General features: G+C 49.1%; 5 protein-coding genes across 22 annotated transcripts in view; 3 read left to right on the forward strand and 2 right to left on the reverse strand.

Annotated features, from left to right (window-relative positions):
- The first annotated feature begins 7520 nt into the window (after positions 1-7520).
- PML (PML nuclear body scaffold) lies at positions 7521-42408 on the forward strand. 2 transcript variants are annotated; one of them, XM_005290497.5, is made up of 9 exons: positions 7521-7699; positions 9495-9979; positions 15190-15773; positions 16953-17014; positions 21136-21222; positions 22441-22696; positions 25972-26024; positions 40471-40618; positions 41484-42408. In XM_005290497.5, exons 1-9 carry the CDS (start codon positions 7694-7696, stop codon positions 42056-42058), a joined length of 2256 nt encoding a protein of 751 aa, XP_005290554.1. In that variant the 5' UTR covers positions 7521-7693; the 3' UTR covers positions 42059-42408. The 2 variants fall into 2 exon arrangements, with proteins under 2 accessions (XP_005290554.1, XP_023959787.1); XM_024104019.3 differs by having other exon boundaries at positions 7522-7699; positions 15193-15773.
- On the reverse strand, positions 33261-36054 carry LOC135973999 (SRRM2 protein homolog rsr-2-like). The gene is made up of 2 exons (XM_065559705.1): positions 35020-36054; positions 33261-33754 (listed from the first exon to the last, which is right to left on the reverse strand). Exons 1-2 carry the CDS (start codon positions 35555-35557, stop codon positions 33261-33263), a joined length of 1032 nt encoding a protein of 343 aa, XP_065415777.1. The 5' UTR covers positions 35558-36054.
- A 23730-nt stretch (positions 42409-66138) lies between the features above and the next one.
- Positions 66139-82220, forward strand: ISLR2 (immunoglobulin superfamily containing leucine rich repeat 2). Of its 5 annotated transcripts, none has more exons than XM_065559704.1 (3): positions 66139-66396; positions 76932-77024; positions 78932-82220. In XM_065559704.1, exons 2-3 carry the CDS (start codon positions 76987-76989, stop codon positions 80973-80975), a joined length of 2082 nt encoding a protein of 693 aa, XP_065415776.1. In that variant the 5' UTR covers positions 66139-66396; positions 76932-76986; the 3' UTR covers positions 80976-82220. The 5 variants fall into 5 exon arrangements, with proteins under 5 accessions (XP_065415776.1, XP_005290557.1, XP_065415775.1 ...); XM_005290500.5 differs by lacking the exon at positions 66139-66396 and adding an exon at positions 75525-75637; XM_065559703.1 differs by lacking the exon at positions 66139-66396 and adding an exon at positions 76203-76295.
- Positions 82221-101811: 19591 nt separating this feature from the next.
- Positions 101812-111634, forward strand: ISLR (immunoglobulin superfamily containing leucine rich repeat). Of its 3 annotated transcripts, none has more exons than XM_005290503.5 (2): positions 101812-102331; positions 105087-111634. In XM_005290503.5, exons 1-2 carry the CDS (start codon positions 102316-102318, stop codon positions 106358-106360), a joined length of 1290 nt encoding a protein of 429 aa, XP_005290560.1. In that variant the 5' UTR covers positions 101812-102315; the 3' UTR covers positions 106361-111634. The 3 variants fall into 3 exon arrangements, with proteins under 3 accessions (XP_005290560.1, XP_005290561.1, XP_065415778.1); XM_005290504.5 differs by lacking the exon at positions 101812-102331 and adding an exon at positions 102344-102495; XM_065559706.1 differs by lacking the exon at positions 101812-102331 and adding an exon at positions 102540-103343.
- A 24964-nt stretch (positions 111635-136598) lies between these two features.
- Positions 136599-142595, reverse strand: part of STRA6 (signaling receptor and transporter of retinol STRA6) — a 59561-nt gene continuing 53564 nt past the window's right edge. For all 11 annotated transcript variants that reach the window (XM_065559709.1, XM_065559707.1, XM_065559713.1 and 8 more), the window contains 5 exons: positions 142487-142595; positions 141138-141239; positions 139411-139574; positions 138551-138688; positions 136599-137969 (listed from right to left, as the gene is read on the reverse strand). The exon at positions 142487-142595 is cut by the window's right edge and continues 9 nt beyond it. In XM_065559709.1, coding sequence (XP_065415781.1) covers positions 137791-137969; positions 138551-138688; positions 139411-139574; positions 141138-141239; positions 142487-142595 — 692 coding nt within the window. In that variant the 3' untranslated portion in view covers positions 136599-137790. The remainder of the gene's footprint in view (positions 137970-138550; positions 138689-139410; positions 139575-141137; positions 141240-142486) is intronic.

The following is a 142595-nucleotide window of genomic DNA, read 5'->3' on the forward strand; positions in this document are numbered from 1 at the left end:
GCATGAGGCCAGAGGTCCAGCATGGGGGAAGGGCAATGGGCCTCATGTGGGGTTAGGGTGACCAGATGTCTGGATTTGGACTGGAACACCCAGTCAAAAAGGGATCCTGGCGGCTCCGGTCAGCACCACTGACCGAGCCGTTGGCTGTTCAGTTGGCAGCGCCACCATGCCGCATAGCAGGGCTGACATGCTCCCTGCTAGCTGCCACGCTGTGCGGCTCCTGGGTCAGGAAGCAGCCAGCATGTCCAGCTCCTAGTCTTAGGGGCAGCCAAGGGGGTCCACATGCTGTCCCGCCCCCCCCGCAGGCGCAGCTCCCATTGGCTGAGTCAGAGCAGTGGAGGAACTAGCACAACTCGCAAGCGCTCAGCAGGTGGCTGTTGAGGGGTCATGTGGCACATGCCTCTCTCACTGCTGCCCAGCCCTCTTCTCCTCTTTGTGTGGCTAGGCTCAAGTTGCGCTGCGTGCCCTGTGGCGAACCACGGTCTGTCTGTCACCCCATCGCCGGCATCCAGGAGTTCGAGGTATGTGTATCACCATCTCCAAGTGCTGGGAATGGGGCTACACCCCCATCCCGCTCACTGCATCCCTCCCAGTCCCATCCCCACACCCCCATCACTGCATCCCTTCCCGTCCCAACCCCCCGTAACTCCATCCCCCATCACTGCATCCCTCCGTGACCCAACCCCCTTGCACCCCCATCCCCTCCCCCCTCACTGCATCCCTCCCCCATCCCATCCTGTCCCCCAAACCTACCTATCCCAGGCCTGTACCCCTTTCAGTGCTCTCCCACCCATCCTCTCCACCTCCCAGAGCTGCCACCCCCATGTTCCTCACCAGTGCTGCACTCCTATTATGTCCCTATACATCCCTGTGTCCCCCCACATCCTCATACACCGGTAGCCTTCTGCTTCCCCCTACATCCCCATCCATCCCACATACCCCCCCCCCTCACACCCCCGTCCTCTCTCCTTCACTGCCCCCTCTCACTCCCATCCTGCTTTCATCCTTGGCCTCTTTCCCTCCCCATCCTCTCTCCTCTACCCCCACCTTTTCCCCTCCAGCCCACCCTCCTCCCTTCCCAGCTGGGTGATTTAGGCAACCCCTGGAAAAGTGTATGAAAAAGTGTGTCTGTAGGCAAGTGTGTGCATGCATGCAAGATGTGTGTAAGAGACTATGTGTCTTTGTGTAGGGAGGTGTGTGTATTGCCGCATGTGTGTATATCTGTGTGAATAAAATTTGCAGCCTAACTCTTTGATTTTTATTCCTTTTGCTGGCTTGCACACACAAAAAATTGATGACAAAATGTGTGTATTCATTTCATAAGTTTTTAAAAGAGACAGGAACTCTAGAAAAAATGTATTATTTCTTAAAAAGTGAATGTTGTTGACTAGGAATTGCAGAAGGGCCAATGTATCACATTTCTCCCCACCTTTGTCTAGCTACATTATAAACTCTTTGTTGCAGACTCTCTCTTTTTAAGTGTATGTCCAGCACCTACCACCCCAGAACCCTGATCTTAGTTGGGGTCTCTAGGCACTAAACAACAATTGTAACATTCAATAATGTGGAAGCATATGTGTTAGTGCATGCTAGATGTGTACACATGAATACACGTGTGTATCTGCAGATAGGGGTGAGCGTCAGTTTCTATAGATTTATTTATCTAAGTGTCTGGACAGATGTGCATTTCTGTGGTTGTGCTCTATGGATTTGTATTTGGGCTTCAGGAGTGGGCCTTTAATGGACCCATTGCAGCTGTGATTGTGTGGTCCTAATTCCACAGATAAAATTACAATAACTCTAGTGAACAAAAAACATGGAGCTGGTTACAAAAAATGGGAAGAGGGGAGGGAAAGAATCATGAAAAACCTTTGTGAAATTTCATTTTTTTTAAATTACCTTTTTTGATTATTTTGCTGCCAGCTTTAGCATCCTGTAACAAATAAAACCTGAACATAGCATAACACATCTGTCAAAACAATAAATATGCCTGTTTGAGCCTTGCAGTGAAAATGACCACGTGAGAGAGGGTGGGGGAGAGCACGTGACAGAGGGAGGGGGGATGGAGTGAATGGGGCAGGGCCTTGGGACGGGGTGGGGCGGGGCCTCAGGGAAGAGGCAGGGCAGCGGGCAGGGCAAGGGTGCTCAGTTTTCTGGAATTAGAAATTTGGCAACCCTATCTGGTGTTTGCCTTAATCTAGGCAGTGGTGCTGTAACGGGGTTGGGACTCACCACCATGGCGCCTCCTACTGGTTGTTCTGGGAATTAGCTCAGTCCAGTGGAGCACCCCCTCCTAGTAGTGTCCCGACCGTCATCTCGCCCTCGGTTGGCACGTCTGAGCTCACGTCACTCACCAACTCGCAGCGTCCTCTTTGGGACCACTGCCCCCTGGCAGTGTCCCTTTGTCTTTCCACACCCCCTTCCAGGGGGAGGTCAATCAACAGTCTCCTCGTCCAGCCACCGTAGTCAACCACACACCCCAAAGTCTAATCCCTCCCATCAGGGATCTGGCATGGTCTGTACTGGCCTCTCCCTACGGCCAATGGCTAGATGTACTGCGAAGGGGTGGGTGGGGGAGACCCAGGGACCCTCTGGCAGCAGCCTCGCTGTCCTCCTACTCTCCCCTCATCTGTCCGCTTCCCTGAGCCGCTTCCCCTACGGCCCCTTGCACCGCTAGGCCCTTCCACTCAGGACCTGCAGCCTGGCAGGCCTCAGGCTAGAGCTCCCCTCTGCTCCCTGAGCCTGGCCAGCACTGCGCTGTCTACAGTGCTAGTCTCCCAGTTTGGAGATAGACCTTCCCCTCTCAAAGGCCTGGGACAGACTGCCTGCTCTCTCCCCGAGCAGCTTTTTATAGGGCTGAGCCTGGGCCCTGATTGGCTGTCTCCAACCTGGGCCCTGATTGGCTCCCAGTAAGCCCTTCTCTCATTGGCTGTGTGTCTGCGCAGGCCCACTGGCCTTCCGCAGCCCATAATCTCAGGGAATGGGGCAGCTGCCCCACTACAGGTGCCCACAGAGATACCAAGGGTCAGTTGTCCTTAATAGTGAGATTTACAGCCTCAAAAAGTAAGAATTTCCAGGAGTGTGTCAGGTCATTGCTTATTACAGGGACTCTCTTTTTTGCTCCTTGGTGACATCCAATAGTTCAGGCTTTTAATCCAACCAGCACTTAATAACTTTATTAAATGTACACTGCTTAATATTGCATCTGAAACACTTCAATGTCCTAGCTCATACTAAAGTCTAGGGCAGGTGAGAATTCTCCATGCAATAAGAACATAAGAATGTCCATACTGGGTCAGACCAAAGGTCCATCAAGCCCAGTATCCTGTCCTCTGACAGTGGCCAATGACAGGTTATCATCAAGTGATCCATGCCCTGTCACCCAATCCCAGCTTCTGGCAAACAGAGGCTAGGGACACCATTTCTGCCCATCCTGGCTAATAGTCATTGATGGACCTATGTCATAACTATAAAGGGAAGGGTAACAGCTGTCCTGTGTACAGTACTATAAAATCCCTCCTGGCCAGAAACTCCAAAATCCTTTTCCCTGTAAAGGGTTAAGAAGCTCAGGTAACCTGGCTGGCATCTGACCTAAAGGACCAATAAGGGGACAAGATACTTTCAAATCTTGGGGGGGGGGGAAGGCTTTTGTTTGTGTTCTTTGTTTGGGAATGCGTTTGCTCTCGGGACTGAGAGGGACCAGACATCAATCCAGGTTCTCCCCATCTTTCTAAACAAGTCTCTCCTATTTCAAACTTGTAAGTAAATAGCCAGGCAAGGCGTGTTAGTTTTCCTTTGTTTTCTCAACTTGTAAATGTACCTTTTACTAGAGTGTTTATCTTTGTTTGCTGTACTTTGAACCTAAGACTAGAGGGGAGTCCTCTGAGCTCTTTAAGTTTGATTACCCTGTAAGGTTAATTTCCATACTGATTTTACAGAGATGATTTTTACCTTTTTCTTTAATTAAAAGCCTTCTTTTTAAGAACCTGATTGATTTTTCCTTGTTTTAAGATCCAAGGGGTTTGGATCTTGATTCACCAGGAGTTGGTGGGAGGAAGGAGGGGAATGGTTAATTTCTCCTTGTTTTAGATCCAAGGGGGTTGGATCTGTATTCACCAGAAGTTGGTGGGAGGAAGGAGGGGGGATGGTTAATTTCTCCTTGTTTTAAGATCCAAGGGGTTTGGATCTGTATTCACCAGGGAATTGGTGAAGGTTTTTCAAGGCTTCCCAGGGAGGGAATCCATTGGGAATGGTGGCAGCGGGACCAGAGCTAAGCTGGTAGTTAAGCTTAGAAGTTTTCATGCAGGCCCCTACATTTGTACCCTAAAGTTCAAAGTGGGGATACAGCCTTGACAACCTATCTTTCATGAATTTATCTAGCTCCCTTTTGAACCCCATTATAGTACTGGCCTTCACAACACCCTCTGGCAAGGTGTTCCAGAGGTTGACTGCGTTGTGTGAAAAAATACTTTCTTGTGTTTGTTTTAAACCTGCTACTTACTAATTTCATTTGGTGGCCCCTTGTTCTTGTATTATGAGAAGGAGTAAATAACACTTCCTTATTTACTTTCTCTATACCACTCATGATTTTATAGACCTCTATCATATCCTAGGGTTACCATATTTTGTGCCTCCAAAAGGAGGAGACTCCACGGGGCCCCGCCCCCGCCCCAGTCCCGCCCATGCCCACGCCCCAACTCCGCCCCTTCCCCAAAGTCTCCGCCCCCTCCCCTGCTTCCCACGAACATTTGATTTGCGGGAAGCCTGAAGCAGGTAACGGGGGTGTGGGGGGAGGAGGCGCGGCCCAGTCTGGCCCCCCCCCCGGCGTCTCCAGCCTGGGTCGGCTCGGGCCCTGGGGTGCCGGCCCCGGGCCCGGCCGAGCACCCCCGTCCCGCCCAGCACCGCCGGTTCCCAGCCCGGCCCCCAGCACCGCCCCGCCGGCTCGGCCCCGCACTGCCGTCCCGTCCCCCGAACCCCCGTCCCGTCCCGGCACCGCCGGCCCGTCCCCCGAGCCCCCGGCCCGGCCCGGCACCACCGTCCCGTCCCCCGAGCCCCCGGCCCGGCCCGGCACCGCTGGCCCGGCCCGGCCCCCGAGTCCCCGGCCCGGCCCGGCACCGCTCCGCCGGCCCGTCCCGTCCCCCGAGTCCCCGGCCCGGCCCAGCCCCGCTCCGTCCCCGAGCCCCCGGCCCGGCCCGGCACCGGCGGCCCGGCCCCCGAGCACCCGCACCGCCGGCCCCGCATGTCCCGATTTTCCCGGACATGTCCGGCTTTTTGGGATTTCCCCCCGGACGGGGATTTGGAGCCCAAAAAGCCGGACATGTCCGGGAAAATCCGGACGTATGGTAACCCTATCATATCCCCACTTAGTCGCCTCTTTTCCTAGCTGAAAAGTCCCAGTCTTATTAATCCCTCCTCATACGGAAGCCGTTCTATACCCCTAATCATTTTTGTTGCCCTTTTTGAACCTTTTCCAATTCCAATATATCTTTTCTGAGATGGGGCGACCACATCTGCATGCAGTATTCAAGGTGTGGGCATACCATGGATTTATACAGAGGCAATCTGATATTTTCTGTCTATTTCTTGACGATTCCCAACATTCTGTTCGCTTTTTTGACTGCCACTGCACATTGAGTAGATGATTTCAGAGAACTATCCACAATGACCCCAGGATCTCTTCTAGAGTGGTAACAGCTAATTTAGACCCCATCATTGTATATATATAGTTAGAATTATGTTTTCTAATCTGCATTACTTTGCATTTATCAACATTAAATTTCATCTGCCATTTTGTTGCCCAGTCACCCAGTTTTGTGAGATCCTTTTGCAGCTCTTCACAGTCTGCCTGGGACTTAACTATCTTGAGTAGTTTTGTATCATCTGCAAATTTTGCCACCACAATGTTTACCCCTTTTTCCAGATTGTTTATGAATATGTTAAATAGGACTGGGCCCAGTACAGATCCCTGGGGGACACCTCTATTTACCTCTCTCCATTCTGAAAACTGACCATTTAGTCCTACCCTTTGTTTCTTATCTTTTAACCAGTTACCAATCCATGAGAGAAAATTCCCTCTTATCCCATGACTGCTTATTTTGCTTAAGAGCCAATGCAAACCAGTGGATTTTAACAATTATTTGCTGGTTGGAATAAAAACCTGGATGGTTGGAGATCCCAGAGGACATGAATTTGTCCAGTGTGGCTTAAATTTTGAACTGTATTTTGCAGAATCCACAAACTTTCAAAAGTCCTGCTTGTTTTTTGGGCAAACTCATTTTCTTGACTGTCAAATATTCACACACACACACCCCTCCTACATAGCCTCCTCTCAAGGCGGGCCTGTAGTCTCCATAGTTACCACAGTAGGCAAGCTTGGAAAGCAGTTTTACAAGCACTAGGCCCAGTGCCTGAGGACCCGGATGTATTGTTGTTTATTGCAGCTCCTGAGTAAAAATATTATCTATTTACTCAAAATGAGTAAGATAAGCTTAGGAATGTGTGTGGAGAAAGAGATAGCATGCTGATGAGTGAGGCTTATACCCAGTGAGTGAGACTTGGATGTCTGTGCCCAGCATCCCCAGCACATGGGATGGAGATTCAAGTGATTGAGCACAGCAGGACACTTGACAAACACAGACTCCTGGCATCCCCCCGGTGGATGGAGGGACCCTGATGGGGCACAGCGATCTGTTCTCATTGCCACACATAGGGCTGACCAGCAAGCATGGGCACAGGTAGAGTTACATATTTCAAGTTCCAAAATAGAGTACACTACCAGGGGGAAGAGGGAGGGGGAACTGGAGGGGTGGGTGTGTACTTGGAGGGAGGTATTTGGGGGTGCATGTGTAGTGGGAGGGGGTACTGAGGGGGTACCTGCAGTCTCATTCTCAAGGTGGAGGGCATGCCCAGGACACAGCGCCAGCCCGTCAGTGCCTCCCTGCAGGCCTCTTATCCGAGTGCAGAGCCAGGGCCTGGCCCTGTCACCCCTCTTGGCCAGGCTCTGAGGCCCCACGGCAGGACAGGCAGCCCAGCTGAGAGGCAATGGCAGCTCCGCTTACCTGGCAGGTCAGGCTAGGGCAGGTTATATGCTCAGTACCACATAGGCAGCAAATTCTGACAGGGAGCAATTTATGTTGCTGGCAGCTGCGGATGTATGGGAGGGAACAATCGGGGCATGGAGATAGCTTTTTCTGAGCTGCAAGGTCTGCTCTGCAAGGAAAAATCCCAGACATTGCCTCTTATTTGAAAAATCCTCCCGGACACAGATGGGCAGATCAAAAAAAAGAGGTCATGTCCAGGAAAACCCAGACTTATGTTAACCGTAGACACAGGCAAGTCAGGGCCTTGCAGACCTCACTGCACCCAGTGGCCGGTACCAAGCCTGCTGCGCACTGACATGTTGGCATCCCAGGCAGGACCCAGGCACAAGCACAGGCAGCCTACAAACAGGGAACTCGGCCTGTTCAGGCCCTGCAGCCAGCTGCTCCCTTCCCCCAACACTAGGCTGTACCGCCTTCCTTGGCAGCAGTGGAAACTTCCTGCAGCTCCTCCTCCCTGCAGGTCACACAGAGAAAATGAAACTAGCTGTGGCACTTCTGCTTCGCAGGAAGTTCCTTGTTACTCTCCCTTGGCCACAGCAGCAGATAGACCGTCCCCAGAGCTGTGGCAGGAGCTGGCTGTGCATCCGCTTTCAATGCAGGTATTTTATCTTTCACTCATCTTTGGGTGATAGTGTGCCATTTGTTTCCCAGCTACACAGAGGGGGTGGGGGAATTCCTGCATGAGACAACCCCAGCTCCCCACTTTTTGGAGACCATTTCTGGGAGAGACCCATTTTGGGGGGCACACATCAGCATTGTGGCACAGCCTCAGCACATCTCTGCCCTGTGACACCGTTGTGCCATGATGCGAGAGGGCAAAATGCTGTGGTTTCATGCACCCTTAACTTCCTGCACATGAGGCAGGCAGGCCGTGAATTTGGGGCTATCCCAGAAATATTGAGGAGGCTGGATCTAGTGCCCAGGATAGGACCATGGAGTTAGCTCTCAGAGCTGGCATCCTACTTGTGCATGTTCCTCTATTACTTGCCTGCTTCCCTCCCCAGCTGATATCCCAAAGACCTGACAAAGTTGCATTGCAATTGACTTCAACAGGAACTGGCTGCTAGATTTTTCAACAACCACAAGCTGAAATGGGTCTCAAAAGTAGCCCACACCTCTGAAAACAAGCCCACACAACACCCCCTAGGCCATGCTCCACCCACCTGGCGACCCACATCCCTAGGGCTAATATTCCCAGCAGGGGAGGGGATGCAGTTTGCTCTGCAAACTTGCTGACAAGGAACAGAGACTAATTTTTTGTAACTACAGCTTTGCCAAGGCTGGAGCTTCACCCCATCTCCCACCCATCCGCACTCCAGTGTAAAATCCTTGTTGTTGCACTTGTTGCTGTGTCTATTCTATATTAATTCTTATGCTGTGCTCATTGCCATAGTATCTGAGCGCCTTTCAGCAGTGCATTAAGTGACTAACATATGTCATGTGGTGTTTGACGCTAACGCCACCCCTCCAACAGATCTTAGTACAGAGGTGGACAGACTCACACGTGGCATGACAGTATGCTCATGCTGAGAGGTAGCATCACAGCCCTACCTGGACTGAGATTCCTTTGTGCTGGGAGAGATGGCTCTCCTCCATCTCTTACCACTAAGGGATAATTGGAGTCCTCCTCCAAACTTTATCCAGGGCACACAGAGTCCAGCCTCTGGTTTAATAGCTGGTGACTAGTTGGCAGACACAGTGGGGAAGAGGGGTGAGATGGTTTTGTGGGAGTTGGGGAGTTGTGAGATCTCTGCATTTTAACCCCTGGGTGGCTTGAGTGAGTCACTCAACCGTGCTGTGTCTCAGTTCCCCATCTGCAAAATGGGGATAATAATATTTCCCTGCCTACCAGGACTGGATAAAATAATCTTCCCGTGGTGAGGTTTTATACTTGAGCAGTGGGGACAACGTAGACACCCAGGAGAGATAGGGTGCAGCTCTGCTGCATGCAATGTCACTGTGAACTGTGTTCTGTAATAAGCCAGTTTGCATGATGTTGAGAGCCATGAATTTGCAATATGTAGGCACAAATATATGAGTGCAATATTCAGGGGCAGGATCCTGCAGCCTCCAGTAGGGTGCCTCTAGCCCTGGTCCATCCCATCATACAGGCCATATACCACACAGCACAACACTTCGTAGTTCTCTTTGTTCCCCTTCACCCTTCCTCAAAACACAGAAACAAGGGGATGCCTGGGGAAATTGAAAGGTGGCAAATTTAAAATGGATAGAAGGGATTTAAAAAAAAATACACTACATCGTTAGCTTGGAATATTATTACTGTTACATAGAAACGTCTTTCATCCCACCCACTCTCCTCCCCCATCACTCACTGGGTCTCTCAGCAGAGCAGCACAGCATTGGTGACTCCCAGGGTCTCTCTCTCTCCCAAAGGTGATGGAGGAAGAATTTCAATTCCTGCTTTGCCAGGGGTGCCGGAAAGAACCCAGGAATCCCAAGCTCCTGTCCTGCCTTCACACTTTGTGCACCAGCTGCCTGGAAGAGAACAAGCCCGTTGGCCAGTGCCCCATCTGCCAGGCTCCCATTCCACAAGTCAGTGGGATCCCAGACCAGGACAACCTGCTCTTTGCCAATCTGCAGGCCAAGCTGAGCACCTACCAGAAGATTGTCAGCAGCAGCGACTTGGTCTGTGACCTTTGCAACGATCTGGCCGAGTTCTGGTGCTCTGAGTGTGAGGAATTCTTTTGCATCAGATGCTTTGAGGCCCACCAGTGGTTCTCGAAGAAAAAAAGCCATGAAACCAGGAAGGTGAGGGAGCTGAAGGCAGAATCTGCCAAACAGTTTCTGGAGGGAGCAAGGAAGTCCAGAATCCTCTTCTGTTCCAATCCCACTCACAATGACCAGAACTATATTACAAGGTAAGAACATCAACCTGCTATGATTTATTCCCATAAAGTTGTGAGCACATTGGAAAAGGGTATTGGGAGGGAGGGTCTGTGGTGAAGGCCAGGCCTGGGAGTCTAGGGAACTTAGGCCCCTTTCTTCTTATACCAAGATATGAAGGTAACGCCCATTGACTTCCGCAGGAGCTACTTGAATCATGTAGCAAGAATATGGCCCTTGGGTTCTATTCTCAGCTCTTCCACTGACCCACTATGCGACCTTGGGCAAGTCACAGCTGTGATGAGTTGGACCCCTCTTCTGGGATGCCACCTGATGTACTGGGGTTTCACTGAGCCCCTCCTGCTCCACCAGCCTGGATTCCCTCTCCCTGTTTTGTTGAATTAGGCTCGCCAGCCTCTTGCAGCACACACAGAGAGGTAGGGCCACACCCATCTGCAGACACAGACTGAAGCCAGCTCTGTGTCAGAGGATTCACCCAGCACTCACGTGCACACCCCCTTTGGGGAATAAACCCAAAATAATATTGTCTTGCGCTGTATAGAAAGATCTGCACAGCGCAAGCTCATAAAAATTCGCCCTCTCCCTCAATGTGAAGAGAAATATGCACAACTTCTTGCCCCACCCAGGTAGAAATTGCACAAACTGGATTTAATAATAGACAAAACAAATTTATTAACTATAAAAGCGATTATAAGGGATAGCAAACACAGCAAAGCATATTACTGAGCAAATAAAACAAAATACACATACTAAGCGTAAGATCTTAAAGAGTAGTTTCAAAAAGTAATTTCTCACTCTAAATGTTATTTTAGGTAAGTTGCAGAGTTTTTGTAGCTTGGAGTTCCAGTTATTTCTTCTTACAGACTGGACCCTTGTCTCAGTCTGGACTCACCCCTCCCTTTCCCCTAAGGTTAGTTCCTTTGTCCCTTCAGGTACTTTCAGCAGTCCTTCTTCTTGGGTAGGCAATGGAGGAGAGTCAAGATCACCCCCCTCCCCAGCCCTTAAAAAGGATTTACCTAAGGCAGGAATCCTTTGTTTGATCCCCATCCACCTACAGTGGAAAAGTACCAGCAGTGTCCAAGGGGGTATTTTTCATCAGGTGACGTTATCACCTGACCTTGTAGTGTCAATGCAGCATCCCAGGAAACACCTCAGGAAGGTGGGAGATTAGTATCTTCAGAGTTCTATTGTCCTCCTCAAATGGGTCATTCAGGAGGATTGCCTACTGTCTGGTGGGTGTTCCTCCCATGTACACACACAGATGTAATTGTTACATAGTCAATATTCCTAACTTTAGAGAGAGAAATGATACATGCATACAAACTGGATAATCACATTCAGTAACCGAGGGGTAGCCGTGTTAGTCTGAATCTGTAAAAAGCAACAGAGGGTTCTGTGGCACCTTTAAGACTAACAGAAGTATTGGGAGCATAAGCTTTCGTGGGTAAGAACCTGCAGGTTGACTGTCAGTGACACTACGCAAGAGGATAAATGGACACAAGTCAGATATCAGGAATGGCAATATACAAAAACCTGTAGGAGAACACTTCAACCACCCTGGCCATCTACAATAGCAGATGTAAAGGTAGCCATCTTACAGCAAAAAAACTTCAGGACCAGACTCCAAAGAGAAACTGCTGAGCTCCAGTTCATTTGCAAATTTGACACCATCAGATCAGGATTAAACAAAGACTGTGAATGGCTATCCAACTACAAAAGCAGTTTCTCCTCCCTTGGTGTTCACACCTCAACTGCTAGCAGAGCACCTCACCCACCCTGATTGAACTAACCTCGTTATCTCCATACTGATTTATACCTGCCTCTGGAGATTTCCATTACTTGCATCTGAAGAAATGAGGTTCTTACCCACGAAAGATTATGCTCCCAATACTTCTGTTAGTCTTAAAAGTGCCACAGGACCCTCTGTTGCTTTTTACACATTCAGTAAATCATAACCTTTCCAATGAGCCATCTTGCATAAAGTATATCTTAGTTATGCCGTATTCATATCATAACCATCTTTTTATGCAGAGTATGGGGTGTAACGTCACAACAGCCTCTTCCTGTGCCTCAGTTTACCCATCTGTAAAATGATGCCAGCTCTTTTTCAAGTGGCCTCTGTACATTCCCACTCTTGCTTCAGGGTGTCAGCAGATTGTGACAGGGGTCAGGCTGGAATTCGCATCCCCCTGCACCTCTAACAGTGCCTCAGGGCTGCTCTTCTGCAGGGACCTTGAGGGGGAGGGATAGCTCAGTGGTTTGAGCATTGGCTTGCTAAACCCAGGGTTGTGAGCTCAATCCTGGAGGGGGCCATTTAGGGATCTGGGGCAAAAACCTCCCTGGTGCAGCTGCTGCTGATCCTGCCACTGGAAGCCTGGGCTCTGGTGGCTCCACTTCTTCCTCTCCCTGCTGGGAGTGGGCTTTCGCAGGAAGAGTTTGCTTATTTATTATGCGCCATGCAAGTTCCCGGGCAGCTGAGGAGCCGGTATCTGCTACTCAGCTTCCCAGGTCCCTGGGACTCCCCAGGGAGAACACTGATGAACCCAGGAAGCTTAGTAGCAGATACCGCCTCCTCAGCTGCCCCGGAACTTGCATGGCTCATATAAAAGCTCAGCATTCTCCGCCTAGCTGCTCCTCTCCAGCGCTCTCCGCCCCCCTCTCTGGTGATCCCTGCCGCCACTCATCAGTTCCTCCTCTCTGCTCTGCTGGGCCCTCCTGCTGCCGCTTACCAGTCCCTCCTCCCCAACTCGACCTCCAATAGGAAGCGGGTGGCAGGGGCAGGGGTTGTGTGGGAAGAAGGGGGAGGATGTGGAGAGGGGTGAGGGGGCGAGGGGGGAGGAGAGGAGGGATGCACACAGGGAGGGGGATGACAAGGGAAGGGGGAGGGAGGAGGGACCAGCGAGCAGAGGTGGGGGGCCTAGTGGGGAAAGGGGACAGGATCAGTGAGTAGTGGCTGTGGGGCCGAGTGGGGAGGAGGGGGGAAAGAGAAGAGGGTTGCATAGGGCGAGCAGGGGGGCCGAGAGGTGGGAGGACAGACTGGCGAGCAGCGGCAAGGGGACTGAGTGGGAAGTGGGGGAAGGAGGGACCGGTGAGCAGCGGCAGGAGCCGAAGTGGTGAGGAGGAGGGGGGATGGAGAGGAGGGACACCTGCGGCAGGGGAGGAGGAGGTAGGCCTGGGGCAGAGTTGGGGTGCAGTGTGGGTGAGGCCACAGGCAGAAGAGGCGGGACAGGGAGCTAGCCTCACCGAGGGGAAGCTTCACCTGCCGATCATATATATAACACACATGTATAGTAATCTATTGCTGCCTGAACCAATCACTAATTAAATCCCTGGTTCTCTTAGAGGACAATGGTTTGATTATTCCTCCCATCTACCCAGCCCTGTTTCTTTGGTTGCCTGTAGCATTTTAAAATCACACTTCGGGGTGGGATTAATTGGGATGTCATCAAACTGAAAAGTGACGGGGATGAAAAGAAACAAGACTGGGCAAGAGGAGAGAGAATCTCACGTCACATTTCTCTGCATGTCTCAGATTTCCTCAGGCTCTAGGTGTCTGTATCCCAGACCCCACGGTTTTAACCTCAGAATGGGCCAGATTCGGATCCAATTTGCACCATTATAAATGCAGAATGACTTCATTGTCACTGATGGGTTACGCTTGGCTTTATACCACTGTAACAGAGATCAGAATCTGGCCCGGTGAGATTACTGCAAATGAGAAGCATGTGTTGCATAGACATCCTGGATATTCTGTCTCCCTTACTCACTGGGTGCAGCTGGGCCAATGACTGCCAGCAACAGTGCAGCTGAAATCAGTGCTAAGATATTAGGGTAGATGGGACTAAGGCATTTTCTCCACCAAGTCATGGAAATCCGCTCAGCATAACCTGCATGGTGAAAGTAGTGACTGAGCCCTGGGTATGGTGCAGCTGACACCATTAGTACCATTCCTGCAGCTGCACCAGTATGTCCTTGCAAGGAAGGCTGGTCCAGTGCTTAGGGGACTAGGCTAGGGCCTGGAGATTGGGGGTGGGTGTCAAATCCCTGTTTTACCACAGACTGTGTGTGACCTTGGGCAAGTCTCTTAGCCTTTCTGTGCCTCGGCTGTTAATTTAGTTGGTACCTGCAAGCAGTTGAGTGGGAGGAGAAATGGAATCAGAGAGGCAGGGATATACCATTTCTCATCAAGAGCGAATTGACAACTTCTACAAACAGCTCCTAATGAATCACCTTGTAGATTCCAGCCCCTGGGTGGCTATGCTGGGCTGCAGATTTTCTCCATTCATCTTCTCTTTGGAGACTGTCCCTCTTCTGGACTCCCTGAAAAACAGAAGGCATCATCCTCAGCTGGTGTAAATCATCATGGCTCCATTGATTTCAGCACAACTATTCCCATTAACACCAGCTGAGGAGGATCTATCCCAGAGAATCTCTAAGGAATTCCCCAGAATGGGAAGGGAATTTCCACAGGATGCAGCTATTATCCCATTATGTCTCTGCCCTTTTTCTCTATGTGCCAGTAGGGAATGCTTTTGTTAGGGATATGCCAATGGCCAAATATTTGAATCAACAGTCATAAATCTGGCTGCCAGTGGGAAACTTTGGAGATCTTATTTGTCCTTCTCCTCTCCTCCACTTTTCACCTTTTCCCCTGCACCTCACATCACAATAGTATTGAGTGGGAAATGGTTTCCCATCCCACTAAAATCTTCGAGAGTTCAAAACTTTTTCCACATCCTGAATCAGGACAAAAAGTCAAAATCTCAATGATTTTTCCAAACCAGAAAAAGTTTCTGTTTGCGTAAATCAAAACATTTTGTTTAATTTTTGACCTTTTTTTCGTTTTATAAAGCTCTCTCTTTTTTGACTGCAATTAGCTTGATTTTTTTTTTTTAGGATTGTTTTGGACCAGAAAACCAGAATTTTTCTTTTTGAAAATGTTGAAACTAACCCTTTTGAAACATTGCTTGACATTTTGTCGAGTCATGAAATTCGTTTACACAGATCCTGTTTGCGAACGGTTTCACTTGGGACTAATTGTCATTTTTTGACTAAAAAAAAAAATTTATTTGAAAAAATCCCAACCAGCTCTAATCACGAGGCTTAGAATGTGGCTACAACCAAAGGCCTTGCCCCAGCCCCAACTGTAGCCCAAGCAGTGGTTTGTGGAGAAGATGGACTTCTTAGGATACATTCAAATTAAACTGTATTGTGTTTGCATCAGTAGTATCTACTGCAGAGGATGTTTAAAGCCTCTCTGCTGTTCCTGTGCGCTCCTGGATAGTGAGCATTCAAAACTCTACTGCAACATCCAGACAGAAATCGAGCGGCGGCAGGAGGAGCTGGGGAGCCTGAGCGAAGAGCTGAAGAGGAAGAAGGCCCACTTTGAAGATGTCTATAAAAGCCTAAAGGGCAAAGCTGACCACATAGACCAGGTGAGGACTGAAAACCAGGAGCTGATCCGAAAGAGAGTCGAACACATGGTGAAGCTGATCCGAGAGAAGGAGCAGGAGCTGCTGGAGATGGTGGACAGGCAGCACCGCCTGCGGAACGAGGACCTGGAGGGGAAGCTGAAGCAGATGGAAGCCGTGCTCAAAAGGATGGGGGCTGGTGAACAGCTAGTGGAGAAGATGCATCTCTATGCATCGGACCAGGAAGTGATGGACATGCACCCCTTCATCAAGGAGTCCTTAGAGGAGCTCATGAAGCTGCAGCCTCTGGCAGTGGGAACCAGTGTGCAGGCTGGAGACTTCGCCGAGTGTAAATACAAACTCCAGGCTCTGTTTGAAAGAGTGACTGGGGAGAGAGGTAAGACGCTTTCACAGACCTGACCTATGTGGCTCCTGCTGGAGTGAGATAGGGTGGTGCTGGGTGGGCTGGAGGAATGGCTGCATGATGCCATGTCTGATTGACATGCTAGATGGTCCTCATTGTACCACCTGCCCTGCCCTGCCTTGCTAACTACTAATTATTATACCTCAAAAATGGCACAAACTATTTTCCCTCTTGCAAAATGCTCCCTGTGAAATCGGAGGAAGATGTTACACTTTGGGGCAGCTACGTTAAAACTCACAAAATATCAGTGTCTCTCAAGAGTCCAGGAATTCTTTCCCTCTTTGCATAATTGACCCTCATTCAGCTAACGGTGCTCTAACTTTCAGGGTTCAGCCTCGGTCCCATTCCCCTGATTCCCCATCGCCCCATGCCATGGGTCCATCATTCCCACCAGTGCAAAGTGGGTGGCAATAGCTCCCTTTCTGATTCCCTAGCCTTTTGCACCTACTGATGTAAAGGATGGCCTGAGGTGCAGGACAATGGAGAATCCAGCCTGTGCGCTCCAGTTTTGGGATTGCAATCCATAGCACTCCGACGCAACTGGGCCCGCCCGTCAGCTAGCTGGATGACTTAAGAGCTAGGAGTTGCCCCTTCAGAATAGGAAGCTGTTTCCCAAAAGCAGGGCCTCAGTGTCTTGAAGAACTCAGGACCACCTCCTCCAGTTGAGGCCATTCCTACATCACTGCAAGCCAGGTGGCAACTCTATGCTCTATCCGAAAGCAGGCAGCCAGATTCACCCCTGGTGTAACTCCACTGCAGTCAGTTCCACCAGCAATGAGGTTGGGCTATTGGTAGCATCACTCAGTGGTTTCTGCCCCATCTCCCCATGCAGATATGAAGATTGTTAGCCAGGATTTTATGACGTGCTGGTTTTACTGCTGTGGTTCTGCTTGCCGGACTCCCGGCTAAGATAGCAGGCACCTATGTCCCTCGCTCATCCAGAAGCTAGCAGTTGGGCTTCTGATGAGGGATAGGGAATCAGAATGAGAAGCAAGCCAGATCTTACAGTTACAAGCCTTTCGCAAAGGCCACTTCCAGCTCAGCTGCTTGCAGGGCATGGGGACACTCTGCTGACACTGTAACCAGGAATCTGGGAGTATTTTCACTGCCTCTGAGAACAGCCCCGCCCAGCTCAATCTTTCTCCTTCGTAGATGCTGTCTTCTGCGCTGCCCCAACAGCTCCAGTGAGTGAAGTGTCTTCAGCTAAGGACTGGGTGAGAGGAGCTATTTGCATTTGCCCTTATCAAAGGGGTAGGGGAGGGCTCCTGCCATGCCAAGGGCTGGGGGAGCGCTGATTCTGTAGTTGCTCCCACCTGCCGCACTGGCTTAGTTTACATGCATGATGGGGGGTAAGGAGTGCTGAGCAGGACTAGGAGTGCGGGGGGGACGCGATTCTGCACTGATGGGAGCGTGGCTGCCGTGTCCCTCCCACCAAGTGCTAGCAGGGGAAAGGCCGAAGGAGGGGAGCATGGCACCTCATTGTGCTGAAGCCCGTGGGTGAGATTCTGTCCAGACACCTAATAACAGAGATCCCCCAGGGACCATCACCACCGTGCAGTTCTACTCCATGACATTCTGTCTTTGTCCCCAACTCCCACCCTTGGGGACAGGTCTGTTTCATGCTTCTCCCTTCATCTAGAAGAGCCCCCCCCGCCCACATTCAGAGACCTCTCCCTCTTTTCTTCCACATCCCTTCTTCCCACCCCATTCTGTCACCACCCCCCATTCGCTGGCGAGCCGCTGCTCTGCCTGCTCCACCTCTCACTGGTTGGTCTCTGTAACGGGGTCACACACCCCATACTGAGCCTAGGCAGAAGGGAGTGGAGAGTCTTTCCTGCTTACAGGCAATCAGCTTGATCACACACCTGCATAGCTGCCAGAACTGCCAACCCTGGAGACAGGCAGCCACACCTGTGACCAACAGAGAAAATGGCCCAGTATAACTAGGAGAGAACAGAGAGGGAGAAAGAGGCAGAACGGCCTAAGATAGTCAGGGGGCTACAGACCCACACCAGGCAGCCTCTGAGAAAGCATCCAGGAGACAGAAAGAGAATGCATGCCCTGGAGTTGAAGGACTGATAGAGTCAGTTTAAGGAGGGAGTTCATGGACTGCTCTGATTGAAAACAAACTGAAGAGGGTCAGTTAGGAGAAGCTGGGACCCCTAGATAGGCCACACAAAGAGGTGGTGATCCCATGGAGGCTGTAACTTCCTTTGGACCAGAGCCTGGCCTGGCTTTGTGCTTCGCAAAGCACTTTAGCCCAATGGTGGCCCTATATAAACAACTAAGGAGACAGAGAAGCACATTTGGATGGGTGGTCCATGAGGTGACATCGTGCCTTCATGATGTCAAGGAGAGGTAGTGTGGCCTAGTGGATAGAGCACTGGATGGGGATTCAGGAGATTAGGGTTCTATTCTTGGTTCTCTGGCTGGGTGACCTTGGATATGTCACTTTCCCCTTTCTGTGCCTCAGTTTCCCCATCTGTAAAATGGGGATAATGCTCCTTTGTAAAGAGCTTTGAGATCTGTTGATGAAAAGCACCACATAGCAGCTAGGTATTCTAATGCCATTGACTTTAGTGGGGCCAGAATGTCACCCGTAGGATTAAGGCCTGCAGAGACCATTAGATCATCTCATCTGACCTCCTGCACAGCCCAGGCCAGAGCATTACACTTCATGATGCTGACTTGTGCTCCTCTTCTTGTAATTGAGGCAGGGGCAAGTTGAGGCCTGTGCCAGCCTGTTATTCCCGACCTCTCCAGGGCTGCTTGCAGCAGCATGCGCTCCCCACAGTTGAACAGGTACTGTGGCACATATGCCCCCTTTGTTCAGCCAATCACCATTTAGCCCTGTGCTTGGTAGTTTTTCACTATGACTCTAGCCAAATCTTTAGTGGTTGCTCCCCTCTAGGGGTGGTGAAACATCTAGTGACGCAGGACACTGGTAACTATAGAAAAGGGTCAGCTGTCTCCAGCCCCTTGGGGTTCAGACCCCTTTAAACCACAGCATTTAACCCCTCTGCTGGGGTGTGTAGGGGAACCCAGACCCACCCACTCCTCTTGTTTCCAGTCCATGGACCCTATTTGAAGCATTTAGAACTGGTTTCTCCCAGCTGGCTTCCAGAAATTAAAAGGAACAGTCACAAGAGTGAAATGCCTGCAAGCTGCATGGATATTATTTAAAAACACCATAAGAGAGGTTCAAACTAAATGTAGACCCCAAATCAACAACAACAACAAAACAGTAAGAGGACCAAAAAAGTGCCACCACGGCTAAACAACACGGTAAAAAATGTGGTAAAAGTTTAATTGGACAGGCCAAAAAATAAATTGAAGAGTAACTAGCAAAAGACACAAAAACTAATAGCAAAAAAAAAATCTTAAGTACATCAGAAGCAGGAAGGCTGCCAGACAATCAGTGGGCCACTGGATGATCAAGGTGCTACAGGAGCACTCCAGGAAGTCAAGCCCCGTGTGGAGAAGCTAAATGAATTCTTTGCACAGGACTTCACTGCAAAGGATGTGGCCTCCCACACCTGAGCCATTCTTTTTAGATTACCAATCTGAGGAACTGTCCCAGATTTCGGTATCAGTAGAGGAGGCTTTGGAACAAATTTTTTAATTTAACAGTAATAACAGTAATAAGATGCAACTTGCATCTGAAGAAGTGAGGTTCTTACCCACGAAAGCTTATGCTCCCAATACTTCTGTTAGTCTTAAAGGTGCCACAGGACCCTCTGTTGCTTCTAGCTGATATAGTGTACTTGGACTTTCAGAAAGCCTTGGCCAAAGTCCCAAACCTAAAGCTCTTAAGCAAAGCAAACAGTCATGGGATAAGAGGGAAAGTCCTCTGATGGATCAGCAACTGGTTAAATGACAGACAACAAAGGGTAGGACTAAGTTGTCAGTTTCAGGAGAGAGGTACATAGTGGGGGTCCCCCAAGGATCTGTACTAGGACTAATGCTGTTCAACATATTTATAAATGATCTGGAAAAAGGGGTAAGCAGTGAAGTGGCAAAGTTTGCACACAATACAAAATTACTCAAGACAGTTAAATCCAAAGCTGCCTGTGAAGAGTTACAAAGGGATCTCACAAAGCTGGGTGACTGGACAACAAAATGGCAGACGAAATTCAATGTTGATAAATGCAAAGTATTGCACATTGGAAAACATTGTCCCAACTGTACGTACAAAATGAGGAGAACTACATTAGCAGTTACCACTCAAGAAAGAGATCTTGGGGTCATTGTGGATAGTTTTCTGAAAACATTTGCTCAACGTGCAGCAGCAGTCAAAAAAGCTAACAGAATGTTAGGAACCATTAGGAAAGGGATAGATGATAAGACAGAAAATATCATAATGCAACTACATAAATCCATCTTACTTGGTCACCTATCTCAAAAGGAGATTAAGAGCTATGGAACAGCTTCTGTATGAGGAGAGATTTAAAAGACTGGGAATGGTCGCCTTAGAAAAGAGACGACTAAGGAGGGATGTGATCGAGGGCTATAAAATCATGAATGGTGTGGAGAAAGTGAATAAGGAAATGTTATTTACTCTTTCACATAACACAAGAACCTGGGGTCACCCAATGAGATTAACAGGCAGCAGGTTTAAAACAAACATAAGGAAGTACTTCTTCACACAATGCTCAATCAACCTGTACAACATGTTTCCAGGGGATGTTGTGAAGGCCACAAGTATAATAGGGTTCAAAAAAGAATTAGATGAGTTCTTGGGGGATAGGTTCATCAATGGCTGTTAGCCAAGATGACCAGGGATGCAATCCCATGCTCAGGATATCCCTGGCCTCTGACTGCCAGACGCTGGGAGTGGATGACAGGGGTGGATCGCTTGATAATTGTCCTGTTCTGTTCATTCCCTCTAAAGCATCTAGCATCAACCACTGTCAGAAGATAGGCTACTAGGTGAGATGGACCATTGGTCTCACCCTGTCTGGACATACTTATGTTCTTATTCCCTAACTGCTTCCCTGGACCACTCCCTACCTTGCCACTCAAGTCAGCTGTTTCCCAGACTCACGTCCCATGATCCTCTTCCTCTGGAGGTCCAGCTACCTGGGCTACATCCCACCAGGCTCCTGCACTCAGTGGTTCCTCAGCCTCTCTTGCAGCACCTTCTCCCTTTCTCTCTCCCCAGCTGTAGCAGGCCACCAATCAGCCCAAGCTGAGGAAGCAGCTCCTTGGGGTCTTTGGATTTGGCCCCTGTAATGTCCAGATTAGAACTCCGAGAAGCTGACCTCAGATATGCACTGGCCCTTATCAGCCCGAATGCCAAGGGCTCCTTTTAATTGCTCCTTTGTGCTTTCTTCAGCCAGGGGAGTTTACTCAGCTCAGGACTCGAGAGCAGCACCCGGTTCCCATGCTTACCGGCAACATCCAGGAGACGCACCTGGGCATAGTAAGTTTCCTGCTGATTATGGAAAATTGAGCTCTGGCTTGCTAATGACCCTCCCTCTCCGATTGGGACCTGAGCTCAGGGGGGAGGAGCCCAGCGGCTGGCAGAACAATTGGACCAAAAGGTACGGCAGATGGTTGGGCTGTAGTGAGAAGTTGTCAGAGCTATGCTGATTCACACCAGCACGTTGTATCTATTTGATTGCCTCCCTGTAAGTCTCTGCCTTCTTGGCCTGTAATCTCTTCAGGGCAGGGATTGTGTCTCCCTAAGTCTATGTGCAGAGCCAAGTATAAGGGAGCCTGTCCCTGGTATGATGGAGGTATTTTTCTCCTCCCTGGGTGGTATCGGGGGTCTCTGCCCCTTACGCCACCTGCTGGAGGCATCCCCCAGGGCCCCTCCAAAAATTAGACAAACCCAGCACTTCTGGTGGTCTCTGCAGGGTAGGGTGGGGTTCAAGTGGGGTGGAGAAAGCTCGCACAACTGCCTCCTGCTCAGAGTCTGTCCTGTGGGTTCAGCGAGGCTGGCACTCGGGCCCCAGATTCACTACAGAGCTCCGTAAAGTGCACAGGGAAGAGAAGGGAGTGTCACTGGTTGTAGCGCGGCAGCTTCTAGGTCCCAGGCACAGCCCAGGAGCCCATTGTACTACACAGGCACTGTACAAACGCAGCACAGAGACATAGCCACTGCCCCAAAGAGCTCACACTCAGTACTCTGACCATGTAGGGCTAGACTGCCCTTTGCACTCACCCTGAGCTAGTGGTCGTGGGTGCAGGTTACTGCCTGAGCAGTACCCCCGGGGCGTCACGGTCCCTCCCATAGCCCCCTCTCTTTTACCACAGCCCTGAGAAAGGTGCAATTTTCCTCCCCCACTGCCCTGGGCACGCAGCCAGTGCCGACTGGAGCATGTGGAGTGGGGAGAAGGAGGGTCATAACTCCGCCCACTCCGCCCACCCCCTGCAGGCAGCATGTGACATCCAGAGCCCAAACCCAGGGAGCCGGGTGACAGAGCAGAGACCTCACTTCCCAATAACAGTCCAGCCCTTTATATTTTACTCTGGAACTTTTGAGCAGTAATTGGATTTTAAAGAGTCCCCCACAGCCGGGCTGGGTGTTCAGAAGACCGAGCAAACCTCTGGCCCAGCACACTGTCAGCCTGCTCCACAACGCTCCCTGAGCAGGTACCCATCCCCACGCTGCTTAGGGGCTCTTCTCCCTCCCCAGGCTCCCCCGGGGAAGAGGAAACCAGGCCAAGCTGAAAAGGCCATCCAGACACCTCCCAAGGTGCTGAAGCTTGAATCTCAGCCCAAGGTGCTGGAGAGAACCCCCAGCAAGTGCGACCAGGGCTTGCTAGACTGGGACCTGCAGCCTGGGCCCAGCACCTCAACACCCAGCAGAAACTGCGGAGGGGCTCCTGCAGCGAGGGGTGCTGTGCTCTCACAGGAGCTGGGAAACGCCTACTCTGAGCCCGGAGATCAAGGTAGGAAGGGCGAAGTGGGAGCCTTGTGGGGAGATCACAACGGGGCATCTGGAAAGGGGAGCTTGGGCCAAAGCAGCTAGACGTAGCCACGAGAAGGGTCCTGAAAGGAACGTAATGATTATGAAGCAGAGGTCACAGCCTCACCCTCCAGATTTCTGGCTTTGTAATTTGCACCTTCCGTGCTCATGTAAGGAGCAGGGCAAAGGCAGTACAGCCTAGTGGATAGAGCACAGGACTGGGACCCAGCTAGGGTTGCCAACATTGTAGTTCAAAACAAATATTTGGAACTGTTTTCTTAGCACTCCCATCTCACCTCTCCTACTGCTATTATTTATTATTATCAATTAAGAATAAGAAGAAGAAGCAGGGATCCTAGAAATCTGTTTGCCAGGGAAAAACATGGAATTTGTGTTTTTACAGAGAATCTCTAGTTTTACATTTTGTGAAAAAATAAGAACATGTGCAGTGGAACCCTGATTCTCTGATCTAATTGGGACCAGGGACAGATTGGATAATCAAAAATTTGCATAATCAGGAGAACGGGCAGCAGGGCTCAGACTGCTAGCTTAAAAATTGTAAATAGATCAATCAAACATTGTGTTCAATGGATACCTGTCTATATTGTGGCTAGGGAAACTACAGTTCAGCGTTTCCTTTTAATTGCGGAAAAACACAGATTTTTATGTTTTTTTATCAGAGAATTTTGTGGGAGGTTTTTATCATGGAAAACTAGAATCTCTGATACTAAGCAGCACTCACCTCCATTCTCCAGTGGTATTTCTTGCTGCTTTTTGCAGCACTCAGCAACTCCTGACCTTGTACAGAGATGAAAAAACACGATCCTTGTAATAAGGGACTATTGGTCACCCTAAACCCAGGAGATCTGGGAACAGTTTCCAGCTCTGTCCCTGAGCTCTGGGTGACCTTGGCCAAATCGTCACCCCTCTCTGTGCCTCGGTTTCCCCAGCTGTAAAATTGGGATCTGGATACTGGCCTCCTTTGTAAGGCACTTTGAGAGTGAAAGGGGAAAAGCGCTGTGTAACTGAGCACCTCCAGGATCTTGCAGGGTCGAGTCCCAGTTGCCCAGAGTTCACATCAGGATGGTGAGCAAAGTTGAAATACATCTCCCACTTCCCATGTCCTACCCCTGGTGCTCCTGCAGCCATGTCTCCCATCCAGCCCTGTGTGTTAGAGCAGCCTGAGCTATACCTGCCTGTAACAGCCACAAGGCACCAGGACCCAGATCCCCAAAGTGACTTAGGCACCTAACTTCCATTGAAATCAATGGGAGTTAGGCCCCCTGAAGATCTTGGCCTCAACTGCTAGGCCAGGGTCAGTGAAGCCAGGGTATTCTGACCATACTTCTTTGGGTCCCCCTGCCTCTCCACACACACCACTATGGCAGGCAGCATGGAGGGGGTATGAGAGAGAGGTCCATATCAGCAAGTATCACACAGGGGTGGGGGGGAACCTTCTCGGGGCCACTTAGCAGACTTGTGAGGCCACAGTGCTCAGCAAGGCAGGCGCAGGCACAGTCCAGCCAGGGATCAAGCTCTACTAGTCTAAAATGCAGCCACAGCCTTGCCCAGATAGTACTGGGTCCTTCCCCAGCCCTCCAAGCCAGATCTGTGTCCTAGCCGGCAGACAGACAGGGACTGCAGGGGGGACCTCTGGTGGATACTTTTAAAAATGCAGCCTCCCAATGTTGTTTTCCATAGTGAAGTCCTGAGAAGAAGAGCTGAGAGATACAGCTCCTGATCCAGGAAAGCTCTTCATTTGAGTCCCGGTGTTTAAATTTAAGATCTTTGCTAGATCAGGGCCATAGGCCATAGAGACCTCTTTTGAGAGGTGAACCAACCCCCTCTGGGTGAACAGGCTGGCAAGGCAGAAAGATACAAAAAGGCTTTTTCCAGCTAGAAGGAGCTGCGGAGGAGAATGCTCTTGCACCAGCCATGGGCAGAGAGCCAATCAATGGCCCACAAGCAGAGGGAATGGTGAGGGGAGGAGAAAAAAACACAATGTCCATCAGAGAGGATGGACCATATCCATGGAGGGAGGCAACTTTTCACTGGATCCTGGAATGTGGGTGAGCTGGCGAAGGGCTGGAGAAGGCAGTGATGGGGCCACATTTCCAGGGTAGGGGTGAGCAGGCAGGTAACAGGCTTGGGAGAGGAGTGGCATCCGTGGAGCCAGATGGGGAAACACAGGCTAGCAGCAAGAGGAGGTTTCAGTGTTGGCATTGGCTGAGACTTGCACACCCCATCACACTTTAGTACCACCACATGTACCCAGCCATCAGGTAACATCACCTGGCTGGCCTGCAGGCGTCTGAATGGACTGTAGTGACATGTGCTTAGCCAAGACTCCTTATCCCAGGGTAAAGGGTTGGGTTCCCTAATTGTCACGGCAGCCCAATGAAAATCAAATGAGTTGGAGCTTCAACATGTAAAACCAAATGCCCATTGATGGAGCCTTTACAGTCATTGCGGAGCAGCTGGCTTCTCAACCTCTTTCATGACATGATCCCATGTTACAGCACAAAAGTTCAGAGACCACCCCCACTTCCAATAATTTTGGGACCTCTCCCATATAGCCATAAAGAGAAGTCCCACCCACCACATCCCCAAATTGTTAATTTGTGGTCCAGATCCCTTGCCAGGGATCTGGCTTTCCTGGTTCCACATACAGACAAACAGGGAACTGTTCTGAAATGAGTGACTGAAAATAATGAGGGAGTTGAAAAGGTTGACCGAGGAGGAGATGGGAAAGGCTAAGTTCAGTGTGGCTAGACAGTGATGCAGAGAGACACAACTACACAGCCTCAACACCCAGGGAAGGAAGAAAGGAACGGCAGCAGAAGGGAGGAAAATAAGAAAGCAAGGAATAGAAATGCCAGGCTATGATGCTGGAAATAATTCCCTGAAGCACTGGACTTCTTGTAGCAGATCAGGGCAGGAGGGCAGCACAGAGGTGAAATGTATCTCAGCTGGAGTGAAAAGGAAAATCGGCACATGCAGCAACAGAGGAAACTGCCTCTCTGGAAAAGCTCTTGCTGCTACATCCCAGCCAGTGGAGAGGACTCTAATGCAACACTCATCAACCAGCCCACTATGTGACCCTTATATGGCTTTGGCAAGCACTATGTGGCTGGGGAGGGACCCACAGTGCTTTGCCAGTTTTTCCTTAGTCCTCTGCCCCTTTCTGCACAAGCCTTCGGTGGCTTTCACGCTGCACCTGTTCAAACTGGCACTTGACTCCCTGTCTTCTGTTTGCAGAAGACTCCAGCATCGTGATAAGCAGTTCTGAAGATACTGACGAAGACATGGTGGTGAGTGCAATAAGAGCCCAGGATCCACAGTAACTGGGATGCAATATCAATTGTGCCAAAATGCTGTGAGTCACTGCCACTCACGCTGCCTCTTGTAAGATCAACGGCAGTGAATGGAAACACAAGCACGCTATGGTTGGGACGTTCAGCCACCTGCCTTAGCATTACAATTCTCCCCACTTGGTTCAGTGAGGATTCTGAGACCATGCACTAAAGGTTTGGCATGTCCTAAGGATCCACATTAATCTGCCAGTCACATACCTTTCAAGATTCCTAGGTGTCGGCAGGAAAACCTCTCCTTAGTTGGATGAGAGTCATCAGGCAGGTATAAGTTTAACCTTCTCCTCCGGGACTCTTTCTGAATGAGTAACCACATTATCTGTTGGCTCCTCTCCCCATAACTCAGTCAGATTCCAGCGGAAGGAATCTGCTGGGATGTTTCAGAACATTCTTCCACCACCCTGATGTTTGTTCAGCAAGAGTTCTCATCACCTGCTCTCTCGCTCTCTTCTCCTTCAGTGACTCTATGCCATTTCTCAATGCACCACAATGGGTTGAGCTCTTGCTTCTGTAATAGCAACGATAGGTCCTTAGCTGCTTTCTGATTGCTTAACATCCCTTCCAAAATGAAGCCCATTGTGGATTTCCCCCCAGCTGATGTTCCCAGTGGTCTAGACACCCCTTCTCTCTTTCCCAGATAAGCACATGCCTCCCCTTCACCAGTGGCATTATGTGTTTGACATATCCACTTACTGCTCCTAGACAGTGTTTCCTAGCGGATAGGGCACAGGACTAAGACTCAGGAGACCTAGATTCTATTCCCGGTTCTGCCACTGGTCTGTTGTGTGTTCTTGGGCAAGTCACTTCAGCTCTCTGTGCCTCAGTTTCCCCATCCGTAAAACAGGAATAACGCTACTGCCCTCCTTTGTAAAGCACTCTACAGATGACCGTGCTAGCTGAGAACTGGGTATGGTTATTCTGCAATGCCTCACTCAGGAGACTGGTATCAGAGACTGACCTGAGTAGAAGTATCAGGGGGTAGCCGTGTTAGTCTGTACCTACAAAAACAACAAGGAGTCTGGTGGCACCTTAAAGACTAACAGATTTATTTGGGCATAAGCTTTCGTGAGTAAAAACCTCACTTCTATGCATCCGAAGAAGTGAGGTTTTTACTCACGAAAGCTTATGCCCAAATAAATCTGTTAGTCTTTAAGGTGCCACCAGACTCCTTGTTGTTTCTGAGTAGAAGTAGATGGCTGCTGACTGTACATCAAGACACAGGCAAGCACGGGTGCGACTTACCCAAGCACAATGCCGTAGGCTGAGGGAGAAATGCATCGCTTAATGTTACTGAAAGAAAACAAAAGGAGACAAATTCATCCCTGCTGTAACCCCCCTGAAGCCCAGAGAGCCACACAAGTAATATTTGGTTCAAGGTGTCGTCCCATCTCAAACATGCCCTGTTCATTGACTACGGCTCTGAGCATGGAACAAGCAATGCAAGTCCCCTCTCCCTTCCCAGTACAACCAGCACAGGCAGCCCTCACCCGTGCTTTGGTGATCTCCAGCTGTTGGCAAATCCCCTCTGGACTCATATCCCTTAGCCCAATTGCTGCAACTCCAACGTGGTGAGCTAAGTGGCTCCACCAGGGGCCGGATTTGCTACCATGTCTTGTGATGTCACTCACACCTGTGCAAAGTGGGCGTGAACCAATAGCATTTGGATCTGCTCTGCTCACGCTGCCTAGGTGTAATTGACTATCCAGGGTGCAGGGCAGTGGGGAACCTGGACCCACATGTTTCATGAATGCCACTGTAACTGTCTCAGGCATTTTCTCTTGCAGGGGATGTGCCAGCAAGTACATTGAAATGGTCTCACATTACATGCAAATACAGCTTTGTAGATGGCGCTGCTGAAATGACCCTCTCAAGTCAATCTGTGTGAATGTCCCCCTCAGGGAGTTCATTTTTTCCTTTGTGAGTGTTTTCTTTTCCTGCCTTGTAAGAAACATAAGTGATCAGCGCTTAATTAGAGATGGCCCCAAAAAAGTAAAGATCTGGATTCAGGTCCAAACTTTGCATCTTTCCTGGGATTTCCAAAGGAGTCTAAGGGAACTGCTAAATCTCCTAATAAAAATCCTTTTGCACATTTCTATACTTAATGTTTCCAGTTGTCTCCAGCCCACAAATTCTGCCCAATTGGTATTTTTTCTGGAACTCAAGCACCTTCCTACATCATTCTCATTGAGATGTTCTGGTATTATTCTTTATTGATTGATGACACTAGTAATAAATTAATTTAATAAAAATTAAATAGGAGGAAATATCCTTTATAGAATTTGGCAGTATGATCCCGAACTAGTTTCTTCAAGCTTAACTTGGATAGTGGCGCTATGGTACACTACAGAATGAAATGCATGAAAATCATTTTTTATAATTGGTGCTGGTAGCACGTGATCTAGTTAAGACTGATTTCCAGCTTGCTCTTTCACAGGCTCATAATTTACACAGACAAATGCAGGCTTCAATTTTATGTTTTTGTCTCAGCCCAAAGGGGAATTGTTTGAGCCACTTCATTTGAGCTGTTTGTGAGTTATTGGAGAGTGGGGGAGTGGGCGAACAATAATTCCTGTTAGTCTCCATCAGAAAGTGCTCTCAGATGACTCAATATGACTAAAATGTAGAGGGTCTAATTCTTCTCTGACTTCTGTCACTTTTACGTTGGTTTCAGTGCACTCACTCTTGAGTTACACCAGAGTAGGTAAGAGGAGAATTGGGCCCAGGAACTTCAAACTTGTCTTGTTTTTAGATCTCACTAAGATTTAAAACCACAGGCTATGTTTGCAGGCTGTCGGTTCAGATGGTTTGAAGTTTGGAATGTTGGAAGTCAGCAGTTTTGTGTGTCGCCCATTAGAACTTTCCTGGTTTTTTACTCATTTTAAGGATGACTTTGTCAACGATGCCATTGTCCATGACACGCCGCACTGTCAGAGTCAAAAGATGAGTATCTCTGATCGAAGGAACTTACCCATTCTGCTCAAGAAATAGGCAGAGCTTTTAAGATCTTCAGACAAAATAGCTTCATATAAAGAAACTTACAAGATCAGTTAAGGGTGACTGAATTAAGGAAGTTATATTTAACGATATTTTAATTAAAGACTCTAGGGGCTGACGCTTGTGGAATTTATAAACCTCACAGGGAAGAGAATTTTTAGCATAGGCCAAAGATAAAGCAATATGACAGAGATTGTCTGTTCCAAACTGAATTGGCCCAGATCAAGGGCAAAGTTAGGGTGTGCTGCAAAGCAATTGACATCAGTGGGAGTCTTTGCATTGCCTTCCTTGGGCTTTGGATCAGCCCTTGGAGCTTTGATACATGGAAACATTAGCGAATGAGGTTTTCTGTAGTTTGTTTGTTACTGTTGGATCAGCATTAGCAATTATCTAGGGCTACAAAAATGGGGACCATCTTTGATGCATGGGACAGGGGATAAGCTATTCAGTATGTAGAAACTTTAACAGTAGTTGTGTAGATAACATTTCATGTAACACTTTGAAAAGGTACCGCCCACCCCCTGCTTTGAAAACAATATTAAAAATCCACAGGATTCATGATATATTTAACCAGATGACAAATCCCAGTGGCCGATGTCCTTAGAAATAAAGAAGCAGTTGAATTGATGGGGTGGGGAGGGATCTGTTTTCAGTGGAAGGGGTTAGATATAAGATTGGGATGGGTGCCATGGTTTTGGGGAATGTAACATGGAAGTGCTTTTGTATGGGATAAGAATGCAGGAATGTAAGTCACTCTTGTTACACTCAATAAAACGAATTCAAAATTAAAAGCAACCCACTGCCATCTTCCTTACCTGTTTTCTTTGCAATTTCTCTTTCCTTCTTCCAGTGGTGAACTGAGCCTAAATGGGAACTGGATCCAATCCAACCAAGGGACTTATGCTCATGCCATTCCTTCTTCCAATGCTGCCTGCTGCACCCCTGTCCCTTTGGTAAACCCTAACGCCTTCTGGCATTTTCTCCCACAGGCAGCATGGTCTGGAGGAACAAGCATGGAGTTTGGAGTCACAGGGGACTGGCTTCCAATCCTGGCTCTGCCACTGATTCACTGTGGAGCCTTGAGTGACTCACTTCACCTTTCATTCATGTTTCCCCACCTGTCAAATGAGGATGATAATACTCACCCTTCCTGCCTCACAGGGGTGCTGGGAGGATTAATTATGGTAGTGTCTGTTCAATGCTTTGCACACACCTCCCAGGCTGGTGTCTGCATCCGTGAATCCTCCTTTTATCTATCCTTCATCATAGCTTCAGTAGGTAGGGAGCTTTGACTCTCCGTGGAAGCCATTGAGCACCGTTGCTCAGAGCCCGCTCTCACCGCACTCCTGGCTAAGAACATCCAGGAGCACGTTATGCTTTTCAAAGGATTCAGACACCTGACTCCCTCAGACTCCTTTGGAAGTCCCATCTACCAGGTGTAGAGTGAATTGGGACAATTATTAATCTAGCTGCCCCTTTTGCCTTGTAAAGAGCTGCTGTCTGGCTGTATTGATGGGGGGCCCCCAGTGGGTATCTCCATGGGATGCCAATGGAAAGGAAGAAGCAAGCAGCCCAAAGGACCAGGCACATGGGCAAAGACTCAGGTGGCCACTACCCTGAGTCAGTTGATGCCATCAACAGCAGTGAAAGGGGTAGCAGATATAAGAGAATAGCAGAGCCAACCCAAGCCATGGGTAAGGATAAGCCTGCTCAAATAAATGGCACTCATCTCACCCTGTAAGCAGCTGGTGAAGGACTCCAACAGATGCCCTCTAGGTGAGTTCTACCACCAAGGACCCTCCACAGGGAAAGTCCTGTCCCCAACCCCATCCATTCTGAACCTAAGGATTAGGAATAGTTCTGCCTCCCATGAATAGTAACTGATGAGCAGAGACTTAGGTCAAGAGACCATTGCCAAAGTACTTACGAGTTTAGAATCTTCTTCGAGTGGTGGTCCCTATATGTATTCCAAATGTGGGTGTACATGCACGCCATGCACCGGGGCTGGAAGGTTTTCCTAGCAGTGTCCATTGACCCACATGTCGTCTTGTGCTCCCAGCTGAGGCTATATTATGCTGCGTGAGTCAACGCAGCGCCAGTTCCCTTTTACTGCCACATGGCTGGAGTCGAAACCCCTGCTCCTCCGGGATCTCAGTTTTTGACTAAGAGAGCACTTTGGACTGTTGTATAGAGTTCTTGTTTGTTGTTTGCTTGTATAGCATGGTAAGTACACATAGTAGTTAGTGTAGTTAATTAGAGGGTATGTCTACACTACGGGATTAATCCGAATTTAGATAATTCGGATTTGAGAAACAGGTTGTATAAAGTCGAAATGAGTGCGGCCACACTAGCACAGTAATTCGGTGGTGTGCGTCCAAGTACCGGGGCTAGCGTCGATTTCTGCACCGTTGCACTGTGGGTAGCAATTCCATAGCTATCCCATAGTTCCCGCAGTCTCCCGCGCCCATTGGGATTGTGGGTTAAGATCCCAGTGCCTGATGGGACAAAAAACATCGTCGCAGGTGGTTCTGGGTACAGCCTCACTTCCTCCCTCCCTCCCTCCCTGCATGAAAGCAACGGACGGCAGACAACCATTTTCGCGCCTTTTTTCCTGGGTGGGTGATCACTGCAGACTCCATACCACGGCAAGCATGGAGCCTGCTGAGGTCAAGACAGCACTCATGAATATTGTAAACACCTCGCGCGTTCTCGTGGAGTTTATGCTCAGCCAGGACCAGAAAAACGAGGAGAGGAGGCAGCGGCGGCGGCAGCGCAGCGACAAGCATGATGAGGACATGGACACGGACACAGACACGGACACAGAATTCAGTGAAACCACAGGCCCCGGTGCTTTGGAGATCATGTTGTTAATGGGGCAGATTCTATCCATGGAACGCCGATTCTGGGCCAGGGAAACAAGCACAGACTGGTGGGACCGCATAGTGTTGCAGGTCTGGGACGATTCCCAGTGGCTGCGGAACTTTCGCATGCGTAAGGGCACTTTCATGGAACTTTGTGACTTGCTGTCCCCTGCCCTGAAACGCCAGAATACCAAGATGAGAGCAGCCCTCACAGTTGAGAAGCGCGTGACGCTAGCCCTATGGAAGCTTGCAACGCCAGACAGCTACCGGTCAGTCGGGAATCAATTTGGAGTGGGCAAATCTACTGTGGGGGCTGCTGTGATGCAAGTAGCCAAAGCAATCACTCAGGTGCTGCTACGAAAGTTAGTGACTCTGGGAAATGTGCAGGCTATAGTGGATGGTTTTGCTGCAATGGGATTCCCTAACTGTGGTGGGGCAATAGACGGAACCCATATCCCTATCTTGGCACCGGAGCACCAAGCCACCGAGTACATAAACCGCAAGGGGTACTTTTCAATGGTGCTGCAAGCACTTGTGGATCACAAGGGACGTTTCACCAACATCAACGCGGGCTGGGCGGGAAGGGTTCATGACGCTCGCGTCTTCAGGAACACTACTCTGTTTAAAGGGCTGCAGCAAGGGACTTACTTTCCGGACCAGAAAATAACCGTTGGGGATGTTGAAATGCCCATAGTTATTCTTGGGGACCCAGCCTACCCCTTAATGCCATGGCTCATGAAGCCATACACAGGCAGCCTGGACAGGAGTCAGGAGCTGTTTAACTACAGGCTAAGCAAGTGCAGAATGGTGGTAGAATGTGCATTTGGCCGTTTAAAAGGTCGCTGGCGTTCATTATTGACTCGCTCTGACCTCAGCCAAAGAAATCTCCCCATTGTTATTTCTGCTTGCTGTGTGCTCCACAATCTCTGTGAAAGTAAGGGGGAGACCTTTATGGCGGGGTGGGAGGCTGAGGCAAATCGCCTGGCTGCTGATTACGCGCAGCCAGACACCAGGGCGATTAGAAGATCACACCATGAAGCGCTGTGCATCAGAGAAGCTTTGAAAACCAGTTTCATGGCTGGCCAGGCTACCGTGTGAAATATCTGTTTGTTTCTCCTTCATGAAAACCCTCCCCCTTTACTGACTGATTTTCTGTAAGGAACCCACCCTGCCCCTTCCCCCAGCTTTCTTTCAAACCAAATAAAGTCACTATCATTTAAAAATCATTTATTCTTTATTAATAGATTAGAAAAAGAGGGAGGGAACCCGGGTGGTATTTGGGAGGAGGATTGCTGGGAAGGAAAAAGCCACAAAGAAAAGGTTAAAAAAATGACAGCCTTTTGCTTGGGCTGTCTACTGGGGTGGAATGGGAAGGTGTACGGAGCCTCCCCCCCCGCGTTCTTACACGTCTGGGTGAGGAGGATACGGAACATGGGGAGGGGGGAGGGTGGAACAGGGGCTGAAGCGGCATTCTGTTTTCCAGCAGCCGTTCCTGAACCTCCACCAGACGCCGGAGCAGCCCCAGCGTTGCATCCTTCATCCTCTGGTCTTCCTGCCGCCATCTCTCATCTCGATCGTCCCTCCTCTCCTCACGTTGGTCCCTCCTCTCCTCACGTTGGTCCCTCCTGTCCTCACGTTCACTGACTTCTTTCCTATACTTTGAAACTGTTTCCTTCCACTCATTCAGATGAGCTCTGTCACTCCTGCTGGATTGCATAATTTCAGAAAACATCTCGTCTCGCGTCTTCTTCTTACGACGCCTTATCTGTGATAACCTTCGGGATGGAGGAGGGAGGCTTGAGGAATTTGCAGCTGCTGTAGGGAGGGGAAAAAAGAGAGAATTGTTTTAAAAGCTACATTTTGCAGAACAATGCTTATACTCTTTCACGGTGACCAACACTGTTCACATTACATAGCACATGTGATTTCTGTGCAAGGTCGCATTTTGCCTCTTAATGCTGAGGGCCTGTGGCTTTGCTGCTAGAGATCACAGGTCTGGGCAACAGAATTCGGCTTGCATGCGGCCATGGTAAGCTTCTGCGCCGTCCTTTCCCACATACCAAGCATAGCTTGTAGAGTGCTGCAGAAGCCTGGCCGATCTCAGCCAGTTGGGGGGGGGCAGTGTGGTGGGGCTTGTCTGGGCCCCTTCAGGCAAGTAGAGTGCTGCAGTTTTTCTGTTAACATTCAGCAGCACCAGAAAACAAACAAACTAACCCCCCCCCTCTCGCCATGAATTCTCTGGGATGATCGCTGTACCCCTCCCCCCCACCGCGTGGCTGGTATCAGGGAAGATCCCTGCAGGCACCAAACTACCCCCCCCCCCCCGCCGTGCCCCCCCCCCCCCGCCATGAATTCTCTGGGATGATCACGGTACCCTCCCCCCACCGCGTGGCTGGTATCAGGGAAGATCCCTGCAGGCACCAAACTACCCCCCCCTCGCCGCCGCCCCCCCCCCCTCGCCATGAATTCTCTGGGATGATCACGGTACCCTCCCCCCACCGCGTGGCTGGTAACAGGGAAGATCCCTGCTAGCCAAACGCGAAAAACTCAGGGCCAATTTCCCATCTGCGCTTGGCTAACTGCAGGGAAGGATTTATTTTCCGCCACAGGCAAACAGCCCAGTAGGAACGGCCACCTCTGTCCCCTTAATTAAGTTCCCGTATTTCAACCAGGTTACCAGGAGTGATATCACTCTCCTGAGGATTACACAACAAGATAAAGAATGGATGTTGCTTGAATGCCAGCAAACACCGGGACCATACGCTGCCAGGCTTTGTCAGGCAATGATACCAGATTACTTGCTGCAAGCATGGCGTGGTCAAGTGTCCTACCATGGAGGAGGGAATAAAGATGCACTGCCCAGAAACCTTCTGGCAAGGCTTTCGGAGTACCTCCAGGAGAGCTTCATTGAGATGTCCCTGGAGGATTTCCGCTCCATCCCCAGACACGTTAACAGACTTTTCCAGTAGCTACAGACTTTTCCAGTAGCTGAACTGACCGCGAATGCAAAGTCAGGCAAAGTAATCATTAAAAACCGTTTGCTTTTAAAACAAGTTTTATATTTTAAAAGGTAAACTCACCTGAGGTCCCTTCCATGGGGTCAGAGTCTTGGGTACTGGCTTGGGAGGCTTGGGAGGGTACTTCAGTCAGGGTGAGAAAAAGATCCTGGCTGTTGGGGAGAAGAGAGTGCTGTGTGCTCTCTGCAAGCTCATCCTCCTCCTCCTCCTCCTCTACCCCATCGGCAGAATCCTCAGGCGTCGAGACTATCCCCGACCCAGAATCCACGAACAAAGGTGGGGTAGTGGTGGCAGCCCCCCCTAGAATTGCATGCAGCTCGGCGTAGTAGCGGCATGTCCGCGGCTCTGACCTGGAGCGACCGTTTGCCTCCTTTGTTTTCTGATAGGCTTGTCTGAGCTCCTTGACTTTCACGCGGCACTGCTCAGAGTCCCTATTGTGGCCTCTCTCCATCATGCCCTTGGAGATTTTTTCAAAAGTTTTTGCATTTCGTCTTTTAGAACGAAGTTCTGCAAGCACTGAATCCTCTCCCCATACAGCGATCAGATCCAGTACCTCCCTCACGGTCCATGCTGGTGCTCTTTTTCGATTATCAGCCTGCATGGTTACCTGTGCTGATGAGGTATCTGTGGTCACCTGTGCTCTCCACGCTGGGCAAACAGGAAATGAAGTTCAAATGTTCGCGGGGCTTTTCCTGTCTACCTGGCCAGTGCATCCGAGTTCAGATTGCTGTCCAGAGCGGTCACAATGATGCACTGTGGGATAGCTCCCGGAGGCCAATACCATCGAATTGCGGCCACACTAACCCTAATTCGAATTGCTAAAATCGATTTTGGCACTACTCCGCTCGTTGGGGTGGAGTACAGAAATCGATTTAAAGGGCCCTTTACATCGAATTAAATAGCGTCGTTGTGTGGACGGTTACAGGGTTAATTCGAATTAAAGCTGATAAATCCGAATTAAAGTCGTAGTGTAGACCAGGCCAGAGATTGTTTACCCCATTCGCGGTATGTTTTCCCTTCCCCAGGTACTATGTCCCACATTCCAGGGTTTAAAAACTGTGCTTTGTGCCCTCACTTGTTCTCGGTGAACGACGAGCACCAGCATTACCTTTACTGCCGTGGGGAGGCTCATATCACGACTCATTGCAAGATCTCTAAGTCCTTCCTGCCATGGACTTGGGAAGCGTGGGAACTTGGCCTCAGAAAGTTGCTTATGGAGGATGCCATGAGACCGCAGGCACACTCTGATTTGGAACCGTCACTGCAGCACCCATCACCAGTGGTGAGTGCTCCTCCCAGCACTTCCCACGCCTCCCATCTGATAGTACCGATGGTCAAGGACGAGCCAAGACATGAGGGTACAAAGCATTCTCCTGGGCATCTGAGCAAGTCCCCATTGAGGGCCACCTCCAAGCAGTGTTCCCTTCCCGAGCCAGACCAGGTTAGGTGAGGAGTCATGTGCCAGAACTGCTGCACCAGTGCTAAGCTTCCCCATACCGAGAATGAATTGAAGCACAAGAAGGATCTGGTGATATTGCCGATTGTCCCAGCATCTGCCTGCCCTGACCGGTCTCCAGCTTGCGCACCGCCCATCCACCCACTGCCTTCGCACCTACCGGTCCAAACATCCCCATGAACACCACCTCAGTTCTCCAATTTTTCCAGAAACATCCCTCAGACTCCTAGACGTTTGGAGCCTCTTCTCCTGATGGAGCAACTGCAGCTGCCCTACCTGCCTTCTCCATTGCTTGCCTGTGAGCTACCCACGCCAGTGAATGAACGGGGTCCTACTGACTCACTGCGGCCTGCCTGACGATACCCTCATTCCTCCCTTTCTATGGCCCCTGATGACCAAAGGCAGTATCTGGTCCAGTTATAGCAGGTAGCTGAGGATCTGGGCATACCGTTAGAGGTGGTCCAGGACCAGCACCATCAACTGCAGGACATCCTCCAACCACAGGGACCGTAATGGCTGGCACTGCCCATTAATGATTCTATCCTTCAGCCCACACGGACAATGTGGCACACTCCTGCTTCCTTTACATCCACACCAAAATGTGTGACAGGCCAGTACTAAGGAGACATACTTTCTCTTCTCCCACTCATCCCCCAGCTCTCTGGTTATGCATGCAGCGATGGAACGGGTGCACCAGCACATACAAGTCCAGTCCACCAGACCGGGCGGCCAAGCGTCTAGACCTTTTGGGGGAAAAGGGCTACTTGGCAGCATTGCAATGCTAAATTGCAAATTACCAGGTTCTGCAGGATAAGTATGATTTCAACAACAATGCTGCTCTAGCAAGAACCAATAGTTTAATACCCTGGTGGAAGAGAGGTGCCTGGTGGCCAAAGTGGGCCTCCAACTGGCAGTCGATGCCACGAGCGGGTCTTTGCGCTCCCTTGCCATGGGTGTCATCATGTGACAAGATTCCTGACTGCAGTCCTCTGGCTTTCCTTGGGAGGTCCAAACCTCTCCTTTGACAAGGACAAGTTGTTCTCTGCCAAAACAGACTAGTCCCTTCACTCGCTTAAAGACTCTAGAGCAATTTTGCGCTCCATGGGGATCTATATCCTAACTCTCCAATGCAAACAGCAGCACCAATCATTCCATCCCCAGCCATATGCACCCTACCTGGCCTAGTATCAGCGGCACACACACACACACACACACACACATACCCGTAGGCACCACTGACCCCAGTGACAGCCACCCACAGTGTCTGTCATGGCCACCTCCTCCACCCTGGCCCACCAACAAACCAAGACACAGTTTTGACATCACGGTTGAGAACTGCGAACCGTCCCCGTTGCCACCTGCGGCCCCCCAGGTCATCTCTGGGGGCCAGCTTGCACTGTTCGCCCACAATTGGGGCAAGATCACGATGGACCGTTGGGTATTGGAGATCATCCACCAAGGATACTCCATAGAATTTCTTTCTTTTCCTCCCCACTGCCCCCACTTCCCGGGGATCCTTCCCAGCAATGTCTACTGCAGCAAGAAGCAGATGCTTTTCTTTCAAAGGGCACAGTAGAGCCCATGAGACCTCCCTTCGCAGGCAGGCGGTTTTACTCCCTGTACTTCCTCCTTTCATAGAAGGGCAGAGGGCACCTCCCCATACCTAATTTTCGGCTCCTGATGACAGTGGCATCTATTATCTCCTCCCTTTCCCATAGGGCCTGGTTTGCAGCTCTTGACATGAAGGACGCCTCTTTCCACATTGACAGTCACCCATCCACTTTAAAATTTATCCGTTTCCGGGTGAGACAACAATAACAGTTTGGAGTGCTCCCATTCGGCATTGTGATGGCAGTGGCAGCACCGATGTTCTGCATTGGCCACTTAATGTATCCTACCTGGGAGGAGAATCAGACACCTGGGAACGAATTTGCTGTAGTAACTCAGAGCTCTCCCCATCTACTGTCCCATCAGCAGCCATTGGGGATATTTACTACTTAGCAGTCGCTGATGGGCCACATGCCATTATAGGCAGTCTCATTATTCCATCCCTCCATAAACTTATCAAGCTCAGTCTTGAAACCAGTTAGACTTTTTGCCCGCACTGCTCCCCTTGGGAGGCTGCTCCAGAATGTCATTCCTCTGATTGTTAGAAATCTTGATCTAATTTCGAGCCTTAAATTGCTGATGGCCACTTCATATTCGTTCGTTTTTATGCCAACATTGGCCCTAAACTTAAATAACGCCTTTCCTTCCCTGGTATTTAGCCCTTCTCCTCTTGTGAGAGCTGGGTTCTGTTTGTGGCTCTGCCATTGGCCAGCTGCATGACCTTGGGCACATCACATCTCTCTCTGCCTCAGTTCCCATTCTGTAGAAGGGTGGTGCCGATGACTATATAGAGAGCAGAAGATCTCAATGGTCAGTATCAGTGTCTCCATTGTCCAGATGGGAGGGAAGTGGCTTGCCCAATGTCACCTTGCAGTCCCATGGCAGAACCAGAAATTGAACCCACATTTCCTGCAGCCCAGTAGAGTGCTTAAAGCCATCACTCTCCGTTTGCAGGTGGGAAAACTGAGACACAGCAAGGGACAGCAGTTGTCTCCCAGCACACACAAGGTGCCAGTGTCAGACCCTAGATAGGAACTCGAGAGCTCTGGGTCTGACCCCTGGCCCACACCTCTGTCTAGATATGATGCAGCAAGTGCTAGTTTGCTGTGGGCAGTTGATGGCACAAACTCTGGGATCTTTCATACGTAGGATACCTTCTGTGGAAAAGTGGAAGCAGAACAACTGATTTCTCATTCCAGGGGAGTGGCAGCAAGACCTAGTCTCTCAACTGCTGTGAATAGAAAGGAAAAGTCAGCACAGTGCTTTTGACCTTGGGTAACTCCATTGATTATGGACTTCCTTCTGATTTATACCAGTGTAAACGAGAGCAGAATCAAGCCCGACATACAATGTGTTCCTAGTATGCAAAGGAGAGCAAAGAATTGTTTCAAGGGGTATAAACTCGCATGAATTAAATGAAACTGAGCAGAAGAAGATTAGGTAAGCGAGACAGCAGGCAATATTTCTGTAGTCTATTGGAAAAGGGTAGTGTCCCTTTAAATAACTGGTGAGCCCTCCAGTGGCGTTCACCATGTTCTAGAAGCCACCAGAGCCCAACCAGACAGCTGTGTGGAGTGTAGCCCTGCTTGTTAAGATATATTTAGTAACCACAATTATTTGGGACCTGACTCAACAGGGTGGTTGTTGCAGATTGTGTTTACAAGACACAATTTCCTAAGCTGCAGATCTATTAAACTCCAGACTAGTCTCCCAAGCAGAATGGCAGAAGTGCAGGCACATCTGTAATGGAAAGAGGATTGGAGAATGTCACATAGGAAACAATCCTGCATTTGTCCAAGGAGTACAGAGCCTTACAGTGCTTAGTCTGAGTGCTTCATAAATACCAAGGGGGTGGGAGAGACAAAAAGAGAGGAGAAATTATCAGAAATGTCTCAAAATTCTGCCCAAAACATTTCAAATTTTGCTGAAAACCAAGAAAAAACAATAAAGCATGGAGAATTTTTTCATTTCAAAATATGTGCCCCCATTTTTCAACCAACTGCAAAGTAGGTCAACATATTTCACGTCAGGTGAGATTTCAAAATTGTGAGGTGCCAGTGAAAACCTGGAGGAAAAAAATATGAAAAGGAAGCATCATCCATTCCCATCCCCTTTTTTGTTTTTCATCTGGCTCCCACAGCATTAGAGATGAGCATCGAGAGATCATACAAGACCATGGAACAAAACTTTTCTGCCTCCTCCTCCTCCTTTCCCTTTGGGGGGGGGGGCAGTCCCAAGCTCATACCAGTGTCAAGGTGGTTACCTAGACAGGCATTAGAGCACAGACTTTAAACTCGGCCACTCCTCTACCCACCGGCTTGGCCACCTTTGCCTAGCCTCCTTTTCCACCTCTCAGCACATGCACAGGGCTTCCTCCTAGTGCAGGTGAACCCAGCTGATTCTTGGCACTACTGGGAGCATGGTGCATTCTCTCTGGTTTTCTGTTGTAGCTCTCCAGCATGCTAGAGGGCAGCAAGGACTCCTCCTCATACCTGCAGTTCGAATGGGAAAGCAGTGCGCCAGGCTCTGGGGTCGTGGCCAGCGCTGGCTTTGGGGGAAGCACGCTGGTGTTCTTCGACATGAAGGTCAACAAAGACAGTGAGTCTGCTTTGCTCATTGAGAATCTCTATTAGCAGATAACCTGCGTGGTATGGGCAGGGGATAGGAGCTTCTATAGCAGCTCCTGCTCCTGCTCTGCTGTTAACCAATCCAGAGCAGATCTTCCTTCTGGAGTTCCTACAAACTCCAAAGCCAGTTCAGGTTAGACACGTGCAGTCATACAGGGCTTCAAACAAATCAGCCCCCAGCATCAAGAAAATCCTGAGCCTTTCACTTTGTGGCTAGGCCCAGGTCCACTCCCCCTTGTTTATCCTTCTACCTGTGATATTTCTATAGTGCCAATCACTATGGGGACAAAGTGCTTTACAGAGCAACCCAGTGACTATTGTAATGACCATAGCTGAGTCTTCACTGAACCTGAGCCGTCTAGCTCCAAAGCACAGGCCCCTGCCACTTGCACTAAAGGACTAACTCCATTAGCAGGAGGCAGCAGCAGGGCTGATATCCTCTTATATTTGCCTGCCACTAGAGGAACAAAGAAGCATACTTTGCTAGTGTGTTACATCAGGTGAATAAATAATTGGAATCTAAGCCTTCTCTGATCAGCACCTCGCTTAGCTCTATGAACAAGCATTCTCATCTGCTTGAAAAGGAGACAGCAGGATGGACTAGCTGGGAACCTCCTCCCCCAATGCTGCCTTTACACCCAGGCATCACTTACAGAAGGCAAAGATCTCCAGCTAGTAGGCAGGGGGTCCCTACAATACCAGAGTTTGACAAGAACTAAGAGATCACTGGGCCCTCTGACCCCTATCTCTCAGCTCCTCATATCCCAGGTCTCTCTGCATTACTGATGCTATATGATGTCTCTAAAGTTCCTGATTCTGCCATTTTCCTACTCCAGCACAGATGATCACTCAGCTGGCTGCAGCAAATGGAGAAAACAGCTTTAAGGCTGTGATACAAACCCCAGAGTCTGTGCTCAGTTTGATTTCACAAGGCGTCTCCCTTGAGACAGGGCTAGAGCACTTTCTCTGCTACCTCCGCTCTGTTCCCAAGCCCATCTTAGTTGTATATAACTTCTGGACATCGGAGCTCACTGTTCTCTTTAAAGCCTTGGATTCTTTTGCCAAGAAATGGGACTTCTGCACAACTGTCTGTGGTTACCTGGACACCCTGCCCTTAATTAAGGAAAAGATTCCCACATTTGGTCTTTATAAAATGAAGAACCTGATGAGAATGTACCTGCAGAAGCCACTGAACGACAGCAGCGCTCCGGCATCGGCGAAGGCCCTAAGGGATCTCTGTAAACTTCTGGAGATCCACACAGATCCAGATCCGAAGCCAGTACTGTCTCATTGCAACCTCGAATCTTACACTTCCCTCCAGCCTTTGCTGCAGGAGAAATTGCTCACCAGGTCTGCCGCAAAGATTCTGGCAATGCGCAGTATGGTCCTCTGTGAACTGCAGGAGTCATAGCAGGAGAGAGGGCTGCCAGTGACTTCAGGTCTCTCCATGATCAGCCTGAAGCTCTGAGTGAAAAGTTATATTATTATTCAGTGCTGTGCTGACGATCAACCTGCTTCTACTGGTGCCGTCAACTGTCAGTGTATCTGTGCTATGGATCGAGCTCTGTATTCCCGATGGGCACCTGGGAGGAAGCTGCTAAACAGCTAAAAACAGCTCTCCCTTTTCCTAGCAAGAGTGCAACAAGCTGCAGCTTGAGGCCATTACTGAGCTACCTATCCTTAGGTGCTTTTAGCATGTCAGTCACCAGACTGTCCTAGTGCTCTATCTGTCATGTATGATTAAACTACTTTTAAAACTAAGAGAGTCTTTAAGATGTTCCTGGTTGTAATCTAACCCATGTCACAACTGTAGAGGGGCCTATTTGCTACACACACCTTTGGAAATCTGGCAGGATCAGCAAAAGCCATTTTCCCCCTAGACAGACTGCCACTCAACTGAAATATTCATGTCACCCCACTCCCCCTTTCTTCTCGTTAGATGAGGGGAGTGATAGCATCTTCCTTTGTCATCCAGAGAGACAGAGGAGACATTACCGGGGAGGACAGTATGAGCTAGAGAGAGATGTGATTACCTTTATCAAGCTCTCAGGCCTGTTCCCAAATTTGTGCATATTGGTGTCTCTCTTGTACAATTAGTCCCAGCCATTATCCTACCTCCCTACATATAGGATTCTCAGGACCCGTGTTTTGCATCATCTGCTGCACCTGGAATGAGGAAGCAGCTGATTGCAAAGATGTGAGCCTGCAGAGTCTGCCTCACCCGCCACAGGATGTGATAATTCTTCTGGGAACCTTGGGGAACCTTTACTCCACATGGGTGACGTGGCCTTGTAGGTCCTCAGTCTCTCTTTCCCTGCCTAAAGGCCTCACAGTGGTCACCAGCCTTCTGAGGGGGACCCTCCAGTAGGTCCTGCAATGTCCTGGCTAGTGAGCATTTGCCGCTGCGACCCCCTGTTGGATGGAATGGTAAATGAACATGGGTTCAAACCTTTTTCTCCATCCATCTTATAATGCCCATCAGCATGGTGTCTGGGTGCCTATCACATTGCCCTCTGGTAGTGGGAGGCTCCTAGCTTTCATACACATGGAGACACTCCTTGAGCTCCAGTGGCAGCCCTAGAGAGCTGGGATTTTATGCCCACAATCCCCCTGTGCATTTCACCAGGTCTGGAGTCGAGAAGTCACTGCAGACTGATGTCCAGCTCTGGATGTGAACTCCAGACGATTGAGGAGGAGCATGACCTAGCTGGAGGGGAGTGTCGCAAAGCACTGGCTGAAACATGCCTCTGCCAGCTCAAACAGGTTCGGTCAAATGCTCTGAGGGCTAAACCTGCTGCATTCTATCTTCAGTGCCACAGGCATGGGTAGGTCATAGCTGGCATTGGCCATATCTCTACACAGAGTCTCTCCCATAGCATTGCACCAGCACTGAGCTGGTTTCTTCAGGATGAACATTTGATCCCATCTGCTCTTGCTTCAAATTCAAACCTGGGGGAAGTGGATGCCACCCCATGGCCCTATTCCTTTCATCCCACAGGGATATCACCACCTCTCTTCTCCTGTTCAGCTAAGGAAGAGCAGAGAGGCTCACTCATTTATTGCTGATGCCTGGATGAATCTAGGGTGACCAGGTGTCCAATTTTTGATGGGAACACCCAGTTGAAAAGGGATCCTGGTGGCTCCAGTCAGCACCGGAAATGCGGCCAATGGGAGCTGCGGGGGTGGTGCCTGTGGACGGGGCAGCGCGCAGAGCCACCTGGCCGCATCTCCGCTTGGGAGCCAGAGGGGGGATATTCCGCTGCTTCCAGGAGCTGCTTGAGGTAAGCGCTGCCCAGAGCCTGCACTCCTGACTCCCTCCTGCACCCCAATCCCCTGCCCTGATCCCACCCTCCAAACCCCCCAGCCCCACCCCAGAGTCTGCACCTCAAGCTGGAGCCCTCATCCCCCCACACACACACTTAACCTTCTGCCCCAGCCCAGAGCCTCCTCCTGCACCCTGAAGCCCTCATTTCTGGCCCCACCCCAGAACCCCCCCCCCCAGCCCAGAGCCTGTACCTCCTCCCATACCCCAACCCCCGCCTTAGCCCGGAGCCCCCTCCCATACTCTGAACCCCTCGGCTCCACTCCCCAGCCCGATGAAAATGAGCGAGTGAGCGTGGGGAGAGCGAGAGACAGAGGAAGGGGAGGATGGAGTGAGTGGGGACGGGGCCTCGGAGAAGGGTGGGACCTCAGAGAAGGGGCGGAGCAGGGGGCGGGGCAAGGGTGTTTGGTTTTGTGCCAGTAGAAAGTTGACAACCCTAGATGAGTCATATATTAGATGTTGTGAAACTACTGAGGCACTCATCACCGAGCCTTTGCAAAGGGCAGGCCATCTCCTGGAGAAGCGATAGTCTGTGGAAGGAACTGCATAGTACAGTGAGCCAATCCACCAGCCAACAAGGATCTGACCCAGATTAGGGCCCAGCTGTCTTGGTCCATATCCTAGTGAGGCACAGAGCACAGTAGCTCCTAGACGAAATCCCAGGCCAGATCCACAGTGGACAGTACGGGTGGTAAAGGGCCATGTAACCCAGACAGCCCTCTGTTTTCTATTTTTATTTGCACTGATTCATTTAAAAACCTGCTTCTTGCCCTAAACATGACTCTCTGAAATTAACAAGCATCTGATAAGAGATTTACTATCCCATATTAGTTTTTTTCTAGTGTCTATCCTGCTTCCCAATCAGACTCTGTTCAGTTACAGAGGTATAATTCCTGAGCAATTCCACTAAAGATCTATGCAGTTACTGAATTCCTCTGATACAATCAAGAGCAGAATGTGGGCCACACTCACTTGCTTAGAGAGGAAAGATGATGTGTGGTGCAGACATTGCATGGGGACTCAGGAGACCGCGCTTCAATTCCTGATTCAGCCACAGACTGTCTGTATGACCTTGGTAAAGTCATTTGATCTCTCAAATCCCCAGCTGTGAAATGGGGAAATAATGAGCCATCCTCTCTCTGTCATAGCTATTTAGATTTAAAACTCTCTGGGTCAGAGACTGTCTCAGTGTGTATGTACAGCGCCCAGTATCTCAGTTAGAGCCTCTAGGCACCACCTTAATGCAAGTCATACTGCTCTCTAACGGAAGGAGAGGAAGCTAGGCAGGATGGTCTGCAGGATTGCAGTCAGGGATCCCCTCCCTGGGAGAATATTGCACTGTAAGGAGATCACATCCAGTCAATATAGGGCAGGAATAGCAGGGGGGCTGCAGGCTAGGTTGGAGGTGCATTGGTAGAGCGGGGGATGGGAAAATGTAGGGTGGGAATTGCAGGGGGGCTCCGCCACTACTTCGGGGACAAAATTGTGGGCAGGAAAAGGGATGGTTTCAACAAAAGTTTCAGAATAAAAAGTGTAGCTTCAGTCTGAAACGATTTTTCCAAATGTTAATTGATTTACATTAAAAGGATAGGTCCATCAATGACTATTAGCCAGGATGGGCAGGGATGGTGTCCCTAGCCTCTATTTGCCAGAAGCTGCATAGCTTCAGGGGATTGTTCACTTGATCATTACCTGTTCTGTTCATTCCCTCTGGGGCACGCAGGCAATTGGCCACGGTTGGAAGACAGGATATTGGGCTAGATGGACCATTGGTCTGACCCAGTATGGCTGTTCTGATTTCTTTTAAAAGGTCTAAAATGTAAAAGATTGAAATCAAACCAAAACATTTCAAAAAACGGTTAAAATGAAATGTTTTGATTGACCTGCCCTGAAGCTGTTGTCAGAATAGCGGGTCATGGAAAAATGTGAGATTTCAGCTTTTATCCCAATTTGGGATGGGAACATTTGTTTTTTAAAATCTCAAAGAGAGCAATTTCCCACCCAGCTCTAGAATGAGATGCACTGGCCAAGCTGGGGGCAGGGTGGAGTCCAGGACTGGGATAGCAGGCACGCCTTCAGGTCAGCACTGAGGGGGAATGGCACAGCAGCGAGAGCACCTGGGGCTGGAATGGCAGGGAGATGCGGGTCAAGATTGAGGGGCAGCAGCAGAGCTGTGTGTGGGGAGGGTGGAGTGGGCTAGAATAGCAGTGTTGAAGGTTAGAACTGGCATGTACAAGCAGAGCAGGGGCGGTAGCAAGAGGGAAGGGTGCAGTACATCAGCACTGGGGGGGGGGGAAATAGGAGTATTAACAAGAACTGAAAACTGAGTCATGAAGAGAAATAAAACACTAAAGCAAACCAAGAAAGCCACTACCCAGCTGCAGTGAGATGTCCTTCCTGGCTTCAAACCACAGCCAATGACCCTGCCACACTTCCTTCCATTGCACAGAGACAGGCACACTTGGTTGTTGGCTGCAACAGAGGTCACGAGAGAGCCAGCGGCTGGGGAACAGGGAAGGAGATGGGGTAGCCCCATCTGAACCATCATGGATATTTCAGAGAAGTACCCCCAACTGGAATACAGAACACAGCTCACAGCTGGGATGTCCTAAGTGCATCCAGCAGCCCTCATGCCATGCTGGAATCAGTAGCAGTTGAAGGTTCTCAGGAGTTCAAGGATTAGGCCCGAGATCAGGGATGGGAAGAGTCATGATAGGGAGAAGATGGCAAGCCTCATTTGCAATGCATTAACGCCCAAGATAAATCATTAGCAGGCCCAGCCTAGCCTTCCTGGGGCTGATTAAAATGAATATTGAACCAAAATTAAAGTTGTTGAGAGGCACAGATAACCCCAATGAGTTAACATGAAGGTCATTGTTGCCCAAAGCTGGGTGTGATGGGTTCGGTCACAGAGACCCCCTTGGAACTCTCACCTGATGTGCTGAAATTACCTCTGAGCCCATTTTTCCTGCCAGCTTGGGGCTTCCAGAACCTTTTCTTGTTGAGCCAAACACGCCAGCCTGCTGCAACACAGACTCAGGGTCTGAGCCACACCCCCAAAGCTGCAGACTTTAACCAAAAACAGCTCAGCAGGTTACCTCTCCAGCACTCAGACACCCAGTTCCCAATGGGATCCAAACCCCAATAAATCCATTTTACTCTATACAAAGCTTATACAGGGTGTGATACAGAAGGAGCAGTGGGAAGTAGTAGAAGGGAAGTATAGAAACACTAGGTTAATTAAGGCGTGGTTCCCTGTAGACTAGGGAGGGTTGCTATGCGTTAATTGGAGCACCTGTAATCAATTAAGGCCCTGTTAGAAACCTAATAAAACCCCCCTGCTTCAGGCAGTTAAGGGGGAAGGAGAGAGGATTAGAGCTTGGAGGTGTGATATGAGACTCAGAGGAACAGAAAACTGGAGTAAGGGAGGGATATTCTGTCCCCCAGTGTTTAAGGACTAAAGGTATCCCACCCAAGGGGGAAGAGGGTAAGAACCTGCAGGGGTTGAGAGGGGCTGGGACTCAGAGTGAGGAGCAAACCCAAACCTCTCCCCTGCTTATCTCCTTTACCACCTTCTTGGGCCACTAGTGGGGCCCTTGGTGCCCCAAGAGCAGGGGTAAGAGGTGATATTTTAGTGCCCCCCCCCAAGAAAAGTACAGGACCCACCATACTATATTGACCATTGTGTCACAAGGGTAAACTTATAAATTGTCTACCCTCTATAACACTGATAGAGAGGTTTCAGAGTAGCAGCCGTGTTAGTCTGTATCCGCAAAAAGAAGAACAGGAGTACTTGTGGCACCTTAGAGACTAACAAATTTATTAGAGCATAAGCTTTCGTGGACTACAGCCCACTTCTTCGGATGCATATAGAATGGAACATATATTGAGGAGATATATATACACACATACAGAGAGCATAAATAGGTGGGAGTTGTCTTACCAACTCTGAGAGGCCAATTAAGAGAAAAAAAACTTTTGAAGTGATAATCAAGATAGCCCGGTACAGACAGTTTGATAAGAAGTGTGAGAGTACTTACAAGGGGAGATAGAATCAATGTTTGTAATGGCTCAGCCATTCCCAGTCCTTATTCAAACCGGAGTTGATTGTGTCTAGTTTGCATATCTAGGGTTACCATACGTCCGGGTTTCCCCGGACATGTCCGGCTTTTGGGTCTTTAAATAGCCGTCCGGGGGGAATTTGTCAAAAGCTAAAAATGTCCGGGATTCCCCCCGGACGGCTATTTAAAGACCCAAAACCGCTGATAGGGCAGCCGCGCCGGCTGAAAGCGGTACTGGGAGCAGCATGGAGCAGCCGCAAGCGGTGGGTGCAGGCGGCCCGTCTCCCCCTGCCTGGGGCTCCCCTCGCCCTCCGGGGAGCACGGGCTCCTCCTCTGCAGCGCTGCCCGCCGCGGGGCTGGGGCTCTCCCAGGGCTCTGCCCTGCACACGCCCAGCACCCCCGGGACTGCTCCTGCCTCTCTGGGCTGGCCCCAGATCCCCTCCCCCGGGGGGCTGGGATCCTGCTGCGGCTTGTGCCCCTCTGCCTCCTCCGCGGGGCAGGCAGCCCCAGGGGGTTGGGCCATGCCACCCCTTCCCCAGCTTCCCCCTCCAGCAGCCCCCGCACAGTCCTGCCGGGCCTGTTCAGCGCTCGGCCCCACCGGGTCCTGCCCTGCCTCAAGCAACCCGCCCCTACCGTGTGGCGGCTCGGCCCGGGGGGGACTGGGGGAGCCGCAGAAAAGCCCCTCCCGGAGCTGGTGCAGGACACGAGCCTGGCTCTCAGCCCAGGCTCCGGCATTAGGCTGCAGCAGGGAGCGGAGCCACCCCCCGCCGGCTCGGCTCGGCTCAGCCCAGCCCTGCTCTTAAAGGGACAGGGACCCCACCGTGGCTCAGCCCGGCCTGGGGCACGGGGGGGGGGGGGAGGGGGGGGAATCTGTAACAGGGGAGGGGGAGTCTGTCTGCAGACAGGAGATTGATGCAAACATGCTAGTGCCACTGAGGGATGCCATGGGCTAGGTCAGGTGCTGGGCTTCACATACCAGCCACTTCAAATCCTTTGGGAGCTGAGAGCCAGCACTAGGGAGGGGGTCCTGGGCTGGCAGAGCAGGGGCCGTGTAGCGCAGGCCAGAGGCGATCGGGCTGGTGGAGCACAGGGTGCTGCAGAGCAGGTGTGTGGTGCATTGGGGGGGGCTGGCAGAGCAGGGGGTGCTGCATGGCAGGGCTGGGGATCAGGCTGGTGTGGCAGGGTGCTGCAGGCCAGCCACGAGGGGCATGGCATTGCTGTGGGCGAAGCTTGCCTAGCCTCTCAGTTCAACTCCCAATCCACCCCAACATTTGTGTGGTTGAAGAAGGGGCAGGAGGGTGCAATCGGGTCATGACTGCCCTCTTCTGGCAGGTGCTGAAGGGGCAGCTAACTCAGCCTCACGTGGAGCGAGCACGCTGTGGCTCTTTAGAGCAGTGATTCTCAGCCCGCCAGCGGCTTGCAGCCCAATCAGCACCCAGCTGCAGCCCATGTGCCATCCTCAGGGCCATACAGGGAGCGCGTATCTTGTGTGGCTGCAGCCCATAGAACCCCCAGAAAGCCGCATGTGCTGCCCACAATGGGAAATCGATTGAGAACCAGTGCTTTGGAGCAATGCTTTGGGCAGGCGGCTCCTCGAGAGCGGAGCGAGAGAAGGGAAGATCTGCTCACCAGGGCTTTGGGGACCTTCCCTCACTTATCACAGGGGTGGTGGGCACACCCCCTCCCCAGCCCAGCCAGGGCTTTGCTGGGGTGCAGCTCACAGTCAGCCCCTTGGTGCAGAATCCCCGAGTGACCCGGAGCTTGTGCAGCTCCATGGACGCTGGTGGGGAGCTCTGGTTACAGGCTTCTGCCATGCATAGGGTTACCATATGTCCGGTTTTTCCCGGACATGTCCGGCTTTTCGGCAATCAAACCCCCGTCCGGGGGGAATTGCCAAAAAGCCGAACATGTCCGGGAAAATGCCGGCTGGGCGCTTCCCCTCCCGGGCTCCAGCTGCACTGGGGAAGCTCCGGCTGGGGGCGCAGGGTCTGGGGGCTGCCCGGCAAATCCTGAAGCCGGTAGCGCTGGGGCAGCCCTTTCCCCCTGGCTGGGAGTGGGAGGGAGGAGGGGGCGGAGTTAAGGAAGGGGCGGAGTTGGGGCGGGGCTAGGGGTGAGGAAATGGGCGGGGCCAGGGCCCGTGGAGGGTCCTCTTTTTTTATTTATGAGATATGGTAACCCTAGCATATCAATTCTAGCTCAGCAGTCTCTCGTTGGAGTCTGTTTTTGAAGTTTTTCTGTTGTAATATAGCCACCCGCAGGTCTGTCATTAATTAATTAATGGACACAAATCTGACATCAGGAATCAAAATACTCAAAAACCAGTGGGAGAACGCTTTAACCTGTCTGGTCATTCAGTGACAGACCTGCGGGTGGCTATATTACAACAGAAAAACTTCAAAAACAGACTCCAACGAGAGACTGCTGAGCTAGAATTGATATGCAAACTAGACACAATCAACTCCGGTTTGAATAAGGACTGGGAATGGCTGAGCCATTACAAACATTGATTCTATCTCCCCTTGTAAGTACTCTCACACTTCTTATCAAACTGTCTGTACCGGGCTATCTTGATTATCACTTCAAAAGTTTTTTTCTCTTAATTAATTGGCCTCTCCGAGTTGGTAAGACAACTCCCACCTGTTTATGCTCTCTGTATGTGTGTATATATATCTCCTCAATATATGTTCCATTCTATATGCATCCAAAGAAGTGGGCTGTAGTCCACGAAATCTTATGCTCTAATAAATTTGTTAGTCTCTAAGGTGCCACAAGTACTCCTGTTCTTCTTTTTACTGATAGAGAGATATGCACAGCTGTTAGCTCCCCAGGTATTAACCACTTACTTTGGGTTTATTAATAATAAAATCACTTTTGTTTAAGTATAAAAAGTAGGATTTAAGTGGTTTCACATAATAAGGGACATAACAAAGTAAGTAACCAAGCAAAATAAAGCAAAAACATGCAAATCTAAGCCTAATACATTAAGCAGCTGATTACAGGTAATATTTCAACCTTGGAGATATTCCAATAAGCTTCTTTCTTAGGCTAGACTCCTTCCTAGTTTGGGTCCAATCCTTTCCCCTGGTACAGTCCTTGTTAGTTCCAGCAGACATCTCAGGTGGTAAGCAGGGGCTTTCTCATGATTGGCAGCCCCCTTTGTCCTGTTCGCACCACCCCCCTTTATAGCTTTGGCACAAGATGGGAATCTTTTATCTCTCTGGGACCCCATCCCTCTTTCTAAATGGAAAAGTACCAGATTTAAGATGGATTTCAGTATCATGTGACAGTCACATGTCCTGTGAGACCCCAGCCTCCATTCTTCCTGGGCTGGCCCACACGTACACAGTAAGGTTTGCAAGTAAACAGAGCCATTTACGGTTCATTGATTCTGAAGCACCCTTAATGGCTTCCACTTAACATGTTTACATCAGTAATACAAGTTTATATCTTATTCTCCTAATGCCAGACATAGAAATAATGCAAACAAATAGGATGACACACTCAGATTACAAGCTTTCTAATGATACCATACAAGGAGTATTTAGTGTAAAGCATATTCCAGTTATGTCATATTCATAAGCATATTTCCATAAAGCATATGGAGTGCAATGTCACACTGGGAATGGGCGACAGGGGTTGGATCACTTGATCATTACTGGTTCTGTTCATTCCCTCTGAAGCACCTGTCCTTGACCACCGTCAGAAGACAGGATACTGGGCTAGATGGACCTTTGGGTTGACCTAGTATGGCCATTCTGATGTTCTTTTAAAAGGTTCAAAATGTAAAAGATTGAAATCAAACCAAAACATTTCAAAAAATGGTCAAAATGAAATGTTTTGATTGACCTGCCCTGAAACCATTGTCAGAATATCAGGTCATGGAAAAATCTGAGGTTTCAGCCTTTATCCCGATTTGGGATGGGAACATTTGTTTTTTAAATCTCAAAGAGCTCACAGGGTGGGAGAGAACAATTTCCCACCCAGTTCCAGAATGAGGTGCACTGGCCAAGCTGGGGGCAGGGTGGAGTCCAGGACTGGGATAGCAGGTGGGCCTTCAGGTCAGCACTGATGGGAAAAGGCATGGAAGGGAGAAGATGGCAGGCCGCATTTGCCGTGCATTAAAGCCCAAGATAAATCATTAACAGGCCTTCCTGGGGCTGATTAAAATGAGTATCAAACCAAAATCAAAGCTGTCAAGAGGCGCAGATAGGCCGGTAGGAGATTAATTATTTCTCCCCCTATCAATTTCACTCTTCTATTACCCTCATCTTTTGTAGGTGTTGAAATCTCAGCACAGACAAAGACAGAGTTAACACCACATATCATAGCCATTTAATAACCCCGACAAGTTAATGTCAAGGTCGTTGACTTGCAGGAAGGAATCATCCAGCACCATGTCACTGCAAGAGACAAATAAATACCCCTGCGTTCATGGCTGCCTGTGATAAATAAAGGGGGCATAGCTCCCTTTGATGGATACTCAGCCAGCCAGTTAGCTGTAAAATCCCTCTTGGTAGCTGTTCTTTACTTAATTTACTTATAAAGGGTTAAAAAGGACCCCAGGTAAAGAAAAAAAAGTGGGCACCTGACCAAAAGAGCCAATGGGAAGGCTAGAACTTTTTAAAATGGGGAAAGAAACTTTCCCTTTGTCGGTTGTTCTCTGGGCTGCAGGGACGGAGCAGCAATGCTATAAGCAGAAATGCTGTGTAAGGTTTGAACCAGGTATGAAAAAGTATTTTCCATACCTAGAAGGAATAATTTGGATAGGGAATGTTTAGTTAGAAGCTATCAGGTTTATTTCTTATTTTGGGTTGTGGATCTCCTCTGTGCTAACCCCTGATGCTTTTGTTGGCTTGTAACCTTTAAAATGAACCCCCAAGAAAGCTAGTTTGGGTACTTAATTTTTGGAATTGCTCTTTGAAAATCTAGCAAATGCCTAAGTTCCAGATGTATTTTCTTTCTTTTTCTTTTAATAAAATTTACTTTTTTTAAGAACAGAATTAGCATGTGAAGAAGAAGTCACTGTCCTGTGGCCTTAGTATCAAGGAGATCACAACCTGGCCAAATGGCTCATTGCATAAGTCTTGCTGGAGTCCAGCCCTGTCCCCTTCCCCTCCCAAATGCCAACAGGGATAGCCTACCCCGGATGGAGCTACGGGACCCAACCCTTCCCCGATGATGCCAACTGGGTCCCTGTCCCCCAATGGGGCTACTCTTATAGCACTGCCCCCCTAACATTACTAAGCTCCAGCCTGCTGCACCTGATATTGTTTGGCCCAGCTTACCCCTCTGTGAGGCCACTGGAGATGGTGGCACTATGCCCATGAGGAAGACAAGAAGGATTTGGGCCCCGGACTGAGGAATCAGTGTTGCTGTTAGAAATCAGAGGGATGCAGGAAGCCTGAAGCATTCTGAGTCTTGCTTTAAGGTAAAAGGTTTGGTCGACTTGAACATGCGCGAGGCAAGTCCGCCCAAGCAAGTGCCCGTTAACCCAACCTGTTGCACCAGTCTGTCCCGTGCAACAGATACATCCCATGCAAAAGCTATGGGAACTCTGGCAAATATCATTCAAAGTAAAAAGCAAACATGCAAATGCCCCCTGGTGCATTACCAGACTTAATGACATGATCACATGTTAATTTCTCAGCTAGTATAACACTTTGACTGTATCTAGTAATGGGGCTCTTAGAAGTACCCTAGCTACAGTATCTGAGCAACTCACAATCTTTACTGTATTTATCATTGCACACCCCTGTGGGGCAGGGCTGTCATCCCCATTGGGCAGGAAGGGAACTGAGGCACAGAGAGGCTATGTGACTTGCCCAAGGTCACACTGCAAGTCTGCAAGGGAATGAGGTATTGAACCTCAGTCTCAAGTTCCAGGCTACTGCCCTAACTATAAGGCCATCCTCCTTCTCAACTCCAATCTTAGATACTGTCAGCAGTACCAATCACCACCGTGTGCCTCCCAGGGCCTTTACCTCTAGCACCCCCTGTTGGTCTCCTCATTGGACCTGCGAGGGCTTGATCCTGTGCACAACCCATCCCTCTGGCTCAGCGACTTCTAGTCCAGGCCCCTTCTGGGGTAACAAAGTACAATTAAATGTCCAAACATCCCAAGAGGTCCTGCCACCCATCTGGGGCTGCTCCTCAACCCGCCCTGTGGGCCCAGTCCTCAGCCTCACCCTGGGCTCAAGAGTCCTTGTGCTGGGGCTTTTACGTCCCTGCCTCTGGACTGGGAAGGAAACCCAGACACACCCTCTGCTCTGGGGTTCGGCCAAGGGATCCAATGCTCAGCAGCTAAGCCTGCTCCTTCAGATACACTGCTGCTGCTTCCCTGAGCCGCTTCCGACTTCTCAGCCTCTTGTGCTGGTTCCCAGCAGCCAGTGGGGGACACAGCCTTGCTTCTGAGTCCAGTCCCTCCCAGCTCCTTCCTTCCCTGCAACACCAGCCCACAGGGTGCCTCTCCGGCCTGCCCCTTTTCCTGGACACCAGGGAGACTAACTCCAGCCCTATGGCCCTCTTCAGCCTGCCTGCCCCCGGCCCTTCACAGAGAGCAGTGCTCCCCAGCTCCTCTGTCCCAGGTCTCCTCCCCGACTGAGCTCTGCACTCTGGAGTTCTCCCTGTAGCAGCTGGGGTCACTAACAGCAAATGAGTCCAGTCTAAGCTCAGCTGGGGAATGGCCAGTGAGTCATAGGCAAGGCTGAGCCTGACGCCCCTTACAGGACAGCTGCCTGTAACAGACCCACATGGGTAACACTGCAGGATACATTTGTTTCAGCCTAGTTCACTTGCACTTAGCTCACTATTATAACAGGACACGGTCATGCCCCCCGCCCCTTCACCATGAGCCGGCTGCATGACTTGCAGCCAGTTCGTTTCCAGATCGCACCAAGGAAACATCTATACATGCTCGTGCTCCACACCCTACACTTCCTCACCCTCGCGTCCCGCCCCGACACAAAGTGGCAGGACCTCTTGCCACCTTTAGAGGGTGAGAAGCCCCAGTGGGCCAGCCTATACTCTACCCTGGTCCCGAGGCCCCCCGGGGATATCAGTTGGCGGCTCCTTCATGGGGCCGTGAGCACGGGCATGTACTTGGCATGGTTTACACCATCCCAGACACCTGCCCCTTCTGTGGGGTGAGGGAGATGATGCACATTTACCTGGAGTGCACCAGGTTGCAGCCCCTATTCTGGCTCCTCACAAATATTTTGTTACGTTTTTGGTTGCACTTTTTCCCTCACCTTATTTATGCACTCCCTATCCGTGGCCCCACAAAGTCACGGGACCTCCTAGTCAACCTCCTCCTTGCCCTGGCTAAAATGGCCATCTATAAAACCAGGGAGAGGAGGTTGGCTGATGTGACTGTGGGGCCTATTTCCGATCCTCCATCCATTCACGCATTCGGGCAGAGTTCCTCTGGGCGGCATCCACTGGCTCCCTTGATGCCTTCAGGGAGCAGTGGGCGCTGTCTGGGGTTCTCTGCTCGGTGTCCCAGTCAGGTTCCCTCCATTTGATTCTTTGCCCGCACTCCTGTTCCTGTTATTTCATTAGTTGTCCCCCAGAATCATTTGGTTTTCAGGCCCAGTGGATCCTCACCCTCACCTGCCCACTTCCTGGATCCCAATAGGATCATGTTCTTTCTTTCCTCTTGGCTTTGTCTCCCCCCCTTCAGAGTCAGGTGAGCATTACCTCATCGCAGTCCCAAACTGACCAAAGGAAGGGGGATAACTCACTGGAGAGTCAAACAGATCCTTTTGTTGCTGCCTAAGCCAGCGTCCTTTGTTCCTGTGAGGCTGGGCTTGGTTTGTCCCATACATGCCCTGATGAGGTGTGAACTGCCTCTCTGCTCTTGGAGAGTTTTTGCCTGGGTTTATTTTAAGCCATGAAGACACATTTTCAGCCTCATAACTATATACATGAAATTATAACCTATAACATTACTATAACATTACTGTAACAACAATTACTATAACAGTACTATAACAACAATGCTCAGTGCATCATGAGCCTTCCGAAGACACCCAACATGACAAACTTTGCATTAGATACTACATAATCATTTTACAAGGATAAGCATGGGCGTGCTGGGTGTTCCCCAAAGGTACAGAGCGTCATACACACCCATAGGTGCCGACTCCTTGGGTGCTCCTGGGTTGGAGCACCCACGGGGAAAAATTGGTGCAGTGACGTGCAGAGGCTGCGCCACGATGCTGATGGCTGTTGTGCTATCCTGTCTGGAGCAGTGTGTGGTCCCCAAAGCAGGTCTCCCCCAGAAATGCTCTCCAAAAAGGGGGGAGGTGGAGTTGTCTCATGAAGAAATCCCCCCACCCCTTCTGTGTAGCTGGCAGGTTGGCTTCCTGGGAAACAAAACGGCATGATAACACCCAAAGACGAGCGAAAGATAAAATACCTGTGTTGAGTGCGGATGCACAGCCAGCTCCTGCCACAACTCTGAAGATGGTCTAGCTCAGCGTTTCTCAAATGTGGCCATCATGGCCGCATGCAGCCACCAGCAGATTTTTTTGCGGCCATTATAGAGTCCTGGGCAGAGATGATGTGTGTGTGGTGGTGGTGGGGGGGATGAGGAAGCAGCATCTGGTGTTTGCTGGCACTGCCAGCAGGGATTGGCATCCTGCACTGCGCAGCCTCTGGGCAGCACCTTTGGAGACACATGGGGCCGGTGTGTGCAGAGCTGGAGGAACCTGGCATTCTGCAGGCCACTGGTGAGTTCCCAACCCACGTTCCCAGGCCAGCTGGGCTTGAGCTTAGAAAGATTGTCAGAGCAGCCACCATCATGAGTTGGTGGATGCACTCTGAGGCCACCAAAAATGTGTTGTGAGACCACCTTGTTTAGTTACTGCTGTGGCCAATAGAGAGTAAGGAGAAGCAGAAGCGCCAAAGCTTCTTTCATTTTTTCTGTCTGACCTGCAGGGAGGAAGAGCTGCTGGAAGTTTCCACTGCTGCCAAGGAAGGCTGAGTCAGGGTTGAGGGAAGGGAGCAGCTGGCTGCAGGGCCTCAACAGGCCGAGTTTCCCATTTGCAGGCTGCCTGTCTCAGCCTGCAGCATGTAGGAGGCCAGGCTGGTGCCTGGGATGCCAACGCGTTCAATGTGCAGCAGGCTCGTCCCTAATGGAACCAGGATTGTACCAGCCACTGGGTGCAGTGAGGTCTGCAAGACCAACATGCCCCCTACCTATCCTCTCCACACCTTGCCAGGCAGCCCCATGTATGGCAATGAGAACGGATCACTGTGCCCTATAGGGTCTACTCCCCCTGTCCCCAAGTAGGGGAAGCACGGGGCAGGGATTGAGAAACTGGAGCAACTGCAGGGGGCGAGGATGAGGCTGGGAAGAGCATGGGGTAGTCCGAGGGGGTGGGAGGCTTGCTGGGGGGAGGGGAGGAGAAATCAGCTGGGGGGCAGAGGGGAGGAAATCCTGGAGCAGCCCCTGCTTCCCATTATGCTCCCCCTCCTGTCCCTGTCCATTCCAACCCCTGACCCCCATTCTGCCCCACCTCAGTCTCTGCACCCCCCTCTTCCCCTGCACCCCAGGCTCTCTCCCTGAAAAACCAGCATAAGGGGGCATTGAAGCAGCTGGCTACAGCTGCTGCCCCCCTCCCCATGACTGTTCCCCATTGGGCCAATCCAGCATGGGGAGCAGCAGGAGTGGAAGTCACAGGCCCCTCTGCCCCAGTGCTGCCCTAACGACTGACCGTGGGCAAGAGACACGGTGGGGCGATCCCTGCAGCTCAACTGGCAGCGAGACATGGCTGAGAGCAGGCGTGGCAGGGGCATCACATGAGATGGTTGGCAGCCCCACAGGGAGACCTGCCCCAGGGCACCAGGCCCAGTGGCCTCGCCTCCACAAGGAGAGCTCATGCTGCAGCTGAGACAATCCCTCCATCTGCCCTGGGGATGCCAGGAGTCTGCGTTTGCCCAGTGTCCTGCTGCTCTCAATCACTGGAACCTCCACCTCATGTGCTGGGCACTGCCCGTACTAAGGCAAACCCCACATGGGGCCCCATAGCTCCATCCCCATGCTGGATCCCTGGCCCCATGCCATGGGAGGGTGTCACGGGGCGCACCATTCCCTGCTTGTTTGGTGCCTCTCCCTGGCCACTCTGGGGATTAGTGCTCGAGACCAACGTCCCTTCCTGTGGGCGCATGCCATCACACCATCTCTCTCTCAGTCTGTAGCTCCTTTCCGTCCCAGGAAGTACAGCGTCCTCCTCGTGAGTCAGCCCTCCAGCCGTGTCACTCAGCGTTCCCCACTTCTGGGGTATATCAAAGTCTGTCCTTCAGCAGCCCCAGGCAGTCTTCCCATTCACTGCTACAGGGGCCACTCCCTCAGTAGCAGGTAGGGGTACCCAGCCCACCCTCTGCTCTGGGTTACAGTGCAGAGACTCTACACTCAGCAGTTTTGGGCTGTCGTCTCCCAGCCCTCACTGCTCTTTCTTTGTACGGTTACCTACCACCCTGGTTCCCCTCCTTGCCCTAGGTGTACCAGCTCCAAGCCCTCCTCCCTGGGAGTGACTGCAGTCTGCGCATCTCTGCAGCCTCCAAACACTCCTCCCTCTTCCTAGGGAGTGACTACCCTTTCCCAGCAGCAGCCCGTCTGTTGCCAGCAGTGAACTTAGAGCAGCAGCTGAGGTGCGCAGACACCTCCCATTGTGAGCAGAGGGATTTAACTGGTATCTCTGATGCTGCTGTGCAGTGAGTGTTGCCAAATGTCTCTTCCATGGTCAACCGGACAGGAAGAAGAGATTAAATGAAGACTGTCTATTTCAGTACTTCTCAAACCCTTGCCATAGTATATGGGCACCTCACAATCTATTGTATTTAGCTGCACAGCCCCCATCAGAGGTTGGGCAGTGCTATTATCCCCAGTATACAGAGGCACAGACATGTTAAGAGACTTGCCCAAGCTCAGACAGGAAACTTGTGGCAGAGCAGGGGACTGAAGCTGGGTCTCCTAAGTCCCAGACTAGTACCCTAACCACTGGATCATCCTAAATCTTAGAACAGGACTCACAATACCACTCTTCTCTGTTTTTATGTTGTAGCAGGTTAATATAATACCTCGATACGATGGGGGTTCGCGTGCTATACATGTGGCCGATAGAGGATGGATGGACAGGAAGGACTAGGGGACTCCTTTCTGACCGCTCATCAGAGCTTTACTGGACAGTGGCTTGTGGATCCCTGCCACTCCTGAGCTGACAGCTAACTTCATCCCAATCAGCCTGGTGCCCCCGAACCCATCTTTACACCTTTGTCCCCAGCAGAGAGCATGGTAACAGTGAATGAGGCAGAACCACCAGCTCCTACCATCACCACCACCACCAGTAGCAGCAGCAGGAGGAAACCTAGCCCTGAGGAGTTGCTGTCAGCTGTGGAGCTGTTCCTGTCTGAGTCCTTGGTCAGCCAAGATGGACTTTCCTACCAGTTCAACATCATACTTCTGAGTGGTGCCCGGAGCACCTACTTCATAGATCTCACTGCAAGTCACTGCCATTTATTCTCCCTGTTTTGGGGGGCACATTGGTGGGATAGGCGACTCATGGGAGGGACTAAAAGGGGGGCACCAGCTAAAGGGGGGGCACGTGACCTCCCCACATGACCGTCCCTCGTGACTCCACCCTGCCCCCTGCCCAGGGTCCCCGCACTTTCCCCATGCCCTCCCCATCCCATGTTACCTGGGAGCGAGGGGTCTGTTCTCCCGTTGTGCCGCATAGTGATTTCAGGATACTGATTTGTGTCACCTGGCTGGGGTCTGTACACCCTGTCGGAGGATGGGGCTGGGGGCTGTACTGGTACAGCCACGCCGGAGCAGCTGCCTGGCTCCCCACACCAGCAGCTCCTCTGGTGCAGCTATACCAGTACCGCCCGCAGCCCCACCCCCAGCCCTGTCCTCCAGTAGGGCTGTACAGACCCCAGCTAGGAAACGCAGCTGCGTGGAAAGGCTGGGGGCAGGGCTAGGACGGTGCAGCCATGCCGGAGGAACTGCTGGCAGCCCCATGTTCTGCTCCTTTCGCCGCTGCTGTTCCCTGCTGAATGTGCCCCTCCCCCTCCGGCATCTGGGGAGGGGCATGTGAGCCTTCTTGCCCCTCCCAGGCGTCGCCGACCCTACACATAGAGCTGAACTCATTAGTAGAGTTGGCTGGAAAATGCATGTGGGGGGGAGTTCCATGCTCTCTCTCTCTCTCTCCTTCCCAAAGGCGATGGAAGAATAATTCCATTTCCTGCTCTGCCAGGGATGCCAGAAAGAACCCAGAAATCCCAAGCTCCTGTCCGGCCTTCACACCTTGTGTGTCAACTGTCTAGAAGTGAACAAGTCATTGTCCAGTGCCCCATCTGCCGCACTCCCATCCCACAAGCCAGCGGGATCCCAGACCAGCACAACCTGCTCTTCGCCCAGCTGCAGGCCAAGCTGAGCACCTACCAGAAGATCGTCAAAGGCAATGACCTGGTCTGTGACAATTGTGGGCAAGGGGCAGCGTTCTGGTGCTCTGACTATGAGGAGTGCCTTTGCATCAAGAGGTTTGAGACCCACCAGAGGTATCTAAAGCAAGAGAGCCATGCGACCAAGGTGGTGAGGGATCTCAAGGTGGGATCTGCCAGGGAGTTTCTTCTTCGAGTGATTGTTCACGTCCATTACACATTAGGGTGTACGCGCGCTGCGTGCACGGACGTCAGAAACTTTTTCCCTTAGCGGCTCCCGTCGGGCCGGCAGGGCCCCCTCCTTCCCGCCAGAGCGGCGCCCCGCTCCAGGGTATATATATCCCTGCCGACCCGACCCCTCCAGTTCCTTCTTACCGTCCGTGGCGGCGTTGGAACAACTCTGTCTCTCTTCTGAGAGTGTCCCTTAGCAATAGTCATTAGTGTTACTTAGCAGCTATCAGTTAGTTTATAGTAGTGTTGAGCCAGTAGTTAACAGCTCATTAGAGTACTTAAAGTTCCTGCCGTGGTTGTTTGTTCAGCCCCGGCACCGGCCCTGGGCGGCGGGGTATGCCACACGCCCAAGGCTTCAAGGCTTGTGCCACGTGCCGTAGGCCTATGCCATTGAGCGACCCCCAGGCCTCGTGTCTCCGTTGCCTGGGGGAAGCTCATCAGAAAGAGCGCTGCAAGATCTGCAAGGCCTTTAAGTCCAGAACTAAAAAAGAGAGGGACTTTCGCCTTAAGCAGCTGCTCATGGAGACGGCGTTACAGCCCTCCACTTCGACGGCACCGTCTGCCTCCGTGCGGAGCGCCCCGGCATCGGTGCGGGAACCGGCACCGGCAGGTCACCCGAAGCCCGTGGCACAGACCCAGCGGGGAAATGCACGACGCCGATCGTCTTCGCCGGCAAAAGCGAAGGGCCAGTCTAAGGCCCGAGGACGCTCCCCGCACAAGAGGCCGGCACCGGTAAAGACCTCGAGTGCCCCTAAGGCCGATACGGCCCCAACACGGACCCCGGTAGTGGCTCCGGCGCCGAAAGGCCCGTCGAGCCCCGGGATGGGCGCGTCGAGTGAGGATGAAGGGCTAGAGGAGCTCGTGGAACAGCCCTCCACTCCGGACACGTTTGAGGCAGCTAAGGACCTCATCGCGTTGTCCGTTGAGGCCCCGGCACGCGCTGAGGGCGCTCCGCCGATGCTGCCGCGTAGAGGCAAGCTGGCGATGTTGCGCCCATCACGGTCGCCGTCTCGGCACCGCTCCAGGAACCGGTCCCAGTCGAGCTCCGCCTCGGTGGACTCCCGGTTGCCCTCGGCGCAGGAAGCACCGCAGCAGTCGGGCTTCATCAAGCGGTCGGCACCGACTCAGCAACCAAGCACGAGTTGGCACCACGAAGCGTCAGCGGTTCGTTACCCAAGGCCGACCAGTCGTAGCCGTTCCCGGTCCCGCGACCACCGGTACCGTTCCAGGTCCAGGTCGGCGAGGCGCTATTCCAGGTCCTGGTCGCGGAGGCGCTACTCCCCAAAACCGGACCGGCACCATCCTACGGCTCCACCGTGGCCTTCCAGGTCACCGTCCGTGGTCTCGGGGACTGACTCAGACTGATACGGCGGATATGCCCATAGGTCACGGGGCAGCAGAGACTACGGTCAGTCCCAATGGGGCCAACCGAGCCAATGGCCATTCTGGACACCATGGGCCTACCACCAGCAAGGACCCCCATCGAGGGCCTCGAGATCCGGGCCATCTGGGCACCGATCCCGCTCCCCGCGGCACCACCCGCCATCGTATAGGGAGGCAACGGTCTCTAGACCGCCGGAGCGGGAAGGAGTGGACTCGGCACCGAGTACAGTGCCGTCCCAATCCCACACTGCGGGTCAGGCCGCAGAGGAACAACTGGCTGATGCCGGATTGCTGGACAATGAGGATGGGCAGAAGGCCCCGACCTCTTCCTCCTCGCCAGACGAGGCGGTAGCGGGCACACTGGTGTCCGGCCCTCCCCCGATCGACCATCGGGCACACCAAGACCTGCTTCGCCAGGTAGCCCTCAATCTGGGCTTGCAAGCAGAGGAGACTGTAGAGCAGGACGACCCCATGGTCGATATCCTGAGCCCAGAGGGCCCCTCCAGAGTCGCTCTCCCGATTATACGGACAGTACAGTCCAACTATAAGACGGTGTGGCAAACACCGGCCTCTAGTGCGCCAACGGCAAAAGGCGTAGAGAGGAAATACTTTGCCCCATCTAGAGGGTTTGACTTCCTCTTTCTACACCCGTCCCCCTGTTCGCTGGTGGTCTCGGCGGTCAACGAAAAAGAGCGGCATGGCCAGCAAGCTCCTGCCCCCAAGGGCAAGGAAGCTAAGAGATTGGACTTATTCGGGAGGAAAGTCTATTCATCTGGGGGCCTTCAACTGCGGATCGCCAATCAGCAGGCGATTCTAAACAGGCACAATTTTAACTCGTGGGCATCAGTTGCCAAGTTTAAGGCCTCCCTCCCCCCTGACACGCATCAGGAGTTCACGGCCCTGGTGGATGAGGGAATGGCAGTGGCCAAGACCTCATTGCAGGCCGCACTAGACTCAGCCGACGCGGCGGCTAGAACAATTGCGTCGGGAGTCGTGATGAGGCGTTCGGCGTGGTTACAAGCTTCAGGTCTCCCGCCAGAGGTACAGACCACGCTGCAGGACCTCCCGTTTGAAGGTTCGGGCTTGTTTTCCGACCAGACGAACGCCAGGCTACATAGCCTTAAAGACTCACGAGCGACCCTTAAGTCGTTGGGTATGCACACTCCAGTAACGCAGCGTAAGCCCTTTAAACCCCAGCCACCGCAAAGGCAATATCACCCTCGCCCCCGACACGAGCCGTACCGCCGTCGAGGCAGGGATAACAGGCGGAGACGTAACAATACGCCTAACCAGGGCCAGAGTCACGGCCAGGGCAAGCCGCAGCCAGGGAACAAACCAGGCTTTTGAAGCTACGCCCGAGGACAGTGTACCATATCCCATACCGGATCCTCCTCTGTTTTTCAAAGACCGCCTGTCCCATTTCTACCGGGCATGGTCGCGCATAACATCGGACCGATGGGTCCTGCGCACAGTGAAGGCGGGCTATACCCTTCATTTTTCCTCGCCCCCTCCCTGCCATCCCCCTTCCCCGTCCCTCTTCAGGGACCCTTCTCACGAGCAACTTCTCACGCAGGAGGTGCAGACCCTTCTCGCTGCTGGAGCAGTGGAAGAGGTCCCAACAGACCTGAGGGGAAAAGGATTCTACTCCAGATACTTCCTGATCCCCAAGGCAAAAGGAGGCCTCCGTCCTATTTTGGACCTGCGCGAGCTAAACAAGTTTCTGATCAAAGTTCGCTTCCGTATGGTCTCCCTGGGAACTATTATCCCATCCCTGGATCCGGGGGATTGGTATGCTGCCCTCGATATGAAAGATGCCTATTTTCACATTGCAATCAATCCAGCCCACAGGCGATTCCTGCGCTTCATGGTCGACCAGCGCCACTTCCAATTTACGGTCCTGCCCTTCGGCCTGGCGTCAGCACTACGAGTGTTCACGAAATGCATGTCCGTGGTGGCAGCCTTCCTTCGAAAGAGAAGGATGCATGTGTTCCCGTACCTGGACGATTGGCTACTCGCGGGCAGGTCGGAGGCCGAGGTCCAATCTCACGTGAAGCTGGCCTTGCAGACGTTCGACAGGCTCGGCCTCCGGGTCAATGTACCCAAGTCCACGTTAGTCCCCACACAGAGGCTGGACTTCATAGGTGCAACCCTGGACTCGGTAACCGCGCAAGCGAGCCTACCAGAGGCACGGTTCATGTCAATTCACAAAGCCGTAAGTTCGGTCCAAAAGTTCCCCACGACAACGGCAAGGTGTTGCATGCAGCTTCTGGGACATATGGCAGCTTGCACACACGTGGTCAGGCATGCCCGCCTGAGGCTCCGACCTTTACAGTTGTGGTTCGCCCACACGCATCGCCCCAACAGAGACCCATTGGATCAAGTAGTCACGATCCCAAACCAGGTGCTCAGCTCGCTACGCTGGTGGCTCGATCACCAACAGGTATGCGAAGGGATCCCCTTCGCTGCCCCACAGCCCACCCTGACGTTGGTAACAGATGCATCGGACCTGGGCTGGGGGGCGCACCTGGGAGAACTGCGGACCCAAGGGTTGTGGTCCAGCGAAGACAAGCTGCTTCACATCAATCTGAAGGAGCTAAGAGCGGTTCGCCTCACCTGTCAGACCTTCCGCGCCACCATAGAGGGTCACAGCGTGGCAGTCCTGACGGACAACACGACCGCCATGTTCTATATAAACAAGCAGGGCGGGTCCCGGTCTTCTCCCCTCTGTCACGAAGCACTCCAACTATGGAACTTCTGTATAGCCCATGCGATACACCTCATCGCGACGTATCTTCCGGGAATTCAAAATGGCTTAGCAGACCACCTCAGCCGCTCCTACCGAATGCACGAATGGACGTTGAAGCGAGACGTCCTGCATTCGATCTTCCGGAGGTGGGGCTTTCCCCGGGTGGATCTATTCGCCACCAGGGACAACAGCCAATGCCCTCAGTTCTGCTCGTTCCAGAACCTCAGCAGGGGATCATTAGCAGATGCCTTCATGATCCCATGGGGAGGGAGTCTGAGATACGCCTTCCCCCCGTTCCCACTCATACACAAGGTTCTCCTCAAGACCCGCAGGGACAGGGCATCGCCCCGGCCTGGCCACGCCAGCATTGGTTCACGTCCCTGCTGGAACTGTCCATAGCCGATCCAATCACCCTCCCCCTCCATCGCGACCTAGTCACGCAAGACGAAGGTCGCCTACTCCACCCGAACCTGTCTTCGCTACATCTCACGGCATGGTGTCTCTCTGGCTGAGTGATGCAGAACACAGGTGTTCTCACCAAGTTCAGCAAATCCTCCTTAATAGTAGGAAGCCCTCTACAAGAGCGACCTACCTGGCAAAATGGAAAAGGTTCTCCCACTGGTGTGAGCCTCAACGCATACAGCCTTTACAAGCCTCAGGTCCGTCTATCTTGGACTACCTACTGCACCTCAAGAATCAAGGGCTTGCGCCCGCCTCAATTAAAGTTCACTTAGCCGCTATTTCGGCTTTCCATCCGGGGGAGTTGGGAGTGTCAGTGTTCTCCAACCCCACAGTGGCCCGATTACTCAAGGGGCTGGAAAGGGTGTTCCCCTACTCGCGCCCGCCTGTCCCGGCGTGGAGTCTGAACCTAGTCCTAACAAGACTCATGAGTCCTCCCTTTGAGCCCCTAGCCACTTGCTCCCTCACGCACCTCTCGTGGAAGGTGGCGTTTCTCGTGGCCATCACATCGGCCAGAAGGGTATCGGAATTGAGGGCCCTCTCTTCGGAACCGCCCTATACAGTGTTCCATAAAGATAAGGTGCAACTGAGGCCGCACCCCAAATTCCTCCCAAAGGTGGTATCACAGTTTCACATGGGGCAGGACATTTGCCTACCGGTGTTTTTCCCTAAACCCCATACGGACCCTCACCAACGCAGCCTACACACTCTGGATGTCCGAAGGGCGTTGGCATTTTACCTGGAACGGACCAGGTCGTTCCGCAGAACACCCCAGCTGTTCATTGCGATTGCGGAACGTATGAAAGGCTTGCCTATCTCGACACAGCGCTTGTCGGCATAGATTGTGCTTTGTATACGTACCTGTTATGAGCTCGCCAATGTTCCGGCCCCGGAGATCCGGGCCCACTCGACTAGAGCCCAAGCGTCCTCTACGGCCTTCTTGGCACAGGTCCCTATCCAGGAGATCTGCAAGGCAGCCACCTGGTCGTCCATACATACGTTCACAGCCCACTACGCAATCCATCATCAGACCAGAGAGGACGCGATGGTCGGTCGGGCTGTGCTACAGTCAGTTGTACCTTGACTCCTACCCACCTCCAATGGTAAGCTTGGGAATCACCTAATGTGTAATGGACGTGAACAATCACTCGAAGAAGAAAGAATGGTTACTTACCTTCTGTAACTGTTGTTCTTCGAGATGTGTTGTTCACGTCCATTACACTTCCCACCCTCCTTCCCCTCTGTCGGAGTCTCCGGCAAGAAGGAACCGGAGGGGTCGGGTCGGCAGGGATATATATACCCTGGAGCGGGGCGCCGCTCTGGCGGGAAGGAGGGGGCCCTGCCGGCCCGACGGGAGCCGCTAAGGGAAAAAGTTTCCGACGTCCGTGCACGCGGCGCGCGTACACCCTAATGTGTAATGGACGTGAGCAACACATCTCGAAGAACAACAGTTACAGAAGGTAAGTAACCGTTCTTTCTTGGTGTTTCCAGGAAGCTCAGTAACTTGTCCTGTGCCAATCCAACCCACACGAACCAGATGCTGAGGTAATGTTCACAACCTGATCTGTTTTCTGTGCAGTTGCACCACCCAGAGTCTCTTTCCAGGCCCAGCTTTCTTTTCCATATGTAGGCAAAACACCAAAACAGTTCCTCAGCCCAGCCTGGCCTCCAGCTCCCAGCCCCATTCAGTCCTTCCTGCTTCAGGGCCTGCTGCAGGATTCTTCTGTCCGCTCTTAGGTGAGCACCACCTCCCAGTGTTCTCACCCCAGAGGCTCCCGTTCCCCAGCAGGTTCCCATTGCCTCCCCTCCAGGGAACTCACTCTACTCCTGCTCCCCCTTCCCTCCTGACAGCCAAGCTGGGTTCGCTGACTGTGAGCATGTGAAAAACAGCTGGGTGTCTGTGAAAATGGTTGTGAATCCTGATGGCCCTGAACTTCCACTCTAATGAATTGTTGTTTGAAAAACAGTGCTGGAAAAAGGGCAGTTCCTTACTTGGTATTTTACTAGTTTCAGTTATCTACTCAGGGAGTGCAAATGAGAGCATGTGGCTTAGGTGACAAATCATACAGCAGGAATGATCAGCAGTGACCAGTCAACATGAAACGGTGAACGATCCATGATCTGAAATGTTTTTGTCCAGACTTCAGTGACTATTAATGAATAGCAAAGATTCTGCTGGTTCTGGAGTAGAACTGGGCTCATTGGCATCAGTAGGGGCAGGGTTGGGCCCCATAGCTCCATCCGGGATAGGCTGCCCCCATTGGCATTAGGGAGGGGAAGGGGGCAGGCCTGGACTCCAGCAAGACTTGTGCAATGAGCAAGTTGGCCAGGTTGTGATCTCCTTGATACTAAGGCCACAGGACAGTGACTTCTTCACATGCTAACTCTGGTGTGGTTAGTGATTTGCTCTTGTCTGTAAGTAGCATGACTGGAATCTCTGCAATGCTGTTGACTGGAATTCCCCTTGGAACACTAAACTCCTGATCCACTTGTTAGCGATCAAACCCACCTGGGACCCTCTTTCCCAATTCAGTCTTTGTTCCTCCGATGTTTCCAGGTGTTGTCTTGGAGGGGAGTGAGTCCTAGTCATGATGTCACTCCCCCCTTATATAGTTTTTCTATAAGGTAGGAACCCCTTTGTTCCCATTCCAGTTTGTGGAAAAGTACAGGTACCAAAATGGAGTTCAGTGTCATGTGATCTGGTCACAAGCCCTTGCATTCTCTCGATGAGTCATGGCAGCCATTGCCCATAGGCTGACTGAAGCATCCATAAGCTCTTCCGTGGTCTATTGTCTTTGTTGATGGGCCATTAGCACTATCTAGCTTCTTCATTGTTGTACCTGAAAGGCTAGTTGTGGGTGTTTCCAACTTCATAGAATCATAGAAGATTAGGGTTGGAAGAGACCTTAGGACGTCATCTAGTCCAACCCCCTGCTCAAAGCAGGACCAACCCCAACTAATCCCAGCCAGAGCTTTGTCAAGCCGGGCCTTAAAAACCTCTAAGGATGGAGATTCCACCACCTCCCTAGGTAACCCAGTGCTTCACCACCCTTCTAGTGAAATAGTGTTTCCTAATATCCAACCTAGATCTCCCCCACTGCAACTTGAGACCATTGCTCCTTGTTCTGTCATCTACCACCACTGAGAACAACCTAGCTCCATCCTCTTTGGAACCCCCCCCCTTTAGGTAGTTGAAGGTTGCTATCAAATCCCCCCTCACTCTTCTCTTCTGCAGACTAAATAAGCCCAGTTCCCTCAGCCTCTTTTCATAAGTCATGTGTCCCAGCCCCCTAATCATTTTCGTTGCCCTCTGCTGGACTCTCTCCAATTTGTCCACATCCTTTCTGTAGTAGGGGGCCCAAAACTGAATGCAATACTCCAGATGTGGCCTCACCAGTGCAGAATAGAGGGAAATAATCACTTCCCTCAATCTGCTGGCAACGCTTCTACTAATGCAGCCCAATATGCTGTTAGCCTTCTTGGCAACAAGGGCACAGTGTTGACTCATATCTAGCTTCTCGTCCACTGTAATCCCCAGGTCCTTTTCTGCAGAACTGCCGCTTAGCCAGTCGGTCCTCAGCCTGTAGCAGTGCATAGGATTCTTCCGTCCTAAGTGGAGGACTCTGAACTTACCCTTGTTGAACCTCACCAGATTTATTTTGGCCCAATCCTCCAATTTGTCTAGGTCACTCTGGACCCTATCTACCTCTCCCCCCAGCTTAGTGTCATCCACAAACTTGCTGAGGATGCAATCCATCCCATCATCCAGATCATGAATGAAGATGTTGAACAAAACCGGCCCCAGAACCGACCCCTGGGGCACTCCACTTGATACTGGCTGCCAACTAGACATCAAGCCGTTGATCACTACCCATTGAACCCAATGATCTAGCCAGCTTTCTATCCACCTTATAATCCGTTCATACAATCCATATTTCTTTAACTTGCTGGCAAGAGTACTGTGGGAGACCATATCAAAAGCTTTGCTAAAGTCAAGGTATGTCATGTCCACCGCTTTCCCCATACCCACAGTCAGTTATCTCATCATAGAAGGAAGTCAGGTTGGTCAGGCATGACTTGCCGTTGGTGAATCCATGTTGACTGTTCCTGATCACCTTCCTCTCCTCCAAGTGGGTGGCACAGCCTGTGGCTCATGATCTGTCAAGTGTTTCTACTCCTAAAGGCCCCAGCTGGAGACTCAGCAGACCCAGGTTGTAATCCTGCCACTCCTCACAGTTATGCTGATTTATACCCACTACAGCTCTGGCTCATTGACTCTAGCAGGGACACAGTGATTTACACCAGCTGGGGATCTAGCCTGCTTATTTCATTAGAGCTGCACCATTCACACCAGCTGGATATCTGGCCCACAGTCCATCTTCCCCTTGGTTTGCATCAAAATCAGTGTTTCTCAACCTATTTACCATTGTGGGCCACATCCACACAATATATGTACTACCTATATAGCCCTCAGGATGTCACATGGGCTGCAGCTGTGTGCTGGTTGGGCCGCAAGCAGCCCGCGGGCCCCACGTTGAGAACCACTGGTCTAACTGCATTTCTAAAGCTTTCACATGATGAGAACTCTAGGGTACTCGCCAAGATGGGGCAGTAGGTGACTACCAGAAGCAGGGCATGTTTCCAGCAGCCTCTTTAATTATCACATGTGGCACCTTTCCAGAGCTTTCCATCCCAGGAGCTCATAAAATGGCCCAAAGCAGGGCCTCATGATCCTCATTTTACAAATGGGGAAACTGAGGCACAGGGTAGCAATGTGGATTCCCAAGGTGAGCCCATGGCAGAATCATGAATAGCAGCTAGGTCTCCTGACTCCCAGGCTAATGTTCTGTTCACCACACCGTACCGCCAGCAAACATTCACCCTTTGACCTTCTGTATGGGTTGACAGCTTGTACAAACACATTTTCATACTTATAGTTTCATTGCATCCAGGATTTTCTTTCCCCTCCCATAAAATACCAGACTCAGCTGAAGATGTAGCTAGGAAAATATGGAAGCAATTGCACAGTCTATCCACCAGGAGGAGCTTTTGCCATAGGTCAGTATAGAACTGAAGTAAAGAAATAAAGAGTATCAGGGTTAGAGAAACAGGAAAAATCACCCTGATATCTGCACTTGGATAGTCCAAGAGGTCCTTTCCATGACCTGTTTCTAGCATCAGGATACCACTCTCCATGCACACAGTCACCGGAACATGTCTTGAAAAACACTGATGCAGTATTTCAGCACATTGTCTCCCATCACAAGATGGACTAAGAAGTCTTAGTAGGAGGTAGAAAAGGGGTCAATGAATTACTGTAACTTTCATCTGGGTCAGATCTCATCCTCTAGAAAGACCCATGCAAAATTGCTGAGGATCCAATCAGCAGGGCATGGTGTCACTTTTCCAAGTCCCGGCCCAATGTACTTGATAAAAAGATACACATAATAATATATATACTGCTAGCAATAGATGCCTGGGTCTAGTGCTGGCTTTCCACACAGGGGTGAATTTCATCCCAAAGCAATACAGGTGGGGTCTTGGTCAGGAGTTCCATAGAGGGGATCTGGTAACCTCATATGCCTGGGCAACTCTTGCACAAACAAAACTGCCTTGGACTCCTAGGCTGGGGTTTGCCTGAGCAAGGACTGCGGGATTGGGCCACAAAAGGAGAAGGCATCGATAATCAGAGTGGAATTCAGTTCTTCATTTGTGTGCTATGGGGTCGTGTTGGGATATATATATATATATATATTCCAACATTACCCCCTCTTGATACATGATTATGCCATTAATTATTGTATCAGTTTATAATTTTGCAGGCAATTCAATTTTATATATCACTTGCTCCAAAACTTCTTGTCGCTTTCTTATTCAGCAGTATAAATATAGCATAATAAAGGTTAACAAAATCATTAATGCAAATATCACAATAGGATGTAGCATTAAATGTAGAAGAGCTGTGACACTGGGAAACCATCCTTTAAAACATCATACCAATGAGAAATTACCAATTCTTCTTCTTTCCCCAATTTTAATATTTGACCATTGTGGATCAAAATGTTTATTTTCCCCAGCTGAGCAGACTTAAATACATCTTTTGCATATTGTCTGATTTTTTCACTTTCATCAATCAGTTTTTTCCCATTTTTCCCAATGTATCCCCAAATCAAAGGACCAGTCCACATCTTTTGGTTCCCAAACAATTTCCTTTTTTAAAAATAGAGGACCTCGATAAATAATTCCACTAATAATGACCTCTGTTACATTTCATTTCCATGACTCAGTTGGGCCTTTTTCTGTCATACTTCCCCAAAATACATGTTTTTCAGTGGTTACCACACAAATACACCCATTGCCTAAATCAAAGACTCTTGTGCCATTAGATGCTAAATATTACCTGGTACATTGTCTGCTTGAATGGTTCAAATGACATCCCTCTAGGGACCAAGTTAGTTGTAGGCACACCTATTTGTTTCTTCCCCCCTCTTCACAATATTTTGTTAATTCTACTAATTTATAATCCCCTTCTTCTTGAATCAAGTGTGTCTCACTTATTTCTATTTGCCATAACTCTCCATTCATAATTTTTGGCAACACCCAGGCCATTGCTGCTTTTCTTTGCTTCCCTGTGTTGTACAACAGCATTCTGCCTTTCCATTCTGCCCTCAGAGTGGCTTGATCCCAATCTTGTAATTCACTGATTCCATATATGAGGATCTTTGAACCATTAAGAAGGCCATTGTCCATTACGTAACAGATTAACCATTCGCTGTATGTATTGTATCCCATAGGTTTGTATCTGTACACATCGTATTGCTAATCAAGTTTTATTGTCAATTTCAGACATACCAGACAGATTTACATTTAGAGACGTTTTCAAGGCTTGGGCTTGTTTCAACTGGAGTTCCATACTACTTATTCCTTGTTCCGATAATGCACCAAAATTTTGTGTCACATGTCTGTATAGCCCTCAAAATCTTACCCAAAGCTGATATTTTCCCTTGTAACGTCTCAATATCAAATGAGTTTAAAACTCCAGCTCCAATACTACCTACAATATATTCACCTATACCTCTCTGTTGTATAGTCCTGTCTCCCCATTGTTGTTGCCACGCTTGTAATAGAGGCAAAGCATATGGCATACACTCTGGTTGTTGTGCACTTATGTTTACTTGCACTCCTTCCAACCAAATTGTTAGATCCACAATAGTTGGGGCTTCGATTACTTCTTCCCTCCTATAGGGGGGCTCGTCTGCCATGATTCTTTGTGCAATCTTGTTTACTGGTATCTGATTAATAAACAATAAAAACCCAACCATATCCACAAAAATATATTCTCCAAATATTCAAAAAACATAAAACCCAACAACATATTTCAACCCCTTTCTCTTGACTCCCTCACAGGTCTTCTCCATACCAAATATCATCAGAATCCAAATCCAAATCTCTCTCTTTTTGACACTCAGCCGCAACTTGCAGATACTGTATTTTCACTTGTTTTTTCAATGCTGCTATAGTTTTCTGGCACCAGCTGAGAGAAACACTTGTGATCTCCTCTTCCTTAGTCAAATCTCCAAATAACTGTTTCATTCCTATCACTTGATGGTCTAATTTATCTTTGTTTGCTTTAATCTTTTCCCAATCCATCATTCTTTTTTTTTCCAATTCCCTATTTTGTTTCCCCATTTGTTCTGAGTTTGCATTATATGTGCCTGCCTCAATTCCCTTTACAAATTTTCCTGGCAAGTTTTCAAATTATCTTGTAATGTTTGTAACTCTGCACAGACTTAATTCTGCACAGACTTCCCCCTTACATGCAATTTCCTTTTTTACAGCTTGCCACAACAGCCATACTACTGCCATTTGCTTTTTACTGGCATTAGGCTTGTACAGCTGTACATATTTCTCAAACATGTTTTCTAAGGTATCAAGTGTTACATCCAGTTCCCTCGCACCTTCCATCCAAGGGCATGTTCCAAATGCAATAATCTCCTTCTCTAGCAGACTTTGGGCTCTAATACAGTATGTTTGGGGTGTGAATGTGGCGTGAGTAAGGTTTGTTTTGTAATCAATAAAGATAATTTAGAGTATTATATACCAACACTGTCTGGTATCTGCTTACTCCCCATCCCATAGGGAGGCCTCTATTGAGGGTCTAACAGTGGGGCTGTATTAAATCCCAACTGCCCTACTGACCCACACATCCATGTGTTGGTCATCTTCTATCCCACCTCCCCCCATGCCTCATCCATCTAGGTACCTATTTGTATATAATATGGGTATTCTGGTGGTACCTAAGGGCCAGCCAAGAGTGGGAACTCATTGTGCTTGGTGCTGTACAAACACCCAGTAATAGATGTTCCCTGCCCCCAAAGAGCTTGCAGTCAAAATAGATAAGACCATGACAGGTAGGGGACATCTGGGGGGAGATACAAGAAGGAGAGAGGGGGCCAGGAAATGGAAGCTAGGTCTCCTCAGTGACAGGACAGTCTTATCTGCTAGGCCGTTCTTCCTCCCCACCGCCTTTTGTCCTCCTCCCCCAACCTACGGTGGACTGAGTCCAAGCTTCTGACGTGAGTGAAAAACCTACCAGTGGGCTTTTGATCCGCCCTTTGCCCCTTCCGGCCCCGAGACCAGCAGTTGGAAGGACAGGGCCATGTCTGTTCCAGGAGGTGCAGCGGTGTTTTACTGCAGACACTTGTGGAATTGCCGGAATGGGTTAGAGCCATGGGTTATGCTTCCTTAATGTCCTGTCTCTAGCATAATGAACGCCACTGCTTCTCCGTGTGAAATGGGGCCCTGCCGACTGGGCACAAACCATTGATGGGTGCACTACTTCTCAAGCAGATCACTCGTTAGCCGAAAACCGTCCCCAGCCTCCGTTACAAGGCTGTGATCGCAGAGAACCAGTCATCGTAACGCGGAATCTCCTCCCCTCCGTCCCACTTGGGTACCAGTCTAAGACAAAACAAAGGCAATCAGGTCTTCAAACTGCTGGGGATAATGAGGAGTCTCTCTCGGAGAGACAGCTCAACCACCAGCCCGTCAGGGTGAGAAAGAAGCCCTGAGTTCACCCCTCAATTGCTTGTGTTGTGGCGGGCGGGAGCTGTCTGCTGGTTCCTTCGGTGCAGTCTGCTTTAAACAGCAGCAATAGGAGAGACAGTTTATAAAAGCTTGTAACACAGCCCGGAGAGCTTCCTTTATTAAGCTGTTTTCAAAAATAAATAGCAGATCCCTTAATGCTGACAGAGCTCGGGGGGCTAGGAACTGTCTGTCTGGCACCGCGGAACAGCTGAGAGACGGAGGCATTTCGCTGTTTAGTGTTAAAGAAAAAGTGATGTCCTCAGCACCAGAGGAATTGAAAACAATCCTTGTCTAACTAGCTGCAAATCAGCCCTAGTTTTGCCTTTCTAATCCCAATCGACCTGTAGTTCTCCTACAAGAAAGTACTGCACTGTTAAGGAAGCAATGTCCGGGCTGGAGACACGTTAGCTCTAGACTCCATCATAAGCAGGTGTAGATTTCCCTGAGTTATTAGGGGAGGATGGGACTTTGGAGCCCAGAGGAAATTAAATAATTAGACTCGTCTTTTAGCTGCAAAGTAACTTTCTTCACCTGCTTTTCCAGTCTATTCCATCTTCTCTACCGCCTCACCCTAGATGAGATCCCAAAAGGCAGCTCCGATTATAGGCAGGGCAAACTGTTGAATCCATCATCTCCATCTCGCCCTAAAGTCCTCCAGAGTGGACTAAATAGTCTAAATAGGCAAGACAGAATTATTACCTTCATTGTACAGATGAGAAAACTGAGGCCGACATAAATTAAATGATTTGCCCAAGGTCACACAGGGAATCAGTGGCAGAGCCAAGAATTGAGCCCAGCTCTTCTGAGTCTTAATGCAGCACCTTCACTTAACCACAGGATCATGCACAACCCTCAGGGCAAGAGCTCACCTTCTTTCCAAAAGTTACAGGCTTGCTCAGGAGACAATAACGGATTTTGATTCACCAGACTTTTGAGATCGGCACGGAAAGGCAGCAGTGCGCTAGCACCAATTCTTGCTTTATGTTGCCAAAAATGATTTTACTGTTGTCGAGCTGACACCAGTGCCACCCTGGCCACTGCAGCTCTCTCTGCTCTGCTCTCCCCAAACTCCAGCCAATGACAGATGTCCCCGGCAGTGGCTTTATACGGTTCAATTTGCATGATCACGCCAGATACCGTTCACCTTTGTACAGGCTGATTTGTTTCTCCAGGAGCTGCATGCAAATAAACCTGAGGAGCTGGGACACTGTGCTGAGCATTTGAGCACAGCAGACCCTCCGAGTGGGATCAGAGCAGGTAGGCAAATTTGGATTTGCCTACACAGGGTGACACCAGTTTAACTAAAAAAGGTCTGATTTTAATCGATTTTATTAAACCAGTGCAAAAGACCAAGTGGAATGTTGGGTCTTATTTCAGTTTAAACTAGGCTCCTTTCGGTTTAGTTTACTGCAATTAGAAAGAGGTTTAAACTAAACCAAGATAACCAATTTAAGAGGGTCTACACAGGCATTTGTGCCAGATGAATTCAACTGGTGTAAGTAAATCCGCTTAACTAAAATAGTGCAAATGTCTGTGTAGATGAGTCAAAGAAAGAAAGATGAGTTTTAGAACAATTTCAGGGGACGCTGTTTGTTTAACAAAGCACTGTGCTCTGTGGGTGTTCGTATTTAATTGTAAAAGCTTCTTCCAAAGCAGAGGACCCTTTTCAGAGGTTCTTTTCAGATCCCCTTTCTCCCCCCCCCCCCCCCGCTTTTTTGGCATTCATTTAAATGCTGGCCATTAAAATATGTATGAGCATGACAGAGGGTATTGATTTTATTAGAGACACCCGGCAAAACTGGATAAACCCTTATTCATTCACAGAGGGTCCCGCCACACCCAAACGTGTGTGGGGTTGAATATGTAGACACACGTCGCACATATTCTGTATACAATGTGTGTATATTCCCTGCACGTGAGTAAGTGTGTGTGTGTGTATGTGCAAAATGTAGCAGTATGTGTGTGTGTGTGTGTGTGTAATGTTTATGTATATAGATGTACAAACGTAATGAATGTACCTGTATATGTTCATAAGTGAATGTATAAAATATTATAGTGGGTTTACGTGTGCACATCCATGTTTGATGGATGGATGTATTTGTACACACATCTAGTTAAGAATATATACCCACACGTGAAAGGAATCTACACCTATTACTATATAGTAACATTATATGGACGTACTGTACACCAGAATGTATATTTCTTCCTGCATGTGGGTTTTCCTCCATCAGGTCATTTCTCTCTTAACACAATAGATCTGAGAGTTTATAACTCTCTGATTACATATATACAATGGCGATTCAACTCATTTTAACTGATTTTGGGGTTAATTTTTCAAACATCCATTTGTGTACATGTTGAATGGTTAAAACTTAACAATAGTTTTAATGTTTCCCCTCTTGCCTCATTGAATTAAAAAAAAAACATGCTCAGCAGCGGTAGCATCATTTCCTTCTTGCTTTCAGATGCTGCAGATGCCTCCAGAATTACTTGGAGGAGGGGGATCAATTCTGCAAATAAAATCAATTATTTATTTTGTTTAATATAGTTCAAAACCTAACGGGCTCTGGGCGGAAAGGACTAGCAGAAGCAGGTCGAGAGAGATGGAGCTAAAAGACTTTATGCAAACACATGCGTGGAGGTGAGGTTGATTGCGATCGGTTCTCACTGAGGCTGCAACAAATCATCTGCATGTTTATTTTTCTTTTAAAAGAGTTTAAGCCATTCAAAACAGCAAACTCGTCCCAGATAATCTAGTCCAGCCCCCTCCTTTGTTTCTCCCCACACTGAAGTGCTTAGAAGCTATTTGCATTCAATTAGTGCACAACAAATAGATTCACTAAACATGGAATGTGGGGGAGAGGGCGGAGAGTTGAAAGATGGCACATGGACGGGGAAACATATTGACATGATAAATATTGCATTGGGTTTGGTGGGAGTCCCTGCAGCTTTAACACACTCAGAATATGCAGGAGGTGGGAGAGGCTAGGCGCGCTCCCTGGCGCATCGGGAGCGCGCACTGACTCTCCAACCCAGCAGCAATTTAAAAAAGGGAGGGGGCCAAAGGGGGATCAGTCATCAGGATAGTGGGACTCGCAGCCTGGGCAGCTCAAAGCTCCAAAAATGTGTGTTGCCTCTGCGATTGCAAAATTAAAGCCAGCCACCACCAGAAGCAACAGATCCACAGCTGCCCACCCATCTCTGGGGCTCCCTGTACTTCCCAACTAAATGCCTGGAGTTCAGTCTGGCTTCTGCAGCTGGGTGCTTTCCTGGAAGCTGCCCCCATAGATCTGCACTCTAGATCCCAAGCTGAGCAGGTAAGGCTGGGCAAACTTCACCTGCGCGTAGGACGTTAGCTGGAGGAGATCCCTTTCCTTTTTGGCTTTGGGAGCTGCCTGCAGTTATGCAGATTGTGGTAGCTTTTGTGTGCCACGCGTGGCATGGTTGTAAAGGCAGGGCAGGATGGACTAGAAGCGTGTATTTCAGAGAAGGGACCGCAGGTACAAACAGCTTGTGCTGGCGGAAAAAGAAAATGATCTCTTCTGATGCTATGGTAGATAGGATCCTTGTTCCCTTGCAATCAATGGGAGTTGTGCCATTGGTTCCAGTAGGGCCCGGGTTTAGCCCCAAATGTTAGATCTGTTTCTCCCAGGGGTGTTTGTCTTCGCATCTGAAGCAGGGAAGCAGCAGGGGTACATGGCAGAAATGCTAATGTTTCCCTAGCTTTCTGATCCGCAGCCTCTCCCAAATGGCACGGTTTGTCTTCAAATTAATACCAGGGAAACTACAGGTAATTAGGGTAAATCTGAGCGTGGTTTTACACATTTATAGATAAGGATCTTTCCTTATTCATGTCTTTGTGGGCAGCAAACGACAGATCTAGCTGCATGCTTTTTATTGTCAAAGTTTATAATTATTGCTTTATCAATTGTTCTGTTATCAGTCTAAGACAGCGCTTTTTGGAGAATTTATTTCTTCTCCTGAGAGCTTTCTCATGGTGTTCAGTGCCACGCAGCTTCAGGACCAATTCAACAGGAAAGTCTAAGAAGGGATGCCGGGCTTTTAAAGGGAAAGGTTAGACCGTGTATATTTTAACGCAATTTAAAAACTGCACGGTGCTGTCTGAGTTTCGGGTGTGCCGGAAACGTGGTTCGAAGATGTATTATATAGAGTCCTTGCAACTTCCAAACGGCATGCGATTCTATGAAAGAAAGGCAGACAGACAGAGAAATAGACAGGCAGAAAGAAAACGAATTGAAACAATGATTTGTTGGCTCTTAGCTCTGGTTTGGGTGTGTTACTACTTAGGCTGATGTTATTTTGCGCATCACACATGTCCGGGGGTCCGCGTGTGCAGCGCACTGTCCCCTGAGCAGGGAGTTCTTGCTACCTTGGGTTTTCCGTCGGGAGCAGAGCGCTGCTTCCTGTTCTACCTGGGCTAAGGGGAAAGCGGAGGGACCAGGCTGCTCCCAAGCCAGAGAGCGCAGCGGTGTCTCCGAGGCTAGGAGCTGGTGGGGTAATCGTGCCTGTCTCTGTCTCTGGCTGCAGGAGGAAGATGGACCCGTTGCTCTGGCTGTGGATCGCAGCTTTCCTGGGGGTGAGCCAGGGCTGCCCGGAGCCCTGCTCCTGTGTGGACAAATACGCCCATCAGTTCGCAGACTGCGCTTACAAAGATCTGCAGGCGGTCCCCGTGGGGCTGCCCTCCAACGTGACCACCCTCAGCCTGTCCGCCAACAAGATCACCTCCCTGCAGAAGAGCTCCTTCATGGAGGTCACCCAGGTCACCTCGCTGTGGCTAGCGCACAACGAGATCAGCGCCATCGAGCAGGGCACCTTCGCCATCCTGGTGCAGCTGAAGAACCTGGACATCAGCTACAACCAGATCATAGACTTCCCCTGGGGGGATCTGTACAACCTCAGCGCCCTGCAGCTACTCAAGATGAACAACAACCACATGGTGAAGCTGCCCTGTGAGGCCTTCCACACCCTGAAAGACCTGAGGTCCCTGCGCATCAACAACAACAAATTCACCACCATCGCCGAGGGCACTTTCGATTCTCTGACTTCCCTGTCTCACCTGCAGATCTACAACAATCCCTTCAACTGCACCTGCAGGCTTCTGTGGCTGAAGAGCTGGGCTGAGAACACCCTGATCTCCATCCCCGAGAGGGACTCCATCAGCTGTGCAGCCCCGGACAGCCTCCGAGGCGTCCCCCTGGGGAGGATCCCAGACCTGCAGTGCGAGCCTCCCTCTGTGCAGCTGACCTACCACCCCAACCTGGACAACACCGAGCTCTATGACGGCTTCACGCTCCTGCTGCACTGCAGCGTCAGGGGCAGCCCCCAGCCGGAGATCAGCTGGAAGGTGCAGACCGCCAGCCAAGACTTGGAGATAAAGGGGCCCGGCGTGGAGAGGATTGGGAACGAGCTACCCGCTGGCAGCTCCAAGCAGGGCACAGAACGCTTCCTGGTCTACGGGAACGGCACCCTGGTCATCCCCCACCTGAGCAAGCGCGAGGAAGGGACCTACACCTGTCTGGGCACCAACGAGCTGGGCAGCAACCAGACCTCGGTCAACGTGGCTGTGGCCGGGGCCCAGAAATACCCCGCCCGCCCCATGGAGGATCCCCTGGCCGGTAAAGCGCAGCCGGGCGAGAGGAAGCCGAGCCCTAAGGGCTCCAAGAACAGCGTCCTCAGCCCCGAGGAGAGGCCCAAACCCCTCAGCCCCACCCGGCACAGCTCCCATTCGCCGGGCCTGGAGCAGGTCCCCGCCAAGCGGCCCCTCTTCGAGAAGAATTGCGGTTCCAGCGCGGACACCCAGTACGTCTCCAACCATGCCTTCAACCAGAGCGGCCAGCTGAAGCAGCACACCTTCGACCTGGGCGTCATCGCGCTGGACGTGTCGGAGAAGGAGGCCAAGGTGCAGCTCACCCCCTTCTACGGCCAGCCGGAAAAAACCCACCTGCGGGCGCTCTACCTGTGCGCGGAGAGCGGCCAGGGCCACTCCATGGTGCAGTGGTCCAGGATCGAGGAAGGAGTGAACTCCTACTGGTTCCAGGGCTTGACCCCCGGCACCAACTACTCGGTCTGCCTGACCTACCTGGGGGAGGACTGCCAGGTACAAGTGGTCTTCACCACCAAGAAGGAGATCCCCTCCCTCATCATCATCGTGGTGGTCAGCATCTTCCTGCTGGCCCTGGCCACCGTCCCCCTGCTGGGGGCCACCTGCTGCCATCTGCTCGCCAAGTATCAGGGCAAAACCTACAAACTCATCATGAAGGCCCAGAACCCGGACCAGATGGAGAAGCACATAGCGGCCGACTTCGACCCGCGGGCCTCTTACCTAGAGTCGGAAAAGAACTACAACCCAAGTGAGGCGGGGGATGTTGAGGAGGAGCGGGAGGCGGAGGAGGAGAGGGAGCTGGAGCGAGACGAGAGCCTGGTGGCCGAGTCCATCGCTGAGTCCCAATCCAAAACCAACCCGGAGGAGTTTGAGGTGGGGTCCGAATACAGCGACAGGCTGCCCCTGGGGGCCGAGGCTGTGAACATCTCCCAAGAGATCAATGGGAACTACAGGCAGCCAGCTCGCTGATCCGACCCCTGGCCACCCCCTCAGCCACCGCCCCAACCTGTATATCATATAATACAGTAAGATACAAACTCGAGGTGGGATCTGAGCCATTCACTGGCTGATCAGCTACATCCTTCCAAAGACACTTCTGCCAACAGCCCAGCGTGGGGGAAACCCAACAGAATTAAGATCCCAACCCGTTTTTCTGGTCTCACTAAGTACTTCAGGGTGGGGTCGATTTTTTAAACAAAATAAGTGGAATGAATTGGCCTTTAAAAAAAGTTTTTAACACACTATTTGAAATACAAAGCTTTAAAACAAAACAAAACCATCTGCTCCCAACATATTAATCCTAAACGGAGGCTGTGGTCTTTTTTATAAACTATGTTGGTTTGTTACAATTAAAATACAATGGATTAACTATTTCCCCCTCCTTCACATAAGAAAATCCGAAAATATCCTGAGCTAATATCATCAAGGCCAGTTGTCAATTTCAAGCGTGAGTGTTGTCAATTTCAGCAAGTTTCTGTGCTGGACAGCTCCCATCCCCGTCCCACGTCAATGCAAACAGCTGTGCCCTTCCCACGCTGGGATGCATAAATCCGTGTATGGGGAGGATGGGTGAGTGGGTAACTGAAACCCACACCGGTCCTGACCATCCGATCAAAGATACACAAGGTGATCTAGCGGGTCATCTGTACCTACACAGTATTAATGGAGCCGTGCTGTAGAATTTGAGATGTGTGTGTGACTTGGTCCTCTCTTAACTTGTGGGTGCTTCTCATTTCTTTAGAGGTAGGGAAGGGAGTGTGGAAATAACACCACCTCTGATCTTTGTTGTCCCTTTTCCCCAGACCTTCTGGGAGGCATGTGACTCACTGAGATTTCCTAGATGTTTATTGAGTAGAGTAGCGTGCTTATAGAGAAATGTATGTACCCTTGATGTGAGTTTGTGATGTTTAAAGGGGAACGGGAAATGATAGGTAACTTTTGTCGTGGAATTGAGAAAAATCTGAAATGTATATGCAGCGCACTGTCCCCTGAGCAGGGAGCCGGTGCATCTGTGAGTTTTTTATTTTTTGACTCTGTATTAAAAAAGCACCAAAAATCAAAATGAAATCAGCACAACTGTCCCCAAGGCGGAGAAAGATTGTTTGTTAATTGATTGTTAGATAGTTTCAAAAGCAACCTTAAAAAGAAACGGAACCATAACCTTTTCTAAGCGCTTCTGTATGTGCAGAGTCAATAAAACAGATTTAAAATGGACTCTTTGCCCATTATTTATGGGGGGATATGGGTAAATTAATGGAAAATCAAATCCATATTTCAGCTTAAATTAAAAAGCTATAGTATAATTATTTCCCCTATTCTGCTTTGTCTTAAACTGGAATTTTATTTTTCAGATGCAGTTATTTTTAAAATTGTGGTTGTGATCATTCTAATTTCTCCGGAGGGATTTTTTTTCCCTCGTGGTTTTGTTTGTTTTTGTACCATTTTCTTTCTCGTTAAAGAATTTGGGATCGTCGTTATAGGTGGCAGTTTCAGGGGATTCTTGAATTAGTTACTCAGGTTTCTGAATTACAAAGCGACAGCCTGCTTTGTTTCATAGGTATCTTTTGTCTGTGTTTACCTTTACAAGCACAGGGACATTTGAAAAGTTGATTTGATCGCCAATAACATATTTTGCTTTATTTCACGAAGTAATTAAAAAAAAAAAAACGAGACACAAAAAACTGGGAAGGAAATAACCCTAACCCAGATCCCAACAATAAATTCGTCTACGATGCAGGGAAAGCATTGAGAAAGTTGTCACATGGATGGAGCAAGAATAAAACTAGACTGGCCACCACCAGCTTCGCGTATGTTCAAATAAGGTAGGTGCCTGCGGGAGGAGAGAGACTGACTGACTCCACCACACAGGCCAGGGTAATATTTAACTATGGCCCCTTTACTGATGATGTACAGCCCCCAAACTATCCGTATGAACATTCTATGTACTGCGTGTCTAGAGGTACATGCTTCGTGTGTGTCTGAAGATGTGTGTGCAAATACACACATACACGTTGTTTATGTAGGCATATGTGTATACTGTGTGGTATACACCCCAATTATTTATAAACATGCATCTACTTTATGAAATAAGGTGAATGCCCGTACTTTCGCCGTATGGATATATACACAGGCAGATTATTTATATATGTGTTTTGCTCGTGTAGATAATATATATACTCCGTGTGTGTGCAGATATAGACACACATTTATCTACACCCTTACACATCAGCTTTGTGAATAAAAGTAAATGTGTATACGTTGTGTGTGGATATGTACACAGATTATATACGTGTTTTGTTCGTGTAGATACATGTATGTACTCTGTGTGTGCAGATATAGATACACACACACAGTGAATAAAGGTAAATGTACTTTGTGTGCGTGAACACACAGATATTATTTATACACACATTTTGCGTATGTAAATAAAAGTATGTACTCTGGGTAAGCGTGCGCAGATATGCACACAATTACTTTGTAAATAAAGATAAATGTTTATATTTGCATGGGTTTGTAGACCTACACACCCACATTATGTGTACCCCATTTTGTGTATGTAGGCCAACGTACATACTTTGAGTGCAGCTATGATTATTTAGACACGCACATTAGCAATATATAGTATATAGACGCATAGGTCCGCTGTAACATACTTTGCAGACATGCATATACTGGTTGTGTCTATATACACATGTACAGCCTCTGTATGTAAGATTCTATGTAAGCTCAAGGAACAGTGCAATCATGTGTGTGGTGTGGGGTGGGGGTGGGGATGGGGAGAGTTGGTCCATCTGTTTTATTTGAGCACCGATGTAAAGATTTCAGCTTCCTGTGCCCCTGGCTCGCTGATCTTCAGGAAGTAGCGGGCTTACTCCCTGACTCCTAAAACAGCCACCGCGCCCCCACACAGAGCTAGACCTTCCCCGCCCTTCCTGGGAGAGGACTGGAGCTTTCCCCTGATGTTTCCGCTGAGGCAGACACACCCTCCCAGTGCGTGCCCCCCGCAGGGTGTATTCCTGAACGCCAGGCTCTGTCCCAAGCCACGAGTCACTAATCCCTTGGTTCTGTTGGACATCCCGGAATCCCACCATTTAGAAGCGCTACTGACCCCAGGGGCGATCAAAAGGAGCCCTCTGCCCATGTCGATTGCACCAGCAGGCGCGTAGGAAAGCCGCACAACCAGTAAGAACGAAGGGCAGCAACTAGTTTCCGTGTAAAACGATGCGATTTCAGAGCTAGCAACGCCTAACATCCCCACCGAGGTGATTGCAATCACCTTCCCCACCCGAATGGTTTTATCCAACAATTACACTAAGATCGGGGGGGGGGGGTGTTAATTGCCTTTATCATCTAGAGCTAGCCAGTGTATGCTTTTGCACATAGGTATATATATCAAAGATTGTGTACTTACATATATATTAACGCCTCTGTGTGTGTTAATGGGTAGGCATGTACACACACACACACTTGCATTCATAGACTGATAGGATCCACAGATTTTTAAAGCAAGAAAGGATCATTATGGTCATGTAGTCTGACCTCCTGTATACCACAGACCCCAGAATTTCAAAAAAGCAGAGGGGGAGAGAGAAATATCACACACACAATCTGTGAATCCTGTGAATCTAGGAATGCATGTGTGTTTATGTGTATATATATTTATACACACAAACACAGAGGACAGAGAGACTATTCTATATTCATATGTTAGAATAATGTCCATATTTCGTATAACTAAGCAAGTCCAAAATCCATGAATAAAGCATGTTAACAAACCATTTTCAGGAACTTGTATTTGCCACCCATCAGGCACAGGTACAATTTTTTTTTTTTAAATTTCAGCCTTTGTCAACATTGAGTTTTTCTAGACTGCTATATTGAAAGAAAGCAAACCTGGACTATAAAAATAAAAGACATAGTCAAGACAAAAGAATGGATGGATTAAATCTCTTTAAAATGGAGAATAATATGGTCCAGACTCTGATCTTCAGAATGACTCTACTGTAAATTCATTAAAATCACTGGCGTTAATCCTGCTTTACACCAGTGTAACAGAGCAGAAATTAGCCCCAAATGTTTTCTCTGCTTTCAGCTATTAGGATGTTGCCACTTCAAGAGATATTAGGGATTCAGAATTCCCTGTATAGATCAATCCCCTTTTGTGAATACATTTTAATTGAGTTTCATGCCTTAAAACATACAAAAAATAAGGAAGTACAATCATTTCTGCATCCAATTAATTATGGAGTAATAGATTTGTCCCCTAACGTTTCTACAGGGAATTTAGTTATGATGAGAAAAACATTGGTGCTGGATTACGCTGGGACTTTTCCCTTTTGGAGGGTATTAATTAGCATTTGGAGAGGCAAAAAATAGGGAGAGGTCAGAAAGGCTGTGACAGAAGATGGAGTTTTAGATCATACAAAATCATTATTGCAATCATCAAATTGCATAGGTAATTTAGCCACACTTTATATTGTCGCTGTTTATAAATAGTTTATAAAGTGTTAATAAATTATTAATAGATGTTTTAATAAATAGTCAATGGTTATAAATTGTTATAAAGGCCTGCACACTGCTTATATCCACCTATAGCACCTTTGACTGATGTGTTCATAACCTTCTGCAACATATATACTCCTGTCTGTGACATGCGTATGACATCTCTGAATCAGTGATAAACTCATCAATAGAAATTTAATATAAAGTGTGATTGAGGATTTTTTAAAAAATCATGATGCAGTCTCTACAATGATGACATGACCCCTGGCTCCACAAAGGAAAGGTTTAACTCTGAGCTCATGAATGGCTCCACACAAGTCGGGGCCCTTCCTGTGCTTAGATTTAAACACAGGCTAAAGCATTTTGCTAACCCGAGGCCTTGGCTAGAAGCTGAATGGATGCAGGAAACAGGCACTTAGCTGTCCTATTTGCAAAAAGGTAATTCACCTGCTGCTGAAGAATGCCAAAAATTAATGCCAAGGACAACAGGGGGCTGTTTTCCAAATGTGGTCTGGAATCTGACCTGCAGTGGAGAGGAGAAGGCAAGAAAAAGAGGAAGGAAATCTCCTGAAAGGAACTTAGTAAGGAATCTGCTGTGGGGGAAGAATGCTAGAAGATATGGTTACAGGTTGGGGGCCAGATCCTCAGCTAGAACAAATGACAGTAGCTCCACTGACTTCACAGCTGAGCTACATCAGGGGGAGGATCTTCCCCACTGCAGAACAATTGGAAGAGATTGTTTCCATGCTGGATAACATGTGAACTGAGGTGGCTAGTTGGAGCCATCTGCTGCATTGGGGGTGTAACTCTCCTCTTGGTTCCCCACTGAGTTCAGTGGAGTTATTCCCAAATTGTACCAGGTGTAAGTGACAGCAGAATCAGACTCTAAATGACATCCTAATTTGGGCTGATGACATCCATTTATTAGACTAATATTTCAGCTGCACCATCCAATTCCTTAATTTCTTCATGAGCATGGGCAGCTTACAACTGGAGGGTCTGATCCAAAACCCATTGAAATCAATTGGCATCTTTCCATTGGCTCCAGTGGGCTTTGGATCAGGCCCAGATCCCCAGCATATGTAAATCAGCATAGCTCTATTGACTTCAATGGAGCACAGCCAATTTACAGCAACTGAGGGTCTGTCTCTGAGACAGTCCCATAGAGAGATGAGCTCACATCGTCCTACTGGCTAAAGGATACCAACAAAAAATTCCAGTGTTATTTTGAGCCTTCCAGGGCCTGATTCTGCTTGGATTTACACTGGTGTAACTACACTGACTCCATGGACTCAGTCCTGATTTACACCAGCATGGAAGAAGGATCAGTCCCACAAGCATTCAGCAATGGAGCCAAGTCATTGGGAAAGTATAATCATTTGTATGCACCCACATGCTGTGGTATGTTTAGTCTGCTGCATTGCAATTGTTTGTCCTGAGCTGCGCTGATGTGATCAATATCAGCATTAGCAGCCATAAAATGGCTTGTTGAGTTTCATTGATGAGAGGAAACAATAGTCCACTGCACTTTTGCCGGTAGTTTATCTTCCTCTCACAATACCAAGGGCAGACAGGTAGACAGGGCTGGCTCCAGGGTTTTTGCCGCCCCAAGCGGCACCAAAAAAAAAAAAAAAAGCCGCGATCGCGATCTGCAGCACCAATTCGGCGGGAGGTCCTTCGCTCTGAGCGGGAGTGAGGGACCGTCCGCCGAATTGCCACCGAATAGCTGGACGTGCCGCCCCTCTCTGGAGTGGCTACCCCAAGCACCTGCTTGGCAAGCTGGTGCCTGGAGCCGGCCCTGCAGGTACAGTATGTAAGAGGGCAGGGAATCCTTCTCCCAGGTCCCCACAGTGTTGACCAAGAGAATTATAAACATGCTTTTCCAGCCAAGATGCACTAAGAGAGATTTGTGGGTCTCTCATGCAATTGAAGGAATGTAACTTGCCAGGCCTGATCCTCCACTGCCTTGAGTCTTTTGTGGGCATTTCCCCGTGTGCAAAGTGGGCAGAGCTGGTCCCCATGCCCTCCCTGTGACTTACAAAAGCAGCTGAGAAATCCCTTGCACATGGCATTAAGCTGGTATATCCAGCTCTAGAGCAGTCACTCCTGCCCCTCTCCTCCCCCGGGTAGGGAGCCTGCTGGAAGAGAGGCCTCCAGGTCTTGTTGTTTGAGTCACTGCAAATTCAAGTGGCCTTGAGACTGAACGCATGCACACTGGATTAGTAACCAAGACGTAACCCCTTCCTAAGGTTTGCCTTCATAAACCTTAACCCAAGCTTTCTGATGAGCTTGGCTTGTTCCCAAAGTTTCCTACCCTGCTCACCCTAGCCCTAATTCCCAGAGGAAGAAACAAACTCTTTTCTGTCAGTTATTACAAGTAATGAGCCCCACCTGGTCTGGCTTCCAGCACAAAGCCCCCCTAAGGCAGTAAAATATCCTTGCATTTCCCTGCAAGGTCTTACATGGAAATGACTAGAACATTGCAATGCCAAACAAATTCAATATTGTGAAAATGTTTGCCATCCCCTGCCCCCATCCCTACCAGTCCTAGTGCTTTAGCCTGACATCCTATCACAGAACTACAGCTAATAATAATGATATAAAATTATTCTACTTAACTGCCAGGGGGCAAATTTGTCACATACATATGGGAGAAAGAAGAAGGACAAAATGCAGGGTCAGCTATAGGTAGTCAAGAAGTTCCTTCAAGAGGAAATGTAGCCAAACTCCAAACCTGGAGACAATGGACCTTTCTGTGCCTGCGTCCTGTAGATAGCTAACCACTTAGTTTGCAAAATAAGCAAGGAGGAGGGGGCAAATAGATGAACAATAAAGGGTCACAAGAGGGGCAGATACATGTAGTTTGCTAATTATGTATGGTAATGATGGCAAATTTTGGCCAATCATAGAGCGATAGATTATCATAAGCAAATGCATATAATGCTTTGATGTAAGTGTTTTCTTTGTTCTTGGTGACTTATGAGCTCGAACCCAAATGCAACTGAAATAAACGGATCGCCCCTCCCGGTGCTCCTTGCTTGATTAGCTGTGTCTGTCTCTCCTTATTCCTCAGCTGGAACGGACAGAAATTTCTATGACAATAAGAAAGGGTGAAATTCACCCCGGAGTAATCCTATCAATTGTAATGTACTTTTTAGCCCTGTAGCATAGTAGATGAACTTTTATTCAGAGCATGCAACTTCTCCAGAATCTTGTACCAATGAGGAAGGGCATATATTATATTCCCATGAGATTGGGAGGCATGGGGCTTCTAAGCACCCTGGAGCATAGACTATCCCACACATCAGAGGGACCAACCAGCTCTAATTCTTTCCCTGTCTTTTCATAAAAATAACCTTGCGGTTTTTATATTAATGAAGAGCATGTTCAGTGCTACCCCTGGACACTTGGTCAAAGAGCTCTCAGAAATAGTTCTCACTCAGAGTCCTGGAATCTTTACAGTCAAAGCCTGAATACACAGAGAGAACAAAACCTACACAATCAATGTTTTTTCGGTCTTGAATAGTGTTTTTTAGTATAGAAACTTTAACATCATTCATTGATTCAACTCCAGAACAAGCCTATGTGCGGTAGGTATTATTACCACTGTTTCACAAGTGGGGAAACTGGGGCACCAAGTGATTACAGACTTGACCTGGTGAGTTGGCTTCAGAGCGTAGAATTATACCTTGCATTTATATAGTACCATCTATGCAAGGATCTGAAAGTGGCACACAACTATTAATTGAAGCCCTGATTCAACTGTCAATCCTGTTCAGCAAAGCACCTACACATGTGCTTAACTTTAAGCACATGGTTAGGTCCCATTGATTATGGGATTTAAACATGTACTTAAGTGTTTTGCTGAAGTGTGTGTGGGGGGGTCTATGTCCAGAACCCAGAGGTGAAAGTAAGCCGGTAGGGAGGACTGGTAAGAAAAGGTGCAGTAGAGTACAGGCAAGAAAATGGAGCATTCTCTCCCTCTCTGACTCCTCCTCCTGGTTCCAGCAATATTGAGGGTCTGGAGGCCCGGCTCCACGAATGTTCAGGGCCGGGTCTCCCCCCTGGCCCCACCTGCTGCCCCCCCACACCTCCCCTGAGTGTGTCCCAGCCCCCCTTTGCTGCCCCCCGTGCACCTCCCTGGGTCTGGTCTCTCCCCTGAAGCTCCATGCTGCCTGCCTGCATTAACTGCCGCCGCAAGGTCCTAGTGCCCCCCTCCACTACTGCCAGGGCAGGCTGCCCTTCCCCCTCAGACCCTTTCATTTTCCGGTGGGACCCTCCACCAGTACAGCCACCACCCCCCGCCTGCAGTCACTGCTCTTGCCCCACGCTGGGCAAGGGGCTGCCCCATCCCCCACCCCCAGTGAGGCTACAAGGTGGGACAGCAACAGAGGAGGAGGTGCACATGTGATGGCAGCCGCCCCCCCCTCCCAGCATGGCACCCACTACAGGGGAAGTGAGGGGGATTCCTGGACCTGAGAGGGGCCCTAGGAGCACGTGCAGTGACAGTGGGGGGTCCCTACCCCAGAGCTCACTGCTGCCGGCAGGGAGAGGGCTGGGGAGAGTCCTCCTCTCTGGCTCCGGTCCCAGGGACCCCAAACTCATCCCCAGCCCTGCCCACCCTAGAGTCCATACCCCCAGCCAGAGCCCTCATCCCCCCACACCCCAACCCTCTGTCCTAGCCCTGAGCCTCTCCAACACACCAAACCCCTCATCTCCAGCCCCAGCCAGAGCCCTCATCCCCATGCACCCTAAACCTCTGCCTCAGCCCTGAGTCCCCTCCCACACTCCAAACCCTTCATCCCCAGCCACACCCAAAATGCACCCCCAGCCTCACCCCACAGCCCTCACCCCTGCACCCCCTCCCTCCACACCCCCTCTTATCCCCAAACTTCCTCCCAGAACCTGCACCCCCCTCCCTCCGCACTCCCTCCCAACCCCAAACTCCCTCCCAGAGCCTGCACCCCTCCTGCACCCCAGACCTCCTCCCCCACCCAAACTCCAGTTCCTCAGCAATAGCTAAATCTAATTGCTGTAGCTCCTGTAACTTCAACAGAGCTACACTGATTTACACCAACGGAGGATCTGTCCCAGTAAGCCTATCCATGCCATTCTGCTCAAACCCTCCTTCCTCTCTAGAGGATCTCTCCCCTGCCTTTTCAGCCCACCCCATCTGCTTCTACACATCCATACTACACATTCATACTTAGGGTTACCATATTTAAGGTTTTAAAAAAGAGGACATTCCACAGGGCCCTGGCCCCGCCCCTTCCCCTTCCCCACTCTGCCCCCACCCCAACTCCGCCTCTTCCCCAAAGTCCCCGCCCCAACTCCGCCCCCTCCTGCATTCCCCCTCCTCCCTCCCAGCCACATGAAACAGCTGCCCGAGCACTACCGGCTTCACGGTTTGCTGGGCAGCCCCCAGACCTCCAGACCCTGCGCCCCGGGCCGGGTGCTTTCCCAGCACAGCCGGAGCCTGGGAGGGGAAGGGCCTGGCCAGGGGCGCAGGGTCTGGAGGCTGCCCGGCAAACCGTGAAGCCGGTAGCGCTCAGGCAGCTCCGCTCTTCAGCTGCAGAGAGCTGAGGTGTCCGGGGGGAGCAGCAGCAGTCACCACTGCTGCCGGAGCCGCTCAGGTAAGCAGGGGACTGGGGCCGGGATGCCGGCATTTTCCAGGACATGTTTGGCTTTTTGGCAATTCCCCCCCGGATGGGGATTTAAGGACCAAAAATCCAGACATGTCTGGGAAAATCCGGATGTATGGTAACCCTATCCATACTAGTATCAGCAGGGTCAAAAATCACAGGCCTAGTCACCACTCAGATCATATAAACAGACCAAAATTCCTCTATGGCCAATGTACTATGTCAAGGTACTTGGCTAAATCTTGTAGTCAACCTGTGTCTCAGTTTCCCAATCTGTAAAACAGGGCTGTGACACAGAATATCAATGTAGAGAAATGCTGTTCAGGGCAGAGGTGGTAAAGAGAGGCTTGTGTGACCCTGGAACTGCAGCCTTTGCACATCAGCTGCACAGGATCTGGGTTGGTGTCTTGATAAAATGTCAGAACATGACCCAGTCTCCTGGCTAGACTTGTGGGTGCAGCATACATGGCATTGTAGTGTATTGTGACACTGTCTCTTTAAAATTAGTCATGCCTAGTCACCAGGGGGTCTTGCAGTGTAAGGGGTCTCATGTGATGGAGGCATGCTCAGGCTCTGCAATGCCTGCTCAGAGCATTGTTATGTACCCAATAAAGAGAGTTCTGGTTTAAAAACTTTATAGCACTGGTCTCACTGTTTCCTGAAGTACAGTGGCTGCAACTGACTCTGGAGGAAGATGCTCTCTGTTGCCTGATAGTGCTAGACAGCAGGACAGGCCTGAATCCCAGAAGTGCCAAGTGATATTGACTTCAGTGGAGTTGTATCAGCCCTATACTATGCATTGTGCCCTGCGTGCCTCATTTAAGACTCCCAGCAGCTGGCGTAAGAGCCCCTTGGGAAATGAAGGGACAGCCTTGTGCGATCAGCCATTCCCTCTTGTCCCTCCCTCGGCAAGCTCAAGCATCCCTGGAAGGCGGGGAGGGGTTAGGAGCTGAGCAAAAGCTCTAAGAACCAGGGGGATTCGTTTGATCATTACCAGAAAGCGACTCATTTTCACTCCCTCAAGGAACAGATAACTGGCCTTCTCCAAGAGCAGCTGGTTTCAGTCCTGACTGCCCCAGAGGCCAGGTAATTGGAGAAGCAGAAGCAAAAAGGGTGTGATTGGCTGACCTCAATTTCCCAGTAATGGCAGAGAAAGAGGAGTCAGGCAGAGACAGACCAACCAGAGGCTGATGTGCTAGAGGAGGACAGAGGATGGTGGTTAAACAGAAAGTAGACCCAAGAGAATGCAGCAGAGAGAGGAGTAGAGGGCGAACATGGGTCATGCTGGACAATGAGTCAGAGGCCGCAAAGGGACAGAGACACTAGAGAGGAAAGGGGAAATTGGCACAGGGGAGAAAGCTAGAAGGAGAGTCTAGGTTGATTACATCTTATGCAGTTGTTTACATGAGTGTAAAATACCCCTGGGTCCAAATGACAGGGCCTGATGCTCATCTCCACTAAGGCTCCTGTGCACAGGTCTATGAGAGTAAAGGGGGCCAGATAGTGAGTGTAAATTAAGGACCCTCCAGACTTCCATGTTCCTGTAAAGGGGCCATAGTGAAAACGAGAATCAGGCTCTGTCAGCTTCTGGGTGTTTGACGCTAGCTGGGGATGAACGTGAGGAAATGCACAAAGGTGCAGGGCGATGGTGAACGGCCTTCGTTTGACAATGTAACAAGTAGGCAAAGGAGGCTGCAGCCTTATTTAATTATGCGCAGGTTATTGATAGTGGAGGAGTGGCTCATTTTTAGAATGTTTTAAAAATGAACATCAGCGCAACACCACTTCCCTGTCCCTCGCGTGTCAATTGTGCCAGAGCAAAGAGGGGGTGAAATGCCCTGTTCTGAGTCAGTAGCTTCTGCATTCACTTCACACTGATGGATCAACTGTACAAGGAGCATTAGGCCTAGCTAGCTAGCTAAGGGTTCTCTAGAGCAGTGGTCTCCAAAGTGGGGTGCATGCACCCCAAGGGGTGCGCAAGAGGATCCTTGGGGGTGCGCGGCAGGAGGAATGCTTTTTTTTTTTTTTGCTTCGTCAGTTCGGGTGGGATGCCGAGCATTTTTTTTTTTTTTTGCTTTGGCAAAAATGGTAGAGCCGGCATGGCAGGGGGTGCGTGCTCAAAATTTTTTTACTGATAGGGGTACACGATCAAAAAGGTTTGGAGACCACTGCTCTAGAGGGCATGTCTGAGGCCTATGCCACACACAGCTTTTGTGCCACTCTAGCACTATCACTTAGCAAGGCGGTTTGTTTAAGTCGGTATCCGTATACCAGTGCAACACCTAGCCTAGCATGGGCGCAGTGACACCAGTAGCAAAGTGCCTATAACAGAGCAAACTCATCAGCCAGAGCACCATGGCCAGGTGTGACAGGGCAGCAGGGACGGCTCTATGTATTTTGCCACCCCAAGCACGGCAGTCAGGTGGCCTTCAGCAGCACGCCTGCGGGCGGTCCGCTGGTCACACGGATTCGGCGGCGTTTCTGCGGGTGATCTGCCGGTCCCGTGCCTTCAGCTGAATTGCTGTCGAAGCCGCAGGACTGGCGGACCTCCCGCAGGCATGCCACTGAAGACTGCCTGTCTGCTGCCCTCACAGCGAGCGGCAGGCTGTCCCCCGCAGCTTGCCGCCCCAGGCACGCACTTGCTGCACTGGTGCCTGAAGCCGCCCCTGCAGGGCAATGATTCTGCCTGTTTCCCCCTCCAGACAGTGGTTTATGTTCTTGCGATTCTAGCCCGGCTAGTCATAATCTCACCTCTTTTTGGGTAGTGCAGAAATCCCAGAGTCTATTGTCCTTGCTCACTCAGGGAAGTTTCCTACCCCGTGCTGGGTCAGGAGGGGAGGCCAGGCCCGCCTGCTCCTCCATGTGCCAGGTCAAAAGCCCTGCATGAATTGGCTGGAATCAACCCCTCCCAAACCCTTATTGTTTCCCTGGCTTGCTTCCCACTGCAGGCTGTGTCTCAGACTGAGAACCAGGGATCCTGTCCTTCTAGAGGTCCAGCGTCTCCCCAGTCTGCTGCAGAATGCTCTGACTTTCAAAGGCTCCCCAGCCTCTCTGGAAGCTCCCTGGAGCCCTTCACCCCTCTCCCTTGGGGGGCCAGGCCCAGAGTGTAAACTCCCTATGCTATACTTCCTTTAATAGGCTGGTTCTAATCCTTAATCACCTGCCTCCACTCCAGGTGGCAGAATGGGCTAGTTGGGCTTGCTGGCTCCTGTTAACCCTGACACCCCCCTACACCAGTGTCTTATAGATTATAGGACTGGAAGGGACCTCGAGAGGTCATCGAGTCCAGTCCCCTGCCCGCATGGCAGGACCAAATACTGTCTAGACCATCCCTGATAGACATTTATCTAACCTACTCTTAAATATCTCCAGAGATGGAGATTCCACAACCTCCCTAGGCAATTTGTTCCAGTGTTTAACCACCCTGACAGTTAGGAACTTTTTCCTAATGTCCAACCTAGACCTCCCTTGCTGCAGTTTAAACCCATTGTTTCTGGTTCTATCCTTAGAGGCTAAGGTGAACAAGTTCTCTCCCTCCTCCTTATGACACCCTTTTAGATACCTGAAAACTGCTATCATGTCCCCTCTCAGTCTTCTCTTCTCCAAACTAAACAAACCCAGTTCTTTCAGCCTTCCTTCATAGGTCATGTTCTCAAGACCTTTAATCATTCTTGTTGCTCTTCTTTGGACCCTTTCCAATTTCTCCACATCTTTTTTAAAATGCGGCGCCCAGAACTGGACACAATACTCCAGCTGAGGCCTAACCAGAGCAGAGTAGAGCGGAAGAATGACTTCTCGTGTCTTGCTCACAACACACCTGTTAATGCATCCCAGAATCATGTTTGCTTTTTTTGCAACAGCATCACACTGTTGACTCATATTTAGCTTGTGGTCCACTATAACCCCTAGATCCCTTTCTGTCGTACTCCTTCCTAGACAGTCTTTTCCCATTCTGTATGTGTGAAATTGATTTTTCCTTCCTAAGTGGAGCACTTTGCATTTGTCTTTGTTAAACTTCATCCTGTTTAACTCAGACCATTTCTCCAATTTTATACTGGAGTAGCTGAAATGGAGCATATCCCTTTAACTGTGCCAGGAAAGTTGAAGCAATTCAGATTTCTAGTGCAGACCAGATCTTAGGCCTGGTCTACATTATGAGGTTAGGTCAAATTCAGCCATGTTAGGTCGACCTACCCCTACAGTTAAGGTAGTGTAAATTAAGGAGCTCAAGCAAGCCTACCAAAAGACAAAGGAGGCAAACGGTTGCTCCAGGTCAGAGCCCCAGACATGCAGCTTTCATGATCAGCTGCATTCCATTCTAGGGGGGGACCTTACCAGGACCCCAGCACTCTCCGCGGATACCTGCTCCCCGCATCAACTCCATCCCTGAGGTTATTGCAGATTAGAAGGCAAAAAAAACCGCACTCGCGATGACATGTTTTCAGAGCTCATGCAATCCTCCCGCACTTATAGGGCACAGTTAAATGCATGGAGCCATTCAGTGGCAGAGGCCAGGAAAGCATACAGTAAGCGTGATCGGAAGACGCAGAAGGAGATGCTGAGGCTAATAGGGGAGCAAACAGACATGATGAGGCATCTGGGGGAGCTGCAGGAAAGGCAACTAGAGTACAGACTACCGCTGCAGCCATTGTGTAACCACTGCTGCCCTCCTCACCAAGTTCCATATCCTTACCCAAATGCCCAAGAACGCAGGGTGGGAGACTCTGGGCACCCTCCCACTCAACTCCAGGGGATAGCCCAAGCAACAGAAAGCTGTCATTCAAACAGCTTTGATTTGTAGTGTGGCTACAATAAGCAATGTGGCCTTGTCCTTCCCTCCTCCCCCACCACACCCCATTATCAAACTCTTTGTACACCCAGGCTTCCATTTACTAGTCAGCATTGTCAGTGATCTCAAGCATTTTTTAATAAATAAAGAATGAATGGATTCAGAACAATAGGGACTTTAGTTCATGTGCCAGCTGTGGTCGAAGAGGGGAGGGGGATTGGCTTACAGGAAAGTACATTCACCAAAGGGGGATGCTTTGCATCAAGGACAAACACACACAACTGTCACACCATATCCTGGTCAGTCATGAAACTATTTTTCAAAGCCTCTCTGATGCGCAGCGCGCCTCGGTGTGCTCTTCTAATTGCCCTGGTGTCTGGCTGTTCAAAATTGGCCACCAGGCGATCTGCCTCAACCTCCCACCCCGCCATAAACGTCTCCCCCTTACTCTCACAGATTTTATGGAGCACACAGCAAGCAGCAATATTGGAATATTGCTTTCGCTGAAGTCTAACCTACTCAGCAAACTGCGCCAGTGCCCCTTTAAACATCCAAAGGCACATTCTACCACCATTCTGCATTTGCTCAGCCTATAGTTGAACCGCTTCTTACTGCTGTCCAGGCTGCCTGTATATGGTTTCATGAGCCATGGAAGCAAGGGATAAGCTGGGTCTCCAAGGATAACTATTGGCATTTCAACATCCCCAATGATAATTTTCTGGTCTGGGAAGAAAGTGCCTTCTTGCAGCTTTCTGAACAGCCCGGAGTTCTGAAAGATGTGAGCATCATTCACCTTTCCCAACCATCCCACGTTGATGTCAGTGAAATGACCCTTGTGATCCACCAGTGCTTGCAACACCATTGAGAAGTACCCCTTGCAGTTTATGTACTCTTTGGCAAGGTGGCCCAGTGCCAAGATAGGGATGTGTGTTCTGTCTATCACCCCACCACAGTTAGGGAAACCCATTGCAGCGAAGCCATCCACTATGACCTGCACATTTCCCAGAGTCACTACCCTTCTTAGCAGAAGGGTATTGATTACCCTGGCTACTTGTATCACAGCAGCCCCCACGGTAGATTTGCCTACTCTGAATTGATTACTGACTGACCAGTAGCAGTCAGGCATTGCAAGCTTCTACAGAGCTATCACCACTCGTTTCTCAACTGTCAGGGCAGGTCTCATCTTGGTATTCTTTTGCTTCAGGGTGGGGGAAAGCAACTCACATTGTTCCATGAAAGTGGCCTTATGCATGCGAAAGTTTTGCAGCCACTGGGAATCATTCCATGCCTGCAACACTATGCGGTCCCACCAGTCTGTGTTTGTTTGCTGGGCCCAAAAATCGGCGTTCCACTGTATCAACATGCCCCAGTGTCACCATGATGTCCCAATTGCCACATCCCGTGCTTTCAGGAACGTCTGTGTCCATCTCCTCCTCACAATCTTCCTCATAATGGCGGCTCCTAGCTAGGCTCTGCACATACTGCAGGATAATGCGCGAGGTGTTTACAATGCTCACAAAAGCGGTGTGCAGCTGAGCAGGCTCCATGCTTGCTGTGCTATGGCATCTAAATGGATAACCAAGGGGAAAAGGCACAAAATGATTGTTTGCCATTGCTTTCAAGGAGGGAGGGAGGAGACTGATGACGTGTACCCAAAACCACCTGTGACAATGTTTTCGCCCCATCAGGCATTGAGAGTTTAGCCCAGAATTCCAATGGGCAGCGGGGACTGTGGGATAGCTACCCACAGTGCACCACTCTGAGAGTCAATGCTAGCCACAGTATTGCCTTAGTGGGGACACGTGCGATCGACTGTATATATCAGTATAAATCGATTACTAAAGAGCGACTTCTATAAAATTGACTTAATATCATAGCGTAGACATGCCCTTAGTGCTGATGGCCTGGGTTGCATGTACAAGTTTTGCCAACATGTTGGTTAAGAGTGTGAAATAATCACAAGCTCCCAGTCACCAGAGTCATTTAGGCAATAACGTCCCTTCCTTGGTACAGCCCATTTCGTTAAGGGGAGGTGGAAGCTCACTGTGAATGGGGTGGGAGAGGCTGGAGGGATTGGTAGGGGAGCACAGAGAGCTCCTGAGACTGGCAGCCAGCTCCAGGCTGGGAAAGAGCATCCTGGCATTTCCTACTGCCATTCCTCTGTGGCTGGTGCCCAGTGCCTTGTGCTCTCCCCACCCACACTCAGTTGCTGGTGTCTTATGCCAGTGCCCTCTCCCCCACCCCAGCAGCTGGTGCACATCCTCCTGCCCCTCCCTCCCGCAGGCCAGGGTGGCTAGAAGGCAGGGAAAGTAGAACATTGTTATCTGCTCCCTAGCAACCAGCCCAAACTCATCCACAATAGTGGTTGCTGCAGCCCCTCCTCCAGGTCCTGCTCTCACCTCTGGGAGATATAGTGGGTGCAGAAAACACGAAGGGAGCCTGGAAATACATGTCAGCTCCCCCAATATTTCCACTTCAGTGGCACTACCTTCCCGCACCACTGCTCCTGTATATAAGCTGCACTGGCACAAGTCCTCTTTTCTGGATAAGCTTTGGCTCTATTAGCAGGGTTTGCTGGGACAGCAATGCCAGCAAACCCTCTCTAGTATAGACAAGGCCTCTGTCAGAATCAGTATCTCAAACGAAAGCTGTCCCATGGCTATTACATCAGGAGCAGGCTCATTTCAGAGGATGTCTCATGGTGCAGCCTGTGACCATCGGCCTGGCCAGTGATTCAAGAGTCAGCCGTGACTCTCATATATCATCACAGCAGCATCATGGCTTGAACAGGAAGGTAAACTAATAGGCCTATCTCTGGTCCCTCCACTGGCTGGGCTGACATCGCTCCCAATTCACACTGATGTAACTGATAACAGAATTAGGCCAGGCATGACCTCTGGGAAGTCATTTCACCTCCCTCTGTTTACCCTTCTGCTAGATTGATACAAATCCTTTTCTACACCACTTGCCGGGGCATTGGGAGGTGTAAACAGGCTTGGCAAAAGTCAACTTTGATTTTATCCATCAAATTGATAAAAAAATTAATGTGCAACTTTAAACATTTTTATCAATTTCAGTTGTCAACATTTGCACAAAATTATGCATTTTAAGCATTTTTTTTTTTCAATTTAAATTTTCACCATTGCAGGAAATTATGGGGGGATAAGATAATTGAGGGTCAGACAATAATTATTTAAAAGAATAAATACCAGGGAGGGAGAGGAATTATTTCAGCTCAGTATTAATGTGGACACGAGAACGAATGGATATAAACTGGCCGTGGGGAAGTTTAGGCTTGAAATTAGACCAAGGTTTCTGACCGTCAGAGGGGTGAAATATTGGAACAGCCTTCCGAGGGAAACGGTGGGGGCGAAGGACCTGTCTGGTTTTAAGATTAAGCTAGATAAGTTTATGGAGGGAATGGTTTAATGGGATAACATGATTTTAGTCAAATGAACAGTGTGCCATCGCTGGTAAATAGTATCAATGGCCAATGAGGGTCTGACTGGAGAATCTTGCCTACATGCTCGGGGTTCTACTGATCGCCATATTTGGAGTCGGGAAGGAATTTTCCTCCAGGGTAGATTGGCAGAGGCCCTGGAGGTTTTTCGCCTTCCTCCGCAGCATGGGGCAGGGGTCACTAGCTGGAGGATTCTCTGCTACTTGAAGTCTCTAAACCACAGGATTTGGGGACTTCAACAGCAGAGTCAAGGGAAAGGGTTGGGACGGCTTTGTGGCCTGCATCATGTGGGAGGTCAGACTAGATGATCATAATGGTCCCTTCTGACCTTAAAGTCTATGAGTCTATTCAGCCTTGGGGTAAATGGGCCTAATGCCACTAAAGATGATGTCTCTGCACTTGTTCCATCAGGACACATGAAATATTGGATGGGCACTAGTTTTAAGCCCTGATCCAGGAAAGCATTTAAGCACATGATTAAATTCAACATTGTTGAAGCTTGTGTACATGTGTATTGTTGAGGCTTGTGTATAAGCATGTGCATAAGCGCAGTACCTGAGAAAGCATGGGCCAAGTTTGCCTCTCGTTTACTCCAGACCCGTGCCAGATTCTGGCCCTAAGTGGATCAACAACCAGCTGCATTGCTCCATGAAATCCTACAACTCTGGCTAGTGAAAACTAAAATTGGCCAAAGTCTTGCTGCTTTTTCTACATCCCTGGTTCCTATAGCTACAGTGACTTCATGGAGGCTTTTGGCTCAAAGAAGTCTTTTCATTTCTAGTGCAGTTTGTTTGTACACTGGTAGGACTCAGGCTTGCTATAAAGTTACAGAAGGGTTTCTGGCACATTAAACATTGATACGATGAAGAATAGTGTCTAGGGCTGCATTAGCTAGGATTAAAATGGCAAGGGTTATCAATCCTCATGCTTCAGGGCATACAGCAAACGATGAGCGGGGTCAGGAAGGCTTCACCACCCCCACCACGGTATGATGCATGCTGGAGAGTTTATATGTTTATCTGCTACACCCTGGATAGAGTGTTATACAAAGACCGGGTACCTCACCACTCTGTTGAATTTCTATGTTGTCTGCAACAATTACATTATGGTGATGCCATAGCAGCCATTTTGGCATACATATCATTGCTTATGGAAGCTCCTAGCTATTATTTATTTATTGTACCTGGCTGCTTGCTAGAGTTTTGTACATTACAGACATTTTTATTACCTTGGCTTGTACAGCACCATGTGTGAGTTCAGCATAGGTTCTGTTTCACATCAGACCTGTCCCAGTAAGGGAAATTGGACTTTAATCTGCCCTTTCCTGGGAATGAATGCAATTTAGCAGGTCTTTTCATCTCTAAGATTTGTGAATTACCAGTCTTCCATCATTTCCAGCCCCCTGTCTGACAGCATCCAGACAGATGCTTCAAAGGAAGGTAAACAAAATCTATAGTGGACAATTATGAAATAACCTGCCCATAGGGGAACTTTCTTCCTGACTCCTAGCTGTTAATAGTTGGCTGATGTGCTGATGAATGAGGGTTTATATCCCTTATATTTTTATCTTAGCTATTGTAACCATGATTGTTCCCATTACTACTTATGTAAAATGCTCAAACTTTTTTTTTTTTTAATCCTGACAAGCTTTGGGACTCCGTGATAAATTGTGGCAATGAGTTCAACAGGCTAACTGAGGTAGCACACTGATTTATTGCCTCCCAAAAGTAGCCTCCATAAAAGTGGGTCCCAGAGGGAGTTAAAATTGCTCACACTATGGCAAGAAACTCAAGGGAGAGTGAATACGGAACCACAACCTGGTTGCACTCAGTGCAAAGGGCTCAGCCACTGCAGGGAAATGTAACTTACATTGGGCCAGATCACGGAATCTGGCCCTACATGTCTAAGATTTCTCTATGGGCTTCATCAGCTCTTCAAAAATTAATGTATAGAGTTCTTGGCTACCGATCTGAAAAGGGGCTAGCCTATGGCTGACAGTATGGCTCAGACTCAGGCATTTTGGCCACTAAGTCAGTAGCAGAGGCAATGAGGAGAATTTATATATTTCATAGCAGAACCACACTGGCTACTTAGCACTAGGAATTCAGAGCAGGGAATGGGCCATTTAACAGAGTTTTGCTTCATCAGTTATTCTTTAAAAAAAAAAATCCTGGAGTTATTTTTCCTTCATGTGCAGAGCATGGAAAATACAGATTTTTAAGTGAGTTGGTGCTGTTAAAAAGGGGGGGGGGGAGAGGAGAAGAGAAGAGAGAAATCAACTGAAAATCTGCCCTGGAAATGGAAATTGCAACTCAGAGGCTCGGAGTCCTGAATTCTCATAACAAGCTGGTTTTGCCATTTACTGTTTCTTTAAGAGATTCCTAGCTGTATCACAAGAGAAAGGGGGGAAGCGGGGGAGAGAGAATAATTTGGCATCTTTTTCCATTTAAGTTTCTAGAGTCACTTATGAAAGGCAGGTCCTTGCTGCTGAAAATAAGTGGTCAGTTATATCTTCAGGATGAGCCTGGTGGGACACTGAAATATTATACATATATATATTATACACCATTACCTGCCAGGAAAAATCAATTGAGGAGCAGGGATTCAACTGGTTCATGGGACATCGCTTCGATTGAAAGGTGCTTTTAGGCCTCCCTGCCCATATAGCCACAAAGACAACACTGGGCAAATATCAGAGGGGTAGTCGTGTTAGTCTGAATCTGTAAAAAGCAATAGAGGGTCCTGTGGCACCTTTAAGACTAACAGAAGTATTGGAGCATAAGCTTTTGTGGGTGAATGCCCACTTCAGACGCAAGCAAAGCTGGGCAAATAAACGCTGTTGTTCGTAAATACACCAGGAATAATGGTACAACTGTTGTAGGACCGATAGCAAAGACTATTGCTTCTCCCTGAGGCATGCAACCAGCAAAAGGTGATTGTACTTTCTTAAGCGCTTTTTTGCAAGGGCAGAGGTGTGTGGGTTTTTTTATTAACATTTTTGGACTGTGTGACTCTGACAGGACCTAGAACAATGTTTACAGAGTTTGCCTTGAACTGATTTGCTCTGGAAGCCAGAAGGGGAAGCAGCAAAAAGAGGTAACAGTTTGCCTTTTAAGTGATCAATATGGGAGTCTTTATATTTAAATAAGAGTATTAGCATTTAACTTTCTTTTCCTAGGTAATTATTTGAAACACTGGCCCATTTATCTGCAGAAAAATCTTGCCTCTAAAATCATTTCTGAGTGGGACTTGCTGAGCAACATTACTTGGGCTGATGTTGATAGAGGCCCAACCATAGCTGAGAACTGTTTGATAAGCTGATAATGTGGGCCATACAATAGCCTAAAATCAATTGTCCTTGTGGCTTTAAAGCCAGGTCTCTGACTCCCCTGCAGAACAGGGAGATTTTATTTACTGGAAACTGAAGCCATGGATGTTTCAATTTGAAAAAAAAAAAAAAAAAAAAAAAGTCATGTTTGTCAAAACCTGAGGGTAGGAAAGCACAGGGCTGTGTTTGAGCTGCGTGGAGGCCTGTATTGCTATCAAGTACCTGCAAACTCCTCAGGATACTCCTGGCAAGGTTTAGCAGAGGAGTGGATGCACTGAATGTTAGAAGAAAGCATTCTTCTTGGCCCAAGCGGCCGGGAGGGGGCTGAGAAAAAAATCCACAGGCCAGGACTGGAGAGGCAAATGCCAACAATAACATCCAGACACCTTCTTAATAAACAGCTGAGAAAAGTGTAGGCTATGGGAGGCTAGTAAGTGGAAAGGGGGATGGGAAATGGGAAGCAGACAAAAGCCAGGTTTTGAAGCAATAGAGCCATGTTCCAAATATTGCTTCCAATCCCCTCCACACACACACACTCTCTCTCTCTCTCTCTCTCCAGGCCTTCTGCCAGGCTCAGAAACGCATCGACTAGAGCAGAAAATACCATCAGATTAATGTAAAATCTTTACTATTCTTTCACATTTCTCTCTCCGACAGACAGACAGACTGGAGCCAACTCCTCGCACCCATCTTGTGATAATACCCATTGAATCTGATGCTTTCTTGGTTTCATGCGGTCTCACAGTTTGGCAAATCAGCCCTGTCTTTTGCATTGTCCAAAATCATTTTGCAAACCTTACAGTAATCACGACATTGCAGTGATTACTATACACACACACCTCTACCCCGATATAACGCGACCCGATATAACACGAATTCGGATACAACGTGGTAAAGCAGTGACCCGGGGTGGGGGGGGACCGCGCTGCACTCTGGTGGATCAAAGCAAGTTCGCTATAACGCGGTTTCACTTAGGGTTACCATTCGTCCGGATTCCCCCGGACATGTCCGGCTTTTTTGAGTTAAAAATCCCAGGGGGAATTTGTCAATGTCCGGACTTCCCCCCCTATGCAGAGCATGCGCGGCTTACAGGGCAGCCGGCCGGATCGTGCCACTCGCACGGGGCTCCGGCAGCCAGAGCCCTTCCTTCACTTCCCCCTCCTCTCCCCTGAAACTTGAGACCAGTCCCCTCCTCTCTCTCCCTCCCCCTCCCTCCCTGCAGTCGCAGATCGCCGGCCGGCCGTTCGCCTCGGCCTCCGGCAGTCTGGAGCTCCGACCCTGCTCCCCTCCCCCGCTTCCGAGCGCGCTGCTCTGCAGCACAGTAAGGGGGCCGGGGGTCAGAGAAGCGGCAGGGAGGTTCTGGGGGGGGGGGTAGTCAAGAGACAGGGAGCAGGGGGAGGGTTGGATGGGTCAGGAGTTCGGGGGGGGGCTGTCTGGGGGTTGGGGGTGTAAGGTTTTGGGCAGTCAGGGTACAGGTGGGGGGGTCTCAGGAGGGGGCAGTTAGGGGACAAGGCACAGAGAGGCTTAGGTAGGGGGTGGGGTTCTGGAGGGCAGTTAGGAGCAGGGGTCCCAGGAGGGGGCAGTCAGGGGACAAGGAGCGGGGGGGTTCTGAGCGGGCAGGAAGTGGGAGGGAGTGGAAGGGGCAGGGGCGGGGCTAGGACAGGATGGGGGGCGGGGCTCCTCCCGTCCTCTTTTTTGATTGTTGAAATATGGTAACCCTAGTTTCACTTATAACACGGTAAGATTTTTTGGCTCCCAAGGACAGCGTTATATTGGGGTAGAGATGTATATATTTGCCAACAAAAATCTGCTTATAAATGATAGGGAGAGGGAAAGAAGGTAGCAGCTAAAACTGCCTGTAGGGGAAAAAAATAGATATATATCTGAGTCCACTTGTGAAACTGGAACAGAGGGAAATCTGAGCTGATTTTGCTCTATGTATTATTAACTATTTGTACTCCAGTGGCAGCTAGGGGACCCAGCTGAGATCCAGGCCCCGTTGTATTAGGGCTTTGCCAACATAAAGGCTCAGATCTTCAAAGTTATTTAGGAGCTACAATATGTGTGGATTCTAAGGATCTGTCACTGGATTCTAAGGATCTATTATTGTTAGAATGTAAATACCTTATTCAGATCAGATTTAAATCTTCTTTTCATCACATTTATCATCATTTAAACAATTATACCTAGCCATGTGTGGCATTGTAATCATCTGCTGTTCCTTGGGTTGATTGGCTAAATAAAAACCAGAGGGGAAAATGCTGCTCCAAGCTGCAGTCCAGAGGAGAGAAGCAGTGAGTTCTTAGAGAAAAGATGCAAGCAAAATAACTTGTGCCAATCTTGGTCTCTTTACCCACAGGAGAAATGATGGGTCCATTTCTCTGCCTGTGGATTGCAACTTTCTTTGGGGTGAGCCAGGGCTGCCCGGAGCCCTGCACTTGCATAGAAAAAAAATATGGCCGCCAGCTAGCAGAATGCGCTTACAGAGATCTCCAGGCGGTCCCCGCAGGGCTGCCCTCCAACGTGACCACCCTCACCCTGTCTGCCAACAAGATCACCTCCCTACAGCAGAGCTCCTTTCTGGAGGTCACCCAGGTACAGTCACTGTGGCTGGCTCACAATGAAATCTACACCATTGAGGAAGGCACCTTTGCCAGGCTGCTGCATTTGAAAAACATAGACCTCAGCCATAACCAGCTTGCGGAGTTCCCCTGGGGGGATCTGTACAACCTCAGTGCCCTGCAGCTGCTGAAGATGAACAACAACCAGCTTGTGAAGCTGCCCTGGGAGGCCTTCCACACCCTGAAAGACCTGAGGTCCCTGTGGATCAATGACAACAAGTTCACCACCATCGCCCAGGGCACTTTTGATGCCATGAGTTCACTGTCCCAGTTGCAGATCTACAACAACCCGTTGAACTGCACCTGCAGGCTCCTGTGGCTGAAGACCTGGGCTGAGAACACCCTGATCTCCATCCCCGAGAGGGACTCCATCAGCTGTGCAGCCCCGGAAAGCCTCAGAGGCGTCCCCCTGGGGAAGATCCCCGACCTGCAGTGCGCGCCTCCCTCTGTGCAGCTGACGTACCACCCCAACCTGGACAACACCATGCTGTATGATGGGCTCATGCTCATGCTGCATTGCAGTGTCACGGGCAGCCCCCAGCCAGAGATTAGGTGGGAGATCCAGACCTCCAGCCAAGGAAGAGAGATAAATGGGCCCAAAGTGGAAAGAGATGGGAATGACCTATCTGCTGGGGGCTCCAAGCAGAGTGCAGAGAGCTTTCTGCTCTTCAAGAATGGCACCCTGGTCATCCCCAACTTCAGCAAGCAAGAGGAAGGGACCTACACCTGCCTGGCCACCAACGAGGTTGGTACTCGTGAGGTCTCAGTCAACGTGGCATTGGCCAATTCAGAGAACACGGCGGAACATCTGCTCAGAAACCACCTCGCAACCAGCAAGTTTGGAGCCAAACACTGCAACAAGGAAGCCCAAGCCAATTCCTCCAAGGCTGGAGAAAAGCTTGTGATCATTTACCGTGTTCCTGCAGGGATGGGGAGCAGTGATGGAGGCACTCTTCTGGAGTCACATCTCTGGGCTTGCATGCTCTGTTTAGTCATTTTCCTTTATTGTTAGGGGAAACGCCAAAGGGTTTCTCTGTATTTCTGTATCATTTATATTGACATAGTGTCACGCATGCACTGAGCTGCTGGGAGCTGTCTGAGGCACTAATCAAAGCTGGGGCTGAGATGCAGAAGCCAGGTCTGACTTTCAAACCTTCCTTCACCCCCTAGTTTGATGGCATTCAGAAACAGGTGCTTGGTTCAGCCAAATGTATTAAACAAGCCAGCTGGGAAACCTGATCCTGGATCCCAACCCCGCCTGCAAGTCTAAGGTGTTCAGATCTGCAGGCAGGGGTTGATTTCAACTCATCTTGGGAATGAAGGTGCTGTTTCAGGATTAATGGCAACACTGGTGCAATAACCCATATCTGGCATGACCCAGCTTTAAACTATTTTTTATTAGCTGTCCCGTGTGCAATGATGGGTGAACCCTGGAATAGATCCAGAGGTTTGGTTCAGATAGAAGCCAAAATCCTTTCATCTACCTTCATTAGGGGAGCTAAGTCCACCTCTGAATGGTAATACCAGATGGCTGAACAGCTGGCACCTTCACCAGCCAATCAGGTGCTTCCTTTCAAATTATTACCCAATCAGTTTGTAAGCTCCTAGAAGATAATATGATTGTAAGGAATAGCCAACATGGTTTTTGCCAAGAACAAATCATGTCAAACCAACCTAATTTCATTCTTTGAGAGGGTTACTGGCCTAGTGGATGCATGGGGGAGCAGTAAACAGGATATATCTTGATTTTTGTTAGGCTTTTGACACCATCCCACATGACATTCTCGTAAGCAAATGTGGTCTAGATAAAATTACTATATGGTGGGTGCACAATTGGTTGAAAGATCATTCTCAAAGAGGAGTTATCAATGGTTCACTGTCAAACTGGGCAGGCATGTTTACTGATGTCCTGCAGTGGTCGGTCTTGCAGAGGTCAGTCCTGGATTCACTACTATTCCATATTTTCATTAGTGACGGATAATGGGAGCGAAGAGGATGCTTATAAAATTTGCAGACGTAACAAAGCTCAGAGGGTCCTGTGGCACCTTTGAGGCTAACAGAAGTATTTGGAGCATAAGCTTTCGTGGGTAAGAACCTCACTTCTTCAGATGCAAGTAATGGAAATCTCCAGAGGCAGGTATAAATCAGTATGGAGATAACGAGGTTAGTTCAATCAGGGAGGGTGAGGTGCTCTGCTAGCAGTTGAGGTGTGAACACCAAGGGAGGAGAAACTGCTTCTGTAGTTGGATAGCCAGTCACAGTCTTTGTTTAATCCTGATCTGATGGTGTCAAATTTGCAAATGAACTGGAGCTCAGCAGTTTCTCTTTGGAGTCTGGTCCTGAAGTTTTTTTGCTGTAAGATGGCTACCTTTACATCTGCTATTGTGTGGCCAGGGAGGTTGAAGTGTTCTCCTACACGTTTTTGTATATTGCCATTCCTGATATCTGACTTGTGTCCATTTATCCTCTTGCGTAGTGACTGTCCAGTTTGGCCAATAGCAGAGGGGCATTGATAGTAGATAGATAGGTAGTAGATAGAATAACCCCGGTCGGGGCTCTAAGGGTATGTTGATTTGTTCCTGTGTTAGTGTAGGGAGTGTCCTGAGTAGATGGTGCAGTTTCTTAGTGTATTCCTCAGTGGGATCTGAGGAAAGCAGCCTGTAGAATTTGGTATTGGAGAGTTGTCTGGCAGCCTCCTTCTGGTACTCCGAACTCTCCAATACTAATCTACACGGGAGGTCCACTTCCTAGACACCACCGTACAAATAAGCGATGGCCACATTAACACCACCCTATACCGAAAACCCACCGATCGCTATGCCTACCTTCATGCCTCCAGCTTCCACCCCGGACACACCACACGATCCATCGTCTACAGCCAAGCACTGAGGTACAATCGCATCTGCTCCAACCCCTCAGACAGAGACCAACACCTACAAGATCTTCACCAAGCATTCTCAAAACTACGATACCCACACAAGGAAATAAAGAAACAAATCAACAGAGCCAGACGTGTACCCAGAAGCCTCCTGCTACAAGACAGGCCCAGAAGAGAAACCAATAGAACTCCACTGGCCATCACCTACAGTCCTCAGCTTAAACCTCTCCAACGCATCATCAGTGATCTACAACCCTTCCTGGACAATGATCCCTCACTTTTACAGACCTTGGGAGGCAGGCCAGTCCTCGCCCACAGACAATCTGCCAACCTTAAGCATATTCTCACCAGCAACCACGCACCGCACCATAACAACTCTAACTCAGGAACCAACCCATGCAACAAACCTCGATGCCAACTCTGCCCACATATCTACACCAGCAACACCATCACAGGACCTAACCAGATCAGCTACAACATCACCGGCTCATTCACCTGCACCTCCACCAATGTTATATATGCCATCATATGCCAGCAATGCCCCTCTGCTATGTACATTGGCCAAACTGGACAGTCACTACGCAAGAGGATAAATGGACACAAGTCAGATATCAGGAATGGCAATATACAAAAACCTGTAGGAGAACACTTCAACCTCCCTGGCCACACAATAGCAGATGTAAAGGTAGCCATCTTACAGCAAAAAAACTTCAGGACCAGACTCCAAAGAGAAACTGCTGAGCTCCAGTTCATTTGCAAATTTGACACCATCAGATCAGGATTAAACAAAGACTGTGACTGGCTATCCAACTACAGAAGCAGTTTCTCCTCCCTTGGTGTTCACACCTCAACTGCTAGCAGAGCACCTCACCCTCCCTGATTGAACTAACCTCGTTATCTCCATACTGATTTATACCTGCCTCTGGAGATTTCCATTACTTGCATCTGAAGAAGTGAGGTTCTTACCCATGAAAGCTTATGCTCCCAATACTTCTGTTAGTCTCAAAAGTGCCACAGGACCCTCTGTTGCTTTTTACAGATTCAGACTAACACGGCTTCCCCTCTGATACTTGAAAGCTCAGAGGTGTTGCAAGCACTTGGGGGGGGGGTAGGGTTAGAATTCAAAACTACCTTGAAAAATTAGAGAACAGTCCTGAAATCAACAGGATGAAATTCAATAAAAACAAGTGCTAAGTACTTCACTTAGGAAGGAAAAATCAAATGCACAGCTACAAAATGGGGAATAACTAGCTAGACAGTCATATTGCTGAAGAGGGTCTGGAAGTTATACAGGATCACAAATTGAATATTAGTCAGTGTGATGCAGTTGTGAAAAGTCTAACATCATTCTGAGGTGGACAAACAGGAGTGTCATGTGGAAGGCATGAGAGGTAATTGCCCTGCCCTACTCAGCACCTCAGCTGGAGCACTGTGTCCTGTCTGGGCACCATACTTTAAGATTTGGCCAATTGGAGAGAGTCCACAGCAGAGCAACTAAAATGATCACAGGTTTAGCAAACCTGCCCTATGCAGAAAGGTAAAAAAACCTGGGCATGAGAAAAGAAGATAGAGGGGGTGGGGGGGACTGATAACAGTTTTCATAGAATCATAGAAGATTAGGGTTGGAAGAGACCTCGGGAGGTCATCTAGTCCAATCTCCTGCTCAAAGCAGGACCTTTCAGATAGGTTAAGAGCTGTTATAAAGAGGATGATGATCAATTGTTCTCCATGTCCTCGGAAGATAGGACAGTAAGTAATGGGCTTAATCTGCAGCAAGGGAGATTTAGGTTAGACATAAGGGAAGACTTTTAGCTATAAGGGGAGTTAAGTTCTGGAACAGGCTCCCAAGGGACAGGGTGACCAGTGAAAAATCAGGACAGGGGATGGGGGGGGTGTAAATAGGCGCCTATACAAGAAAAAGACCCAAATATCAGACCATCCCTATAAAATTGGGACATCTGGTCACCCTACCAAGGGAGGTTGTGGAATCCCCATCATTGGAGGTTTTTAAGCACAGGCTGGACAAACCCCTGTCAGGGATGGTCTAGGTTTACTTGACCTCAGTGCAAGGGGTTGAATTTAATGACCTCTCAAGGTCCATTCCAGCCCCACATTTCTATGATTCTAGAATACCATCTTCATATTAATAAATAAGAGCCTAAGGGTGAATGGCTGAATGGAGAACCATGCTAGTCTCTGGGGGAGCAGCCAGTTGAGATGACTATAAGGAGATGATCATGATCTATGGGAAGAGGGAAAGGAAGGATGGACCCAACCCACAGCAAACCCCTTTAGCCGGTCCTCAGCCAGTGTCCTATCCTCTTATTGCTGCCCTGAGACTCCATTCTGATGCCCTCTTTGGATTGCATCGGGGGCAGGGGTAGCTGGTGCAGTTCACACCACTAGATGGCGACGCAGATGCAGACATGACAAAGCCCTGGCTGGGATGATTTAGTTGGGGTTGGTCCTGCTTTGAGACCTCTTGAGGTCTCTTCCAACCTTAATCTTCTATGATTCTACGCTTTGTAGGTAACAGAGGATGAGCATATGGTTGTGCTGAGGCAGAGGCTGGGCTTCCAGCACTGACCTTTAGACTGAGGTGCATGTGTGAGTATTCTGAAGCTTTTCCACACATCTATTCCTTTTGTTTCCCCAAAAGGCCCAATCCTGCTAGAATTTGAGTCCCCTCAATGCCCCTTGAGTCAAGGATGCTCAGTGTATTGCAGGGAGTGCTCAGCACTTTGCAGGATTGGGCCCTTCAGTCACAATTGTCCTCCTGTCCTACACATGATGCATCAATTACACCATATAATTGACTGATCTTTGACTCACTTTTCCCATTGAAGTCAATGGGCCAGATCCTTAGCTGGTGTAAATTGTCAAAGCTCTGTGGAGATCTAGCATCAGCTGAGAACCTGCCCCACTGAGTTACACCACTGTAAAAGTGAGAGGAAAATCACAGCCTAGACCCCCAATCTTCTCTTCATGCTCATGTTCAAATGGGGCTAAGCACAGACCCCCCACAGTGCATGGGGAGGAAGAGAACTGGAAAGACAAGAGATGAGGGAGAGTGAGCAACTGAGCAGTACTGCCATGGATGTGACATCAGAGCTTTGTCACATGTACTGGGGGCAGGGGAGGGACCAGGCTACCGCCCCTGCTGTCCCAGGCACCTATGAACAATCCAGCTGTTTTATAGGGGAAGGGCAGCTGAGCCAGCTGTTCTATAGGGGAAGGGCAGGGTACCGTACAGCGGTTTCTCAGATACTTAAAGCTCTTTCCCAGTGTGTTTTGCCAATACTATCTCCATAGGAGCTAGAGCAATATAGCTGTATCCACCTCATATTGTTATTTTCAGAACTACGTGGCTGAAACATACAGAGTGCAATAAAGATATCTCTAAAATGACCCTCCCCTCTGGCTGTGGCTCAGTGGGTGAGGGTGAGAGCTCTAAGGACAGCACACCCTCAGCTGGTGGATATGAGAGCAGGATCCTCTTGGTGGCAGTAAAGCTGACTGAAATCCTGACACTTCCATGAATCACCAGATGCAGGCTACAGTTAAGGTGTGTGGTGGGGTGGATCTGACACCCCTTGGAGAGGTCCCATGGGAAGATACCCAGCCATGGCTTATGAAATAAACGGGGAATTCTCGATTCAGATGTGATGGCTGAGGCTGAAGGGAAGTAACCTGAGCCATCTCCTCTCCCTCACTATGCAACAGAGGGGGCAGGTAGAAGGGGAAAACATCGCACCCAGGGCTCCATGGGGAGGGCAATCATCAGCTCCACCCCCATTTGCCTTCTGGGTCTGAGGGGCCATGGGCATGCAAGGAGGAGGGGTGGCTCTGCACAGCCTACTAACCCAGCAGGACAATCCCTGCCAGGAGAGAATGCTGACCTCTCCCCCTTTGCGTGTGCCACCAGGGACACATGAAAACAAGCTGGGGCCCTAGGCCCCCTGGGACTCCACCCCCACTTGGAGTGATGGCTCCCCTGACTCCCCTCAGGAGAGCCAGGGCAGCAAAAGGGGTCCCTTCACTGCCATGCCCCAGAAGCTGTTAACACCCTAAAGAGTTGCATAGAGCAGTTTACCTCTCCCAGCTACCTGCAGACTCAGACAGACGGTGCTGCATTGGTTACAAACTGGTCATGGGCCCAAGCACAAGGACTATAACTTTCATTTAAAAAAAGAAAAGGAAGTTGTAATTCTCAAGTAGTCACATGCCTCTAGGTGCTGGGGGCCCAGGCCAAGGGCGAGAGGGGCTATTCCTTGGTAAAGCTAAGGGATGGGTGGGCCCAGATGTTGCCTACAAAGAAGCACAGAGGAGCTAGCCTTTCATCTGGCACTCCACAAGCCTATACACTTCCCCTACTATCTCACAGCAAAACATGACAGCACATGCTGGGCATTCCCTCAGTTCTGAATTAGAGATGGCTGGAAAGTGTCACACTGAGAGGTAGATGCTGGCTGCTCACACTGTGGGCAATTTGTTACTTGCTAGATGAAACCCCAATATTGTACCAGCAACTGCTAATGTGCCAGGATCGACCTGAGCATATCCCCACCGCAGGGCTAGCAAACAGCTTAGAATGCCAACTAGGACATAGCCTGGGCCAAGCAGGGCCCAATGCATGATCAGAGCCAAATACTTTGTGAGGGCAGCTAGGTGTAATATGGCCTTTTGACCTGCATTCATCTCAAGGGTGTAATGCAGCATGGCAGCTAAGTTAGAGCGGCGCAAAACTCAAATTTCCATTGCAGGGAAAATATTGAGTTTGAAGTTTGTTTTCATTTCAAAATTACAATGAAAAAGATTTTCAAGATTTCCTGCAAAATGCAAATTCTGAAGAGTTTTGGTTTTAGAAAAATTTGATTTGTGATTTTGAAATTTCATTTAGAAATTTATGTTCATATTATTTCAAGAGCATATCAGTAGTACAGCGTATATACTACTACTGGCATGTCAGGAAATAATATTAAACTATAAAAATGAGAAACCCATTTTAGTTTAAGATTCCGAGCTCTTTTGAAATTTTCAACAACGTTTTCCAAAATGAACCTTTTCATTTCAAAATATTTTTCCCTTGCAATTTTTTTTGCCAAAACAAAACAGTTTTTTCACACACAAAATACTTGTTTTAGTCAAAACAGCTTTTTGCCAATGAAATACTGTTTAGACTAAAACCAGCTCTATGCTGAACACCTACTTCAAGGAAACCACATATATTCCGACGCTGTAGCTGGAAAATAATGTGCAAACATAGTGACCACAGTTTACGTAGGACCTGATCAAAAAACAAATTGGGGGATACAAGCAATTCTTTTGCAGCTTTTTTGGCGGTTATCAACATCTTACCATATGGCTCTGCCAGCATCATAGATGTGTTCGTTTAAAGCAAGAGGAAATAGGGAAGACATTAATTTCAAGCTCCATCAGAAATATGAGGGGAAATATCAATATCTAGCAAACTTAAAAATAAAAATAGCAGCTCTTGTTTTCTGCAGGACTGTCTCGGTGCATGACTCACCACTGCCACTGTGTCCCTCACAGGACCCGATGCCCCTTGTCTTTGGGGTGCTGCCCCCTGGCAATACCCCTGCAGTCTCAGGGGAACCCCCAACCCTCTATCCCCACCTTGCCTCAGTCATGGGCTACTGCCAGTCACCATCTAGCCCCCACTCACTGGGGCAGACTGCAGTGTAAAAGCCACTCATCATAGGCAAGGGGGGGTTGGACCTGTTGCCTCTGCCTACCCGTGGGCTGCCCCTGCAACCTCAGTACCTAATTGGCCTTCCACTAGGCTGCAGCCTGGGGGGTTTCCAGGCCAGAGCTCCCCACCTCCCTTGGCCTTCCCCCAGCCCTGCTCCACTCCAGGTCCCACCCTCTCAAAGCTAGAGAAAGTCTGTCTCTGGCTTCTGGCCCCAGCCCTCTTATAAGGGCCAGCTGGGCCCTCATTAAGCCAGCCTTGGCCTGATTGGGGCATGACCCCCAGCTGAGGCTGCTTTCCTCAATCAGCCCCACTTTTCCCTCCCTGCCACAGCCCTCTCCCTGGGCTGTTTTAAGCCTTTTAAGGCAGGAGCAGGTGCCACAATGGATCAGGCTCCAGAAGAACCATGGGGCTGTCTCCCTCCTATGAAAACCCAGAAGAACAATCTCTGCCTTTGGAGGAAAAGGACAGAATAACAATATAATTAAAAAAAACCCTCCTTGCTCAGAGTAACTCTTTGAATTACACCTCATGGGTTGTACTGATAGATGGCAGCATGGTCCATTTCCATCGCATGCCCCTCACAGTGGGGCCGGATTTTTAAACTTGGCCTCCATGTGTAGGCAGATTTTTGCATCCACAATCCCCCACCAATACATAGAAACAAGGTTCTAGGTATAGGTACTACAGTCTAAGTATCCCACTATACCTGGAAAGTGAGGGAGATGTTACTAGACAGCACTTGTACAACAGTGCCCCAAAGAATGGAGGTCAAGCTGGGAGTTCTGCTTCCTATAGTCACCCATTCTCCATTCTGTCCAAGGCTGATGACACTTGAAAAGCACACAGTTTAAGGGGCACTATTAGTGCAAGGGTGTTGACACTTGAATACCTGCTGGCTTGGATCTTTCATTAACCTGACCAGCTCCTTCCCCAAAAGAGGGTTGCACAGCTCTTCACAAATGCTGGCTAATTAAGATTCCCAACAACCTCAAGGCTAGGTCTGGGTGGAAATTTTCCATCAAAATAGAAACTGGGGTCTGACTATATGAAATTAGTCATTGAAAGTGACTGCTTTTTTTTTTTTTTTTTAATTTCCATCAAAAAACCCAAAGCACCCTAGCAAACAAAAAAACCTGCCACAATATATTTTGCTTTGGATGTGCTACTGCAGTGCCTTATGGGAGCTGTAGTTCAGGTGCTTCAGTCTTCTCACAAAAAATAAAATGTGACTGGACAACTTGCAAAGTTACCATAGACAATAAAGGGGAAGGGAGGCAGATCACGATAAGTAAAAAATGCGTCAGAGATCTTCTGACCAATTCGAATGAATTAAAATCAGCGGGACTGGATGTTATTCACCCCAGGGGGCTGAAGGAATTATCTGAAGAAATCTCGGAGCTTCTGGCAATAATATTTGCAAACTCATGGATGAGAGGAGAGGTCCCAGAACACTGGAGAAAGCTAACACAGTGCCCATCTTTAAAAGGGGGAGAAAGGAGGAGCCGGGGAACGAATTATAGACCAGTCAGCCTGACATCTGGACCTGGGAAGCTACTAGAGCAATGTATAAAACATCCCATTTGCGAATACCTGGAGGATGAAGGGGTGATCACTACCAGCCAGCATGGATTTACTAAGGGCTGGTCTACACTGGCAACACTAAAGCGCTCTAAACAAACCAAACAAACAAACAAAAAAACACATCTCCATGAGGGGTGCAGCTCCCAGCACTGGTGCATTGTCTACACTGGTGCTTTACAACGCTGAAACTTGCTGCGCTGAGGGGGGTGTTTTTTCACACCCCTGAGCGAGAAAGTTGCAGCGCTATAATTGCCAGTGTAGACAAGCCCTAAGAACAAATCATGCCAAACCAGCTTGATTTCCTTCTTTGGCAGGGTAACTGGTTTGGTGGATGGGGGAATGCAGTGGACATCATATACCTGGACTTCAGCAAGGCTTTTGACACAGTCCCACGTGGCATTCTGATAAGTAAGCTGGAGAATGTGGACTTGATAGAACTACCATTAAGTGGATACATAATTGGTTAAACAACTGGAAATTGTCAGGAAGGAGTTAAAATTCAGCCAGCAGAAAAGACAGAAATTGCTGAGAAGCAAGGACATAGTTTCTGTCAATAACTTAGCTTACCTTATATGGTCAATGCCCACCCAGTAACTCAGTTCTTAGAACAATGCTTCCCCCCCTCCGCCTCCTTCCCCCACAAGGTGGTCATAGATGTTTGATGCAATTAGGATAACCTCTATATGTACATACTGTTCTTATTTTTAATCTTTGTTCAGGGTTCTTTCTCAACTTGTAACAGTGTCTGTCTCTGTATGTACAGATAAATGCAAATGAATTGATAAGAGAATGTATATAACTGGCCATGGTGGCACCATATTTTTGAAGCTGCTTGTCTGTCTTCCCGGTACCATAAATAAACCCCCTTCAGTATTGTCTGTGCTTGCCTGATTCTTGGGGAAAAGAATCTTTTTGCCTAACAGTTTTGGCGCTGCAAGCAGGGTGTGATCAGGAATCCTTGGAGAGTTTCTCACAACCAGGGATAGAGGTGAGTATCTTTTTACTTACCACCTCTAGCGCACACCTTGGTTTGGGACTCTCCAAAGCACCCCTCCACACCCCTTTTTTAATACGAACCACATATAGGACACACAGGCAAGAGAACTGAATGGGACTGTGTTTATTCAGTGATTGTTGGGGTGCCGGGATCGCTGGAGGCGAAGGCTGCACTGCCAGGTACTGAGCACCAGAGTGTGTGCTGTAGTAAACGGAGTACAAGGGTGTGCTCAGTCAGTCTCCCCCGAAGCACCGCTTAAGTGGGTTTCAGGAAGCTGAGATACGTCTTATGAATTGCCCCAGAATGCGTCAACGATACCCTCCACGGGGGGGACGGGACTTGTTGGCGTGCCCCAAGGTGCACCAATGATACCCTCTACAGGAGGGAGACTCATTGACTGGCCCCAGGGAACATCAGTGATCCCCTCCATGGGAGGGAGACTCATTGATTTTATGAAAGGGAAACATGAGAAGGTTCAAAAGATAATGGCAAAAGATGGATGGAATGAAGAACATGATCATTCCCCTCTATTCGGCATTGGTGAGGCCTCATGTGAAGTACTGTGTCCAGTTTTGGGCCCCACACTACAAGAAGGATGTGGAAAAAAAATGGAAAGAGTCCAGCGGAGGGCAACAAAAATGATTAGGGGGCTGGAGCACATGACTTATGAGGAGAGGCTGAGGGAGAGGGGATTGTTTAATCTGCAAAAGAGAAGAATGAGGGAGGATTTGATAGCTTCTTTCAACTACCTGAAAGGGGTTCCAAAGAGGATGGATCTAGACTGTTCTCAGTGGTGGCAGATGACAGAACGAGGAGTAATGGTCTCAGGTTGCAGTGGGGGAGATTTAGGTTGGATATTAGGAAAAAAACTTTTTCACTAGGAGGGTGGTGAAGCACTGGAATGGGTTACCTAGGGAGGTGGTGGAATCTCCTTCCTTAGAGGTTTTTATGGTCAGGCTTGACAAAGCCCTGGCTGGGATGATTTAGTTGGGGATTGGTCCTGCTTTGAGCAGGGGATTGGACTAGATGACCTCCTGAGGTCCCTTCCAACCCTGTTATTCTATGATTCTAAGATATGAATACGATGGATAGCATGTTGTGGTGGTCTGGTCAGATGAAAGGAAGTTTAGAGAAAGGAATTGTAATAATGTATTTCGAATATGTAAGAAAATAACAAGAGTTGGAAACACTCCAAAAGGCTCTTACATCAGAGCTGAATCAAAAGGCAGATTGCAGCCACAAGCTGAGCGAGCTTGAAGCAGAAAACAAGGCTGTAAAAGCAAAAATAAAATAAAAAAAACTTCTCTGCACGTCGTATTGTTGCTAGCATACAACGGAAGGGTAATTTTACTAATCCTGACTCAAGCAGCAATACTGATAAAGACCAAAATGAAATTAATTGGAAACACCTTGAGAAACAAATTCAAAATTGGAACCTGGCCCACATTGGGGAAGATCAAGATAATTGGCCCCCTCCTCCTCCTCTTCTCTCCCCTTTTAACCCAAAATTAAGTGCCAGTGCTCCCTTGGACCCTCTCCAAGTGACCTCTCGGTGGTCAGAGACAGGTGAAAACAGAGTGGCGCATAATACTTATAAGTACACTCCTCTCAGCACTGAGAAAATGAAGGGCTTACTAAAAGATCTCCCTGATTTAAAGCCCAAAGACCCAAATTTGATATTCTGGAAAAAAATAAATCAGATGGTTACCACTTACACATTACATCCCAGGGATCTTTATATCTTAACAAAAGCTAAATGCCCCGATCTATCATGGAATGGGCCAAGATCCCTACAGAAGGGCACCGAAACGGCGTTTGGGCCTCGGTTAAATTTGAATCTGAAAACGATATGATCCTTACCTGCACTGAGTTTAAGGAAGCCGTCCAAGAAGTCTTGAGAAACGGAGCTGGTAATTGGGGACTGATCGTGGGCAGCGTACAAGGCAAGAACGAGCCTGCCTTTCAGTATTGTGAGAGAAAGTGGGAGATGTATTCCAGCAATGTAGGCATTGCAGACGTAAAGAAAATGGATCAGGCATTTTTAAAGATGTTAAAGGAAGGTTTTAACTCCCACCTGCAAACAGCCCTTAATTTGGGAGTGAAGCCAAGCTCTGATTATGAATCCATCTGTATGTGGGCCTCTGAATGCAAAGCCAGACAAACTAAAGAAATAAGGACCAAGGCTACTCGCATTGCTGTGTGTGATGGTACCTCCCATAAGGCTTTATGGGAATATGACATAACTGGAACATGTTTTGTGTTGCCTATGCCATGTAACATATCTCTGTAAAAGTTATAGTCTACTATATCTATTCATCCTATTTGTACACATATATCATTTTGTACTTGAGGTTAAGAATATTGTCTGTATACTTGCTTGATTTCTAAGTAAGCTTTGTGAGGCATTTGGTCAGCTTCTTTAGGAAGGAATTCACAAGGTTAAGTACCTGATCAGGAAGCACTTGGGGAACAATGCATCTTGGAATGCTCCAATCCACATAAGAAGTCTTCCTGGAGACATACAAGATACCACGTGGACAATGGTTTCTGCCTGTAAAGACTGTGAGTCATGCACAGACATGTGACTTGCCCAGGTGACTCCAGAACTCCATCTCAGAACTGGATTTGCATAGGAGTGAGGAAGGGGGTCTCCACCCACAAGAGAAAGTCTATTTAAACCCAAGAGAGACCCCTCCATTTTGTCTTCAACTGGCTAAAGAAGGAGCCTCTCCACCCCCCAGAAAGAACAGGAGTACTTGTGGCACCTTAGAGACTAACAAATTTATTAGAGCATAAGCTTTCGTGGACTACAGCCCACTTCTTCGGATGCATATCCACCCCCCAGGATACTTGAAGGAAACTGGAACAAAGGACAGTAACTACAGGGGGTGTGAGTGATTGCTGGACAGATTAGTCTGTAAAAGGGAGCATTCTGGAACTGGTGATGATCTTATCTGTATTCAGTTTGATTGGACATAGATTTGCGCATTTTATTTTATTTGGTGACTTACTTTGTTGTCTGTTACTACTTGGAACCACTTAAAGCCTACTTTCTGTATTTAATAATTAATAAGGAAAAAGTGATTTTAACTCAGTGTATTAATACCTGGGGGAGCACACAACTGTGCATCTCTCTCTATCAGTGTTAGAGAGGGCGAACAATTTATGAGTTTACCCTGCATAAGCTTTATACAGGGTGTGATGGGGTTGGGACTCACCCCCTGGTGCCTCCTACTGGTTGTCTTGGGAATTAGCTCTGTCCAGTGGAGCAGCCCCTCCTGGTGGTGTCCTGTCCGTTGTCTCGCCCTCGGTTGGCATGTGGACCCATTTTGCTCTCTGGCTTGTAGTATCTTCTTCTGGACCACTGCCCTCCAGCAGTGTCTCTTAGTCCAGCCACACCCCCTTCTGGAGGGGGGGGATTAAACAGGAGTCTTTACACCAGCCTCAGCAGCCTGCCATAACCCCCACATCTAGCCCCTCTTACGTCAGGGGCAGGTTGCAGCTTGACTCGGCCACTGCTCCACGGCCCACTGCAGCACAAGGGGAAAAGGGGGGAACCCAGGCCTGCCCGCTACTCTGAGTCCTGACCCAGGGACCCTCTAATGACAGCCTCTCAGCCCTCCTTCTCTCCCCTTGCCTTCAGTCTTCCCTGGGTCACTTCTCCTCTGACCCCATTGCACCCTCTAGGCCCTTCTACTCAGGGCCAGCAGTCTGGCAGGTATCAGGCTGAAGCTTCCCTGAGCCTGCCCAGCACTGTGCTATCCTGGGTGCATAGTCTCCTGCTCAGGAGACAGACCTTCCTCCCTGAAGGCCTGGGACACACTGACTCTCCTCTCTCAGAGCAGCCTTTTTATAGGGCTGAGCCTGGCCCTGATTGGCTGTCTCCAATCCGGGCCCTGATTGGCTCCCAATAAGCCCTTCTCTTATTGGCTGCCGGGCTGCACAGGTGCACTGGCCTGCTGCAGCCCCCTCTAGCATGGGGGTGGGGCAGACACCCCACCACACAGGGTAAAACGGATTTAGTTGGGTTTAGACTCCATTGGGAGTTGGGCATCCGAGTGCTAAAGACAAGCACTCTTCTGTGAGCTGTTTTCAGGTAAACCTGCAGCTCTGGGGCAAGTAATTCAGACCCCGGGTCTTTGTTGGAGCAGACGGGAGTGTCTGGCTCAGCAAGACAGGGTGCTGGAGTCCTGAGCTGGCAGGGAAAACAGGAGCAGAGGTAGTCTTGGCACATCAAGTGGCAGCTCCCAAGGGGGTTTCTGTGATCCAACCCATCACACTGTGATAATAGCAAAAGATAATGTAGCCTGCTATAACTGTGGGTGTCTCAGACATACCCAAAAAACTGCAAACGCAAAAACCCAAAAGCCTAGTCAGGGACAAAATCATGGCCAGTTAAATCCCTGCAGTACTTCACTGCCTTTTCAACCAGCTCCTGGTCCTGCCCCCACTACCCCCCCTACCTCCCAGAGTTTTGTGTGTGGAGAGACCGGACATTGGGCAGCCGGGTGTACAAGCCGAATAACCCTGGGTAACCAACAACAGCCCCACCCAGTGTCTCAACCGACTGCCAACCCTTACTCACACCTGAGTAAAGAGGAAATGGCCAGGCTTTTAAATTCCATGGCCTGCTAGGATCCAGCGGCCCCCCTCCCCTCTTACCTGTCAGTACTGCTGATGCAGATATAAATCCCTTGAGGCCACACTTACAAGCATGGATAAGGGGCCGGCCATGCACAATTCTCGTGGACACAGAAGCATCTTTTTCCATTACTGACCTCCCCCTCCCCACTACTAAACAGTATATTTCTATTTCAGGGGTAGGAGGTGCACAACTCACAGCTTATAAAAGCTATCCTGTTCTTGTAGAATCTAATCTATTATTTTGGACCCAATCCTTTTATGTAGCTCCAAATGCAGAGGGGACTATTCTGGGCATGGACGTCCTCTGTGACCTTGCAGCAATTCTTAACCTTGTTCAGAGTACAGTTACTGATAAACTTATGCGTACTCATACCATCCCCCTCCGCAATGATACATTTCTCTCTTCTGTTGCACTGCCAAATCTGCGGCTCTTACTTAGGATACATCTAATCCTTTTTCAAGAATTATGTTCCAGGTTCCCTTCAGTTTGGGCAGAAAATAAGCTGTCTTGCAGTTCGATGCCTGGTCATCATTGCCCACCCATCCAAGTTACCAGTCAATTTCCTCCACCTACCAAGCAATACCCCCTCAAATCTGAGGCCACAGACACGGGAGGTAATATTATTTACTCTTTACTTCAGCAAAGCATACTGGTTCCTTGTAGAAGTGCACCCTCTTAAGCCCAGGACCCTCCAGAGACCCCCCTCTGGGGCAGACGTACAGGAGGGAAATCAGGTATTGGCCCATACAAATACCTCTGTGAAAGTGCAAGGAATTCCAACATGGGTTCATAAAACCAGAATTAAAATGTATAAATAAATTCATTTTGTTTATATTGTATCCTTTTAGGTAACAAATGTGGCTCCCACGTTAATCCTCCTGGCAAACATACCTGATGCAGCCTCCTGGGATCTGCCCTTGGTACATGTTACACAAGATATCTGTTTCAAAGCTGGCCAGTATGAGCAACTCCCTACAGGAGGCAGCGGTGAATGGGTAAAGAAACCAGCCATTTGGCTTGCCCCCAGACTGGACCACCTGGGACCTACTGTGGTTACAGCTCGCCTTCAAAAACATCCAGGCTCCAAGGTCTCAATACACTACCACAGCCCGGGAGCAGTCTTCAGCTCCCTCCCTGCATCTCACTGGATCTGAATTGTAACTGGGTATTTAACTTCAGGGGATGTGAGTACATGCATGTAAAACGCCCCATTTCGGAATGCAAGATCACAAAATGTTGGGTCAAGCCCTTAGACATACCAACACCGGGTTAATCTTATGCTCTGACTGCAATTGATGTAGCCAAAGAGGATTTTTAGAAAATCATTGAGAAAACCTCTGAAGCCATAGTCAACTTGGCCAACTCAATAGCTAAAGGTCGTGCTTGTGATATTCTGGCTCGTGATCTGTTTAACATTGCAAAAAAAAAAAAAAATCAAACATGTTAGATGTATGCCTGGGTTTTCCCCCGTCCCATACCCTTTCCTCCCCCGCCCTTGCCCACGCTGCTGGCATCTCTACACAACTAATAGTAGCCTCTCTACTTCCTTCAGACTCACTCTCCTCATTCAATTTCCTTCTTGTGTATCCTTCTGTTATTCCTACTCATGTGTTTCCTTCTTCTTTCCGTTTCAAGTCTATTGAATATGTGGCTAATAATATGGTGTACAAAGTAGGGCTGTCTGGATACCTGACACCATTCCCTGACAATGCTACACTGATGACAACCTTGGACTGTTGCACAGAACAGACAATTACGTCATGTGCTCTTGTTCTACCTTTTGCCCTCATCCTCTTCTGTTGTTGTGAATGTCCTTCCTCTTGCAGATGGTGAAGTTGCTGTACAAGTATCTGCTACCCAGTGGTGTTTCATCACCACTGCATCTTGTTACATGTACGGACCATTACAGTGCCAGGCAAACACTTCAATGTGCCTGCAGATTACTGACTCATTTACCCTAGCTGATGTGCACCTCCCCAGCCATGTGTTCACTAAAGTGACAGCGGCTCCTCGGTGGTATAACAACCTATACCTAGACAACACACAGGTTCAACTGGCCAAGGAGCTACTACTCAAAGTGGTCCTGGCTGCTGCATCTGCGTTTACCACCGTTCATAACCACGTCACCAAAGGTCGCATTCAAGTCCAGCTCTCCAATCAAACCATTACCCGACCGAAAGATCCTGTTCGTAATGTATCTTACAGCCCCATCTCCTGGTGGACAATTGTCCAAACAACAGCTGCTGCTGCTTCTATATTTGTGTTACTCTCTTGTCATGTGTAGGTACTTTAGACACATGCTTAAAAAATCTTACTATGTTTCCTACCTTTACCCCCTTCCCCCAATTCCCCTCTCCCTCCTCCCTCCCCTGGGCAACCCTAAAACAGATCATGCATCAAAGTATTTAAAGTATTGACTTTATCTCACTTAAAAGTTCGATTTGTCAAAAGGAGGGGACTGTCAGGAAGAAGTTAAAATTCAGCCAGCAGAAAAGACAGAAACTGCTGAGAAGCAAGGACATAGTTTGTCAACACCTGATAACTTAGCTCAGCTTATATGGTCAATGCCAGCCCAGTAACTCAGCTCTTAGAACAATGCTAACCCTCCCTTCACAGCTCACTGGATGTCTGTAAGTACTCATCCCTATCCCCCCCCCCCCCCACACACACACACACCCTGCCTTCTTCCCCTGCAAGGTAGTCATAGATATTTGATGCAATTAGGATGACCTCTATATGTATGTACTGTTCTTATTTTTATCTTTGTTCAGGGTTCTTTCTCAACTTGTAACAATGTCTGTCTCTGTACGTACAGATACATGCAAAGATGATCAGAGGGATGGAACACAAGCCATATGAGCAAAGGCTGAAGGAAGTGGGTATGTTTAGTTTGGAAAAGAGATTAAGGAGGGATATGATAGCGGTCTTCAAATACTTAAAAGGCTCTCTTTTAACACAGAGGGCAGGACAAGAGGCAATGGGTTCAAACTACAGCATAGCAGATTTAGATTGAATCTCAGGAAAAACCTAACTGTAAGCACCGTAGGACAGTGGAACAGACTGCCTAGGGTCCTTTACTCGAGGTTTTCAAAAGGAGGCTGGGTAGCCATCGGTCCTGGATGGTTTAGACACAACAAATACTGCATCCTGGCAGGGCGTTAGACTAACCCTCTGATTTCTGAATCAGCATATTTTGGTTTGCAGCCAAAAGTTTTCGGTATTGACATTCAGTGGAAAATTTAGATGAAAATAGTTGCCTTTCCCCGTTTTTATTGAAATTTTCAGCAAAAAATCCCAACCTATTTTCTGATGAGCTTCACTCAACACGGGGACCCTTTTTTCCAAAGGGAGAAACTGAGGCAAGGCTAGCCAACAAGTCAGCAGCAGAGCCAAAACTGGAACCAAGCTCTCCCAGCTGAGTGTCCCCTGCTCTGACCCACTACATTTGCTCCAGCCTATCGGAGGATAGGAAAGCAGTATATGGAGTTTATACCAAGGCCAATCTGAGCTCCTTTTTGGTGGGGAGCAAGACTGCACTGATAACACATAAATAGACCATATACAGCCACACAGTTTGCTCCTTGTGCTCTTGATGGATAACAGCCTTTAGCTCCCCTGCAAAGAGTCCTGCAAAGAGAGGGCAGCATCTCAGCACAAAAGGACAGAAGGGGAAAGCCTGGAGCAGAGAACATGAGCCTGAAACCTGACCAACCAGAAGGGAAGAAAATGCAGCCTGCACAATGGCATTCTTAGGGCTGCAGCTGGTCTCCCACTCAGATGTAAAGGGCCAGCTACCAGCTAAGAGTATGCTGGGAAAGGCCCTTCTAAAAGGGTGAACCCAACTCGGAAAGTGTATTGGTAACAAGGCAGCAGGTTTGGTTACGGCTCACGAAAGGAGCAAAATTTCCATCGCTGTAATGGGCGGGATGTGGATGCAGGATACCCTGAGATTGTCACACCTAAATTCTGGTGCTTAAGACATTCATGTCCTTCTGTTGGGCTCTGCTTTTGGTTTGTACAATAATTTGGATTCCTTTGGTCATCACTTGCTGCATGCCATGTCCCACCAAATTTTATTCTTCACCACACCTTTCTATAATTGCATCTCCCCCTTCCATTCACTCAGCACACCACATTGTTGCTATATAGCCAGCCACTAGAGGGTGCCAATCAAACCCATACAACTCCGTCCCAGCCTATTTCAAAACAGACCTAAACACTCAGACTACATCAGAAATGTCTATTTTAGCAAATACTTTTTTTTGGTCTTTCCATATATAACTTGTAAAAGCTGCAGAAATATTTGGGGATTGAGTGAATATTTCAGGGCACTCCTATCTGCATAGTCTAGAAACAGCTATTGTAGAAGGCCATTCCTAGAGAGGTTATCTATGGCCATCCAACATCTTGACAGATGTAAGGAAACACCACAAAGTCAGTCAGTCAATGATGCTTGACAGTGGTGTGGGAGAAGAGCCCAATGAATAAGCAACAGATCTTCCCCCAGTGGCTACACTGCTCTACAGCCAAAATGCTTCTGAAATAAATGTAGTCAAACTTTACTAATTCTGGGTCACTGAGAATGAAAATGATGCTTAAAATTGTTGATTGGCTCTAGTTTTTAAGATATGCTATTGGGTCAGTATATACAACCCTTGTCTTGGGAATGGCGGAGGATAAGTGAGTTATAAAGGGAAGGGATCTCAATTTAAACCAGAAATGACTAAAATATATCTTTGACTGGATCTATGAATAAATCTATGACTGGGTTTGGACAGTACTTGCTTTTTAGGCAAAATAATGAATGATGCAATCTGAAGCTGGTATTGCGTCATACATGATATGAATTGCATCATGTTATTCCTAGAAGTCATGGATGTTGCAATCATAACGAAGCTTACATCACTCTGCTGAACAAATTGCCCTATATCCGCTCTAGAAATCATACAGTGTCGTGCTCTCTTATTTGTCAGTGTTTGATTTTGCAAAGGGACAAATTTCTGTTTAGCCAAAGTGAGCAGAGATGCCTCGTACTTGTGTGAACAATGCAGATAACTTCTGCTATGTTTGTGGTGAAGTGACTTTTGCATCACAAAAGCGCAGTATAACCACTATGGTTAAGAAAGCCTATCACCTTTATTTTGGCTGGAAAAATTGGAGATCAGGACAAGAGGTGGGCCCCACACATATGCTGCAACACTTGTGCAACAAATCTTCGCCAGTGGTTGAACAGGAAAAGGAAATCTATGCCTTTTGCAGTGCCAATGATTTGGAGAGAGCCAACAGATCATACCAGCAATTGTTACTTCTGCATGGTGCCTCCAGTTGGGAAAGGTGTGTCAAAGAAGAAAAAGTGGACTGTGCATTATCCAAACATTCCATCAGCTATACGCCCAGTACCCCACGGAGAAGGACTGCCGGTTCCTGATGCACCAGAATCATTCTCACTTGAGTCAGACGAAGAAGAGGATGAAACTTCTGGTCCTGAACCATCAATGTCACAGGACCCACATTTTCTCCCATCCTCCTCCTCTGAACCACACCTCATAACACAAGGTGAACTGAATGACCTTGTCAGGGATTTGGAACTACCCAAGAGTAAGGCAGAGCTGTTGGACTCCAGACTACAGCAGTGGAATCTCCTGGCAGGTGATGTTAGGGTTTCCATGTTCCGTGACTGTCAAAAGGATCTTGTCCCATTCTTCTTCATGGAAGGTAATCTTGTAGCCTGCAACAACATCAGTGGTGTGATGGCAGCCCTCAACATCGTTCACGATCCAGATGAGTGGAGACTGTTCATTGATTCATCAAAGACGAGTCTTAAAGCTGTTTTACTGCATAATGGCAATGTTTTGCCATCAATTCCAGTTGGTCATGAAGTCCATATGAAGGAAACCTATGACAACATGAAACAACTTTTGAGGTGCATAAACTATGACCAACATCAGTGGCAGCTTTGTGGCGATTTGGAGGTTGTTACTCTCTTGCTTGGTCTGCAGACTGGATACACAAAGTACTGCTGTTTTCTCTGCGAATGGGATAGTCGTGCAAGAGAGTCCCACTACATCAAGAAAGATTGGCCACTCTGACAGTCATTGGAGCCTGGGAGGAAAAGTGTTCAGCATCCATCACTTATTGAATCAAGGAAGATTTTGTTACCACCCTTACACATCAAGCTGGGTCTGATGAAGAACTTTGTCAAGGCCATTGACAAAACACAAGCAGCTTTCAAGTACCTCTGTGGAAAATTTCCAAGGTTAAGTGAGCTAAGATAAAGGAAGGTGTCTTTGTTGGTCCTCAGATTCGTGAACTTCTTCGAGATGATGCATTTGACCATGCACTGCGTGGCAAGGAAAAGACGGCATGGAAAGCCTTCCAGTTAGTGGCAATAAATTTTCTCGGAAATAACAAGGCAGACAACTACAGGTTGTTGGTGGAAAACCTCCTCAAAGCATACAAAAGCCTTGGTTGCAACATGTCACTAAAGATACATTTTTTGCACTCTCATCTAGATTTTTTTCCACCGAACTGCGGAGCAGTGAGCGACGAGCACGGTGAGCGATTTCACCAGGACATTGCAACAATAGAGAAACGCTATCAGGGCAAATGGAGCCCATCAATGCTTGAAGACTATTGCTGGACAGTGACAAGAGATGCTCCATTTAATGAATACAAGAGACAAGCCAAGAAGCGCCGAGTAGATACTGAATAGGACTAAACTATGTACATAATAGTTTTTTGCCTTTTGTTTCATAATAAATTTTATTTATATAACCCTTTTGCTGATTTTTAAAGTGTTACATAAACAGGACAGGTGAAATATTATCATGTAAAGCAACCATAAACACATGAAAAGACCTAGGTTTACAATTTATGATTAAAACTCTACTATCTACACAATATACAGAGACATAAAATGTAAAAACTTAAATATCTTAGAAACAGTAGCCAATCAGTTGTTTTAATTGTCATATTTGAATTCAGCACATCAAAATACATAATAAATAGCAGATTTTATCTCTGAAGCCGACGACTTCTCAAAAATTGTAGACCAGTGCTACAGGTCCACTCACCAGATGGAGGTTGGAGCACACTCTGCTTCCTGGCTCGCCTGCAGGCCTCAGCTTGGGCTCTCTGATGGCTCTCTGCAATGACTGCACCAGCCTTGACCCGGCTTCTCCAGACTGAGTGGCTGTGGGCAGGGTTCTCCCAGTTGCCAGTGGGAATGCTGAATTTCTTGAGGCATTGCTTGACCTTGTCACTGTATCAGAGCTTTGGCCTTCCTCTGCATCGTGGGCAGTTCTTGAGTTGGCCATAGAGCACAGCCTTCAACAGATGATCTTGAGGCATGCACTCCACACGTCCCAGCCAGTGAAGCCTGCAAGCATTCCACATAGTCAGCATAGACTGTAGGCCAGTGGTCTCAAGGATCTCAGTATTGGTGATCCGTTGGTCCCAACTCCAAGCACAACAAGTCATATTTGGTCAAATGAAATAAAAGCAAAACACATTCTAAGCTGATCTTAACACTTTCAGTGCCCTTACAAACTTAGATGCTTCTCACCACAGGCTGGCTGGTTGCCCTTCAGCCCGGCTCTCCCCTTTGATCAGTGATTCAGTCACTTGGTGGTGGTGTCTGTAGATGGAGGTGGAAAAGAGAGAGCATGCAAGTGTCTCTCCCTTTTATCATGTTCTTTCTTCCCTCTTGGCTCTGCCCCCACCTCCTTCAGAGTCAGGTGAGCATTATCTCATCATAGTCCCAAACTGACCAAGATCCTTTGTTGCTGCCTAGGGCAGTGTCCTTTGTTCCTGTGAGGCTGGGCTGGGTTTGTTTCATACATGCCCAGATGAAGTGTGAACTGCCCCTCTGCTCCTGAAGAGTTTTGCCTGGGCTTTTTTTAAGCCATGAGGACACATTTTCAGCATCATAACTATATACATGAAATTACAACCTATAACTTTACTATAACAACAATGCTTAGTACATCATGAGCCTTCCAAAGACACCCGACATGACAAACTTTGCATTGGATACCACACAATCATATAATAAGGATGAACATGGGGGTGCAGGTTTCAGAGTAGCAGCCGTGTTTGTCTGTATCCGCAAAAAGAACAGGAGTACTTGTGGCACCTTAGAGACTAACAAATTTATTAGAGCATAAGCTTTCGTGGACTACAGCCCACTTCTTCGGATGCATTCAGAGTGGAATAAATATTGAGGAGATATATATACACACATACAGAGAGCATAAACAGGTGGGCGTTGTCTTACCAACTCTGAGAGGCCAATTAAGTAAGAGAAAAAAAAAACTTTTGAAGTGATAATCAAGATAGCCCAGTACAGACAGTTTGATAAGAAGTGTGAGAATACTTACAAGGGGAGAGATCCAATGTTTGGAATGGCTGAGCCATTCTCACACTTCTTATCAAACTGTCTGTACTGGGCTATCTTGATTATCACTTCAAAAGTTTTTTTTTCTCTTACTTAATTGGCCTCTCAGAGTTGGTAAGACAACTCCCACCTGTTTATGCTCTCTGTATGTGTGTATATATATATATATCTCCTCAATATTTATTCCACTCTATGCATCCGAAGAAGTGGGCTGTAGTCCACGAAAGCTTATGCTCTAATAAATTTGTTAGTCTCTAAGGTGCCACAAGTACTCCTGTTCTTTTTATGGGGGTGCAGGGTGTTCCCCTGAGGTACAGAGTATTACACCCATGCCCTACATCAGAAGAGTGTTATTTAGGTTGCAAGGTCAAGTGCTCAAGAATTAGGAAATGCCAGATTGATGGTACAGCCGTAATTCCACACACACACATGCTCCACTATAATGCGTGAGGCAGGGGTCCTGTGGGTGGAGCAATAGTATGATCATGTAACTGACTGTATCAAAATGCATATACATGTATGAGAGAGGTGGCTGTGCATATGTTGGCAACCTTTAGTACAGACATTACTAACAGCTCTGCCCATATGTTAAACAAATGTGAAATAAAAGTGTTGCAGAAAAGTGAGATGGATCACACTGGTGGAAGACTAGGATAGCAAGGAAAGTTGTGCTAGGTCCCACCTGCCCCAGGATGTGCCCTTGAATCTCAGTCCTGCTATCCCCTGCTATCCCAGTGCTAGGTCCCCACCCAGCTCCGCCAATGCACCTCAACCCGACTTGAATGCACTCTGCTATTCCAGTGTGGAGCCAATACAGAGTTCCCTATCCATGAGGCCATCTGCTACTGCACCTTAATCCTGGCCTCAAACATCCTGGAACCCCACACATCTCTGTGATGAACCTTGTTACAGATCTAATAAAATGTTTGGGAAAATAATCTAGTTCAGCCAGGAGAAGCCATTAGCTAAGGACCCCACAGAAAAGGAGCTGATGTTGATGCCATAGGCAAGTTTGGGGTGATCTAACTGCATGGGCTGGAGTTCAACTTTAAAAGCAATCACCAAGCAATGAGACAATCCAGGCACTCTTGAGTCTGGCAACATTACAGGCAATTTTGCTGAAGTGTGTTTCTATTTTCTCGACAAAGGTAAATTGCTCTTCATTTTCCAGGTTTTCTTGTTTAATCACAGCTCTTTCATTCTAGGTTATTAGCAATATTAAGAACACATCTCATTCATAACCATGGAATCCTGCCACACAAATACCAGCTCTTAGTATGTCAGACACTTTGCAGCATATAGCATGATCACTCTAACCCACGATGGGGTTTCCAGGAAGTCCTGAACATTTGACAGCTGGTAAAGTGTGGCCCAATGGAAACATAAGATTGCCGAATTCAGGTCTGGAGTAAGCGAGCAGCATCAGTGGAACTGGCTTCAGAGTCACATCCAAATGCAAGTTGGCACATTGGGCCTCATGAAAATATCAAAGATGCCCATGAACATAGGAATCCAGAGAGGGGCATGGCATGGCACAGAATGGTTGCAGGATCAGATGATAGAACATCCAAGAAACCTCCATAAACAAGAACAACAAGGAGTCTGGTGGCACCTTAAAGACTAACAGATTTATTTGGGCATAAGCTTTCGTGAGTAAAAACCTCACTTCAGTTGCATCCGAAGAAGTGAGGTTTTTACTCACGAAAGCTTATGCCCAAATAAATCTGTTAGTCTTTAAGGTGCCACCAGACTCCTTGTTGTTTTTGTAGATACAGACTAACACGGCTACCCCCTGATACTTGACTCCATAAACAAGCTGAGTCATATTCTATCCTTAGGGTGAAATCCTGGCTCCAGCAAAGATTTCCAGTGGGGCCAGAATCTCCACCCTTGCTCTTTGCCCAGCACTCGCTCTGATGTCCTGAGGAGCTCTGAGCAAAAATAGAGATCCAAGCAGGCAGTAGGTCATGAAATTAGCAGGTGCCCAGCACTTCTGAGAATTAATTTCTACTATTTAGAAAAAGTAATGCCTCTTGTGCCTGAGTCACTCCTGCATCACACCAATATTAATCTGGTGCCTCACCCCTGGAACCAAACCCTGCTGAATGTGGCACTAGTATTGAATGTGCTAGCTGTAAAAGTGCTATTCACAGAATTGTGTCTTTCAGTTCCATCAATATGGAAGTTATTACTAGGTTACTTGGATTGCAGCAGCATCCCAGAACCCCAGTCACAGGCCAAGGCCTCATTGTTCTAGGTGCTGGACTAACACAGAGCAAGATCAGCTCTGCCCCAAAAAGCTGACAGTCTTTAAAAATAACAAAAATAAAATAAAATAAATATCAGAAACTTCTGCACCAAACTTCTGGTTTCTTTGTTGCTTGGGGAGCACGTGGGCACTCAAAAACTACATCACCTTTCAAGTATTAAGGCTTCCGCAAAACATCAGCCACCGAGGCAGCATGCCACAGTACAATGCAGCACAGTGATCAGCTGTAACAGGGTTAGCGACAGGTTTCCACAGTTACCCACTGTGATGAACTGGACATCAAAATAGCACCCTGTAACCCCCATAATCATCATTTGTATATGGCTGTGATTGTGACATTCTGTACCTTGGGGGAGCACCCTGTAACCCCCATATTCCTCATGTATATATAATTGTGATCTTGTATATAAAGCAGGCTGTGTGAGGTATCAGGGGAAAGGTTATTATCTGCTGAAAGTCATTTCTCTATCCATATATGTATATCATTAATGCATATGAAGTTATGAGAATTGTGTTGTATGGTTGTCACTAAAACGTAAGTTGGGGGAATCAGCCAGATATTAGTTCCTCAGAGACAACAGCAAGGAATGTAACCAATGCCTGGGTGGGTTGTTAACCCATCAACAGCCATTGTCCAGTAAGGGAGCTACAATTCAATGACTCTCCAGCATAAGGCCACACCAGGGGGATTGATCAATCTTGCCTGGGGACTCAACAATGCCCACCAGACATGCCTGGACTTGTGTTCTCCAAGCACATGGGACTGAGGGTATAAAACAGAACATAGGGGCCTTTCTCCTGCCCCCACCTATGCTGCAAGCAACAAGGACACTGAGGAGACTTAAGACTAACAGAGGAGACTGGCCCAGGTTTCAAGGGTGAAATCTGTGTACTAAGAACTGCAATATCCAGTGGGGTGAGAAAAACTGCTTAAACTAGATGTTACCCAGTATAATAGGGTTGAGAGTTTAGACGGCATACTTATATTTTATTTTATTTTGGTAACTAACTCTGACTTTTTGCCTATCACTTATAATCACTTAAAATCTATCTTTTGTAGTCAATACATTTATTTTACCATTTTTCTTTACCAGTGAGTTTGTACGAAGTATGTGGCAAAACTGCTCAGGTTTGCAAAGGCTGGTGTATGTCCACTTTCTATTGATGAAGTGGTGAACTAATTAATAAATTTGCATTGCTCGTCTTGAGCAGTGCAAGATGGTATATTCCTGAGGTACAGTGCTGGGAGCTGGGGGGAGTTGGCTGGTACCTTGCTCTGTGTGATTCATGAGTGGCTCTGGGAGCAGTCATGCAATCTAGCTGGGTGTGAGGGCTCCACATGCAGTTGTGCTGAGTCAGTGGTCCCCAACCTTTTTGTGGCCAGTAGCACATTTATGTTTTCAGAAGAGTGTGCCAGGCACCAACAAATTTTCAAGGCTTATTTTGTATTTGTACATTAAATATGAAAAACATCATATTTAATATTACATAATATATGAATCCAGAGAGAAGCCGGAGAGAAGCTGCGAGGACAGAGAACACCAGCGCCCGCAGCCCCGGAGTACTCTGTCCCCAGCAGGCGCGGGGCCCCGGCTTCTCTCTCCTGCTGGGCACTAGGCAGGCCCCATGCCTGCCGGGAACAGAGCACACTGCGCCCGCAGCCCGAGTTCTCTGTCCCCGCCAGGGTAGGGCCGCGGCTTCTCTCCCCTGCTGAGCACTAGGCGGAGGCACATAAATGCCCCGGCGGGCGACATGGCGCCCACAGGCAACGCGTTGGGGACCACGGTGCTGAGTGATCACAGCGCCTGGAGGGGTTTGCTGCTTGTCACTAGCAAGTCATTGTGAGCGGCAGCCCAGGCTGAAGAGAGTTAAGGGTGGCACAGCCCCAGGCTGCACCCTACAGATCTTGTCACGGTGATATTTCATACAAAGCATGCCAAATAAGATACCACATGAAAGGCGACAATCTGATGAAACTCATCATTCTGCTAAAATATGTATATCATTAGTATGGAGGAAGTTATGAGATTTTGTTATATGTTCATTATTGAAAGATTTTGTGAGTCCGGGAGATGCCAAAGCCAGCTCTCCAGTGGCAACAAAAGAGGTGACCCACACCCAGGTGGGCGTTAAGTGACCACCATGAGCCATTGACCAGCAGGGGAATTGTAAACAAGAAATGTACAGTTCTGTAAGAGACAGTTGTGCAAGCACCATCCAATGAGGATTGCTCAACTTCATGACTCAGTAAGACCCACCAGGACATACCTGGGCCAATATCTTCCCTGGGACATGAATTAATAGTATAAAATAAGGGACAGTGGCACCAGGAGATCACCTCTTTCCTCCCCCACCAACGCAGAAAGCAACAAGAATGCTAGGAAGACAAAGACTTTGAACTGAGGAGATTCCTTCTCAGCCTGGGACCAAATTGAGCCTGTATATTACGAGCTGTAATCTAACTGCAACATCCAGTGGGGTGAGAAAAGCTGTTTGATTCAACTCTTGCTTAGTCTGAAAGTTTAAAGATTCAGAATGCACATTTACTTTTTATCTTCTTAGGTAGCTATCCCTGACCTTTATGCCTATCACTTATAATCACTTAAAATATATCTTTCTGTAGTTAATAAACTTATTTTAATGTTTTATCCTTATCAGTGAGTTTGTCTAAAGTGCTTGGAGAATCTTCTCAGATTACAAAGGCTGGTGCAGGTCTGCTATCCTTTGACAAAGTGGCAAACTAATTAATAAGCTTGCATTGTTCAAGAGGAGGTCTTGAGCAGTGTAGGACAGTACATTTCTGGGGTGCAAGGCTGGGGGCTCAGGCGGATTTGCTGGTGTTTCCCGTTGTATAGTTCATGAGTGGCTTGGAGAGCATTCATGCAACATAGCTGGGTGTGTCTCTTCATGCTGGTGGCTGAGTGATAACAGCTCCTGGAGGGGGTTGCTGCTTGTCACTAGCAAAGCATTTCAAGAGACAACCCAGGCTGGAAAATTAAGAGGGCATAGCAGTACCACAGCTCCAGGGTGTACCCTGGGCATCCCATCACACCCATTAACAACTATCCACTAACCAGGCAAAGCAAATAATTCCCATGCAGACTACACTGCAGTGTAGAAGATAGCACAGTCACTGCATGAAAAGTTATATAATGTACTCTCCATTTCTCAGGCACTTTCCACCCAAGGAACTCAAAGCCTTTTACAAAAGGAGGGTGAATATCTGTATCTTACAGATGGGGAAACTGGGGCACAGCAAAGTGACTCATCCAAGATAACACAGCAAGTCAGTGGCAGAACTAGGAATAGAATTCTGGTATCCTGACTCTAACCACTATCTTGCTGCCTCTTGTGGTACTTTCCATGTACCATATTCAGCACACACACCCCTACCCCCAGCTTCTGAGTTGCAGTGGGGTGAACAGTTCAGGGAGAGAACCCAAATCCATCTGAAGGAGCCACACTAGAGGCTGCCTGCTAGCACCAATGGCTCAAGTGGGCAAACTTCAAACACCCCCTTATGTCTCCACCTCATGGCAACGTACACTGGCTGGGTGGGTGGAAGGGCCAACAGCATGAGCAGCACCAGAACACATCTGCCCATTGTGGAAAGGGATTTTGGAGCCTGCAGGCCCCCACAAAGCTAGATCCATTGGTAATTAAAAGGTTTGGTGGGATTCAGAGTCCTGTCTACACTGCAGCATGGACCAGTCACGCAGGGATGCCTTAAAATGCTGTTCTACATTGTAGGCCTCCAACAACCTTTGCTGGGTCCCCAAACTAAAGAGATAGCTGGCTTTTTAACAGACAGCTCTTATGAAATCTGATGGCTGGAAGCTGGACAAATTTAGACTAAAAATAAAAGGGGCAAAGTCTTAAAGGAGTAATTCTCCACTGGAACCAGGGCTGGCTCCAGGCACCAGCTTAACAAGCAGGTGCTTGGGGCGGCCAAGAGAGAGGGGCATCACCTGTGGCAATTCGGGGGAGGCAGATCCCTCACTCCCTCTAGGAGCGAAGGACCTGCCGCTGAACTGCTGCCACCAATCGCGGCTTTTTTTTTTTTTTTTTTTTTTTTGCGCGCTTGGGGCGGCAGAAATGCTGGAGCCAGCCCTGACTGGAACAACTTACCCAGGGTCACAGTGGGGTCTCTTTCCCTTGCAGTCTTTCAGCCAGGACTGGATGTCTTTCTAAGGGAGACATGCTCTAGCTCAAATAGCAGTTATGGGCTGGATGCAGGAATCACTATTCGCAGGCCACTGTTATACAAGAGGTCAAACATCATGGTCTGTTCCGAGAAGCTCTGGCACTCTAAGTAGAGCTGGTTAGAATGATATCCCGCGCCCCCACCCCAAGGAAAACTTCTCTCTCTCGCTCCCGCTCTCTCTCTCACGCACACACAATTGAAAACCTACTGAAAAACACTGGAAGGAACGTTTGCAGCCAGCCTTACTGTGAAGCCTTGTGCTGTCCATGGCTTAAGGGACAACGGTTAGGTCCCGTCTACACTAAATCATGGAAACCTGCTTGTGTCTTGCTTTGCTTTTGTCGTGACTTGGGATTGCTCTTGTCGGGTGCAGTTGAGTGTAACGATGCCCTCAGCCACGCACCAAATGGCCACACTAACCATGGCAAGAGATGGTCATATACAAGGGCCCTGATACATCAGTCTTCCCACTCCTCTCTGCCCTTCCCCCCTCAATTACCTCCATCACCCTTGTCCTCACCCTTGCTTTCATGGGAGACCAAAAACAGAACAGGCATTCTCCAAGCAGTAGGAAAGAGGCATATTATTTATTATTCCCACCTCACCATGCCAAGGGGGTTTAAACTCACTGTATTCTACAAATACTAGCTCAGCTCACTCCCAATCTGACCTGCCCACCTCTCATAGAATAAGAGCAGAGTTCAAGGAATCATTTGTTTAAAAAAAAAAAAAAAATAGGGCAGGGAGTGCAAGATGACAGATGCTTCCAGTTTGCCAGAAAAGTGGAGGCAAGGACATGAGCAGAGTATGAGAAGCCAGAGGGACACGCAGCATAGAGGATCCACACAAAACAGAGAGATCGCTCTGCCATCTTGCTGTGAAAGCATCAAGGGCACATTTCCAATTTTACAAAGCTACAGAACCTGCAGTCTATTTATCAGACCCAGCCTGTCAGCAACTAGGACTAAAAACCATAGAAAAGGTGTGAAAAATATATTTAAAAAGTAATTATTTTTCTTTAAAGGCATGAAGCCATATTCCTTCATAAACGCTTCATCAGAATCTCCTTAGCGCTGGGCTCTTCTGTGGAATGGCTGCCTCTGCATGAAAAAGGCACAAAGGCAATCTGAAAAAACCTGCCACTACCTGGTGTGTCTAAGGGGATCCAGGTGAGACTCCAGTACAGGCTCTTGAGGGGCTGGTGGGGAGGAAGATGGTGGTGCCTTCTGAAATGCAGGCTAGGGGCAGATCCAGCTCTTTCCTCTCAGTTTGGCTAACACCCCCCAATTCTGTAGCTCCCCTTCTCTCTCCCATTCAAGCCCCCACCTCCTCTCAGCAGGGACTCAAAGGTGCTAAACTGCATGATGAAAGGGCAATTGGGATAAAAATTCTGAGACCATCAAACTCATTTAACTTGTGAGCCCAGCAGGTATTGAATTGGAAAGGTTCCTAAGGGGGACCTTTGAGCTGCTTCAGGTTTCCCAGGTGTAGCATGAGGATCAAAGACTTGGCTTCGGGTGGCTTTAAAGCTCAGTCTCTGGGCAAAACTAGCAGGCAGACCATCCCCCTTAGCTCCATGCTGCCCTAAGGAAACAGCCCTGGTCTCAAAGGCAGGCAGGCAATGGGGTGCAACCTTGCTCTAGGGCTCCGCAGAGCCAAGGTTGCTGCTGTGGGGCGGTGGGACACATGAGAAGGAGAGAGGAGGCAGTGAGCAGAGCTGGAACACTTCCCAGAGAAAGGAGAGGGCTCCTCTATGGAGGTCAGGGCTTGGCAGGGCAATACTGGGTCCCGTTGGCTGTGGGGTCGGAGAGAACAGTCTTTCGGCAGGCCAAGAGCGATGGGTTGTTGAGGAGGGTGTAAGCCAGCCCCCACCGGGCTCTCGTCTGCTTGGACTTGGATGCCTTCAGCAGCCCCTTCACAGGCTGCATCAGCTGGATCCCTGAAAAGGAGGAAACCTCAGCGTCACTCCCTACTCCTACAGGGAGTGCCCACCATGTCTCCGTGCGAAGGGGGATTATTCTCCCTGCCCTGTGCGTGCCCCTGCAGAAAGATGGGAGGAGGAGAGGAACCCACAGCCTGGCAGTGCAGAGCCAGGAAGGAACCTGCACTGATACCCCAATATCACCAGGCTGCCAGTCAGCCACGTCGCACTGGGGAGTGGAAGAGGATACGCTTTCTCCTCAGTGCAACATTATGCAGGGGGAGCCCGTGGGACATTTCTACTGACACTGCCCTTGATAGATTGAATTCTACACCCTCCTTTGTTCATAGCACCTCCTGCTCCTTTGGTGGAAGGGTGAAACCACTCCCCAGCCCTCCCTTAGAAGGGCAACCAACACGTGGACCCAGCCTGCGAATGAGACCAGACATTTTCAACATGAGCTCCTTGCACTATCAGCGCCCAGCATGGGAGTCTGTCCACAGACACTCCCCCTGCCACCAGGAAATGCTGCTTCTCTTGGCTAGCAGTTCTTTAGCACTCATTCAAAACTGGGAAGCGGGGAGGAAGCAAGATCTCACCTTCTTCCGCATCAGTGGGTTTGAGTCCTGTCTGCCCCTCTGGGCCACATAATTGGAGAAGCAAGAAGCAAAAGGCTTTCATCACAGGGTGTGATTGGCTGACCTCAATTTTCAAGTAATGACAGTAAGTGCGGTAACCTGGAGGGGAATAGGCCATGTATCAGAGCATGTAGCAGAGTCCAGAGCATGTGCACACTCATGCAGGTACACACACACAGCGCGCAGAATTCAGGGTTTTCTCCTCCTCCACAGAGGAACAGACTGCAGGGGGCGGAGAAATCTCAATTTGAGCTACTGTTCTGTAAATCCAGAGCAGTTCTGGAGTCACTCCGGATTCACACCAGTGCAATCAGAGATTAGAACCTGCGCTGTGGGCTTCACGCCCTAGGCCCCAGCAGCTTTGGTGTCAAGTTTCACCAGAAGCAGCTGGGGGGACAGGGAAACCTACAACATTTCAAGGAAGCAGGTTTTCAGTAGCAGATAATCATGCAGTGCTGTTTTGGAAGCCAGATTCACCCCCCCACAGAACCCCAGGCAGGCAACGCCAAGCTGCCCAGGCCCTGTTTCTCATTTAAACGTGGCAGGATGGCTAGCTAGGTTACTCTGTTCCCAGGTTCCATGCCCAGGGACAGTCCAGGAGTTAGATCCCTACATCAGATGTGATGCACAGGATCCTTAGGTTAGCCTCAGACAGACATTCCTCGTCTATGACCCAGATCCTGCCAGAGCCCCATTCACCAGGAGCACCCCATTGGATTTACAACATTGGACCCAGGGGAGGAATGCCCACCGTGGGTAAATGCCAGGACATGGAGGAGCAGTGTATGTTGGCTCCAGGAGGGGGCTATCGTGTCCTTTACCTGGATCAAAGGCCTCGACGCCCCGATTCAGCAGGCTGATGTCCAGCTGGCAGAAATGGACAGCGTTGTAAAGTGCAGAAATGACCATTCTCCAGACCCCGGCCAGGACCCCCACCAGGACGTTGACGGGGAAGAGCAGGTAGGTCATGATGCAGAGAGCTCGCCTGGAGCAACGAGGCAGAGATGAAACAATAGGGCCAGGAGGCCAAGGAGCCCACTCCACCCTGACAAAGAGCCACTCGCTGCAGTAGTGATGCCCAGTGTTAGTCCGGCATACAGCCTGCTATCCCTCCCCAAGGTTTCCACACTACCAGACTGCTTGGGGAAGCTGAAGGATGCTGGCAGTGGAGCTTCCGTTAGCCCCTTTGGTCCTCCAGGCATCTCAGAGGACTTTACAGACTCTCGGTCAGTGACCACAAAGACAAACACAGCAGCTTTTAGGAGGCTAGCCAGAGCTCACAGGCATGCTGGGAAGTTAGACCTGGTTTTGGGGAGAGAAGGGTTGTTGGCCACTGTGCTCAGGTAATGTCCTGGGCTCACTGCATGAGTTCTCTGGCCTGTGTTCTGCAGGGGACCAGACCAGACAATCAATGGTCCCTGTTTGCCCTAATATCTCAGGAATAGATGAAATTCCCATGTAGCGGGGTGAACTTCCACTCCAGCCCTGAAGGGGTTGGAAAAGCCCTGCAGAGGGCTGGAGCTGTAAAAAGGAGCCAAATCCCAGCTGATTGGGGAAGTGGCTGCAGCTGAGGCCACGCCCCAAACTGAGCCACTCAGCCTTATAAGGCAGCCAGAAGCTGAGGAGTCTTCCTCTGACAGGAGAGAGAGACAGGCCTGGCTGTAGGGAACTCACTGGGGCGGGGCAGGGGAAAGGCCTTGGGGGCTGAGAAGCCCTAGGCTAGCAACTCCCCAGGCTGCAGGGCTTGGTCCTAGGCCCACATAGGTATTGGGGTTGCAGAGGGGCAACCTGAGAGTGGGTAAAGGCAGCCAATCCAAACCCCTTGTTGCCTGTGATGATTGGCTGATAGACTGCAGTCTGCCCCAGGGCATGGGGGCTAGATGGTGACTGGCAGTAGCCATGACTGAGGTGACATTGGGATGGGGGTGGGGAGACCCAGAGAGAGAGGGGGTACTGCCAGGGGGGCAGCACCCAAGCCAAGGGCACCGGGGTCCGGGAGGGACATGGGGGCCAGAGACAGGTGGGACACCTGGCCTGCAGAAGGTGCTCTGGATGCTAGGTGAGCTAATTCCCGAGACGACCAGCAGGAGGTGCTGTAGGGGTGAGTCCATGCCTGATTACACCCCATTTGTTCTTTACTGGAAAGGCAAGACTTTAGAGTGGTGATCACACAGTCCTAGGCATCCTGAGACTTAGTTTGAGGTTCATCCACTGGCTCCACCTCAGCAGTTACCATCCCCTCTGACAGGGTGTTGGGAAGCTTCACCAGTGCTGGAGATGTGGGGGTCCTTGGATGGACGGCACTGCCTCATGGGCTCACTGTGAGACCAGGAGAGCTCTCAAGTCTTGTGGTGAACACAAGGTGAGGTAGGCTTGGGGGAACTGGAAGCTCAGATGCAGCTCTGGCATTTCATACAGTTCAGCCCCATGTCACCCGGCATACAGGTTTGTTCAAAGCCACATGCACCAAACCCAGACTAGGTGTCCTATAGCCTCTGAGACCAGAGATAAAGCAGTGTGCATGTTTAGCTTCTCAGCATCCCTTCACCTGTTGGTCAGCTCCTTCTGCAGGTGGTGTTTCTCTAGGAAGTGGAAATGAGCAAGCAAGTTCTGCACGACCACAGCAAGCACCAGAGTCAGCCAGAAGGGCCTGGGCAAGGGAGAAGACAAGGAAGAGGCAGATTCTAGTCAGTATGTTTGCCTGTCAGTTGTTCATAGAGTAGATGATCTGAATGTTTGGGCCAGGTTATGGCATGGTCTGGAGGAGCCAAATGGGGGGCAGGAGAGGCAGAAGGAGCTCAGCACATGTGTTCAGGGGCTAGACAATTTGCAGCCCCTACGATTATGAGAGCACAGAAATTGCCACTTGCCAGAGTCCTCTGGGGAACAAGGGTGAATGAATTATAGCTCCCTCACAGTGGGATTGGCCTGCCCTAGGGAGGGCAACCATGCTGCTACCCCTTAGGAGCTCCTGGGAGCAGGGCAGCCTTGGTGCTCAGAGCTTCACAGCACAGTCTGGCCTGTGCTGACTTGTCTGCCCAGTGTTATTCCATAGTACCTGCCACTGGAGGGTGAATCAATGCTTAGAGCTAAGGGAAACCCAAACCATATTTTGATGGTTTGCCAGGATGGTCCTGATTTGGCAGAGAATGTGGGTGGGGAGGAGAAGGAAGAGAACTCAGACCACTAGGCCATTAAAAGCATCCATAAATATCTGGGTCAATGCAGCCAGTGTTAGGCCCAAACCAAGCCCCAGGACCAGAGCAGCCCTGAAAAACAGACTTTGGGAAGCTTCAGATCTGGAGCCCTGCTTGCCAGGCCAGTCTCTCAACAGCCTCTACGTGAGGTCCCCAAAACACACAGTTGGTCATGGCTGCATGAGAATTGTAGCCCACTCCTTCAGCAGGCAGCAAGGGCCTGATTTTCAGAAAACACTGGGCACTGGACAAGTCAGTCTAATGGGTGTGCAATGCCTCCTGCACAAGGAGGGAGCTACACAGGGTAATCAGGATGGTGGAATAATCTTTCCTTTAGCCTGGGGTCCATGTCTGCAGCTGGAAGATGCAGCTCTAGGGTTGCCACCTGTCCCAAATCCATGGGACAACCCCAACTGCGCCAGAGCTGGTCCTGTTGTACAGAAGGGCAATTGAAGAGCCCCAAATATACCTGCCCCCCCATGGCATTGCATCAGGATGCAGAATCGCAATGATGTTTGGATGGAACATCCTGACATGATGCAGCTGGGCTGTGAAGTTTGTTTCTTCAAGGGCAGCTGGTTACTTTGTCTTTATCACTTGCCCACCAGAGGTCATTTTGTGACTTGACTGAGTATCCCATTCCCCATCTCCTTAGCCCAGAGCTCCCCAGTGCCACCTGCTGGGTCTGAAGAGCACTTACCACATGTTCTCCAGGATTTTAAACAGATGCATATTTGTGCCTGACTGGAGAGGAATGACCACTAGGAAGGTGAAGCCCACGGTGCAGACAAAGAAAATCACTTGCTGGG

Source organism: Chrysemys picta, chromosome 10 (genome assembly GCF_011386835.1).
Source record: "Chrysemys picta bellii isolate R12L10 chromosome 10, ASM1138683v2, whole genome shotgun sequence".
Classification (NCBI taxonomy): domain Eukaryota; kingdom Metazoa; phylum Chordata; order Testudines; family Emydidae; genus Chrysemys; species Chrysemys picta.

What these genes read in the sequence shown, in the direction of transcription:
- PML (XM_005290497.5), top strand. An exon ending in AAGAGTGACTGGGGAGAGAG is followed by an intron (nt 15,774 to 16,952) that starts GTAAGACGCTTT and finishes TCTCCTTCGTAG; the next exon opens with ATGCTGTCTTCTGCGCTGCC. An exon ending in CTCTGAGCCCGGAGATCAAG is followed by an intron (nt 22,697 to 25,971) that starts GTAGGAAGGGCG and finishes TTCTGTTTGCAG; the next exon opens with AAGACTCCAGCATCGTGATA.
- LOC135973999 (XM_065559705.1), bottom strand. Translation starts at nt 35,557, where the DNA reads ATGCAGGCTGATAATCGAAAAAGAGCACCAGCATGGACCGTGAGGGAG. An exon ending in CCCCATGGAAGGGACCTCAG is followed by an intron (nt 33,755 to 35,019) that starts GTGAGTTTACCT and finishes CCCTCCCTACAG; the next exon opens with CAGCTGCAAATTCCTCAAGC.
- ISLR2 (XM_065559704.1), top strand. Translation starts at nt 76,987, where the DNA reads ATGGAGCTAAAAGACTTTATGCAAACACATGCGTGGAG. An exon ending in ATGCAAACACATGCGTGGAG is followed by an intron (nt 77,025 to 78,931) that starts GTGAGGTTGATT and finishes CTCTGGCTGCAG; the next exon opens with GAGGAAGATGGACCCGTTGC.